The following is a 136,207-nucleotide window of genomic DNA, read 5'->3' as shown; positions in this document are numbered from 1 at the left end:
TCTTACCAAAACGAATTTGGACCCATGGAGACTTTTTGTTGTTTGTATTGGTCTGTTTGGTTCATACAATACAAACAACAAAAAACATTTTCAAACAGTGCTTGACTTACTAAGATAGTGGTATTGTGATTGATTATGTTGCTGGCTCATGTAAATAGGTTTACTTCCAGATCGTGTACATTTTGCTGATAATTTGCTCAAAATAATATAGTGAGTTGAGGAAGCTAAAAAAAAAAAAAAAAGAATATGATCTGAAAGAACATAGACATTTTTAGATGTTTTTAATTAAGACTGTGCATTGTACATTAATCTCTTGAATTAATCAAAAACTCTCAGAATATTGCTCAATCTTGTACACATGCCCAGTATTTCATATACATGAGGGCAAACATGCTAAATCAAGAGGACATGTTATCTTCTCGGACCTCTCCGTGTCTGTTTGTGAATCAGCTTCCACACATGTGTGTAATCACACAATCCTTGAGTGAATCTAGTTCATAAATCTTACATTTGAGTAACTCTTCTCCTCCTGCTGTCTGTTTGTCCTGGATCTCGCTTGAATGGAGGACCATACGTAGAAGAATGGCAGTAGTGAGGAGAGAGATTACACACTCCTGCTGAGCCAGAGGGGCAAATAAGGGGCATGTTACACCGCAGAGAGCAGAACCCCTTTAAGCCCAATCTCAAGGATTTATCTCATAGCACAGGCTTTAAATCACGTACAAGTCACTCGTGCCAAATGTCAGATTTAAGGCTATATGGGGCATGCATGTTATTGAATATATTTTTAATCCTATGTGCTTTTATCTCTCTCAAAGCAAATGTTCCATGAGCAACTGGATGAAGACACTTTTTGCTTCATTCGATATCTTAACATCATTTCAACCTAAACTGACAGTAGCGCAAATCAAGATATGAGTAAGTATGTTTGATATTATTGACAACTTAGTACATAAAAGGTTGTGGTGGGAAAACAGAGAGCAAAGAAGCCCAGACATTCCTGTACCGTAAAACTTCTTCCAGGTCCTTAGGACTCCCAGCGAAGATACAGGGGGGCTTTAACGCATATTAGTGTGGACCAAAATGTACATTTGAAACACTGCAGTTAGTACATTAGCTTTTTCATTGTTGATCAACAGAGTACTGTGTTTCCATGACGACAAGATAAGCACTATTCTGTAGCTCAGAGAAATCAAGTCGCATTTCTGACAGGCATTCATAATGTGCTTCAATCTTCGGTGTTTGTTGTGGATAATTGCACCTTTATGAAGTTATTTGACACAATATCAATGAGGCAATGAAAAACAGTTAATCTCAAGGTTCGGCTGCCATTGTTGGCACTTTGCTTTCAATCTATTGTTCCAGAAAGAATTTTTAGTTCAAACACGTGAAAATGCAGGACAGTTGGTGGGCACTCTGGTACTGTGGCTTTCACACAACACTCACCCGAATGTAACCAGGGCAACACCAACGCCACCTCTTCACACACACCCTGCCACATTAAATATGGTCTTGAAGCTTAAGTGATGGCTGAATTGAAAGCAGCCTCTCTGGGGACGGAGCACCTCTAACGGAAGCCTCTGAATCTGATGCTCGAACTTCCTCCACAAGTTTGGATTCCACTTTGAATCTCATGAAGAGCGATAAACACATCAGTCAGATCTGATATAATATTGTTTCAGCGATGAGCCAACGTTCATGGTCATAGATGAGGGTGGGGACGGAGACTGATTGATATATATTACGTCATCCTCCAGGCTTCAGCCAGGCAAAAGAACTTACATGAGCAAAACAGTGTGTAAACTATGAAGAACATGAGAAAATAATCTCCAGGGCCCAGACAATGTGTCATGTTGATAATGACATTGTCACATTTCGCACTATTTCTTTCATTAATCATTTCATTTTATTGATGCAGTCTCCATTATTCCCTCAAAGCAAATCATCTCAAGCAAGAAATTGTTTGTTCCGTCAAAGTTTATAAAACAGCGATTTTCCATTTGCAACGTGACTTAAAATTACAGGACGCACGCACACGAACACATACGCACTGCAGTTGTGGCAATGCAGAAACACGGACACGTGTTGAGGGCAGCATGCACAAGTCAAAATACAGGGAGGAATTAGATTCCAGCATAGTAATTTGATGTTTGCAGTCAGGACAGACTGAATCAGCATTGTTGTGGTTGTGACTGGCGACAACACAGTGTCAGGCAACAGGTTTCCTTCATCGTTCTTCCTTCTCCCTGATCATTATCGTCAAGACGTATCACCCAGTTCAAATTTCTGACGTTAGACACAAGCACGTAAAGAGACCAGAGTGCCGATTAACCACTTGTGAACCTGCCATTTAGAAATTGTTGTGCTTGTTGCAACTGATCTGAAGCTTGAGGGAGGAGTAAAGGCTCGGGCCGAAGCTGCGATCGATCCCTCGTCCTGCTCAGAATTACCGTGGGAATCCCCTGACAACTGGTTATCTCCGTGTCAGGAATCTGCCCTGTGCAATATCATGTGTCACACATGTACGCAACACGCATAACGTATACACATATATGACAAAACACATGCATAGCAGCAAGTCCCCTCAGCAGCTGTGGGTCACTTGTTTTCGTCAGTGGGACCCATGTCTTCAGCCCCTGAGAGGAAATTGGAGCTTGTCTCAGGTTACCCTCAAACATCTGCCACATTTGATGCAGCGTACCTCCCCTCCTGCCATATCTAACTCACATGCATTGAGAAATAGAGTCAATGTTTACCAATCAGTGTGTGAAATAGGAGGAAATCGGCTCAAATCCTTTGACCCAATCAAAGAAACAAACTCTGATTGAGTTAAAAATTTCTCACTTCAGACGTTTCAGAAGAGAAAAGATATAAACTCTCAGAGACACATGATCCAAAACATGTGCGCTCTATTATGTGCTTGATTAGTTTCAGTCATTATAATACTTTTTTACTATTCTGAAAAGAGCTCAAGCGTTGCAACTGGCCTGCACACAGCCATGACTGAGGTCAGAAGCTGTGTTTGCCATTTATTTCAAAAGTCTTTGTGAGAATTTAGTCAGGATTGGTACAGACCAGTAATAAACAAAAAAACTAGGTCCTCAACAGATGAAAAACTAGAATTTGAAACAAAATGTAGCCCTTCAAACTATTGTCACTAAATTAGTCACCTAACTTATTGCAGAGGGAAAATTATATGTGTACTTATGTGAAAAAAATAATAGTGAGAATTGATGGCCCCATTTCCAGTGACTACAGATGATCCTATAAATCAAAAACGGTTGTTTCTACAGAAAGTTAACATCACTATCAAGTGTATAATGATCCCTCCATCACTGGAGAGCTTGGTGCAGCTCTTTCACAAAGTGACTCGGTCCACATTTTATTTCATATTATGAAGAAATAAATGTTATTTAAAAAAGACTTGTTCTGCAGATTGTCCCATGAAAGTGTGAATGTGGAATGAGAGCAGCTGAAATCACTGATTGTGACATGAATGTAGGCTATAGCTTTTATTCAGTGAGTGATTCAGTGGTCAAGTTCAAAAATCCAGTTCTCCTAATATTTTGTTTGTTTATTTCTTAGCGTCTTCTAACATATTTAATGGATTTATAAATACAACTCCATGTTGACATGAGACGGAGTCTTTTTTTCACTCCCCTCGTGACTTTTTGAGAGGATAGAGTTTTTACAATACAAAGCTGGTATTAGCTGTCTTTACACAAGAAAGTCTGAAAGAACTGCGAAAATACTAGAAACTCAATATGTTCTGCTGTCAGACACAAAAATCCCCCTCATTTCTTTGAGAAAATCCCCTTTGTGCCGATTCCTGACAACAACCCCACCACTCTCTCCTTTAATTTTCGGAAAACTTAATGAGTTACTTACTGGGACTCATGTGATATGAGCCATTTAGTACATGATCAACAGTATTCGCATTTCTGAAATATCTGTGTGTGATACGGAACGTTGCCATTTTAAAGCCACAAAATCTTCTCATGGGAGATTTAGCGTAATTAAAGAGCAGCAAGCGACTCATTTGAAAGAACACAAATGAAATTTTTCGGACTCTAACTCAAGAGTTTTACAACCACGCAGCAGTTTCTCACCGCGTTATTTATTTTAGGATGCAACTGACAAAACGTCTGACAGATTTTTTTTCACGCCTTATCTTTGCATCAATTAATCAATGACTCATGTCTGTTTCAGGCATGCACACACACACACACACACACACACACACACACACACACACACACACACACACACACACACACACACACACACACACACACACACACACACACACACACACACACAGACACAGACATTCCTGTACTGATATGAATAGCAGCCATTGATGTGTCTCCCTTTGAGGGGGCTGCTTCTACCGTGAGTGTTGTGCTGAGCAGGTAAGTGATGGTGGGTAAACCAATCCCCCCCCCACCCCAAACCCAAACCACAGACATACACATTCACATACACACACACACACACACACACACACACACACACACACACACACACACACACACACACACACACACACACACACACACACACACACACACACACACACACACATCACCGCTATTGTTCCTCTCATCCATGTTTTCTCATGTCTCTCTGCTTCCTGGGCCCCAGTGCTACCTGCCGGCACATTCCTGCCCCGGACTTGTCAAACCTTTTTGTGTTCACACTCTTTGTTGCCCTGCTTCCACTGTCACTCTTTCTTTATTACCTTGTTTGCATGTTCCCCTCTTTCCCCTGCGCTCCCTGCACATGGGTTTTCTGCTATTCATGGCTGACCGGCCACACGCCACCAAACACAACGTGGCACACGGTCAAAGCAAGGTAACAGTAGTATGGTGCTCTGATCACAAAGGCTGGCTGTCGTCTCACTCTGCAAAGAAGAGTTTCTTCTCATGGACTGCTTCTGCATTGCAGTGACAAAATGGGTGATTTTGAGTCATTACTAGTTCTTAAAAATATAATGTGAACATTTTTTGTCTAAATGTACATCGTTTTTTTGGTTGTTTTCTTTATTATTCAAAGAATGTAATCTACTGTTCTGAATACTAATCACATAATTAAATATAAATCTTCCCAGAAAAAAAAGTGTGTTTTCTTCACCCGTTCATTAGTTATATTTACTAAAAATGTATAAGACCAGCTGTTATAATTTTCAATCTATTAAAAAAGATTTGTATCTTCAGGAGAAATAAGTTGGCTGGCAGCAAAACACAGGTGGAAGAAACCCCACAGCAATGAAAGCAAGACACAGTAAGGCTGATTCTGGTATTTTTTTCAAGACATGTTGACTTTAAAAGATGTCTTCTTCTTTATTCTTGCCATAAACCATGAGTGCCCAGTGGTTCCTAACCTGTCGTCTGGGAATCTCTTCAGGGGTCTTTGCAGATCACATGAGAGGCCTGATACTTTACTCTGATGAGAGGTTGTCAAAACCAGATTATCATATTTCTAAGAAAACCTTTGTAATATTGTGAGCAAGCTTCCCAATGTCCCGCTGTGTTTTTTTTTTTAATTCTTTTTAAGAGTCATGCTTTTGTTAAGGCATGAGGTTACTGTAGATGTGCCGTCAGCATTTGGTCTTACTGCAATGTTTTGCAAAACCAGGGCTCAAAAGGCTTTAGTGCCCATTGCTACAGGTTGGAAATTTTACACTAAATCGGTAAAAAAGTTGTTTTTTTTCCATCTTTCAAGGAGTCTCAGACTTTTACTGTGGCAACAACATTAAACTCATATTTTAACTTAAATTTTACTGTGCCTTTTTTTTGCCTCTTGTCTCAAAGAGAAATATGTAACTCAAACCCTTCAGAAGAAATGAAGACATGAGGGAACAATTTTAAATGTAAAAAAAAAAAAGGGTACAATAGAATTGCGGCCATCTTTCAGATGCTATGAATGCCTGCCACCAACACTATGATGCAATTATATCAACAAGTAGTAGTGAATGATGAATGATGGTATCTACAGTAACACTTGTCAGGCTTCACAGCCTGATGATGTGCCGGCGCTATCTGGCAGTTTTATTGGTGCGCCTTCCTGCCAAGTGAATGCCCCAGGATCATTATTTGGTTGCCGATAAAAGGAGATTTACAGCCCAGGGACAGAATCAATCTATCTCCAGTTCATCACTCTTCGTCACTCTCGCACTAATCACTTCACTCTCGCACCAAACGTAATTGACAATCAGTCTGGTTCTTCAGATCTCAGATACACGTTCAGGTGAGGTGAGAGGACAAGCGTTTGGGATGAGCTTTTGCCCAGATGTTGGTGTTTAGTGTTTCTCTGTCTGTCTCTGGTCATTTAAGTGACGCACTCACTGATCCCAGGACCCATTCACAAAGTTTAAAGCCCCTTTCACCCCTCCTTAACCCACCCCACCCCTATCTTGGCTGTGCTCAAACCTCCTCCACCACCAACAAATATGTGTCTCTGATCTTCTTCTCCTTCCTTAACCCGCGATAATACTGTCCCCTGCAGTCTTAGCCCCACACCCCTCAGCCGTCCCATCCCCAGGGGGCCCCCTAAGAGCCTGACTGGGTGGTCCCTCCCCTCAGTCCCATCCAACCCCCCTCGCCTCTCCTCGGGGTCAGAAGTCAGAGGTGAGCCCCAACAGTGTGTGGGAAACGTGCTGTGCCGTGTGCTGCGCTGGGCCGGGGCGGGGAGGAAAGGAGGGAGTTCAGGCAGCCTCGTTTCCTCCCTTGAACCTCCATTGAGCTGGTTAATGGGGCTCCGGGGTCACTGGGACAGGGAAACACAGGCACGGTGCTAGTGTTAGTTACAGTTTTGATTTATTGGACCAATTTCTGCTCTAAACGTTTGCTTGTTTGGGTTGTGAGGGAGGCAGAGCAGACTGGCTTAGGCTGAGGGGATCAAGAGAGACGCCGTACAGGATGACGGAAGAGAGATTGTGTGCGGACTTGTCTCCGCTCATGCGCTTATGTGTATAAATGTGTCTGATGTCTGTATATATGTGTGTGGCAACCCCGATCCCTCGCTGAGTGTGTGTTAACTTGAAGCATTTATTAGGGGCCGTCTAGCCAGGGTAGTGTCAAAGGAGCTTAAAGTGATTTATTTGAAGGGTCGTTTTTTGTTGTTTTTTTTTTTTTTACCAGCAAACTGCTGTGTATTTTTCAAATGATGACCTTGATTCTGTCCAGCAGGGGATTACCGGCTAAACAGGGGATACTTGTGATATACTGTGTTGTACGATTTTTCACAAGAATCTGTCAGACTTTTGAGAATTTTTAAGAAAAACATTGCATTTAGACCAATTTAAACGCAATCCTCAATAAGAGATTTTAAAAGCCGTTGATGGACCAGTGGAGGTCATCGTTTTGTGTCGCCGCAGCACGTATTCAGTATCAACATGTCCCACTAACTCACGTGGAGGCATACATACATAATGTGGTTGTTGCTGTGATGAGCTACGTTATCGTCTCTCTATGAGCCTGTCCAAACTGGGTCAAAATGACAACGAAACAGGCTGCATGTTATATTGTTTTAATTTTTTTTGTAGTTTTGCGAGAGGGCATCTCTCAAGCACTGACATGGAGAGCAGGAAGTTTGTCTGACGGCTCTGCAACACTGACGAGCGGTCCGCAACACCTTGTACATATATGAAACATTCACCAACTAATAATCCTGTGCCATTGAGCAAAGGGTGTGGATATTTAATTATTAATTGACCATCTCTATTATTAACTTCTAACCAATTTTTCTTGATCGCAGCCTTTTTCCAGTTGGCGGCTTTGTAATCATGCCACTTCTGATTCTGTCGTGTTCCTTTTAGACACTTGTTGAGCTCATTGCTCATCAGTTCATCTTTCACGAAGTTGAAGCTCACATACATTTTATTCTTACGAATTGACAATGGCTGATAAAAAAAAGAAGATTACACAATGTAAAACATACAGACAAAATACAGGATATCCAACATTGATGCAGACATTAAGCTAGACATTAAGTTTGTTGGATTTTTGTCAACACTTGACATTTGTTTGGCACACACACGTCTTCATGCACCAGTGTCAAAACAAGTCGCACATACAAATTTAGCTCCAAACATATTATTTCAAAACCTGTCTTCTTTCAAAATCCCGTGCTGATGGATTTGTGTTTTGTTTCAACACATGCAGAGGAGCAAGGTATTTTTTTTTTTTACAGCAGCATTGCTGTGCAGTGATGCAGTTCATTTAAGATGTGCATTGTGTTATGCAGAATGTGTTAGTAGATCAGAAAATTGTCTATTCTATTTCTATCTTTTTCTATCATGTAATATTTCTATAAAAGTTTCCAAATTATTTACACTCTATAAAGAGTTGCAGTAAAGCAATAAAGTCAAACAGGCGTTACTGACTGATGCTCACTATAATCTCATCTTTTTATTGGAATGATGAGTGACTTGTTCATAGATTGTTTATCTTTTATGAATTGCCACTCATGCACTTAAAAGTTTAAAAGGTATTACAAATAGAATAAACAATATAGGAATAATTTTTTATAAAAATGCACAAATAAGCCGCAGAATTTGTGACACAAAACACTATATCATGATAGATTTTAATAAGAAAATTCCACATCTAATTCTTCAATGGTTGTTTACAGTTTTGTTTTTCAATGGAATGTCGTATAATTTGTGGTTATGTAAGATGAGAACTGTGCAATCTACGAAGCCTGCTTGTGCATACTGAAGAATCTGTCAGCACATGACGAGGACATCTCCCAAAATTCAAGCTCAACAGCTCATGAAAAAAAAGTCTTTTTCTACAGACAACATGTCGTGTGTCATAACATCAAATAGTGATTTTTTTTGCCAACTGTGCTGTTGCTACCTGATGTGCTTTCAGTCATTCACAGGAAAAAAAATTACATTTGAAAGTGAACTTGCCAGGAATTATTCATCACACTTAAACACAGCATGCAGATCTCATAGCAATGAGTTAATGGATGAATAAATGAGGCACCAAGCTGGTGTAGTGGTTAGTGGTTTAGCCGCATAGTGAGAATGTCTTGGGTTCAGATCCAGGCATTGGTGTGTGTGTGTGTGTGTGTGTGTGTGTACTGAATGATGATCACTGACCTGGTTCTTAACCTTTCGCCTGCTTCAGGTCCTCCATATCTTTATTGTTGTTATCACCAATTGTTCTGATTCACAATAAATCCTTGGAGACAAATACAATCCGTGGAAGTTGAGAGTAAACTTCCTGAATTCCTCTCTCCATTCTCTTCGTTTCTATAGAAGCCAACCGCACCAAAAACCTAAAAATAGAAAGATGTTCTACGAGACTCCTCTCACATGTTCAACATGTAGTGTGGGACACGGCAAATGTGGGCAATACGTGTCACTGGACACGAATCAATGGGTACAGTGAGACCGGTATGCACTGATCAACCGTTGTCAGTCATTACTGTGTTCAGATCGGACACCACTGGAGTGGATTTATTGCGGGGTTGAATAGATTTTGAAGTTATAGTTTTTGGTTTATTTTTCTTGACTGTGCTAATATAGTGTTGTTCTTGATTTGCTGCACAAACCCTGTTTCTGAATAGTTCAATAGCTGCACTGACAAAGCAGATGCTGAGCAGAACAACGTCATCAACAATGTCACATGTTAATGCAGACAGTAGAAAAATAAGTACTGTCTTTGAAAAAAATTCATTATTATTAATTGAACAATTAATAATAATGACTATAATAACTATTAATTTTTTTTTTTATTACTTTTACTAACTCAAAAGACTCTGGGGTTGTGTGTGTGTGTGTGTCTGTGTGTGTGTGTGTGTGTGTGTGTGTGTGTGTGTGTGTGTGTGTGTGTGTGTGTGTGTGTGTGTGTGTGTGTGAGACAGAAGGAAGTGACATCATGGAAAGTGGCTGCTGTGCAAACAAAGGCTGCAGCCCCCCAGGTGCGCTCTATGATTAGGAGATTACAGAGGAAATGAAAGGACTCCAGAAACACGCGCACTCTCAACAACTAACTCAAGTTCTGGTGAGCCAGTGTCGGCGTCTCGAAAGGCGTGGAGGACGTGTGTCCATGTGAGTCACGATGCGTCTCGGAGGTGAAGGAAGTGAGGTCAGCAGGGTTGCCTGTCCTGGCCGGCTGCCGCTTGTAGCTCTGAGTCAATAATGAAAAGAGCTGATTCAGCGTGGCTGCAAGCAAACAAAGTCAAAATAAGCCTCCTCTTACGTGACATCCATCCAGGCGTCGTCATCAACTGACTTTCTAAAGACTCGACTTTAATTTTCCTTACTTGAAAATTTGATTTTGCCCGAATTCACCACCCACATTTGTCTTTTTCCACTTCGGTAATGTTGTTCTTCCATTATATGATGATTAATTATCCCCATCTGCTGTGTACTTTTGCTATTCCTTACATTAGTCAGGGCCAAGTCTTGCACGCCTTCCACTGTGATCACAACGTTTTGCTTGGCGTTTGTTCAATGGCACGTTCGTATAAGGGGGTGTACTTGTGTTTTCATTGAAAACTTTTGCACGAGAGGCGAGAGGGAGCATCTTGTGAGGTATGAGCCACATGCTGCCCTCGCGCTTTCATATTGTTTACTGTAAGGTTCAGTCACACCCAAAGCAGAGAAACAGAAACACCAAAAGGTTTTAATTCCCACTGGACACGGGAACGAGATCTGCAGCTCTGCACTGCTGGAGCGTCCTGCTGAGAAACCCCTGGGGAGGTTATTTGTTTCTGGGAAGGGGGACAATAGAAAGGGGGAATGGGTGTTCTGGTGGGGGGGGAGGTCGGCCTGTGGAGGAGCTGTCAGAGCTTCAAGGGCTGGTTTTGACTGAAGAGACGAGGGGGTTAATCAGAAACCAAGTAGTTGAAAGTGCAGAAGAAAAATAGTTGAAAGAAGTTTAGAGCAGTAAAATCATGACTTGATTTGTGATTTGACGACATCGACAGATATACTTGATTTCCCAGCATGCCTCATTTACTATAAAATCAATGCAAAGATACTAAAAACTTAATTAAAAAAATAGAATTGAAAAACTATAAATGTACCAGATATGGCATTTACAGTCATACATATGAAAAAGGTTCTCATTTTGTGACATTTCATTCTTAGCATAGAAACAACAGATCAACTAAACTGCAGCTTTCCAAGGTGAACTCAAAAGAACTCGTGACCCCTGCAAAATGTGTCGCTTGTACAAAAGATAATCCTTCTTCAGCTTGGTGTCCTGTCGAGCCACCTTTCTGGCCCCTGGAGGTCTGACACTTGGACAGCTAATCTGATCTCAGGCCTCCAAAAGCCTGCTGCAGGACCACAGTTTATCTTCATTAATTGAGAGGGCTTTAAAATATAAATACACTCCATACCGCCGGAGAAACAAGTCTTTTTGTGACGTTATTGAGGAACATGGTTACAGGGGGCAAAGAAAGGAAGGAAAGTAGAGGTTGGACCAGTTTACCCTTTTAATTAAGGCAAGGTGACAAGTCTGAGGCTCATGTTTACAGCAGGGATGTGAAGGCTGAGAGGAGACGACGAAAAGGCGGCTTAAGCAAACACACGAGACTCACTCCTACTGGAAACAAGAGACAGCGTTGTTTGCACAGACCCCATGATTTGAGGTGAAGAGCAATGACAACTTAGAGGAAGTCGGGACAGAGCTGCAGCTGGACTCCTTCAAACTCCCAAGACTTAACTTACCCTCGCTACTTCACCACAGAAAAGTGGATTTCATCCTCAAGCTGGCTTCTGGAAGACGATGGCTTCTCGTCAGCGCTTTAATTTGTTTGGACGATTTGACACATAAATAAACAAATAAATAAACGGGTTTCTCTTCGAGCTCCAAGTCGACGATGACTGCAAAGCGATTAAAGGCTTCTACAAAGCAGCTTCTTGTCGTGGTCTGAAAACTAAAAATAAGAATTTCTTTTGGGTCTTTAAATTCTTTTGAGAACATAAGTAGCTTTGTTTTTTTTCTTTTTTCAAAAAGCACATTGGTTGAATGATGACTTGTGCGAGTTCAATATTTACGAGTTCACAAATCGATGAGTTTGTTCAGCATGACTTGTTCTCCACAAAGAAACTTATAACAGCACATCACAGGCATGTGACGTCGACAGAGCATGAACTACTGTTTACGTACGTCTATTCACATAACACTTCGGGTTAAAGTCACCTGCTGTCTGCCATGTGGGCAGCTGCACACTGAATCAGTGTAACTCCTCTGCAGGGGTTGGAATAAAGAGAGCGGCCGCATGAGGCGGAGTCCGACGCCATGTTTGCAGCTTTTTGAGGGGATGTGGGACGAGAGCACGATTAGAGGAGCTTAGAGGAGGAGGACAGGATGAGGGCGAGCCACACGCTCACCTGCACACGAGCGGTCCAACCGAAGCACAGGTGTTGCACACCTGGGCTGTCGGGGTGTTCCCACTAGCCATAATAGACTAAACCGCCCACTGAGGTCAGCGACCCTCTCTCTTGTTACAAATAGGGATTCTGTAAAGAGGAATTAGGACACATTAGCAGGCGCTTGCATTTGACAGGCCTTCTCATATGTTACAGATACATTTACAACATGTATTTTACAAATTGTTGGCTTTATTCAAACAATGTCCTCATTTTTGATTGATTTATTGATCGTTGTTATAAAATATCATTACAACTGTAGAAATGGGCTCCAAATTTTTTTTTTCTATGTTCAGGTCAACCTCTGGCGGATGTCAGAAATCTCCAATTTCTCTTGAATACAATTGGCACTGGGTCTGTTTCATTGAGAAAAGTTTCTTTTTCAAAGACAATCCTGGCCCAGAAACATGTTTTGTCATAAAACAAAGTTCATCCTTCATTTATTAAGAGAAAAATAACTTCAGTGTTAGACATTGTTAAGACAATTTTAACACTACTTATGGCCGGTTTCTCTCCTTAGTCAACACTAATGTCCTGTTATATAGTCTTATAGACTGTTGTCCTTTTTGATACATTCTCTTACAGATTGTGAGCAAAATATATTTATTTTATTTTCACGGTTTTTATGTTTTTACAGTTTTGTCTACTTATTGGTATATATATATATATATATATATATATATATATATATATATATATATATATATATATATATAAACAAAGCTCACCTGATTCATTAAAAACATGTTTACAAAATGTAACATCTTGCAACACAAATTTTTATTTCTTTTAATGAATTAAAACAAGATGTAAGCAGTGAAGTCCTACATTTAGTACACCCTGAGGTTCTTTCAGGTTTAAAAGGTACATTCAACTGTACGTTGCATCTTGTGTGCTATAGTAGTCCTTCCATCCACAGCCACAACACCATAAACAGTAGTAATGTATTTGATCTAAGTTTTAATTAGAGGAGCACTTTACACCTTTGGTGCGATTGTTTTCAGGAATTGTTATTACAGAGGAGTGTTTCATATTCTTTCTGTCCTTGCCACTTGTCAAAATGAATAGTGTGAATGATATTGTATCATATGGTATGGTAAGCACATCATAATGTGGTTTCCAATTGTAACAAAGTTCAGCATGTGAATCGTGACGGTTCCTGTGAATAACTGCTGTGAGATTATTGTAGCTAGGGGGAGGAAAAGACGGATGTGCACGGACAGCTCTTTGATTTGTGGACGTTTAGGTGTTGTGGTCAGTGATGGCATCCATCACATCCCCTGACATCATCCTTTTTCGAGCAACTGCTCTTTCTCACCGACACATGACTGCAGGACAGACCGAGGGCATGCACACACATGCAGGGACACACTAATAAGGACCATGACTTGGGCAGGGGCTCCCGTCCATAATCACTACTGGATTTCATTACCAAGCTCCACTGACCTACATTAGGTCTTTCCTTCTGGGAATTTGTGCTTCATCATTTTCACTTACTTGTTTCACTCACAGGCCGTCATTTGGAGGTCTAATCATTTCAGCATTTATTTCATAATCATCCCTACAGGCAGGGATTTATGTGATTTACACTTCAAAATGCTTCACATGTGTAATTGTGACTATAGACAAAATAAACAGTAAAAGTAGTTTTACTTGACAGAATTCCAGAAACAAATAATTATGGGATTATTTATGTATAGGTCTTTGGGCTCTTTGACATTTGTAAAAGGAAGGGGAAAGATCAATTAAAAAAAAAAAAAAAAAAAAAAAAAAAAAGACATTTGAATACATTTGTGCCTGAGGGTGCTTTACCTGTGTGAAAACATGAGAGCTAATCTCTTGGATAGGAAACCCAGTAGGGGGAAAAAAAAAACAAAACGTAAAAAGCAAGTCTAGGTTGGAAAAGGTATCATCAAAGGTGCAGATTGGGCAACTGATAATTAGGCTGTGATGCTTTTAGGTTTGTTTTTCAGTGACAAGAATAAATGTATTTTGGAGTCAGAGATCATCGGCAGCCAGGAATTCCTCCCTCCTCTGTACACAGTGACACACAATGTGAAGGAACCTTGTCTCACTGACAAACATCAGCTTTTGTGTACGTGCAGTCTGGCATGCTCGTGAAAGGTCTGATGTTCTCTGGAGGGGTCTTCTCAGTTAAGTGTTCGCTGAGAGACAACCTGACAATCAACAGTTGCAAAATGTCGTTAAATGAAGAAATATGAGCACTTTTTATTTACAGTTGTGGAGTGGAGAATCCAACATGCGCTGACAGTGAGGACATGTGCCTCCTCTGGCTACCCTTCCACGTTTTCACCCCGGGGATCTGCAAGATGATCCACACAGCAGATCTCTATGGATTCCACACATTTTGAATGACATCACTCAAAGATTCCTTAACAAGTCACATCCAGCAGACATGCACTGTTGTCACTGTGATTGATTATTTTTTTATGGGGCCGGAGGAGAAGTCTGAAACAAATCGGGACATGTTACTGATCAAGATATCATGTGGTAATGCTTTTCTCCTTATGAATTCAACAACAATCTCTGGCTGGAAACGTTAATGTTCAATACAAATGGCTGTGAAACATGAAAACCATTTATTATGTGCAGTTGAAGTGAATTTCCTCGACGAACTCGGTAGAGCGCATACCTTCGCCGACGCCACATTTGTTTGCAGAACCGATATAGCATTGCCAGCATGTTAGCCGTTAGCTCATCTCCATGGCAACAGACGGTATCTCCTGTGATCTCCTCTGGTATCCTCCATGAGGTGCCTCTCCCATCCGCTTTGTATGGGACATTTTCTTTTTTTCTTTTTTTTAATAGTTTTTTGGGGGTTTATTCAGAAAGGTTAGCTATTAACATCCCAAAATCTAACAGATTGCTTCTTGGATGATGAGAAATGATCCCTGAAGTTTTCATATAATTCAGTTATTGCAAAAAGTTAGTAAAATACAAAAATAAATACAAACCAATAAATACACCCGACCAAAAGCATAACTTTCTCACCCGACTTTTGTTGGTGAAGGTAATAAACATATATCAAATCTTGGGGGAAAAAGGTGAAAACTACTGCTGGGTCATGCAGGGTAAAACACAATGCCACAACACACACCTCATGATTTTATATCTCTTTTCGATGTCTCTGGATATATAATAAGGTACACATATTAAAATCACACTCCTGCTACAAATCCAAACCATGAATGAATGAATTCCAAACCAGCTGATATAGTATCACTCAACCTTCATGCTAAACATCAACCTACACAATAATTTAAACGTATCGCTAAAGCTAATCTTTAGTCCAAAGTTAGGAAAAAACTTCCTCTTTATACCTATATCTGTGCTAAATCTAATCCTGATCATAAAGTGCCATGTTCCGAAACCCTGAAATAATCCTGAGTCTAAACTCAAATCTGAACCTAAAGCTAAACCTGAATTTAAACTCAACCCAAAAGTTAAAATGTGACTCTGATGTTGAGGTCCAGTAATCTCTTCATAGTCAGAGAGCAATAGTGCTAATTTCTAGAAAGCTGTCATGTTTTTGTAAAATCCAAACCCTACATTAGTAAATAAGTTTCCCTCAAAAGCCTTCGCTGTGCACCAATCATTCAGTCATTTAAGGGAAACAGACTAATGGAGACTTCAATACTGCAGCAGGTTGTCTGCTGGATTCTACCAGATGTTTTTTCAACAGTCAACAGGTTTTAACAGCCCGAAACAAAGGGTTTATGAGAGATAAAGGAACTTATTTAGAATAAAAGTATAAAGTATGTTTTCAAATAGGCAGCGTTTTCTCCACAGCACTATAACACTATTGGTGTGACAAACATTTTATATATTTTTACTTGTCTTATTTGGGCCAACAGCAAGATTTCATAACATAAAGAAATGTAGGAATACTTTGTTGAAACTTACCTGCCTGCTCTGACCGCTCATGACCTTTGGCCTCTCTTGTTTTCCTCCAGGCTGCAGTGTTGCAGCGTGAGAAGCGGAGGGGAAGCAGTTGTTGTTTGTGAAGGTGAGCAGAGTTGAATTAGTGCACAGATAGTAGAAGATGTATTGGAAGATGTCACTGGGGTTTAACTAAGATCTTCCTCTGGAAAGGTCAGCAGGATGTCATAAAACCAGTCCTGTCCGTCCTCTTAACCCTTCGCCTCTCTGACGACTCCTCTGCTTTTACTGACCTCACTGTTCCTGCAAATAACAGCTCAGCAACTATGTAATATAAAATGAACTTGATAATGGTAAATGGTTTTATCTGTGAGCATCTGTGAACAGATTGTCTTGTCTCTTTTTAATCAAAATGATTTTAGAGAGCATTTCTTAAAATAACTATTATATTTGTTTAGGCAAATACGCTGAAGCAAGACGGGATAAAAAGCATTCACCAAAGCCTAAAATTCTAATCTATTAGTATTATCAGACTTTTAAACCAGCTATTGCTTTTTTAATTCCTCGTCTGTGGTTCAGTATTTAGGCCATCTGAACATTTTTATTTCATTTTCTCTTGTTGAGCTGACAAATTGCCAGTAACATCAAGGTGATAATCAACCACAGAAGTGCACATTTGGCAAGTAAAATGAATGTCTGTCTCCCTGCACAGTGAAAGCGAGTAAGCTGGTGGGTCTCTGGGCTCTGATCTATTTCAGACGACTCCTCAACACCCTGTCGACTGTGGCCTTGTTGAGCCGCATTTTGTAATAATGGTGCATTTTGTAATAAACGTCCAAAATGTAATAACTTTTTCATTTCATTTTGTAGTAAAGCCGCATTTTGTAATAAAGTGCTGCATTTTGTAATAAACTGCCCCAACGCATTTTGTAATAAATTTTGCCGCATTATGTAATAAGTTATTACATTTTGTGAAGATTATTACAAAATGCACTTGCAACTTTTTTATTCTCTAGGAAATGTAATAACATGGTGCATTACGTAATAACAATTCTAAAGCATTGTTTATTTGTTTGTTAATTGTATTTTATTTTACTTTAAAGTATTTGTAAAAGTTAGGCCTATTATTAGTATCACTGTATTAGCCTAGTAGCAGTACTTAGCAATTACTATCAGTACACTATTCAAAGGTTGCATTGACAGAGAATATTCTGTAAATTCCAGATTTTTTTTATTGGATACCAAAACCACATCAAGAATAGTTATAAACGTCCAACAAACCTTATTATGCTTCTTATAATACAGAACAAAACTCTGGGTATCAAAATTTTATCCATTCGTAAACATTAACATATGCACATACAAAATAGAAACGCTGATGAATAGGTAAAGAACAGCTTTATTTATGCATTTATAGAACCTTTCAACAACAATAAATGCAACCAACACATGCAGGCTTGCGGCCAATTTAAAATAATAATGAACCAATGAATATAAGTTCTACCTTAAACAACGTAAGTGTCTTATGCTTGTATAGAGAGCTGCTATGACCAGCAAATTTCTCCACTAAGATTAATTTTAAACAAACATGAAATTGCCTCAAAAGGCTAAACAAACAACAACATTTCTATTTCCAAAATATATCCGTAATTTCAAATTGTCCATGTCTAATATGTCTAATTACCAGCCAAGCCATAAACCACTTGGAATGTTTTCCAAACAGCTCCTTGAGTTTTAATGCCACACCACCAAAGCGCCCTGCTGCTTTGTACAACCTTTGTACACTAATTGTGTGCTTTCCAACGACGTCCAACCCAAGGCTTTGGCTTAATGTTTCCCTTAGATAGATTGATGGATGGAATCGATCTGCAATGTCTTTAAAATGTTGAGACACTCTGTTAAACGTCCCAAGCATTGACATGTCATCCTCAAGGGTCATTTTGATAATAGACTGAAACATTTCAGTTGGTAGGACAGGCTGAACAGGGGGTGTAGTCAGAACAGGGTCCTCAGGCTCATCAGGCTGGATAGGTGGGTCAGACTCATCTGGTGAGGCAGGCTGCAGTGGTGAAAGTGTGTTGTTGTCATATAACTGTCCTGCTTGAGCATCCAAAACATGCTCTATAAATGGTGTGACTGGTCCCTCCAAACTCAGATAATGTTCTCCATGCCCCTCTGCCACATGACCAAGTACTAGCACTGGATTGTTGTGACAATATATGTTTGACTCTGATACAATAGTTGAGGCATTGATTCCCAGAGAGGAAATTACAAGAAACTGGACCTGGAAAATTTCAGATGCACTTTGCAATGTAATGTGGTCACCATAGGTTCCAGTTCGGGCCATTCTTTCCAAGTATCCATCCCAGTCATTGCCCTCGACAAAGTTGAACAAGAGTGTTCCATTTCCATTGTATGGATAATTCCTGAGGTCTTGGACAATTTCATCTCTTAAGCTTTCTGGTGATCTAAATATTCCACGGGTGGATAGCTGGTCAGCCATGGCTGCAAACTGACAATTTCCATCAAATGCTTAACTCCATGGACATAAATTCCTCTAGTCTGTCTGTGTGTGTGTACTGAAACAAAAGTGGGTTTAGGCCTCTCTTTGATGGTGCTGTCTTGGGTTTTTTAGAGTGTGTCTTTTTTCGCAGCCGGGTAGCACTAGTTATATCCGACACGAAGAACCATTTTTGTGTTTGTCGGAGGGTCTTTGGGTCCCTAAAACTCACTTTGTATTTTGAGAGCTTTCAATTTTTTTTCACAACTGTTTTTAATGCAGTGAGCATAACTTGGACAATGCAGGTTTAAATTCAGTTATATAATTTCTTATCAAGGGCAAAACATCTACATAGCTTTAGATCAACTGCAAAATGTCTTTATACTTCCATATATTCAATTACACAGATAATATTTGATACAGTTTTTTCATACCTGGCATCATGTTGAACTCTGTTGGCTGTCTCAATTAAGCATGCAAGCAGTGCATCATCTTTGTAGAACTGATGCAGCAGCCAATCAGATTACAGCCTGCCCTCCCCTCCCTGGCTGAGTGACAGACCATGTAGAGCTTTGAATTTGGCCACAAGTTATTGGCCTATATAATTCAAAACGTGTTCTGTCATACATAGATTTATTGGGCTACATAGCTCTAAGGGAAATTGCATAAAAAACAACAAAAAGTCACTCTTGTATAAATTCATTGTTTAACAAACAACAATAATAGGTATTATTACGTAATGCACCATGTTATTACATTTCCTAGAGAATAAAAAAGTTGCAAGTGCATTTTGTAATAATCTTCTCAAAATGTAATAACGTATTACATAATGCGGCAAAATTTATTACAAAATGCGTTGGGGCAGTTTATTACAAAATGCGGCAGTTTATTACAAAATGCGGCTTTATTACAAAATGAAATGAAAAAGTTATTACATTTTGGACGTTTATTACAAAATGCACCGTTATTACAAAATGCGGCTCAACAGGCCTTAAAGGAAGTTTAGAATGTGAAGTTCACATCGAAATGACTTATCGGCTGAGAAATGGTAGACACATGCTTTCCTTTCAAACTGAACCAGATTACATTTCTTTATCAAAATCCAGCAACTTTACAGGAAAGCAAATATAGACTCCTTCTACATTTATCATTACATCTTCTTTGAGTCCATAACTGCTCTAATACTACAACAGTACCGTGTATCATTCATGGGACAAACGGTGATGTAGCAATTGCAATAATTCTATAAATCTTTGAAAAATCTGTGCAAGCTTCAGAATTTTCATAATTCCTGAAAATATATAATGGGTCAAACATATAAACATGACTGACTGGATGCTGTCACATGTGTGAAATACTACATCACAGTGGATGGGATGACAGGCTGGAGGAATGCTCTCGTCTGCAGACAGAAATAAAAACGAAACACCGCACTAGAAGTTTCATAAGTGTTTCCAAAAGAGTTTGGGAATGGTGTGTATATAAATCTGAAATTGTATTTAATTGCGTTCCTGTTCATTTTCAATCAAAGATATTTTACAATTTTGTATTCAGAAATCATCAGAAAAACCTGTATTTTGTATATGAATGTTGAGCTGAATTCACATGACAGCTGAAAGTGTGACGGAATACAAAGAACTCCTCTATGGATCGACACTTTTCCACCACAAGGCCCCAGAAAATTGTCTTGTTGCCCCGGTTTAGACAGCACCAAACAACTGTCACAAAAGTCACATTATGTGGAGCAGTATTTCTCAACCCAGGAACCCAACTGGCTGCTCTTTGTTTACATCTGCACCTGTGTTTGGCTTCACAGCAATATTTTGCTGAACCAGAAACGAAAAGAGAGGGAGTTGTAAGTAAACTGCCACATGTGTGGGTTATATAACATTCATATTCTTTTACATCTGTAATGATTACTCAAATGTTTTGTACATTTGAAATTTTTGTGTTTTTTTAATACATTACAACAGCGTGTACTCTATTTAAAGTTGAAAATAAGAAGATCCATAGCATTACTGTCACTCTCTTCGTAATGGGAGGATAAAGGAGACACAGCGTGACGTGTATGAAAAGCAGAAAAGGAACGTGATAGGTTTGATACTGACGGGACTTTTTTTTTTCTGTAACCCTTTCAGAATGTTTAAAAAGATGCTCTTTTTGCTTTTCAAAGACGGCAGCCGGCTTTTTGTTCATGTTTCGCTCCCATTCCCTGACGTACAGTAATTCAAATAGCCTGGGGTCTCTGCTCTTATGTTCTCATGTATCAGCCGACACAGAGGTTTACTTATTATTTACTTAAGTGGGTCAGGGTGGATTGTTGTGGACTGATAAGAGTGTGTGCTCTTGTGTGGAGGTTTACTGCTTTTTCTGTGAGCTTGTTATGACTTTCCTCTTGTTGCTTGCGTTGTCTCACGTGAAAATGGTTGTTGAGCTGCTGCCTCCCTCTGTCCTGCTCTCTGAGCCCTCTTTGAAATGAGAAGAAGTCGCAGCTCCTGAACAAATTCACGAGTTGTCTGCTGCCTACATGGTGGTAGTTTGTTTTTGGGTTTTTTCCCACTTTTTTTGTTGCTGCTGCTTCTCATCTTTACTCAGTCATCCATTTCTTGCAAGAATAAGTATTACCCTGAGTTCCGCAGGCCTGCTGGAAATTGTATCCCTACTGCGATAGCATGTGCAGTGAAGCATGAGCTGTTGAAGATATTTTTAACTATCAGTGATCAACTCAAGCAAACTGAATCTTTCCAACTCAATGGAACTTCAGCAGAACTTATCGAGTGAATCTGTCCTCATCAGACTGACCTGCGCACACACACACACACACGCGCGCACACACACACACACACACACACACACACACACACACACACACACACACACACACACACACACACACACACACACACACACACACACACACACACACACACACACACACACACACACACACATCTCACTACAACATGAAAACCTGATTAAGTAGAGACAAGTAACTTTTCTGAGTGACAAGTTATATTTTTAGGATTACTGGTAAAATAATGCTATCACTTTTTTTTTTTTACAAATTTGTAGTGATTTCGCGATCAAGTGATCTTTTTCTCAGAACTCTAACCACATTGGTTCTGCAGGCAAAGTGAGCTGCTTCTAATGAAACTTCTTTTTTATCTTCAAAGAAATCCAAACAGTGATTCATCTCATTACTTTATTCACACCTTTCATCGGTTAACACCACAACGTGTCCTATAGCCCTGTTTTAAAGCCTCCATGCCTTTGTTATTGTTCATAAAACAGCACGTCTTCAGGAATCCATCTGTTTTACTGTATAGACCGTGACGCACTATGTGACAAACACCTATATATTTACTGTGATGAAAGCGAACCACAGAGCTCACCTGTCTCACGAAGTGATTCACGCAAATTATGCCCTGGAAAATGACTCATTGTTGGTTGTAAACATTGTAAATGTTGCGTGGTTTACGAGGGGCTTCCCTAATGCGCTCATCATGTGTTTTGATCTTGAATTAAAGCTGTCTGGACATGGCAGAAAGGCCTCCCATTTCTTCTTCTATTCCCACCCCTCTTCGTATTCGTGATTAAAAAGTCTCAATATAAACACATGAATTCAGCAGCTCTGCTGTCAGGATGAATTATTGTTGGAAGAATAGTCCAAGGTCAAAATCGCCAAACAACTCACACAGACAAACATACGCAAGCACTTTGTTTGCACTGCAGTCGACACACATAACCACTCTATTGATGACATGTGCAAAGGACGAGAGGACAAGGGAGAGGACAAGAAAGATGGAGACACAACGAACACTGAGACAAAAACAACAGTAAGCAAAGCACCCAGCGGAAGGAAAAGCCTCCCTCCTTTCTTTCAGCCTCCTGCACACCTTTGAGGACGGCCTTTCTTGTAGCCCACCTTAAGAAAACATCCGTGCCCCCACACGACGCTGAGCCTTGTGTTTCCTTCTGTCTTTAATCTTTGTGAAAAGAGCTTTTAACAAGGCTGGGGAGGATGAGTGGATCTGCCAAAGAAGAACAAAGGCAGGGAGGAACTTTGAGAGATAGTAGCAGAGTGGAAAGCTCTGTAATTTATCACCTGTTGCCCCTGGGCAACCCCGCATTCTACGCTCTGGGGTTTTCTGTGTGTGTGTGTGTGTGTGTGTGTGTGGGTGTGTGTGTGTGTGTGTGTGTGTGTGTGTGTGTGTGTGTGTGTGTGTGTGTGTGTGTGTGTGTGTGTGTGTGTGTGTGTGTGCGTGTCTGGTGGGAAGAAATGAGCAGCTAAACACAGAAAAAATAAACTCCTTTTATCTGAAACCTCAACAGCTGGAATTTTTTATATCTCTTTTTCCAATGGTGGATAGATTTTGACACAGCATACAGACAAACAGATGCCCTTTTTGTTTAACATATTTGTAACAGGGGTTCTCAGACTCCTGGTGGGTGGAATACTTCCGACCCACACCCCACATTATTCCGGCCCATGACTTGATGTCAAAAACATAATGGGATTCGATTATGTTTTTAATTGATTTTTCACCTAATATTTATTTTTGTGCAATTTAAATGTTTAAAAAAATCCAATGTAAAAAGCCCACTATGAACACAAAGAAGCAGCAGCAAATGGAGAAAAAGTTATTGTAGAGACGAAAGAAGCAGATGTTTCAAAAAATATTTGCACTAATAGACAGACACCGATGTGTATTATTATTCTATTATAAAGAAATTACAAGTGATGTCTCATGCTTGGCTAGAAGTGAACACCATTTAGTTAATTTGTTATTTCGTTGAAAGGCTTCAGTTAGACACTTAAAAATGAAAGAAAAAAAGTCCAAAAAAAACATTAGTTTGCAGCTTTGTATCATTATACAGTAATTCAAATGAAATAACACATTTTGATAACTAAATGTGCATTATTTGGATTACTTAAACACTGACAAGGCCCTTCAGTTACATGACAGTGCCCAGAGTGGCCCCAGCTCAGCATTTACAATAGGAATAGACAAAAATGTTAACTCTTACACAGGGGCTATCAGTAATGTAAGTCAGTTTCACTTCGAGAAAACATTTTCTCATGATTGTCAATACTCAACTAGAATGTTTTTGCTTTGCGTCACTTGGGTTTCAAAGCATTCTGTTTGCTTACAAATTGCACTTAACAACTGTTGTTAAAGAGAACCAAACAATATTATCACTGTCAATAGAAAATGAATAAGTTGTGCATACCCTCTTAACACTCACTGACTAAGGTACTTTACACATATACCTTAGCCAATAAGATTAACGAATGTATAGGCTGAACTTTTGTGAAGTTTATTTAAGAGAAACATAAGTTTAACTCTTGGTATTTTAACGAGGTTAACATTTCGAGATTAACATCATATTAGTGCTTCAGTGTTACCTGATTCACCAGCGTTAAATATCTGGTTTAAAGACATGAAGACACTGAAGTCCAGGTGAAATGAGCTGCTCTCAGCTTTCAAGTGGACCTTGTCTTTGACTGCCACCTAGCGGTCTCTATTTGCATCTACATTTAAAAATATACCGAAATGTATTACGTTTAATCCTAGACGTTTAAATAAACGGATGCAATGGTCTGTTGAGACAGGTTTGCAATTTCCCAGATATAAAACCATGCTCGTCGTTAACTAGTGCAGACAAACGTGGCAAAACTCGTGCTTATGAACTGATGTTACTTTTGTGTCCAAATCTCAATCACATATCTTATATAAAACTATTATAGATTTGTCGTATGTTAAATACAATTAACAAACAAGTGTCCCAAAATTGTGCGCAAAATACCTTCTTGACGTGTCCCGTTTTGCTTAAAAATTCAATCACCTTTTTTTATTTGCTGGGAAGCAAATAAAAAAGTAATTATTATTGCGTATTATTATAATTATGTATTATTAAGTATTGTTATTTATTATCATTTTTAACAAACGATAATAAATTAAGACTTGTAGCTATTAAACTATAAAATTGGATCTTTACAAATCAAATAAAAATATATATATATATATATATAATATACTTTTTTTTTTTTTTTACAGTTTTATCAGTATTTGTGGTGTTAAAACGATTTTTAAAACAATTAAATTAACCACCGTGGCTGTGAACACTGAACGCAACATTACGTGACGCAATGACGTCTGGACCAGCAGGCGACGTGTGACGTCGCACGCAGCTGCCGTGTTTGGTCCGAGCGGAGGAAGGCTAGGCAGGGATCAAGGAAGCCGCTAGCGTCGTAGATAAACACCCCGGAGCGGTGTGCGGCCAGCTGTCACAACACCGAGGACCGACTGACTCCTTCACGCAGCGAGGGTCAACATGTCTGAGACATACGGTACGTCTCTGCGGGGCTTCCTGCGATCGGACGTTGACGGGACTGGCTCTGAGTAACGCAGCTAGTTAGCGAGCTCCGCGGCTAAGCTGGGTTAGCCGCTGGATAACTTGCCACCTCATCGTGTCTACTGGTCTGAGTGGTGATAAAAAACAACAACACATTGTTCCATCACGTAATCCTTCAAACACGAGTGGTTTGGGGTTGTACCCTGTGTTTTCACTGACGCGTCTGTCCCGACAATGGCTGTGGTGCGTCGTCTGATTTAAATGGCCAGTGGGCAGGGGTGGACAGATCGTGAGACATTTTACAGGTAAAAGTTGGCAAAAAGTTTACGTCGAATGCAACAGAGACGTGGCGAGACCCGGGCGATATGCAAACACGTCGCGGTGACACGATCATGAGTGAAGTTAAGCTGGTCGGGTGACCTTGGATCTAAAAACAATGCATCCATTCAGTCCAGGCTGTGTTGTGTGTTTCCACCTGAGGAGACCAACTTCCTTCAAGGCCCATCGGAGGACGTTGGGTGTCTGTGGTTGATTGTCTCTATTACCTGAAAATCAGGAGGGTTATCAGTGTGTCATAGGTGCAAAGGACGACCTGTGAGACATCAGTTCTCTGGCCACAGACAAACACACGACCCACCAACCTCTGTGAGAAACGTTAATCCCTCTTGGCTTTGACCTTTTTAGAGAATGAAAAAATATATAAATAAAGAAACAAATAGGACCAGGTTCTTGTACTTCCCTGCAATATTCATTCAGTGTCTTGTTTATCTTCGGCACTGTTGTTATACTTCTTTTTTTTTCAGGCGACTGCCTCATTTCTGTGGTCATTTGGTGTTTGTTTATGGTCTGTTTACTTTATGTTAGAATTTATCATCTGTTTATGTTGTTTGCTGTATGTTTTTCTGTTTTCTGTTCCTGCTGTTCTTTTTTCAAAATAATTTCTCGCCTGTCTCTGAGCTTTAGCAACGTGACTGATCACTACTACAGGCAGAAAGGTATTGCTGTTGCTCGCGCTACATCAAATTATTTAAGAGGACTTTTGTCTCATGGCACACGTAGTACAATTGGCTTGACATTGTAGACCCAGTTGTTTTGAAAGGGCACACCGTCATCCTGTCGTGTTGCACTCAGACTCACTCTCACCATCTGTTCTTGCTTGTACAATCTCTCCCTCTTTCCTTGTATGAAACGTTATCCAACCAAGCAGGATTTAGGTGAAAGCATCTCAGCTAATGGGAGCTGTAAGAGCCTTTTATTGATTTTTGCTTCATTGTTCTCCGCTGTCTCTTTTGAGACTCAGGAGCTGAACCAGCAAAAGGCATTATGAATACAATAGGTATGTTTGGGGTTTTTTTTTGTCTCAGTTGGACTTCATTGAATTGTATTATTTATCTAGCACTTGCTTGGAGGCGTAGCTTTATAGTAATGAGTGTATTTGAAGGAATACTCCTAAAATGCCAAATATATTTAAACATTTATGTATTTTGATCAATCACCTATTGTACCAAAAGTTTATAATGAGTGAAAAATGTTGATCCTTGTATGTCTTTTCCACTCTTTCCTTCCATCATATGGTGCATTGCTCCAGTACCTAAATACAATCGGAAAAACATCTCCTGTAACTATGCAAATACCCAGAGAACAGTGCCAGTAGATGGCAGGACACATACACCTGAGCGTGTGAGTGTTGCCATGGTGTGAGTGAATGCAAATAACAATGTTTATTCATTCCCCGGGGGTTTGTTTAATGCTGATGTGGAAAGACTACAGGAGCAGCTGTTGAAAGGGAAGCGCCTCTCCCAATTGCGTTGACATATTGACAGCTTGATTGTTACATTCAGATCTCACATGGGAATACAGAATGTCTGGGGAAAGTGCTGACAAGCCGAGGGAAGCCTTTAAAATGGAGCTGTTAGGCTTGGATTCTGTCACTTCTGCTCTCCCGAGCAAGCGACAATGTGCGGTTGGAATACAGCGCTGGCTGGTGCAGCAGAAGAAAACTACCAGCACCTTTTCTTAGCGTGACCTCCAGCGCGAGAAAACAAACAAAGGTGCACCGTAAACCGGGCCAGTGAAGGTGGCTCCAAGAGCGAGCGCATATTAAGTTGTGAACGTCATCTTCTTTCCTCCCTCTGGTTTCCACACTGCTGTTTCGCTTGACCTTGTGTGCAGCTGAACATTCACAGGACGTTCGACTAATCAAAAGTCGTCACTAATCATTTACCACACCGGCTCTCTCCGCCGGCACAGCCTGCACTCCGTCTGGTACTGAAGTTTCAGGCTGTCTTTTAGAGTCGAACGTAAGCAGCCTTTCCGGGGCGAGAGGTGTGGTTCACAGTCTCAGAAACAAACCATCCAACCTGAATTTCCCGTTACTCTCTTCCTACCAGTACAACAGGGGCTTTTTTTTTTTTTCCCCCTCATCACTTAACCAGACCGAAGTTTCACTATGTTCAGTTATGTCAGTTACAATTAAACTCTGTGTCGAAGCTATTTTTTAATGGGTGCGCTGTGGGAAGCTGAGACAGATGGTATTTAACTGATGCTAAATTACCCAACAGGTGTGCCGGCAAAGGGGTTGATATCTTTTTGTTTCGTGACGCCCACGGTAGAAACATATCCGCTGTGTACATGCCATAATAAAATAACATTCTTACTTTTGCCACTAAATGTTTGACACTACTGGGTTAGAGTTGGGTGTGTTTGCCAAGCCATGACATATGAGCTACACAACAGCAGATCCCAGGTCAGAAACTTCAACTGGATATACCGATCCATTTATTTTCAAAACTCAATTTATGATTAAAATAGCATGGCTTTCCTTGACATCTTGATGAAAAACACTATTGACTGAAAAATGATGCTGTTTATCAGTTAACTCGCCCCTCTCCTTTGACTACAGCGCTCCCATTGAAATAGCTCCAACTCTCTGACTTTGCTTTGATAATGATTTTTTTACTTGTGATAGCATGAACTCTTCCTGCTCACTAAACAAGTGGACCACAACTATGTGAATAGCATTTCTCCAGACCCATGACATCTACATGAACTAACTAATCATTGAAGGAACTTAAATCACTCTCTTCTTCGCATCATATTTTCATCAGTGTGTGCAACACAAGAAATCCCTCAAACACTTTCAGCTGGAATGACCATATATATATACTATTTTGTTGGTCGGTGGCACAGAGCAGACCATCAGTTTACTGCCCATTAGGGTATTCCCGTGCAACTTAAACACAATAGCTATGACCAATTATGGAGAGAACTGTAAGCAGACTCTTCAATACCAAAGGGTCTATATGGCCAAAACCCTTTGTTTACAGGGACGGTCACAGAAAGTCATAGCAACCTATATACTTGGCTTTTGCATCCAACTAACACAAAAAGCACCCTTGAAAACACAAAGTCGTTCAGAAAGAAAACCCGATTCAATAAAATCACCTAAATAAGCAAATGTATATCTGAGTCAAACGTAATACTATCCATCTTGATACCAGTTCATCCAATTCAGCACACGGGTCAAAATGTACCTCAGATTGATCCGGCCTGGTAGAAAAAAAATGAATTACAAAATGCGTTATGAAACGTAGACAGATTTTTTTTTTTTTAAAGATCCTATAATCCTATTATTTACAATTATAGAAATGGCAGTGAATGTTTTACCCAGGCAAAAAAAATAAAAAAGTGATTTCCAGTGAATGTCTTTTACATCATACTTCATGCATGTCATGAATGATTACTATAGTTTCTACCTCTTTAAAGACCTCGTTGCTTTCAGGCCGCCACACAGAATTGTAGAGGAAGTTGTAAAAGTCCTCTCGCATTATGCAAGTCAAGTAAATGTCACCATAAATATTATTTTCATGTCAGACCTGACGAACACGGCTGCGCAAGTCTGTCTGCATTACCGGTGAGCGCAGCTCACTCACACATGCAGTTTTCACATCATCATTTGGTTTCATATCTCATGTCACGCAGTCGGAAAGGAACCGCAGCATGTAAATACCCACCACGCCATCGTTGGCCGGAGCACACAGAGGCCGTTTGTCCCGTGGACGGAGTTGCATGTCAGGGGCCCCGAAGTCTCTCTGGATCACATGTGCGGGCCGGGTTGTACTTTCCAGAGAACGGCTCCCCTCTTCACAACAACAACATCTGTACAGCCAGCTGGCTTTGGCCATCGGATCCCTGTGTGGATCTGTCCGCTACGCGCGGTCCCAGACGAAAGATGACAATCGTGAGAGCGCCGTGGCGATATCGTTGGGCTCGCTGTGAGACTGCGCCAAGGACGGACGTTGCCATGGTATTGTGACCTGCTGTAAGATTCTGACCGTGTCAGAAACTCGGGCTGGTCGCCGTCGCTGCCGCCTGCCACTTACGTCAACTAACGTTAGTAGAAACGCCGTATGAAACGACGTACTGATCAGCGTGACACTAAAGCTAAACCCAAATAGATGTTTGGAGGCTACAATGGCAAAAGGCATCAAGGGCGAGGACTCCGTCCACGTTTCTCAGGGGGGTTTTTTCGTGGACAGATGACGCCCGCTTACGATTTATTCTTGTGCAATCACGTCAGCTCATGACCATCGGAGGCTATGATTCAGGTTGTGTTTTCATGTCAACTCCATGAAGCGCACAAAGTTTATTAGGTTTATGTCGTACAGTGTGGCGATCTGTGAACAGACAAGATTGTTAAAATCGCAGTGTGTTTTGGTTGTACCTCAGTGTCAAACACAGGTATTTAGCCACCACTGCCTACCAAACAAACACATTAAATAGGGAATCATAAGTGGCTTGTTAGACTGATTACATGCACAGCCTTGGGATTATGGGGCTAATTTGGGTTTGGTGGAATCTGTGACTGGAGTAGCTCAGTGGGATTAAGAGGGAAACCTGAGGATGCGGGTTGCAAAGAGGAACAGGTTCCACCCTGATGTTGTGGTGTCATGGCATTGATCCCAGCCTCTTCTCTTCTGCCTCCAGACTTCCTGTTCAAATTCCTGGTGATTGGCAGCGCCGGGACGGGGAAATCCTGCCTCCTCCACCAGTTCATCGAGAACAAGTGTAAGTCTCAGGGCCGCAGAGGAGTTAAAAAGACACTCAGACGCGCTTCAGCTGACAAAGTCATGAAATGAGTGTTGTTGATTCCGTGCGTCGTTTCGCGCCTCATGAAATCAACTCTCTCAGGCTGCAAGTGTCGTTACACTCAGCTGAACTTTTCAACGAGTTCCTCCAGAGAAAGTTATTCATTGACTGCTGTGTGGTTTCAGGCCACAGTGATGAGATGAGATGAGGTGTGTGTGTGTGTGTGTGTGTGTGTGTGTGTGTGTGTGTGTGTGTGTGTGTGTGTGTGTGTGTGTGTGTGTGTGTGTGTGTGTGTGTGTGTGTGTGTGTGTGTGTGTGTGTGTGTGTGTGTGTGTGTGTGTGTGTGTGTGTGTGTGTGTGTGTGTGTGTGTGTGTGTGTGTGTGTGTGTGCCTCTCGAGATGCCTGACATTTACAATTTGCAATTATTGTAACACACTGCACCTCAGCCTCTGCCTTGGACTGTCCCACACAAACAGCCCCTGACGGGAAAATAAGACGGGGCCCACTGAATAACAACACGTTTCTGGGCTGTAGATCTTCATATTTTAGTGAAGACGGTGCGATCGGTGAAGTGCAATCCAATAAAAGAAAAAAAGCTCTGGCGTGAAAAACAACGAGATAAATCTTCAGGTCTCTGACAATATCAATCAGACTGAACGCCGCACGCCTCACACAGTCAGACTTTATTGCAGAGCTGTATAAGTATATCAAATAAACCTGTAATGCAGTGTTTGGTTTACAGCACATTATTGAACTGTCTGAGTGAGTGAGTCAGTCAGTCAGTAAGCCCAGAGGGGAACTCAAAACTTAAACTGCTGGATTTAAAAAGAAAAAAAAAAAAGAAAAATCCATCGTTCTGTTTTTGTGAGTCATGTTAAAATCCCTTCTCCTGCAGGCGGTTGTGTTATGTTGTTTTAGCTCCTTGTGCTCTCAGTCGGGCAGGTTGATAGTGTTGATCTCCTCTGGACTCCCCGGATGCGGCGATGAGGTGTTTGAAGATCGCAGCTGAGGCCTCTTAATAAGCACAGCACGCCCACATGGCGTACATACTGCGAGATGTCAAAATTGGAGTTAACAAAGGAGATGTAACACTCACTCTCTCTCCATATTCTAACAGCTGTACAGCCGGAAATGTAGAATAAATCCCCTCACAGCCTAAGTCACAGGAGAGTGAAATAGATGCATCAATTTCCATTCACACAGCTGCTTTTTTTTGTGTTCTTATCTCGTGACCCTCGCCTCTCCCAACTCCCGCCACAGTTAAACAAGACTCCAACCACACCATCGGCGTGGAGTTTGGATCCAGGGTGGTCAACGTGGGCGGAAAGACGGTCAAACTGCAGATCTGGGACACTGCCGGGCAGGAGCGATTCCGGTAACACCCTCCTGTGTTCCTGCAAGATGATTCATGTTTCGGGGGGGGCTTAGCTTGAAGGAAGAGAAACTGAGGTGACCTGCAGCCACGGAATCCTAAAAAAGGAAAAACTATTAATCCTACATATCGAATCTAAATCTGGAAAATATTTCCATCGAGGTGATCTATTCATTTGGACATTATTCACCTTGTTGCAAGGTTGCACACTTGAAACTTTCAAGTTCTTGTTTTCAAGCCCAAAAACGCAGCTTCAAATGATTTCCTCAAGTCGCAGGTGGCGAGCTTAATGGCCTCAAACCTCCCAGCAGCTCTGCTGGTGTAATGAAGCGCCTGGCCGACGATAATAGTGGGACGCGCGGGACAGTTTGTCTTTCAGCTCCCCCGGTGAAGCTTTACCATCTGATAATGCGGACACAATATTTCACACAAGGTTTCTGCTTTCTCTCCGCGCAGTTCTGTCACACGCAGCTACTACAGAGGAGCAGCTGGAGCCCTCCTCGTTTACGACATTACCAGGTAAGGGTGGCAATAAGGCCAGCTGCCTCCCTGCCCAGGGTTGGCGATGGCGGTGGGGTTGTATTTAATGAATAACTATACATGTACACCTCTGTGCAGAATCTTTAACCACGTTTGGGGAAAGCAATCATTTCATTTTGCAAAATACCAAGAAGAACACGTCTGATTGGTGCAGATTCAGAAGTGTCAACAATCTCGATTACGGCCAGTGTCACTATTAGGAACTCAGAGTCCTAAGAAGTCGAGGTTCATGGTGCCACGGTCCTGATCCGAACAGCAAGAAGTCTGTTTTTGATTACATAAGATCATTTGAGCCAGAATAAGGAGAAACACCCTAAATACTGATTTATGTTCCTTCACTTTGATAAATCAGGATTTTTCTTTGGGCGTTCTGCAAAGTCTTACCAGCCAGTGTCATTGTTGTGAGTAACGCGAGTCATTGACAGACAAAACAATAAGAGGGGCAACTTGATTATTTCTGCGTTCACAGTTGATTTACAACGTGCAGATTTACCACTTAATCCCCCAATATTGTCTCCAAATGCACGCTGGGTAAAACGCACCTGCATTGAGCCTGGACTTTTTCTGGAAGTGAGCACGAAGCTATAATTTGTCATTTTTAATAATATAACCACTTGTTTGGAGTTCCTTTGTTGTAGTTTTTACTGCGTGGTGTAAGAAACTGGAGGTGTGACATGGTGTCTGCACTTCCTCCAGAAGTTGTGCGAATTCTGACCGAGTGGCCCGGTCCCATCGGTGTTCGCAGAACGAGTTGCGTCACTCTTTGGCTATTAGTGCAGGCAGCTGTTCGCCATTACTGTACGGACCCACGCCCCTCTGCTCACCTCATCTCAGCCCCGCGCCCCAGGGAGTGAAAGACTTTTCGTGAAAGCCCAATTACCCCTCATTTTAAATCCCAAACAGATTTAGATTACAATAAAAAGTACATCATCAGATCGTAATAACTACTATTATTGTTACAGCTACAAACACATATTAAGTTTTAAGGAGGAATCCAGATCAAACAAAAGGAATGAAGTGTAAATAAAAGATAGATTTCTGATTTCTGCTTTTATTGCATGTGAATCACGGCGATATCTTAATATGAAATCGAGCTTTATAAAGTCTGGGAAGTGCCAATATAATGTCTGTAAACAGTCATTTGCAGATACTCCCAGCTAACAAGATATCTGTCACATGAATCTCTGTGTATTTAAGGTAGTCTTTGCCATGTCAGCATGCTAAAGGAGGAGTCTTCCCTCAAATACCGACTTGTCCTTCCTGTCTTGCAGTCGAGAGACGTACAACGCTCTGACCAACTGGCTGACAGACGCCCGGACGCTGGCCAGTCCCAACATCGTCATCATCCTCTGTGGCAACAAGAAAGACCTGGACGCAGACAGAGAGGTGACCTTCCTGGAGGCCTCGCGCTTCGCTCAGGAAAATGGTATCTGATACCCATCAGCCACAACATCACATCTACTGACAAGTAAACTGAATGCAAGTTTTGTGTCTTCATGTCGTCCTCTGCTCGTGGGCTGAACATATTAGGCAGCAAGAGAACTGTTTGTCCTCAGGACTGGAGGATACACGGGTTCAGAGAGTGTCCAGTGGTTATGAACAATGGCCAGTGAATCCTGTTGTTTTATTCTGGGGTTTCTCCCCCCCCCCTCTCTCCCTCTCCCTCCCCTGCACAGAGCTGATTTTTCTCGAAACGAGCGCTCTGACCGGTGAGAACGTGGAGGAGGGTTTCCTGAAGTGTGCTCGTACCATCCTCAATAAGATAGACTCAGGTGTGTTTGTTTGTCAAAGAGGCCGTGTCTGTTCTGGGCGTGGGGTTGTTGTCTTTTTTTTTTTTTTTTTTTTTAACGACCGCGAAGTCTTGCGCCGCCGCCACGTCTCACTGCCGTTCCCTTCTCCTCAGGCGAGCTGGACCCAGAGAGGATGGGCTCAGGGATCCAGTACGGCGACGCCTCACTGAGGCAGCTGCGACAGCCGAGAGGAGCCGCCACACAGAACAAGCAGCAGTGTAATTGCTAGGAGACGGCTGGACGCCCACCCGTGCCCGCAGGCCCACGCAGACAAAGACGCCCCCTACAGGTTAGAGACTCGAGGACGATTCCGAAGCAACGACCGTCTTCGTCAGTGGGCTTCACCTTTGCTTCCTCCCACACTGCAGCTCCAGGTGCTTTTGGGTGTGTGTGACCCATTTCCCCCTGCAGTCTCACACACCTCGGATCACCTCCACAGGTGGTCGCGGAGATCACTGCAACCCCCCCCCCCGACCTTCGGTGGGAGACGCCTTCTCTCACCCGTCGGGGGTCCGTCTTTATGTCCCCGTATCTGGACTGGACAAGCCACGACTGTGACCACAGTGGGGGAGGATGAAGAAGAGAAACCTTCATCCTTAAATGTTCTCTGCGACTCGCCAGACAAGGACAGGTTGTGTGTGTGGCCCTGATGTTGTTTTATTTTTGTGCTTTATTATTATTATTATTATTATTATTATGGTTTTAGTAAAGCCAACATGCCTATTGCATTTGCACATCACTGTCTTTAAGTTATTCTTGTAATACTGTTTTTTTTGCATAGTCATCAGAAAATCTTTCCAGTTTTGATTCACGGTAGATTTTTATTTTCATTAAGACAACATTGATGGTTTTTGATTTAGTTTGACTTCACGTCCCATAAATTCAGCCCGTCGTTGGTATTGACAGTTCTAATTCTTTCATTTCTAAGGAGTCCTGCTTTATTTCTACCGTCAGAGGGATTTACGTGTAACTTTAGAGTTTTAAAGTCAGAATAGACCCCAGTGAAAGTCAGTCTATTGATCACATAGTCTTACATTTGAGTAGTTTATTTTTGCATTTGAATGCACTGTAAAAAAACACAAAAAAAACAAAACAAATGGCCTTGGTGATATTCCTGATGTTTTGTATCCATGGCAGCAGTTCCCAATTATGATAGCACAGCGGGGCGCCTGCGGTCAAAATTAGAGTTGCACATGTCAAATAAAACCAGAATAAGACTTTGTATGATCCAAAGTAAGCCTCGGGGAAACTTCCCATGGCTTTCCTCTCGAAGGCTTTTGATTGTCGACTGTTCGACGTCTCTAGATTTTAGTCTAATTAAAGCTCAGATTCGGGGTCCACAGCTTTTTTTTTTTTTTTTTTTTTAAGGAAACCTCGGGGAGTCCACAGGGGGGGGGGGGGGGGGGAGTTTGGGGAACCGCCGGTGTAAAGCATATGTTCCCCATTTCCCATTTTGTGGAAGGTAAAGGTCCAATCGCTCACAGAAGTGAACTTGTGGTTCATCTTAAAAAGCACAAAGAGGAGAAATGTTATATTTTATTTGAATCCAAAGGTCCTAAAGTCTTTAGGCTTCATCAAAACCACACCGCGCTGCGCTCGCCGTGGTTTCGGTGCCGTTGCAGTGAAAGATGAAGAAAGTTGAATCCGCCTGCTGAGTCGTTGGCTTCCTGTTCTCTCGGTGACCCGTTTTTTTCGGTGCACTTACTGTACGACGGACGTCACAGGAAACCACAGTTGGTTCCGCCTCGGCGTCGTGTTTAGGAAACTCTTGCGCCGCCCACCCGGTGCTCTGATAGAGGGCTTGACATCCATCGATCCCGCCAGGCTGGAGACGAGGCCTCCAGAAAAAAAAGGTCCGGATTCTGTGTTTTAGGACAGTCTGTTATCGGCCCCAGAGGAAAAGACGGGGGTCCCGACATGTCGCGTCCGACATCAAATATTTGCATCGTGTGATAAGTTTGTCTCCCCCTGCAAGTGCACTTTTACTTTTTCGTTTATTTTTTTGTTTTGTTTTGTTTCTATGCTGTAACTATAGAATTGTACATTTTATTTGACTTGAAATGTAATAAAGATTTTATTTGTTCGATCATTTCTTACTAAATGACAACTGAGATTTGATCCCCGTGTTCCTGCTGTTACCAGATGGCTTGAAGTTCGTATCTATATCCAGATATCGAGTTGTTTAAATGGTGAACTACTCACAGTGAGCTTGTTTGTTGTACTTGTACCGTTCGTTGATCCGCGAATCATCACGATAGCCATACGATCATCACTTCCTAGCCTCTCCCGCTCTGAATTCAATCGCGAATCACGAATGCAATCCAGCTCAGTTGTTGCTTAGTAACTAATGTTATATAGTCAACCTAAATACTACTGTACACCTCGAGTAACCTGTATATAAGATTTGTCTATTGTCGAATGAGGGTGACTGTTGCTCATTGATTGTAATGATTATGCAATTCCCAGTAAACTGGTTGTTTTTCAGTTGATATCTTTCACGTCTCCTTTCCACTTTGTGTTCAGTTTTTAGGCACGTTCTGAATATCAGTGAACGTCAGTGTCTCTCTCTCTCTCTCTCGTTCTCTCTTTTTCCTGTGTGAATGAGCGTAATCAGCAGGACCACATGCGCCCGCCTCACAACCACAACTTTAACAATGAAATCCATCTCCGTGATTCAATGGGCTCCTGTCCTATTCTTCTTCAATCGACTCTTTTGAAAGGCAGTCAGGTTGAGGTTAGGATATCAGAGGGCTCGTGTGATGAAGACTAAACGCCCGCCGTGTCCATTTGTCTGGATTTATGCTCGTGGGTCGATGGAGTAACGGCTAAAGAGGTTTAATGCAGCTGAAGTGGATATATTGACTGATTTATTGATCCTGGTCAGGATGACCTCATAACCATATTGTATCATTTACTGTGGGGAGACAGTAGTTGTACCACTAGATGGTGATGAAGCACTGGACAGAAAAATCAGGATTTGACGGAATCTTTGGAGTAAAAGATACGTAAGTGAAAATGCACTAGTAGTGGTTTCATTTATTTACCTGTCGAAAAGCAACAAAGAACTGGTTTGGGCCACATGGTGGTGCTATGGTGAGCAGCAACATTTGTCTGTTGTCAGTCCAGTCTGCAACCTTCCTCACCAAAAGAGCCATTTTATTCTGATTTTTGGTCCAATCAAATTTATCTGGAGCCACAAAACATGTTTGACCTTTAAAATGAGGAGACACAGCATAAAAAAATGTAAGGTATTTTTAAAACTATCTTGTGTTGCATTGATGAAATCTCAAGTACAATTTACGATGTTAAACATTTAATTACATTTTGCAGCCGTTTTTGCACCTGCAGTTTCATCCTTTTCCAGCTTTCTCCAATTTTGACATCATAGAATCGAATGAAACAGAATGGAAATACTTTATTAATCCCAGACAAAGTCCTTGAAGCATTGCTCCACGCAGCATAAATAGAAGAAAAGTTGAATATCAAATAAGACGGGGTAAAAAAAATTAAAGAATACATTTTAATATTAATAAGGGCTTAATAAGGTACAAGGCTTAATTGTGACTAATATAAGCCTTGAGAGCATAAAACTAACCAAAACACAGCAACACTATTAACAGGGAGGAGTTATACTCTTATAGCCACAGGCAGTGAGAAAGGACATTTTAACAGTTTTATCTCTTTTCTAAGCCATTTTCAGGTTTTTGTTCCCCCATTTCAGTAAATGAGCCGTCCTATAAAAGCGTTTTTTTTTTTTTTTTTAAATCAAAGAGATAAGTCATTTTGAAATTGGTTGTGTAAATAAAACAAGATAAAAATGTTTATTTAAGTATAATTCCCTGAAAGCTTCAGGGAGCCTCTACAAAAAAGGGGCAAAGAGCTGCTGGTGGCTCCAGGGCCACCATCGGGCCTTTCTGTGGAGAGGTTGCATGTTTTACCTGTGCGTGTGTGGAGTCATACTGTTGAGGTTAAACGGTATCTATAAATGCGTGTGAATTTGCATGTTTGGCCGTGACGGACTGGTGACCTGTCCAGGATGTGCATCGTCAGCTTGAATAAATAAGAGAATCGGTATGAGATAGCAAGAGAAACTCAAGTACAACTGCTTGAAAAATTTCTTAGTTCAAACAAACCCAACCAATCCCATTAAAGTTTGTCCAAATGTAATAAATGATTTCTTAAGTTGAAGTTGGCCTTCATCAATCAGCGGGCAAGAGTGAACAAGCTTTTCATCTGGACAGAGAGAGGGCGTTCACACAGGCGCAGGAAGAACGTGCAGACTTCACACTCTTTATGCATCGTCAGCAGGAATCGGCTCCAGTGGCCCAAAACCCTGAACTGGATAAAAACTACAGCATACCGAAGAACAAGTGTAGATAACATGGGAATACCAAAGCTGTAAATGCAAAACAATTCTGTTTTGTTTTAGAAGCAGAAAAGGAAACATACCTGAGTTCAAAAAAAAAAGAAAAGAAGAAGAAGAATGATCAGTCATGGCCAAACTCACTTCATCTGTTTTATTTACACAAAACGGGACGTATCGATGCAGGTCGCTGACATTGAGACAGTAACACCTCTTCCATCAAAAAGCTCACAGGTGGACGAGAAGGGAAGTACGGTACATGTTTCACTATTGGCCAATCAATTAAAAAAAAACAATACAAAAGTTCAACAAGAACATGTGAAACCACCTTTGTGGCTGCATGTGGTTCAGATTGAAGTGTCTCGTGTCAATTGAATGGATCAGTGAGAGGAATTCTAAAGTATTCTACATTGTATGCAATATGAGAGGAATGTACCAACAACCAGTCTTTCTGTAACAAATGTGTTCATTTCACAATATTCAACACGAGCTACACGCTTTGCAGACACTATTCAGAGCAAACTGCACTGCTTCATGTTTAAAGACACTTTTTCCATGTGCGGGCCGGGCTTCGTCGGACTCGTTTGAAGTGTTTAAAGAGCGACCAACAGAGCACCGCTTGACGTGACCGGTCTCGTCTCAATTCATTTGAAACGTGATGAGACTCATTTCAACATCCAGACCGCCTGAACCGACATCGCCTGCACGACCGAAGACGTCTGAAACGGCGTCGGAGTGACACTCGACGTGCACGCCATTCAATCATGAAGCCGCTGCGCCGGTTCGACTGCTCTGAAGGGCTTTCTACGACACGCGGCAGCCATGATGGATTCCTTCACGTGTCGATTTATAGTAAAGGAGCTGCGAGGCGGTTGTGAGCTCAGGCGGCCTTTTTTTTTTTTTATGGTGCTTGTTAGTTACAGTAGTGCCATTAAATAAATGTTGAGGTTGATGAGAGGTGGGGGGGAGGAAGAGGAGGGGCGCAGCAGTGTCACACTGGTTTCCACACTGCACAGAGATATAAATGCAATGACTAACTGGTTAATACGGGACATAACTAAGTTCTGCGGCCTCTGGCTTTGGGGAGAGAGAGAGAGAGAACAGGTTACAAACGACCTCAGGCTGTGGATGAAATGTTGAAACAGTTTGAAATGTACTGTTCACTTCAGAACTAGGTGACACCCTTAGCAGTACAACAAGTACAGGGATCATTCACAACGCACAACGCTGAGACAATTAAACATATATATCTATATGTAAACAATATTTCTTCTCAATGTTCCCCCTATGAACAGAACTCGCGAAGGTCTCGGGGATCGTTGGCTCTGTGGAGGCAGGAGAACGACGGCGGTCTTTTCCAGAATGATAGAGGAGGAGCAGGTCGGGTGTGGGAGCCAGGGCAGCAGGTCGATGCTTCTTATTCTTCTTCTACTCCAGCGACTGGAGCATGAGGAGCTGCTTGAGGACCTTGGTCTGACTGGTCTCCCTGATCTCGCCCGCCAGGAACATCTCGTCCACCACCGTGTACACCTTCAGACAAGACAGAGGGCGGAGGGGCGATCACACGCTGCAGCCACGGATTTTCAATCGACGCGCAATTTAACCTTGAACATGACACGTAACCCGGTGCGTCACGGCTGTCCGACATACTGAACGTGTACAGTTTAGTCTGGTGAGCTGAGCGTTGATTGCTGAGAGTACTGATCAGGTAGTTCCGGCGCCGCAGCAGGTGGTTGCCACCTTACAGCGGCTCTGACTGCTCGTTTGCTTTTGTCTTTCTCTGCTCCATCAGGATTTAGCTACGTTATGAAGGCTTTTTTTTTTTTTTTTTTTTTGCATTTCTTACCATTTTATCGTATAGATAAAATGGTAATTTAAGAACACTCCTAAACTGGTTTATTCAAGGTTAGAAATTGTTGAACTGCCCTCAGAATTATCAATCCACCCGTCTATGTCATGAATAAGGATGGGAATCGAAAAGCGGTTCCATTGAGAGCTGGTTCTTTGGCATCATTTGCCTGTTTTGCAAACCATTCTGTCAGTGCCCAAAAAAATCTAAAAAAAAAAAAAAAAACCCGGAGAAGAATATATGAAAGAAAATGAAGAAAAACAGGAAACGACAATGCAGAAAAGGAAGACTTGACATAGTCGCTTGTGTCGTCATGGAAACAGTTAGTACAGGCTCTTTGGAGTGTCCCACAACTACAATGTTGTGAAATTACAACTCTGGTTCGTGCCACATGTGCACTCTGGTCCACATAAAGAGCTGCTTTAAGAGCTGGATGCTAAATTAATCTGCAATCTGATCATTTTGTTCCCCAAATGTTTATTTACAGAGTCTTTTTCTTGTGTTTCACAGTCATAAATGCTGTCATTTCCTGTGCTACCAGGCATTTATCACTTGCAAAACATTGGTGACCTCTGCTCGCGCTGTCCCTGAAGGCATCTTGTGGAGACAAACAGAGAAACTCTTCCAGCTCCTGCCGCTCCACTCATCCTGCCGCTCTGGCCATTACCCGACTCAAAAATCCATCAAACACAGCAGCCTCATCTTCTGCTCATTCAGCTGGTGATGAAGACTTTCACAGAAAAAGAATTGGTGTTGATGAATGAGGCTTCAATTTTTTTTTCTTCAGCTAGAATTTAGATTTCTTTCCTTTTCTTCTTTTTTTTTTTTTTTTTTACAGATTGTGGTGATCTGTGTCCTTATCTTTTATACTTGTGTGTTAATCTGGCCATGTTAACACTTTTTTTTCATCCTCCCACACAAAAGACGGATCATCACTTAGCCTGCGTTCAGTCAAACAATGCTCATGTTAAAAATAAACCCTCTGGATGACCAAAGGCACAATGATTAACCTGACAAACAAAGTGATTCAGTTCGAGCTGCAACACACCTGAGCGAAGGAGGTGACTCAGGTCGTGACGTGTTTTTCTTTTTTAATTTTTCAGACGTTGATGCCTCTTGCTTTCCTCCTCGGCTTCTGGTCACGAGGTGGTAAATCGTGGGTGGCGCTTCGTTAAAGTTAAGAGTGTGGGCGGATGTTCAGACGCCTTGGGTAATTAGTGAGAGCGCGAGCAGCAGGTGGGGGAAGGGAGCTCAGACATATCGGTTTCTTAGCATTTCCATCAATGGAAAAACCAGAAATCCAACTGAAGTGATTTTAGATGAATGTCAATGAAAAACTCAGGTTGTGAATATCAGCTGTTGCCATGGCACGGTAATGGAAGTGACATTAATACCGGCTCCTTGTAACTATTTTTGAAATTACCAGTACATTAGAGGAATAAAAGGAAAACGTAATCTCTCAAAGTCCTCACCTTGTAGAAGTTGAATACAAGATCCAATTCGCACACATTGTGGAAATACTCATTCAGCACCTGGCAGGAAAGAGAGGAAGAAAGGAAAACTCTGAGTTGCTTTATTTAATCAGATAGCAGCAAGGAGATAACCACGTAATTGACTTCAGTGAGGAATACAGACATAACTGTGTCTTAATGTGGGGCGGTAGTGAAGAAATAAGACGGCGCTGCAGCGGCCGTAGAATCAGCTTAACAACCCTGTAATGAATGAGTCGCTACTAAGAGGGCGCCCATGAACAATACACCAATTTAAAGTTAATGTGCATCTTGTTTCATCTCAGGCTAATGAGCGATCCTGTTAAAGCAGCGATGCGGTGTCGTCCACAATCGCGGAATTACTGAGCCGGTGTTCACAATTTGCTACAGTGAGTGTTAAAACCCAGAGCGGGTGTGTTTCTCCAACACACTCGTGTGCACAGTCCTGACACTGCGCACACGAGTGTGTTGGACAAACGCCCGTAGTCAAACATTATTTCAGATGACCTTCACTCCTGAGGGCTCCGACAGAAAAAAATGGACTGTTTGTCTTCGCCCCCATAACAAACATTAGATTGGACTTTAAACTCTCTACTCAAGTTTGTTCCGTTTGATTTAAAACTGAATACGACTACAAAAAGAGCCACAGCGTTAAACCGCCATTAAACAGACGAAGAGACACATTCAAGCCGATTAGACCGAATAATGAATGAATCCCTATAAAATGCCACAATAAACTATTGTCTTCAAAGAAACACGGACTTCTTCACTGATAACCGTTTCTAATTCAGACTTCGCAGCCGTCCCAGCTTCTTATAATATTTAAATATAATCTGGTCTCAAGACTTACATTATCTTCTTTGGGGAAATGTTTTTGCATTTATTAAAATTTCTAGAGTTGAGTTATGTAAAGAAGGTCCTAAATTAAATACAAAAAAAAAATACTGACTTTGTTTTCCAAGACAGTCTCCACCACAACAAATAATAGGCTTAAATTGAAATGGTATTATGCCAGTATTTCAACAGACCCACTCAAGAAGGAACTGGACTGTATGTCGCCACGGAACTAAAATGAGTTTGCCACTCCTGTTCTAAATGATCAACAACACATTGCTAAATGTGTTTGACTCATCCACTAATGAGTCAAATTACACAAAGGTATGTTACAGATCATGCAATACTCCAATACTAATTTAATCAGCATTGATTTAGTCCAAAAACATGTTTTTTTTCTGATATACACAAGTCTGGATGTTGGTTTTACTCACCGAGTAGTATTAACATAAAGGCCAAAGGATGAATTTGTTACAACATTTGTTAAAACATGCACGGTATAGGCTGCTCAAATTGCCTTCAGGTCGATGTTGGCAAAAGCCGATTGCTTCTCAGGGCGGATAAACACTGCAGCTGACACTGTTGGATTTCATATCTCAGAGCATATTTGCCAAACGAAGCTCAAAGCCAAGTTGCTAAAAGCAATTTTGGATTCTGTAAAATGTATACAGAGAAGACAAACTAATGGAGAACATGATTTGTGTGCAGTTCACTGTATGTGCACCAGGAGATTGATTTATTCTTTTAATCTGCAAAATATTACATTTCAACTTGTCCAAGATTGGGTGAAAATAGAGTTCATTAATCTAAAGGAAGACTTTTTATGAATGTAAAGAAACAAAGAAAAAGATTCAGAGTTGCTATTAAACCATCAGTTTGCTCTTCTGCTGGCTCACTAATCTAAAATTAATTAAACATTTAGGGTATATCGAAACATCTTTAAACCACTTCATTATATTTCTCTGGTAGAGATGTTGAAATATCTGAAAGGACCTCACAAGGACGAATGAGAGCGTATCACTTCCACTTTCGTTCCACGGCTAAATATTTTTGCAGCGACTAACATGAACGAGCCATCATTGTGTTTCTGGATTGCTCGTGCAGTTAGTTGCTCTGAAGCCCGGTTTATAATGAGTGATCAATTTGCTCCTCATTATTGCCGAGGGCTTATTTCCAGTACCACTTGACAAAGCAATATCTAACAATCCTGCCAGTCAACAATGATCCACTCCAGACTGGATAACAGCTGTAACTGTATGGAAACGTATCCCAATGTGTTCTGACATCCCTCCTGAAATACAGCGAGTTGTTCAATGATCAAAGTCTGACTCGTTGTTATTCAATGTAATACTTCGCGATCTGTGCAGGACAGCACTTATGTAACATTGATCACTTAGGGTTCGATAGCATTGTTAAATAATGTAGGTGCTGTAGATATCAATGTCTCCGAATGTAACTTCCCATGAAGGCTGCAGGTTTCACAATAAAGAGCCACAAAAACAAGAACATTACTGCGAAAATCATTCAGGACATTCCTGAGAACAATCAGACCATGAGAATCATTAGAATTGACTGCGTCGATGCATCATGTGTTGAGTGTTTGAGTTACCTCTACGAAGTTGTGGATTCCCTCGAGGTATGCCAGGTTATTATCAGTCACGTCCACGCAGATACAGAAGTACAGGCCAGCATAACGCCGGTAGATGATCTTGAAGTTCCTGAACTGTGAGAACGAAACATACGAAGCCTCTTAGCAGCTTATTATGACAATAACAGCAGCTTTATTGAGATTCAAGTTCCCAAGCTTGAAGATGAAACACTCCCAGTGTATTTCGAATAATTCTGAAGCAAAATACATAACACCAATCAGTAGTCTAGGAAGTTGTTTTTTCTAAAATAGAGGGCTTTTCTTCCCAGTCAGTCATCAGAAACTTGTGAAAAATGTTCACCAGCAACAGTTAAAATGCTGCATGAATCATGAAACCACGAATCTTCAACCACAACACACTAAGGTACTTTTAATGATGGTTGAAGTGCAGTTTAGTAAAAAGCACAAAAACATCATCAAAACACTGAATGTTTGATATTTGAAAGTCACGTTGTAGTGTGATTTAAGCTGACTAAAACAGCTTATGTCATCAAATGCCATTTGATGAAACAGCATGACATGTTCAAGTAATGATGTCAGCATCATCCAACAGTAGTCTGGGGAAAACAGATCATTGTGATGAAAAATTACTTGGGCCAATAGTTTAGGAAGGTACCAATATGTTTTTCCATATTGTAGTAAATATAATGAAAATCAACTTGAATGTCTCTCCATATCTCAAAAATGTAGAGTGGTTTCACATATTACATGAAAAGTAGCATGTGTGGGGCATATTGAAATCCTACATGCGCGCGGGCATAGATTATTGATACGCAGCATTCACATACCTCCACGAAGTTGGTGTGCTTGGCGTCCCTGACAGTGACCACAGCATGCACCTCCTCGATCAGCTTCTGCTTTTCATCATCATCAAACTGCATGTACCATTTGGCCAATCGTGTCTTCCCTGCTCGATTCTGAATGAGGATGAAGCGGATCTGTGTGGTTTCCAAGGGGGAAAGACAAGACAAACACAAACGAAGAGATCAAGTAAACAAAAACTATTCATTCAAATGATTGTCGTTTAATTGGGACAGACAATATTTAGGACATAGACTTCATAAATGCACGTCACTTACAACTTCATAAGATGATCCTCTCTAGGGTTTATAATTCAGCCATATACTTCTCCAACAGTATTATAAGTCACAATAACATCATGTCATGAACAATTTCTTATCTCCAATTCACTGTAGTTTGAATGATGGTGTTAGCCTATTAACTGGGAAGACAGCTTCAGCACAACCACACCCATTCAATTTGACAACATTATTGTGCGAGAACCTGGAAAAGTCTGGAACATTGACTTTAGCTGAATAGTCGTCATTTCGTTTACATCTTAACATCGTGACTCCTCATCTTTGGCCAAACAGCGGCGAACGTTTCATCGACCGAATGAAGATCTGACTCTCAGATGCTAACCAGCTAACGGCAACCCCCCTGCTATCATAAGACGAAAACGGGACAAGAGTGATCGATGACACACTTACCATTTTCGTCTCTTGAACACGGCCCTAAAAGACTCCACAATAAAGTGTTCCTGAGCAGATATGCAATAGTTTTACGTTAATGCATCGGTATTTTTTCGACCGCTCGTCCGCTATCTCCCACAAGCTATCAGGAAGTGCAAAACTGAGCTGATCCCTTGGCATGATGGGAAATGTAGTCATTAAGGCAAACTTTCAAAGTGTTGGCGCCCTTCTTAAAACTACAACACCCAGGAGCGCCTCAGATTGTCGTACGTTTCAAGTCACATGAGAAGCAGAAGGATAATGCCTGCTGGTTTATGTACTTTTTTTTTTTTTTTTTTTTTTTTTTTTTTAACTTGATCATGTCTGATCGCCATGTTAATGTATTTTTTTTTATCAAATGAGAAGATGTAACGTACCTTGTTTACTTCATTTCTTTTCTTCATTGAAGACTAAGTGTATGCCACTCATCATGAGAAAGAAAAAATCAGTGTATTTCGGACACATTCTCGATTATACACATTCATATTTATATAATTTTCTCAAAGTGTATGATTAAAAAGAAAAATACTAAAAATTATTTTTTGGTCTCATGAGTGGGCGTATATTCTTCCATACTTTCATGATTTGCTGGGTTGCCAAACTCATTTTAGTTCAGAGGCCACATGCAGCACTATTTCTTCTTGAATGAGCTGGACTGGTGAAATGAAACCATAACAACCTTTAAAATTACACTTTTAAACTACAAGTTTTGTTGGGTTTTTTTTTTGTTGCTTTTTGCTGTGGTTGGACTGCATGTTGGATATTTCTTCTTAATCCAAACAATGAGCACCAAAACTCAGTGCAATATCAGCTTAAAGTCAATTTTGATTATGCAAAATATAGTAAGATGTCAAAAAACATCTATAATTGTAGCATTTTGCAATCTTTTGCATGCATGTTTTTACACACTCACACTGACAGTGTGTAGGCTAGTTCGCTAACAATAAGGCAGCTAATGTTCATGCTCACTTTGTGTCCCTTACTCCTAAGAAAACTATTAAAACTGTTGCCATTTATACAATTTGTTTAGTGGCTTCATGGGACGGATTCCAGCCTCTTGTGAGCCAGTTTTGTCCCACGGGCCTCATGTCTGACACCCCTGGTTTGCAGCCACCACATAACTGCATTAGTTTTCCACATTTAAAACACACCTCAGCATTATTTCTATTTCAGAATGAAAAGATTGCAATATATGTGTATTTCCTCCTGGGGTTACATTATTTGCGGATGTTTTCTGCAGAGTCAGGCCTCAGTGTTTGTTTACTGGTCTGGCTGAGCAGCCAGTTCACCGCAGAACATTGCCCAGGCAGCTTGGACAGTTTGCCTCGAAGCAATCTGGACGTCTCGGGAGTCAGAGGGGGGTTGGACAACAGGGGGGACTGTGATTGTCAGGAATTGCACAACTGTGAGTGCAGGAATGCGCTTGCCTTTGGGATCCAGAAATATTTCAACTGCAAATGCAGAAAGAGTTGAAGTGGGATGGAGGAAAAATTTAATTAAGGGGTAAACAAAGCCACAAGTAAACAAAAAGTGTGGCATTTTGTTCCACTTTATAATGCTTGCAGCTACGTTTTGATGTTTGAGTGATGAAAACATCACTATGAAAAAAGTTATAGCGAGAGAGTTAATTAGGGCACACAGTTTTGCCCATCACAATTTGGGTGTTTAGAACAGGAGGGATGGAAGAAAGATGTAAAACAGAGGCAGATTATTCAGCAGAAATTCTGACCTCTGCTAATCTTGGTCTGTGTGATCGAGGTCACGCAAATATTGCTGGGAACACAGTGATTGGACAGAAGCATGTGGACTTATTCAAACAGAGGACACTGCACCTTGAACCCCGAACTGTGTGTTTAATGCTGGGTCACATTTCAAACTGTCAAAGCACACATAGCGCAATTTGAACAAGGCTATTACACTTCTCATTTAGAGTTACTGTCACTCTTTTTTCCTCCCCACAAATTATTGTTTCTTTTGTTTGCTCTCCCTCTGTCCGTGAGATTGAATACTCGAATAACATTTGTCATGTCTGTACTTTAACAGACAAGCTTTAAACATGAAGTCTTGGGTACAGTGTTTCAGTCTTACATATCCTCTAAAGTGCCAAATTCAAGTCAAAACAATAAACCGGGCTTTAGTGCCACATGGAGTATTTGTTTTCATATCACACAGAGTTTAGATTAGCAGATTGCAATTGCATGTTTTAGGAAGTTCAGGGAAGGACTATCAGAGCGAGAGAGAGAGAGAGAGAGAGTGAGAGAGACAGAGAGAGAGAGAGAGAGAGAGAGAGAGAGAGAGTATTTCAAGAGAGGATCCCACTGCAAGACACTAAACATCTGTTTGAGCTGTTATTGCAGACAGTTGTGCTGTGCAACACTGCAGACATGTTGAAGTAGTTCCATTATCTCCCTTGGAAGCTTTTTTAATCATGCAGATGCAAAAACCATCTTACAACAATATATTTGCCAACCAGGACCTATTTTCACCAAGAAGAATGGTCTCCGGACAACACATGTCATGAGAATAAACCTTTGAGATGATTAATTTTCCCCAATAGAGTAATGCATTTCACATCTATCTGCTGCTCATTAATATATTATGTATTTTCATGAATGCACAACAAACACAACACAGCATGGAACATGAAAATCTGTGAGGAGATGACTGATGTTTGAATGTGGACATGGAAACGAGGGATCAGTTGTGAAAGGAAGTGGTGTGTGAGCCATGGGGCCAAGAGGGCAAATGGACCAAAATAAAGTCATTTAATTACAATCATGTTGACAAGAACACATTCCTTTTCTTTCTGCAGCACGAGAAATGTCCAGCAATAGAACAAACAGGAATACGCCGCAAGTCATATGTCTGTGATGTCGTGGCACATGAAAATCCAGCAAACAATGAGAAGCTGTTGATCACCATTAAAAAATAAATAAATAAATATGCAGGAAAAGTAAATTTTCTAGAGGTAAAATTAAAAACAATTATATTAGGAAAATGTGCTTTTTTCTTTTCAGTGGGTGCTCAATTCCTGGATCAACCACAAGATCTGGGCTTATGGTCCAGGGTGCATCCTGCCTGGACAAAGCAGGATGGATGGTGAAGATGGATGGTTGGTTGCTGTTACATTAAGAGTTAAAAAAAAAAAAAATCACATGAATTTTTTTTTTCAATCCACTATATTTTTAGGAGTAATTTTACATTATTCCATTCTTTAAAATCTTAAAAAATGTGTTACATATTTTTCTTTCTATTTAAAAAATATATAAAATCATAATAAAATACTGTTTTAAAAAAAGAATTACATTTACAAGAATTTTTTTTTTCTTTCTGGTACCATTCACGCCTTTGTGCGGCGTAAATCTGCGTATCATGGACAAAGTGCGTGTGTTGTAATTATGTCCATGAACCGCTGGGCGCGTCTCTCTCTCTCTCGCTCTCTCTCTCTCTCTCTCTCCCCCCGTGAATAGGAGGGGAGATGCTAGATTCGGGAGAAGGTCCGCCATTATTGGGAAGCAGGAAAAATAGACTTATACAGAGCGTCACACATTTATCCTGCGAGCGGCTTTAACGTGCGGAAGGAGAACGCGCCGCTGCGCACGAGAAACTGCGCGTTTTGTCCTCAAAGCGAGAAAAGAAAAGCTCTGGCCGATCGCGTTTCCTGCGGACTCTTATTTTTGACACAACAAAGGAAATAATAATTGGTCAAAACAACGTGGTGGTGAAGCAAGAAGGGAAAACACACCGAAACAGCGCTTTCCGACGCCTCCCCCCCCCCCCTTACATTTTTTTCCTCCTCGTTTCCAGGACTGGAGTTTGAGGAGGTTTTTTTTTTTTTTTCTCTCATTCTTTCTTTTTCTTTTCCTGAACATATTTTGTTGCTTGTTGTTTCACACGGGGAGGGGAGAAACAGAAACATCTATGCATTTGGTGAAACTTCAGACTTGTTAACAGTGAGGAAGCGGTGGACAGACAAGCCTGTTTACTGAGAGAGAAAAAAAGGAAAATAGTCGATGTGAGAGATTGTGGGGAGTGTTTTCTTTTTTTTTTGGTCTGTTTTTTTTTTTTTTTAAGTCTTTTTTCCCCGGCTGTGGCTGATAGAGAGAGAGAGAGACGGCGAGAGAGAGAGGGGAAGAAGAAAAGGAGTGGACAGCAGCCAGAGAGACAGGACTGACATGGTATGTATACAACAACCACGTACTCATTATTTTCTACCTTTTAATCGCATGTGTGTAGAGGGTTTTTGAGGGAATTTCTTTCTTTTTTTTTAAATTTAATTTTTAAGGCGTTTTCCCCTCCTCAAACATTGCAGTACTGAAGTGCTGCGAATAACAAGAAACTGGGAGTCAACCCCAGTCCCCCTGAGGGCTGGCTCCATCTCAAGCCTTCCATAGTAATACTGTAATAATGATTATTCTAATGGAGATTCGTGGATGTATGAAGTTAAAGTCACAGGGAGGCCGTTCGGGGTTTTTTTTTTTTTTAATTAAATGGGCAGTTTACTACGGGAAAGGAAGAAAAAAAAAAAAAGGTCATAAAACGAGTCCTGTCCAACTAAATCTAAATTGTTTGGACAACAACACCTGGGATACATTGCTCTTGTCAGGCCTGGGGAAAGTTTATGTCATGCCTTCATTATAGGCAGACGTTAAACGGGTGTAGACAAAATAGGAATGCCGGGTGTAGACAAAATAGGAATGCATGTCATACTTGTTTTTGATCATTTCCTGGTTCAAAAGCCTTCAGGGTGAACACGATTGCCATTTTGTCCAGTTTCGAGGTATTTACTGTAAGTGCCTATGCTTTCATTTGGCATCTTGAGCAGTTTGCTACCCTCAAACCTGTGCTCTCCACAGATTTGGGTCATACTCTATAAGCTCCTAAATCTGTGAAATTCACTCTTATTAAATGTCCCAGTAACTTTGCCAAGCAGCGTGCACACAGGACCCCTTGGTGACACAGTTGGGAAATGCACGGAGGTCATTCTTAAGTTCCCCATCGCCTCCAATCGTCTTAGTCAGGTATTTTCCCCCTATTGAATATCTCATATGGGCGACTCGGTGAATGCAGAATGTCTAGACCTTCATGCTCTGACATGCGGTTAAGATGGGCTGATAAGAATGACCTGATGATAACAATTAACTCTTGCCATTAATCTATTTTGGTGTCAGGAGGAGCCATCGATGTGTCACCGCTTAATCTTCACTGCCCCTGCAAACTGGTCATTGCCCTGGCAGCCACTCCCTTTTTGCAGGAGTCATTCCCCTGGACTTCAGCGCTTATATCTTTTAAAGTGATCCTTCTCGCGTGCTGTTGAAACGGTGATTTCAGAATTGGCCGCGTGAGATCTCGGGGAGTGAGATAACGGCCTGGTGCATAGCGAGCGGTTTGGTGTGTGTGTGTGTGCTGCTGTGTCACTGCCAGATTAAAGAAACACCTTGAAAACAGGAACTTTGGGATCAGATAATGGCTATTCATGTTGTGGATTGTACATCCTATTCAGGCAAATAAATTCCTCACACACCCACTGTGTGCTGGCTGTGTTTTGACCTGGCGCTTTTTGATGAGCTGTTCCCACTTTGATCTTAATCAACCTTTACCGAGAAGACCGAGCTCGCAAAGATGTAAACAGACCCACACATAGACACACTGTTTTTCCTGGGGCAGACAGTCTCTTTGCTCTCAGGTAAACGCATTAGCAGCTGTCAGCACTTCTGTTCTGTGCTTGATTGGGCCCTTTGCAGTGCAGTCACACCTCTCCAGGAAGCCTCTTCTTCCCCTAATAGCCGTGCCATTTGCCCAGGCAGCAGGCTCGCTACCAGAATACCCACTCACCCCTGTCTGCCTGCCTCTGGGCTGCCGATCGCATTGTGAGTCCCTGAGCCTGAACATGCTCCTGAGATTAGAGCAGGGCCGGCTTCGCCCGTCAGGATGTAGGCCAGGGATGCGGCGACATCCTTTCATGAGGACACTGGATGGAACGGCTCTGTCCTATATTATGTGAGGGGATAAACACGGGGTCTGGCGTGCTCGGCAGTGGGAACAGTGGGTGGACTTTGGCTTCTCGTGTCACATCGAAAGTCGCTCGACGTTTTCTCAATGCCGGATCGGCGATCAAATGAGAAAAGTAATTGGACATTATTTGAGGCCTGTAGTGCGAAACACGACGTACATCAGTCGGCTTAAGAGTCCGCGGGTAATTTTGATAGAGAACAAAGTGTTGTGGGCTTGTACTACCACTCGATTCGAGAAGTGGCCCTGCGCTGTATTATTTCCTCGTCAACTCGAGCTTTTATTCTTCCCAACCACTCTGCCGCCGAATGCAGCCGTGCTCTCTCACCCGCTCATTTGCCGATTTTACAGTGCGCACACCTGTCGTGTGCGGTGGCTCCATATGCCAAGGAGAGGAAATTTCCCCAGTCATCAGAAAATGTGCCGTTCAGTAAACCTCTTCTCTTGTATTACAGCAGAGGTTTGCTCGAGTCTGTTTGATGGAGAAAGGAGCTAATTATAGCGGGCAGCTTTGGAGTTTGGTGGACCAGATTACAGTCACTCTCCTCTCAATGGCCGCCTTGTTCTAGTGGCCGATTATTAAGGGAGAGAGAAGTGCATTCTGGGATGATTGTATCTGAATTTCCATTAGAAAGTGTGCCCGCCAGAGTTGAACTGAGGTTCTCTTCTGTCCCCACTGTTCGAGCCCTGCTGCTCATTACAGGCTTCAGATGGAGGGGACTTGCTGATGTAAAGGTCTCTGGAGTGAGCTACTCTTCGATTTCAGAGCCAGTTTAGTCTGTGTCTTCAAAGACCAATTTTCAGATGAATTTGTAACATTAAAACACAGTGGACATGTTCATTTCCCCCCATTTAATTGTGGCTTTGAAACGTGGATATATTTTAGTGGTATGCAGTGAATCAAACCGGACACCTTTTCACTTCATTCCCTATAATTATAATTCACAAGTCATGAGAATCAGTTTTAGTTTATATGTTATGACTTACAAAATAGCCGCTAAAACGTTAGCCGCCATGCTTCTGACCTAGATCGACAGGGCATGCTGAGCATAGTGTGTCTAAAGTAAAAATAACATTAAAAGTATCAAGGTTATTGCAAGGCATTATCTTTTTCATATTGTTCATCTAAGAACACTGAAGATAATTCTGAAGTGTCTCAGTTCAGTAACACAAATTGCGTTTGTTCTGTATTGCAGGCCTTCCTTATTATTGTATTGCTTTTCCAATACAAATGCATTATTAATGGACAGTTCTAGTGGAAATCCGAGGCTTTGGATATGATTTATGGCTTGAATGGTGGCTATAGGACTCTATATAGGTACTTTTAATCAACCTTGATATTTCTCTGCACAAAGAAAGATGGTTTACGCTGGGGGACCATGGAGACGTAGGACCAGGATGTAAGCCACAGAGGAATGGTGACCTCTGGACGGGAGCGGCACTGTTTTGCTATTCCAAAACGCAATTACACAAACAGAGGGACAGGGGTAATGAGGCCATGGTTATTTGGAAGAGCCTGAACAGAGCAAGCATGAAGGGGGGAGATCTGCGAGGAAGTAGGAAAAGTGAGCCGAGTGTCACAACAAAACGAGGCTGTCAGTTGGGAAAACCGAAAGAGCAACAAGAATGTGAGAGTAAAGTAAAGTGAGAGCAAACTGCTGCCAGTTTCTGCTTCAGGCCGTGTCCCTGGTATGTGCCCTTTCAGCTTTGTGCTCGGGGATCGACCAATCAATGACAGCCATAAGTAACCCTGCTGCTTGGCTATTGGCCACAGCTGAATTCCATGACTCAGCATGTCCGTAGATAAGATGTTATGATTGAGCCTCTGCCAACGAAATGAGGCCACTGCCCAGAGTTCAATAGGTTGGACTTGTGGTGCTGTAATTGCACACAAACATTGTACCACCTACATGCAGAGATCGGCGCAATTCTAACTCTAACTTTTATGGAGGGGGGGTGGAGAAACTTGCCTAAATAAAGGGATATTTGTCACATCCTCTGCTATATTTAGTTAAGAGTGTGATGGCTTTTGATTGTTACTGGATGAGTCACCGTTTGTGCGTGATTTATTGGAAAACTGTAGACACTGAAAGCCTCTCGCCCTCCAAAACAAGAGAGAGTTCCACGAAATCCACCTACACAAGAATTAAAGGATAACCCTGAGCATGTTTGTAATCTGTAGACACGAACCCGCATATTTTCCTCAACAGTCCAACGTTTAGCCTTCATTTTTGTCTCAACCTGTCGTGCCGACCTACCCTCATCTCCGCCACAATAGCCCATGCTTCATTGCGTAAATTGGGCCCGTGTGCGTGTGTGTGTGTGTGTCTAGTGTGCGCATGTGTGTCTGTCACATTGTTCGACTCTCTCTAGAGATTCTCCCTGATGGCGCCCCCGGATTTCCTGTAGGATGTCCACCTATGATGCCTGGTGGTGGTGTAGAGGGAGGGGGGGGGGGGGGGGGGGGTGCCAGAAGATGTAGAATGGGTGGAGATGAGCAGAGCTGGGGGTCAAAGGTGAGGGAAAGAGGGAAAGCCGGCCAACCAACAATGGAGCTTTTTTTTTTTTTTTTTTCATTTTTGTGCTTGTAATGAGAATTATGTCATATTCAGAAAAAAGACTGATTGCCTGATAGTGTTTCACAGTGCATTCAAATAAAGAATTAGGAAGTATAAAACCTTGGCTGCTTTCTTGTGGACCATCACTTTGTGAAATTGGTGTGAATATAAAAAAAAAAAAAGTGTAGGTTTGGAAAGTGGCAGAAATGGTATGACACATCAGAAAGGTGTTGAAGGAGGAGATTTTTGAGATTAAAAAAATCAAAAAAACAACCATCCTAATGAATGAACAGTTATACCTTCGGTGGTGTAAATCTTCAGCTACTTTTTTCGTGATTCTGCTGTTGTGCTGTGGGTGGAACGCTCACTTCCCCTTTTAATAAGTGCAGCAGCAGTTGTGTGTATTGACTGATTCAACCTGTTGCTTCAGGAGGAAGCTCGTCAGTCAACAGTAATAGTGGTAAATGCTGAGTGCCCATGCATTGTGGTTAAAATTAGAGAAGGATGACGTATTCGATTAAGCACGTTGCGTATGACTGAACACTTCTGTGTCTGTCTGCTGTAAACCATGTCGGTATTACAGCTGTTACGGTTTTATTTATTGAAGAGGTAGACTTATACTGCTTTGGCCAACATCAGTTGGATTAAATCCAGTGGCAAAGGGGGGGAAAAAAATCTCCCGTAACAGTAATATATGTGTAAAAGTGACTTTGCAGGCGGTGGTGTTATCGCTGAAGACCAGCTGTCAACTTTTTTTTTTTTTTGTATTGTCAGGTAGAATAATATAAACACAAAACAAAAGCTCGACTCCTCTTGGCTTACCTGCTCCTCCCTCCCGTACTCGAGCTGTTGTGTAAACAGAATAACTGAAATCCGCAGGGTTTGTGATTAACCGCATAACATTGCTTTTTCATTATATTTTCACACATTATTAGCCAAGATATAATTAAATGTCCTGCAAGCAATGGCGTGGATATGATTGTAGTGTTTGACAATGGGTGTCAAACCAACATTGAGAAGGTTGGTGGTGCAGCAGTGAAGGCTGGCCATTACAGCTGGTCTATTTCTAGACAAGTTACATTCGCATGAAAGCCATTCTGTGAGGGCAAGTTGGTGAACACAAGTCTGCTGAAGGCCGTACAAATCATGTGTCTCGAGATGCAACAGGCATTTGCTTCTTCTGCGAGCATGAGCCTGGAGAAAAGCACTGCGGCAGAGAGGATTTCAGATCTTCCGACAGATGTGGACAGCAAAGTAAAGTTATTTGATTTCAATTTTCTTAAGAGGACATGCCAGCTGCAAATTGGAGATGCTGTGGGAGGCATTACTAAAAATTGAATAATGTTGGAAGAAAAAAAAAACAAACCAATCCGGTTTTGTCCTTTTCATGAAGTACTTGAAACTTGAAACATGAGGTTCTTGTTATTATACTATTATATTCCTGGTCCGGACAAAAAGACGGAGCAAATGGGCCTCTGCGTGGGCCCTGCACTAAAATGAGTTTACCACCCCAGGTATGAACTCTGTGGAGAGACAGACAATGACCCTCTGCTGTAAACTGTCCCGTTCTCTTTCTGTTCAGATTTGTGTCTCTAAAATGTAACCGCTGTAGGTAATGCTCATGATTAATGCATGTCGTCACCGCCGAGACGCGATGTTTAGTTTGCATATTACCCCAACACGCTTGTCTATTTATCATGTTGACGGTTACATGCTGCTTCTACCCGGAGTCCTGACGACTGTATTGGCAGTGCGTTCGTACACCTGAAGCACCCAGACGGAGGAGAGAGGTGGGGGCGGGCGGCAGACTGGTGTCCTGCTTCAAATATATTATAATTAAAGTTGTCAGCTGTAATCACAGATTGATGAGCTTCAGAAAGAGACGGAGGGAGAGAGAGAGAGAGAGAGAGAGAGAGCGAGCGAGAGATGAGCTTGAAGACCCGGACAGCCAGAGGCTTCTCAAACAACCTCATTTTTCCTACTTTTCCCAAAGTCGCCATCGCGCTTGTCACCCCTTGGCGTCTAGTCTTTTTGATTGTCACAGAATATTATTGTTTTCCTTTGCCTCTGCTCACTCCAGCTGGCTATTTTTCTGCCCTTGGAGATCAATGACATGTTATTGTGGGCTGTGGATAAGGACAGGGGAAGGTCACCACCTTGTCACTAGACGTTTGCCTCAGATACCACTTCAGGGTGGATCTGGACACCACTGTCCAGGCCTTTGGGCATTTCCTCATTGAGCATGCGCCGACACTCCCTCTCCTACACATACATGGTTGCACGAAATCCTCCAACGTCGACAACGGACATTTTCATCCCATGATTAGGTATTCTTAACTCGTAGCCCGCCCCGAGGCATCGTGGCAGATAATTTACCTGCCAGTTAATGTTCGCTATTCACGTTTTGGAGCAGCTCCGAAGGTTTACAAACTGGTGTCGGGGAAACTGTCACCTATTGTGCTCGGCAATATACGAAAATATATACACACATACAAGGTGATCTACAGTGGCTGACCTTTTCGCACCCTCATAACATAACTGCCATAGTCGTTCAGGTCATTCGGCAGCTGTGTGACAGTGGACATCATATCCTCTTTAAGGTGAGAAGATAAGGTGGCTGTTCATAGCCATTTGTTATCGCAGGCAGTGAGCCCCTGACACCTCCACATCCCTTATCTGGCTTCGTCCCAGCTTCTGGCCCTCGCCCGGGCTCCAGTAAGCCCATGGCTGATGAGTAAGCACTGCTCAGCCCTGCGGACAGCCCGGGCCTGCCGTTATTGATCGCAGCGCCACCGTCTGTCATCCAACCACCACTTAGCTAATGATGTCCATACTGTTGTCTCACGTCTTGGTAAATGGCCATAAACCAGAGAGTGGCAGCTCCCAGCGCCGACAGAGGATAAGATGGATTTTAATGATGGAGGAGGCACACCTCAAGGAACTTGAATCAAGTGCCCCAGTGTAATGTTTCAATAGGATGGTGGCATTGTTATGCTCATTACTCCTTGCACCATAAAGCCTCCATCCAGCTTTCCCATTATGGTTGGCTGTTTTTATTGTGGCGCTGTCCATCCATCTGCAGAAAGGAAAGGCAGTTGGTGATTTCAGTCTGGGCAGGCCTGAGCTTTACCTTATTGGATTGATGATTGTTGTTTGGCCAGAAGAACATTTGTGTTTGCCAAACAAACAAATTAATCATCTGGATTGTCTGCATTTAGAGAAGAAAAAGTCTCATCAGAAGTTTTAAGTATATATGGTGCCGTACAATCGTCGCAGAGTTTGTAGCTGCTTCAATCACTGAATACCATGAGAAAGCCGTATTGAAGGACTTCAGTTTTATGAATGGATTCTTTTAACAATGAAGCAACCCACGATTGCAAATAACTATTGTAGGAATTCTGAAGAGTTATAGCATGAATGGCAAAGTCCAGAGATTTCAACATAATGCAGTCGGCATAATATTAGATTCAGATAAAGAAAATATCCGAGAAATATCCACAGACAAGCTGTTTCAGGTCAACAAAAGTCTTGAATGCTTTGAAAAGCCTGAACAAGTGTAGAGTCGGTAGTACCTAGAACAGCGTCTCAGATTTATTTCATATCACATAATCAAGTGTAATTGAATGAAAAAACTGAAATGTGATGATCCACATTTGTCTTTTAACAGTTATGTTAGGTCAGGGGCATCCAATCTTGGTACTGGGAGGTTGTATGTTTTCAATTTCCTGTCTGCTAACAACCTATCTCAATTTAATACGCTGGTCACATCCATGAGAATCACGTTGTTCCGAGTAGACTAAAACATTCAGCACAGTGGACTGAAAAGTATTGGAAAGCATGTTGTTCATCAAACACATAATAAATACATTTCAAAATAAATAGTTGAATAACTGTTCATAGCATTCGTTTCAACGACCTTTCACCGATATCCCAAGTACCAAAGTGTTTGCCTCGTACTGTATGCATCCATCATGCAATTTTAGGGGATTGTCAATGGATTTCCCTCTGAGTTGGGTTTGCACGGGGGGGGGGGGGGGGGGTGACATGGGTCATTCCTCCTCTCAGTTCCATAATTTCCCAGGATGCATTTGGGGCCCCAAGGTCCACAGCTCTTATGTCAGAGTTCATTTCCTGTTGCAGGGCTGCAGCAGCTCCTGAGGATCCACCATTTTGTAACATTCCTGATGAAGACTGGAGCAATGCCTCTACCCCCCCCCCCCCCCCCCCCCCCCCCACTGCACACTAGTGTCGGAATCTTTCACTCCATAACTGTATTTAACAGATGACAGTTACTTGGAATGAGCTGACTGAAGATTCAGCACTAATTACTAATTTAAGCCTCTCAGACTCCAGTCGGTTTAACAGTAAATAAACTGTAAGAGGAGTCGAGGTCACGTTGTGCCTGATAGCGTGAAATCAAGCTTCCTGTGTAAGAGTCAACTAATGAAGTTACTGTTGATGAGATGGCAGAAGGTTTTTCGAATAAAGTCAGTATGCTGACTTTATTCTCTTTGCAACCTGTGTGGATCCAGGTTTGAATGAACCACACACCTGAATTCACACAATATCCCTGCTTCTTTTCTTGTCGCTTTACCGACTTTATGTCCTCCATTGGGAAGATAACAGCAGAAGGAAGCAGGAGTGAAGAATGTAAACATTTCTGGGAGTTGTTTTGGGTTAATTTGATGGCTGTTCAACGAGAGATCTCCTCACCACACCACCGCACGTATTAGTCACAGTCGTCAGAAAGGGGAGAATGTAGACTTTTTTTTTTTGTTTGCCCAATGAGGGAAAAGGTCGCTGGGAATGCAGTTTGTCAGGTCGGGACGAGGAGGGTTTTTGTTGTGGCTTAAATCCACGTGACTGTCGAAGAGAGAATTCCAGGGAGAGAGGTGAACTTTACCTGAAAACACTTTGATTTGTGAAACCTGAGTATGAGGACAAGGGCCTTTTCTCGTTTGCAGATTTAGCAGAAGTGGGAACAGTTGATGACTTGTTTTTCAAAGCAGGTTCCGTTGTGGTAGTGTTCCGTTGGTATAAGTGAAGGATATCCCTTTGAAAAATGTCAAAATTAAATTTTCCCTTTTTAAATGAATGAGAAATTGCTTTGCTTGCAACTAGCAACTGCAAATGTTTGAGAAAATGATTTATATCGCATCGATGCAATTTATTTATTTATTATTTTTTTCCTGGGTTATCAATTTGCTTAAGACTGATTGAACTGCATTACATCACGTTTCCATGTTCTTTACGTCAGCATATTTGGCAAATTAGGTGACATCAGTGTCATACACTTAAGGGTTTGTTCATTGCATATCTTGAGTGTAACTAATACCGTGCAGCTCCTAATACGAAGAGACACAAACTCACACATTTTTCCAGTAATATAACTCGGCAGTGACCAAACCCTGTGAAGTCATTATTCAGACTTGTTCAAGCTCCACCAAAGCCAGGGCAGACATTACACAGATGTACAGACTAGCTTTTTAAAATACATTTTAGTGGAGCCTCTCTTAATAAAAGCGCAATAAAGTTCATTCTTAATGAAAATAATCAAAAGAAACTTGCAGGGACAATTTAATGATTCACTTATCGGGGTCCCCTCCACGGTAACTCATCACATAGCAGAAGACTTGGTACCAGTTCGTGTGGTTGAAGACTCCCTTCTGCAGCGAAAGCGCGACCTGAGTTGTCTATTCAAGTGAGAGAGAGAGAAAAAAAAAAGAAGACAATTTCAGGATTGAGCTGTTTAATAAATACTGCTTCAGCAAGCTTCCCTTTATTGTGATCCCCCCCTTATTGCATCCAAGGTAAATATTAACATATACTAATGTAGTATGAACAAGAATGTTTCAACGCAGGCATAGAATCCTCATACGGGTGTGACTGATGCATCAAAAGTGTTGATTTCAGGCTAAGGCAAAATATCGAGATGTGTATGGTGATATGGCATGAGAATATTGAGATATTGATAAAAGGCCATGTCGCCCAGCCCTATTTTAACGAATGCTTGGCTTAAGTTATGCGAATAAATCTGGCCTGGATGACTGTCTGAAGCTGCCGGTCCTGCATGTAATGAAACTTGTTTGATGCAGCAGGATTTTGTCTTATCAGTCATGCACAGTCATCAGTCCAGGGTGTTTAGGCATTTTATTTGTTGAAATGTGTTGACCACCTGTGCTCATAGTTCTCGGAACAATCACTGGAAGGTTTAGGAAGCTTAAAAGAAGATAGATTGTGAATGTTCAGCTTCATTAATGACATTTAAGATACATTCTTTGGAATGAATGTATTACAAACAATTTCTTAGTGCGTTTTTATATTGGTAGGGGAAATTCATCCTTCTTCCATCTTAAATATTACCTGTATTTATTTGTTGATTTCTAAAAGTGCATTCGCTACATCACCCTCTCGATTGCCTCTCGTAAAGACTGTTTACCTCTCCTCTCAGCTTTGACTTTCACAAACATTACGGTGACATGGACAACAAGACAGGAAAAGACTCAGGCCACACCAAGGGGGAACCGGGCCCTGAGATTGAGAACCACTATCCTAGAAGACGCATAGCAGTTTACACCAAGTAATACCGGTTTTTAACTTTTACTGACTGACGAGTGCAGAGAAAAACTTGTTTTCTTTTTTTCAGTCCAACATGTGACCTGTTTCAACAGCCGCTCCAGTCCAGCTCCCCTCTCACTGCATTGTTTCTGCATGACTCGAGCTCAGATTTTCTCAAATGCATATTCGTTGTAATCAAGTCTCATTTTTCATGGAGATTTTTTATTTTATTTTTTTTTCCCTCCTGACGTACACAAAATACAGTCAATGACTGTAGACAATGATTTGCCAAAACCCTCTTTGTGGCGGAGAGGAAAAACATGACTGACAAACACTACCCTGATTTAGTGACACAAATACAGTAGCTAATTGTAGCCGTTCCAATAATAGCTTAACCAAAGCCAGACATGTCTGGTCATGTTGAGAAAATTCGATTGAAGTTATGTGTTGGGAATGATGATCCAGAAACGCCATGTTTTCATAAATTGGCTATTATTACATTTGCTCTGATTTTCCAGAGGAGAAAAATTAGCTAAAATGACAAAATCTAACGCCTTGGGTATGTTGTTGCTTCTGCACCTTCTTCTGCGCTGTGTGTATTGTGAGAATGTGTAAGAGTTGGTAAAAAGCGATGACGGGGAAGTCGTTAAAAAGATAACAACAGCATATTGGCGATTATGCAAGTATGTTTAAAAATATGAAGTTTGTATTTAAACCAACAAGGGATTGTTTCTAAAAACAGTGGGTCAATCCCTTTTCCCAGCGCGCCGTGATTCTTGTAGTCTTCTGCCATAAAAAAATAAGAAATTAGAAGGATTTTGAATTAATATTGATTAAAAAAACACTTGATTTTTTTATAACCTGAAGTAAATTTGAATTATATAAGGACAAATTAAAAAAAAATACCTGTAAAGAAAGTACATTGCTTCTTGTGTTAAGATTAATACCAATAATTTCAGGCTGAAGACATGAGAGTTGAATGCTTAGCTTGACTTTGATTTGGAAATGTTATTTGATGTGTTTTATCTGGTCCGCTGGTGAATCAGCTTTCATCGCTATGAGACGAGATAGAATTTGATCCCCCCCCATAGTAAAAGTAATTCAGCAGAAGGGGAGATTCATAGACTGACCGTAAGTTCATGTGGGCTCTATCAGTGTTGACACAATCTTGTCAAGTGTTGCTGTTTTTTTTGCTGTACTTGTCCGCCTACTGTTTAGTAGGAGGAACCAAACAAGTACCCAAGACGAGTTCAACCTGCCCTTGAACCACAATTCAAGGTATGACACATGGACGTGTTTACTGTCAGACCTGAGGCAACGCTGTTTCGACATAACCCTCCATTACAGAAACTCCCGTTGACAATGTTTTTGTGTCTTGACCATACTGGTTCAAGTTCTAAGATATTGTGAAACCCTGAGACTCTTCTTGTTCGGGTTTTAAACCATGGAACAGATCCAAAGGGGTCGAGGGGTCGCAGTTGACAGGTGACTTGTGCGGCTGATGTCCGGGGATTGTGGGGGGGGGGGGGGGGGGGGTCTTATGTGTTGGGGACGCAGCTCCAAATTGGACGACAGGAAACTGCGATGGGAAAGCAGTTCTGCTGGTCTACTTTGTTTGCTTTTTCACATCAGTGCTGAAGAGGCAGACACAGGATGTTGGTGGTTACGGCGGTATTGCCAAAAGGAGCTTATTCACGAGTTTGTTCATATCTGTGCACCTATAAGACTGGAATCATGTGGCTTACCACGGTGATACAGATTGTAATTTAGCTGTGCTTTTGTGTTTTGTTGCACAGAATTTCTTTGTTTTTAATAAGTTGACATTTGCATTTCACACCCTGGGAAATTCTGGCTCTTTCCAAACGATTGGCTGTTTTTTGCACACGCTGGGTCGTTGACTTATGCGGAGGGTCCTTAATGCTCACGGCGGCGGTCGCGAGAGCTCTGTAAACGTGTAGGGTGTTGTTTGTAGGACTCCCTGATGATGCACCATGGTAAACAGTTCCCACTTCTTGCACAGCTGGGGCACACTTGACGGGGCACTCTGGTGCGGAGAGAGAGAGAGATTGGAGGGGGGTGGGTGGGTGGGCGGGTGGGCAGAGGGTGACTAGACCGATATAACAGAGGAATGCTGTGAGGGCCTTTGGGGCAAGGCTACAAACTGCAAAAAAAAAAAAAAAAGAACAAGCAAGTGCAAGGAAAACATGAGCAGAAAACTGATTATAAATGACAAATCCCCAGCTCTTGAAACCAAACAGTGTTCACTGCTGTGTCCTGAGGGTCGGAAAATGCAGCCCCGTCTCCAATTCAATCTCGTGTACTTATTCTACGTGGATTTGTGTAGTAACTTTTTGTGTGTGAGGCCTGCCGAAATTCAACCGATCAAAACAGGAAATTTTGCCCCGCCCCTCCTCTGTCCTCCCTTCATCCTCGACCCTGTGCTCACTGCTCGCCGCTGATTGGCTGGAGGGGAAAGTGAGGGATGAGGTTTTGTCGTCTAATCTGCCAGCAGATCACCACTGATGGGCCTCTGTAGGACGGCTTTAGTAAATTACTGTTCCAGGGAAGGGCAAATCCCTTCTATCAGATAGCAGCTCTCTCTTCATCTCTCCCTCCATTCCAAGTGCCCCCCCCCTCTCTCTCTCTCTTTACTACATCAGTTCAGCTCTGACTTTATCTTTTTATCGCTTCCTCACTCGACTGTCCCTCTGCCTCTCGCTGGTGGCCTCCGCTTCTGTTTCTCTTCTCTTATGATTCGTGCTTTTAGCAATTTAACCCCCCCCCACCAACCACACTGTCTACCTGTGTGTATACTCAACTCCCCCCGCCTTTGGGCCTTGCACCTGGAGAGAATTAGATGAGCCGGTGTCGGAGACGCTCTGGATTTTGCTCCAAGGCTACTCATCGACGTCGGCGCATTACAGTCTCTGTGTGAACACATCTCCCCATCCCGGGGTGTGTTTATGCATGCTAACAAGATGGACCAGTTTTAAGGGTGGCCATCTCACGGAGCGCATTTTGAAATCACAGAAGAGATAATGCAGTACATCCTGTCGTAATACCTGGAGGAGGGGGTTTTGTGGATTAGAGGGAATTTATTTCATCCATGCGGTCTTGGGATTGGCATAACTGTCTGACCAAAGATATGGCAGGAATATAGAAGATTAGGGAGCGAGGGAGGGTTTGGAAAGGAAGGGAGTGTTTTGTCTACCTGCACCTTGCTGCGTTAGTTGCCAGAGGTGGGGAATGTTGTTTGGCGTGGAAAGCCGAGAAGAGCCTAACTCCAAGCGGCCTCCTGCGTTTGTGTTGCCCTTCCTTCTAACTCCTCCTCAGCTGTGTAAAACCGCCAGCGCTGTCGCGCTGCACCGACATGTGGCAGCCAGGCATGTCACAGGAGGCTGCTGGTGACGACACCTCGGGTGGATGACGAGCCGGTGGCGTTTAAAGGAGCGGTGGCTACGACCAACAATGCCAATGGTTGATGGAGCAAACATAACCCGAATCGTTTGCTCACTTGTTGACTTTCCCACTAAGCATGCTACTGGCCTGACCTGCACCTTGATCTAAACCAAACTAACAAAATCCTGACCAGTTAAATTAACCTACAAGTGTATTGATTTTCCTCATGCGGGGGGGCTTTGTTTTTCCTTTCTCCATGGTGACATGAGCCTCCATTGGTTAGTGTTCAGTCAGGTTTAGGTCCCCACAAGTATAGAAGAATGTGGCCACACACACATTTTAAATGTGGTAATGTGTTTATAATGCAGCAGTTTGGTCTGCATGTCTGTTTGGTAATGCTTCTAGTTGTTTTATGCTGCCATGTAAGGAATCAAAATAAAATCCCAACTCCATTTAATTTTTCATTATTTATGATTTAATTTTTCATTAATAAACAACAACAAAGGACTCTGCTCTATTCAGTCTACCAACCCAGTTATAACCACAGGGATGTTTCATAAATTAACTTTTTTCCAACTTTGGGTTGAAGAGGGCCGGGCCCAAAGTCAGCTCTGTAATTGCCAATAACTTTTATTGATTCAGTAATTTGTCATTATAAGATGTTTGTGTAACTCACATTTACCCTTGACATGCATATCAACTCCTTGCATCCCTATCCGGTTGCTGCTGTCAAGATTTGACACACACAGCTCACACAATGGTTATTTGACCGTTTCCAATAGCGAGAGCGCTTGAAATCTTCTAAATTGCAGAGATATTGAGTTTTCTGCCCATACATTAGTAATAATGATGGCGAACGGGACTGCTACGGTATTACTGTCCACAGAGAGGACTTGCCAGTGTGTCGCACATTTATAACATGCAATATTGAATAACTGGCAGTTATTGAAGTTATCTTGATAAAATGGCCTGAAGCACTCATTCATTGCACATTTTTTGACAATTCTTCTGCCATAAAGTCAAAATATATGAGCCCAGTCTGCATATACTGCTTTTTTTCCCCCCAAAAAGCCAGGATTGTGGCTTTATTATCATGCCAATGGTCTTACGTGCAAAGCGAAATCTGGCTGAATATAATATGGCTTTATTTTTGACCTAATAAAGCTGCAGAAGAGCAGAAATCACCTGCACTTTTAAATGCGTGACCTGACGTGCACCCGCTCTCGTTGCACGGCATCAGGAGTGATGCTGCTACCCAGTTGTTGGTGATCATCTTGTTGCACTCTTAATGACGAGCCTTCGCGTATGGCCTAATTCTGGCTGCTGTGCTGACGCTGATTACAATGACGGGACTCAGTAGGACTTCGGCTGGTTGAGCCCCACCCTTTCTTTATCGACTCTCTCCTCCTGCAGTCTGAAAGGAAGCATCTGCCTCCACCGCCAGTCGCCACACATGCGCTCTCTCCCTCCGTCTCCACGGCCCGCACCGCCATCACTGCGGCTGCTCGCTATCCACCTCCCAACCATGTCAGAGCCTCTAATCTCCCCAGCATAAAGGCCATGCAAAGGGAATTTATGTCCGCCTGCCACGGGAATGAAAGGGGAAGCAGAGAATCGTTTGAGCAGGTTGACAGATAAGGCTCTTGTGCTTTCTGTGTGGTGCTTTTTAAGCCATGTTAAGCTGCTTAATTAGACATAATCTACAGACCCCAGACTGATGCGGAACTAATGAAGTTAAAAGACTCAAATCCCATCCTACCATCACACTCTCCTCTACAACATCACTTGCGCTCGCTGTCTCAACACCACACCGTCCTCCCAGCCGTCTGCTTCCTCCCGGCCGCACAAGCTCACCTCTTCCTTCTTAACATCCCACTCATTCATTTTAACACAGTTAATGGCTTCCATCACACTCATTGTGACCTCCCTGCATGACAACCTTTACACCTCGAACTCCAATGTCTCCAGTGTATTTGCTACAGTTGAGTCTCTATTTCCTTGAGTGAGCTATTCCTGGTTAACTTGAGAATATTATTAAACCAAGTCAAAGTCCAGCGCACTGACCATGATGGCCTGATGTACATACTATATGTATCACAATAAGTATACACTGTAAAACGGTGGTGTTTGAAGTTTCTGGTGGGCCCCGTTCGTTGCAAGTTCAGTAACAATGAACGCTTTTCAAAAGTTTTCAGATCTCTTTAGATGCACCTTCACATACTGAACATTTGATGATGATAAATCATTTATGGGCACAATATCATTTGATTATATTTACAAGAATTATTTTGAATTTATTGTCTATATACATCGAATTTGACATTTTGTATTCCATCAGGGTTTCAGCCTCGCTGAAAACTGGCGAGTCTGACTTTTAGACTATAAAAACTTGTTTGCTAAATGAGTCAACTGAGATCATGAAATTTATTGCTTCTTATTTGTTTCATCATCAGTAAATCTGAACTTACTGAACCATAAAGACAACAGTTTATTCATTTATAGGAGTTACATGGCCACCGTTTCTCACTTCTTTTTTTTTTTTTTTTTTTACTGGATCATTGCTCTGTTAGGAGCTTTCTTTAACTTGCCAGCTGGTTGCTCGGCAACCTCATGGCGAAGACGATATTAAATAAGAAGCCACATCTGAAACGGTGTCGCTCACCACCTCTTGTGAAGCTGGTGGTTGTTCTAACACCAAGCCCTTTTTGTTTTGCATTTAAGAGTGAAGATGAGAGAAAATAAAGGATAATGTGATGATAGTAAACATTACTGTGTAGGGTGGCCAAATATCAATTAAACACAGAACGCAAGCAAAGTCATTGTGTTCATTGTATAAAACAAACAACGGCCCCAGTCTTTTCTCATATAATTAAATAAGGCAGAAATCTGTAAAAGTAGACTGACAGAGGTAGAATCTGCTGGTCACGATTAAAGGTTTATGTTCGAGTCAGTTCATTACAAGTCGATTATATTTTGCTGAAGTTGAACTCAATTTTAACGGGTGAAGTGCACCTTCCGGGAAGAAGAGGGATTGTTTGAGACACCGTGAAATAAACTTATGGGGCCGCTGTCCATTCAGATAACTGGAGATCAGACACGGGGATGTTTTGTATTGTCCCCATCAGTGTACAATCGAAGTTATTCCAACACATACCGAATAAAACACCCATGTAGCCCAACTTCATGATGGATGCCAAAAATTATTCCCAAAAGTATTATTGGAACAATCCATCATAATTTCTCTTCCAGTAAAACATCTATCTCATGACGTTATCCTTTACTCAAGGGTGTTTTACTAATTTTGCATCCAATAGAAATGCCCATGGAGCTTTGACTTCATCTCCTCTGCACCAGTAGCAAAGCCAGTATTGGATACTGCTTCAACACATTTTCACTGGGATTGATTACCACAAATGAACTTCACCTCTTCAACATCCCGGCCCATCTTTGGCCAGTCTTCACTGGAAAAGCACACGGAGATATCACAGATCACTTGTGATGTTGTTTTCACAGTTCAGGTCAAGATGCTTATGAAGCTAGAATATTGTGAAAGAGTTATTTGACTTGAGCAACTCAAGATGCTAGGACCAGACGGAAAAAGTTGGAAGCCTCTGAGAGAACCTGAGGGACGTGTGAGCGCGAGAACAAGTTACTTGGTAGATTTTCTGTCTTTAGCACATTTTCATTTCACAGCATTCGCTCCTCACACATCTCTCTGGCCCCGCTCTCAAGTCTTCACTCCTCCAGAAGGATGAGGAGGCTTTTTTTTTTTTTTTTTATGTCTCCAACAGCAGTTCTCCATCTTACTCTTACCATGGGGCAAATGTCTCCCCTCTCTTTGTAAATGAATATTTATTCACATCCACATGGGGATGAGAGATCCTAACTTTTTATACCTGCTTTGTTCAAAGATCCGGTCTCGACCTGCTCTCTCGTCGTTGCCGTGTGTTTACATATCTCTCATATCTCTGCATCGCGCAGAGTCCCCCTCTTTTGTCATAATTAAAGTTTTCCCCGAGGCTGAACAAGCAGTTATTTTTTCCCACACAGAGGAGCTGCAGGCACGCCGACTTGTAAATGCTCGTCCTCTGGAGGAGATTGCAGCTGACCATTGTTGGGTTTCATCATTGTCATGAATGCCCTGCCTCGCTGCTGATTGGCCTGTCGGAGAATCTACCTCACCCCATTTTCTCTGTGCCTCCCCTCTGTGCCCCGCTTTACCTCTCCTTCCCACCTCATCTTAACCCAGAGTGCTTACAGCCTTTTGTACTGTCAAACTCATTCTCTGCTCTGTCTAGCATGTGCTAGAGTGTATTTACATTCATTTCGATGAGGCAAATGCAAACACTCCCTTCACCTTCAGGGATGGAAATTACTTTTAGATCTTGTCTCCCGCTAAAATTTAACAGATCATTTTTGTCCTGTGCATATTTGCTCCACTTAACCTTGGATCCCTTCCCTCGCTGTCTCCTGCTGCTGCCTCTCCTCCCGATGAGACGACCCTCTCCTCTCCATCTCGTGTGTCTTTGCCGCCCGGTATCATGGTGCTGTTGAGTGGATTTCAGGGCTGCTGCATTCTGGTTTTGCTTGATTAGCCAGTGTGTGATGCTGTCGGCAGCTTTGTTTTGTTGCTGAATGGGCTGTTCCACTGAGCGCACAGGAGACTACATGGAGGGGATGGCGAGGAGAAGGGCGGAGTGGCAAAGGAAAAAGCAAGGGAACGCTGGAAGGAAAGATAACAGCAAGGGTGGAAGGATATGAAAAGAGAGGTGCCCAGGTAGATAAATGAGACGGGAGAGAAGACTGGGGCAGAAGGGAAGAGCAGGAATGAGGAAAGGACCGTGCTGCAGAGAAGAAAAGACGAAAGAAATGACCTCTCCGCCTGTGGAGAGGGAAGATAACTGTGAGTGTTTTAGAAATGCTGAGGTGGACAGAAGCCATATCTTCCACCAACACAGCACCTGCTAGTCTGCCGGCCCCCTCCCATTCCCTGGCCGACTTTCTATTGTGGATATTTGTGTGCTTATGTGTGGTTTTCTCCCCGCAAAGCGTGCGTGTGAGCGTGCGTGAGAGTGAATACACTTTATTATGCATACAGTTAGGGTACCATTTTTTTTTTTTTTCTTTTTTGTTTCAGCCTATGAGCCGCTCTGTGCTGGAAACATGCTAATACTGGGACATGACAAATCCCAGAGTCCCACCACTGCACCGCTTTTAATACATGCATGTTGGGCTTTAATAGCTTTTCATGTGAAATGTGTGTTTGCACATATATGCAGCAAATACAGGCTCCTTTCAGGACCGGAATCGCTGTGTTCTGCTCGTCTTGGTCTCGGGTGTAGTTACGGGAGAGTCTGATCCGCAAAGAGTTGCAATATTGTTTTGTTGTGAAGAGTCAATTTGCCATTTTACCATTCACATATTTTTACACAGCCTCACTGTTGATGCTGACAGCTCTGTGATGCACACAGCAAAGTGGTAATGTACAGATATGTTGTGGAACTCGGCTGTTGAAGTGTTGCACCACAGTGCCTTGGATTGACCTTATTCATCACATGATAACAAACTATGGGTCAGAATGTGGGCAGTGGTATCCCTTTTCTGTGAAGTACCGCAGATCACGCTGAGGACCGACGTTAAGATTTGCACATGTCAAATGTGTCCATAAGACTTTTGAATCTCTTGAACCGGCCCGATGCTTTAATTTCAAAGCCTCCTGGTTTTGTATGCTGGTGAGATTATCACACACATGATCAGACTGTGTGAATCTGAATGATATACGGTCACATTTCACCTTAATGAACAATGCTTCTCACTGAAACTTGAATGCAATGACATCAAACGTCTTTCAGCTTTTCATGTTTCACTTTCTATCTTATTCATAGAACAGGTATGTATCCCTTGTGTTCAATAATCGTTCCCTTCCATTAAAACTGAGCAAAACTCCACAGTTTCCACCTAAATGATGATCATACCCTTGTGTCCAGAGATGATACCCTTGTCTCTCTTTGAATAGCCTCTTTAGCTAACACTAGCTTCATTGACGAGAGGTAGTTTTTTTTTTTTCATGGCTTTGAATTTCAGAGAGCTTATATGATGATATGATTTAGACAACAGAGGTAAAGTGAAACAATACCGAGTGAGCGACGTAAGGAGACGACTACCTTGTTGTCAGCCATCTCACACAATTAGCATTAACGATGCGCTGCTGGGAAAAATTGATGATAATTGTCGTTGAGTTATAAAAATTACAGTTGTTGTAAACCACCCCCCCCCCCCCCCCAACAGTTTATGTCATCGTCAATCATGTGACCTCAGATTTCATGCACTTAGGGCAACTCCCCGTTACGCAGTATGACAGTTCACATGCTTATGAATATGAGCTCAGGTCAGTTTCATCACCTTTAGCACCGCTTCAAACTCACGTCAACGCCTGCCCGTCAAGCCGCTTCCTCTCCTCCGCCCGCTGTTCGTCTCTTGACGACTGAGCTCTGTGCTGTAAGCAGATGGAGGAGAATAGCACAGCGCACAAAAATTGGGGTTGTTTTCGCCATTTCCGTGTGGAAAAGAAAGAGTTTTGTATTATTCCTGAGTTGTTTTGTTCTCGGGTATGTACACGAGTCTGTCTGCGCCTGTGCCAGCATGTACGTTTGGTTTTCTGGAAGCAGACTGTGTTATAGATGGAAAAAAGCCCACTGTGAATGTTGACAGTATTGGCTTGTTAGTGCTGATGGGCTGGATGAATGCTGACTACTGTGGGCTTGGGTGGAAAGGCAGATTTGCAGTCTCTCCTTGTAACTTGTGTGTGAATCTTTAAATCTCTCTCTGCTTACATTCAAGGTTGTATTATGTGAAATGAAAATATGACAACGATAAGCTACCTTGAGCTCCTTCATCGCCGTCCTTGAGTGTCTGTTCGTCTTTCATTTCCATTCTGTTCTCACGTTCTCCTCATACCTTCGCCTGATAAGTGATTTTTCTTTCATTGCCTCCTCTTGTTTTTAGTTGTCCGAGAACCCCTCGTTTCCTTCTTTTCCTGGTATCTCCACTCCTTCCTTTTACAAATGGCCTGTTTAATAGATGATTTGGAAGAACACACACATGCTCGCATTCATTCACACAGGCGAAAGGCTGAAATAAAGAAGCCTCTTATCTCTCCTAGCAGAGACACTTTCATGTGCTCGCATGCAGATGAATAATATATGTGGGTATACACACACACACACACACACACACACACACACACACACGTATCACACAAGTAACCCCATTCGATTGGTCGTGATGCTGACATGGTCCGTTGTGTGCTGTGCGTTTGCACCCTTTGTAACACGACTGTGCACGTGCGCGATGCGTGTGCTCACTGCTGACTGCTGTCACTGTGAGTGGAGGGTGGATGTAGAGTCTCCAGGGGCACGGTGATGAATGGGAGTGTTGTCACTAGTCAGGTCCAGCTGCCTTTGTGCTGTCTTTATGCAGCATGTTCTCCTATTATACCAACCGCGCTGCACGTTTTGGTGAGCGTGGGCGGGTTTTCTGTTAATGTGGCTTGAATGAAACAATTCTTATGTGAGAGGGTGTTTTAAGGTGCTTCACGTGCTGTATCTGTGGGAACAAGGTGTTAACACGTCGGACAATTTGAAGCCATGTGCGGAACGCGGAGGCGTGCACCTGTGTACATTTGAGTGCACACGTCAGATAGAAAAACGGCTGCGCTGCCCAAATTTGCATGGGTGAATACTCGTGCGTGTGTGTGTGTGTGTGTGTGTGTGTGTCTTTGTCTTGCAGGCAGTAGGAAAAGGTGTCTCCTTTGCTGGCACATTTCAGTATGTGAGTAGTGAGCTCCGAGAAAATGCTGTCCAAGCAGAAAGTGTAGTAATCTGCCTACAGAAACATCTACGACATGGTGACGCGTGTGCATACATTTGTCTTCCAGTAGACCGACTGTAAGGTTTGCTGATGGTGTGTAATATCAGAAAACCCACAGCTCAGTGTGGATGTCTTCTTTTCAGTCTTTTGCATGGATACAGGTTCCTTTGGGAAGACTCTTAGAAGACACTCACACACACTGAAGTATGTTAGGTGTGGCAGGTAACACATCCCTTCTTAAAACAGCTACTTTTAGTATTGTGACAAGTATTGGTTTCATGAGACAACTGGCCACAGTCTTTGATCTCGCAGTTTTAACAAATCAAGCACATATATCTTCAGACATTTCTATATGAAACACACTATTTTCAACAGTTGTTTATATCAGTGATTCCCAACCGGGGGTACGCGGACCCCTAGGGGTACGCGAGGGTATTGCAGGGGGTACGCAGAAAGATTATAAATTAGCCTACAGTATCCACACACACAAAAAAATTTTTTATACTATATTATATTGTATTATATCATGAATTTTAGTAAGGCCATACGTTTATTTTCCATGAGTAGCAGTTCGTCCACAGTGATTGTAACACTACAATGCACATAATATGAAAAGACTATAAAGTGGCGCGCTTTAAAAAAAAAAAAAAAAAAAGGTTCACGTCCTTGCTGCGGGCGCGCACGATTCGCGAAGCTAGCTAACTCTAGCTGCATACCGACTGTAAACATGGATGCATGGCTAGGCAGGAGTAAACGTCCAGCTACCGCTACTGCTACCGTCGCCTCGGACGCAGGCACAGGGGAGCCCAGTGAAAAAAGGAATTATGAAAGACTTATGAAAGACAAGCAAGCGCAAGTGTCTCATTAAAAGGTATGTTTTTACACTCACAATAATTGTTTTATTTAAATGAGCAGTTGGATAGATAGAAAGACAAAGGGTTAAATATAAGTACACATTAAGGCGAATAATCACACACGAGAGAGGGGGTACTTTTCACATGGAAACCAGCTCAAGGGGTACACTGGTCAAAAAAGGTTGGGAACCACTGGTTTATATCACCAAATGTGTCTCAATAAAACATGTTTTAGTCAACTCCTCCACTTACACCCTGTGTTGCTTTCACTTAAACAAGCCTTGTGGAAACATGTTTTATCCTGCTGGTCTTTTGAAAGGTTTCAGTTCTGAAAAATGCTGCGGATGCACGTTTGTGACGTTTTAATTCTGGCTTTGTTGGCCACAGCTTTGGCAACAGAGTCAGAAGGCATAACCTCGCCAGTCATTTGTTTGCCTTGACTTCAAGATAGTATAGTCGGAGGCTATTCAAATGCAGCTGCCTCGAACAAAAAAACCACTGGTAACGTTTTCTCTAAATGCTGTACCATGTACCGACGGTTTGCTTGAGGAAACTGTGTTCCACTGTTGTTATGATTTCGAGGAAGGCCAGAGTACGGCATGACTGTGCATACTGTTGTTAGTTTTGCAGTCTGGAAACCGTCACTTTCCAAGTCTAGTGTTGGGGATCATGTTTCCCCAGCTCGCTGTCGTATCCAGTTCAGTCAGACTGTACATCGCTGTAGATAGATGCTCTGTAGACGTTGGCTTACTGAGTGTTCCCACTCATTTCTTGCCCCGCTGTGATCTGGACGATACTGAGTACTGTGGACTTGGAAGATGAGGAGTCTTGTAATAGACGGTCACACAGTTTGTTGGAGGGAAGTGAATATCGCCTTTATGGCTCGATAGACGAGGAAGGTCATTTCTCTGGTTTGACGTGTGCACTGATAGGTTAGAATACTGGCTTCAACAAGTTTGAGCGTTGAAAGCTGAATACACACTGCAGCAGTTTTATTGACCTCGCCAAGTTTCCTAATTCATTAATGTCAAGTTTAGTTTCATTATACCAATTCTGACTAAAGTTGTCAGCTGTGTCCAGTGAGGATACCTTACAGTGTTAATTCTACATTTCCAAACAGGAAACAAGAAGTATTATTTACTGTAAATGTTTGACTTAATTTTGTACAGACTCTTATTGGTACTTTTGTGTGTGTGTGTGTGTAAAATTGAAACGAGCTCTCTCAAAAATATTTCTGTAAAACAGGAACAGAAGAGTCTGCGCTTCCGTTCGCTTAACTTTACCCCCACAGTATCATGTTTAGCATTGGACCGAAACCCATCTGAACAGCTGCCGTGCCATTCACGATGCAATATTGCTTCAACAGCTCTGTGAGCTGTTGTAAATGAAGCTGTGCTAAATGCATATTGGATCATTTTATTCCCCAGTTCAATATTTGTCAATAGCCATTTTAATAAACACAAGAGCTGATGAAATTCTTGTTGTACAGATGGGGGAACAATAAACTAAGAACACAGGTTCTCTACGTCTTGTGCGCAGTTCGCTTTCAGCGCTTTGCTCCAGTTTACTTTCACACTCCCATCAGACTTAGAACCACACCGCAATACGCTGCTTATAAAATTAACTGTGTTGACTTTTATTTTTTGGGGGGGGGGGTGTGTGTATGTTAACATCAATCATTACAAAAAACGTCAGTTTAATGATATCTTTCATGATTACATTTTCTACTTTCATATAAAAACCGAGAAGCAGCATTTTGAGTACAGTCGCTGTTGCAGTCTGAATTGTTGCCATGTTGTTTATGCTTGTGATTTTTCAAATAAATAAAAAGTCATACTGAAAATTCACATTGGACTGTGAAGCCTGTTTAACCTTCTCCTCATTTAAACCCTTGTTGTTTTATTTTGCACAATAGTACCTTGGCTCAAAACACCCGCTCAACTATACAGACTCCAGTCTCTGTTTATTTAGGAGAATAGTCATCAGTACAGGTGATAATAACCAAAGAACAGCAGGGTTTTATGTTATCGTTCCACTCAGAGACACATTTTCACCTGCCTCTGCTTCCTCGAGGATCTAAATGGTAATCTTACTGGAGGTAAACACGTCATGGCGTAGTGCAGCCCAGCAAACAGACGTCCTGACAGGGCAGTTAATGGGGAGATGAAGGGATAGACTTTAATAAGCAGCTCAGGATGAGTGGAATTTATATATTTTTTTTCTTCCCCCTTTCAAATGGGTCAATGTTTACCTATCTGGGCGATGTCGATTATGTTTAAATTCCCCCCCCCCCCACACACACACACACACACACACACACACACACACACACACACACACACACACACACACACACACACACACACACACACACACACACACACACACACACAATTAATTATATTCAGTTATTGTCATATTGGCCTGATTGTGCCAAGAGTTTGATTTAGCGTCCATCATAGGCTGTTTCTACTCGGACAAGAGCTTCACTTGAGAACCCAAACATCAGAGTGGATTGTGGGATTGGAGCCAGGAGGCGGCTGCTGGTACGTGCTGCGGCCACTGGAAAAAAAAATGGAAAGGTTATTGGACTCTGGGAGGTAATAGTAGTGGGTAGCAACACTGTATTTTTTTTTTGGGGGGGGGGGGGGTTTGTATTCATTCTGAGTTACATATTGAGAAGCTGGAGAATGTTTGTGTTCGCTCTCCAGTCTAATCATAAAGACCCCTTTTCAGTATGTGACTTGACTTTCCATTTTCACTCTCTGAAGCTTTCTTTTCCTCTCGCCCCAGTCCTCCGTCATGGCATTGAGCCTCCAGAGTGCAATAGAAATAGGGCTTTATCAGGCTTAATTCGTTTATTCCTTTCTTTCCGCTCTTTTTCCTGCCTCCCTCCTAGTAGATGCTATCACAGTGGATGTTTGGTTGTGCCCCTTTGCTGGGGAGGCCGCGTTTATGAATGAACCCACTGAAGGTCATATGGTCATTGTGCATGTCGAGGTTTTGAACATGCAGCTCACATATATTTCTTTTATCTCTTGATTTTGGGGGGGGGGGTCGAAACTTGTTCACTGCCCCCCACCCCCATCAACTCAAATCCCCATGGAGACAGGAAAAAGAGGCAATGTGAGTGAGAGTGATCGCAAGAGAAAGGGAGAGATGAAGACAGATAAAAAGGAGAGCCCCCTGGTGCGTTTTCAGTAGCCGGTGGCAAAATAATCTCTCCTTACCTTCACATGACAGTCACAGTAATGACCTCAGCCGGGGCTCATCAATTTGACTTGACTCTTCAGGGGCAGACAGGTGGGGAGTGTGCCTGTGTTTGTGTATGGCCTCCGCCTTGTTTGCGAGAGGAGGCGGCCACTCGCACAGCGAGGATTAGAAAGGCTTAAAGATGCTACACCGAGACGGCTGTGCACATTTGTGTGTCTCGGAGAGGTGTGTGTTATCAGAGATGACGTCGGCGGCGGAGGAGAGAGTGTTGTTGCATTTGAAGCCCTGTCAAAGAGCCCAGGCTGCAGTAACACCTGCTCCAAGGCTGAGAATGTGGATGGTTTACACATATATACGCATATTGTTTAGATTTTTGGACTGGTCACAAACTTTAATTCTGGGTCTGATTTTGATGATAAATTACTGTAACAGGCTCACGTGCTCTCAGACACCTCTCATGCATGCTCTCGATGAATCAAGGATACTCCAACGTACTGGGCCAATTTAACAGCACTAAACAGTTGTTACCTGCTACACCTCAACACGGATTTCTTAAACTTCAGTAACAACAGTAAGTTTAATAGTTCAATGTCGCTGTATGCAAGGCATTCCTAACATTGGGTTTGAGAAGCTCTTGGGAAGTACCAGAGATCAGAGTCTTCACTAGTGTTTGGCTTCACTGTAATGTTTTGGCAAATGAGCGATCGGCGAGTGTGACGGCAGCCTTTCGGTGCAATCAGGGTAGAAATAAATGAGGCAAACATGGGATCGAGACATTTTTTTTTTAGTAGCACTCATTTCCAAGGGAAGGGGACAGCCCGTGTTGAATGGCAGCAGAAAGAAACCGTGTAATCAAACCAATGAGGTGAAGATGCATATGCTTTCTAAAGTGTGATTTCCATCAGTGCTGGTGTCACCTTCAGGTTTCCACACAATCCCAAGGGTGACTGTATGATACCAGTCACTGACTGTGTGACTGTGGTGGATCATGTAGAGAAAGTGTATACGTTGCTCATCAATGTCCATGGATGCACACAAATGAGATTAAAAGTTGCATTTATTTAAATATGATCACGAACACAGTTTACATGATGCACTACACTATGTTTAAATCTTATATATTTGACATTTACATTCAATAGACTATTGGTTGCTCAATGTTAAAGTCACCTAAAAGCTATTATCTACCTACTTGGCTGTAGTTGAGCCCTTTATCATAACATTACAGCATGTCTAATGTGTGCAGTCATGTAATGTAATGTCATGATCATATGTTTCCAGAAAGTCCAAATTTAACCCGGGGGCCCGCATGTTTAAGAGAGAGGATATCTGTACAAAACACAGCGTGAAAGACTGCACACTTTTTCTTTTTTCTTCCGAAGGCATGATTCCAGAGAGAATTTGGAAGCGTTTCAGCTAACGTGATTGGGCAGAGGGTTCATATGAGAACCCTGGGATATGAGGTAGTGTGAAGCAACAGTGCCAATCACAGTGAAGAGAAGGGATGGGTGGAGTGGGGGGGGGGGGGGGGGGGGGGGGGGGCTTGGCATCATGGCTAAGCACACAAATGTAATGTGTGTGTGTGTGTTCTGATATGGGAGGTAGGGGGTTAACACTTGGATCAGAGCCAGGAGAACTGCTGTAAAATCCAACCTGGTTCTTTTCCTGTTGCAGCAGAGAGATTGGTCTAATTCTCACCCCTCCTGCTTTTTCCTGAGGTCTTTTATTCCTCCCGGTCTGCAAGCGAGAAGAACTGGTCCAGAAAAGAAACTAGTTGGAAGAAGAATACATAAACATGTAACTTTTATAAACGCGGAGGAGGAGGTCAGTGCAGGTCACCATTGATTGTTTACGACTGCATCAGTGTTTGTGGTTTTCCAGTATGTTTATCACACTTTAGAAAACGGCACTGTATTGTAATATGTAGCTTCAAACTTGTCTGCGGGGTGTTTATCTGCGGAAGAGCCTGTTTTAACACATCCAGGCCTCCGGTTCAGATTATTGTCGCGGTCGCTGGGGACCTGTTGTTGCCACTCTCGGCACAGGCAAAGGATAGTGGGAGGGAAGAGACGGTTTCCAGTAGAGGGGAGTGTGATGGTTTACTTGAGACTGAACGTTACATTACATGTATGCATATGAGATGCATATTACTGGTGTGTGCAAACACATTCAAAATATGCAACAATCAGCTCATATCGACGGAAGTGAGCTTCAGTTTGTCTTGCATGTTGCTTTAACCCAGAGCAAGCTCAAGGCAATGAAATGCATTAGACAGTAAAACACAGGTTCATTTTGTGTGCATTGAATAAAATCATCTTCCAACTATCGATCAGTTTCATTTATATATATGTTGCAGTAAATTTAGTTTCTGATGTTGTTGCCGTCTCTGAGTTCTCCAGCTTCAGTTTGATGGGCTGAGAGTAAAGCATTACAATGATGACGTTACTTTGATCAAGTGCGTCTTTCAGCTGCTTTATTTTCAAGTCGCCTGTGTGGGTTTTCTTCTGCATTTACATTTGAAATTTCTACGTTTACATTTGAAATCGTAGGTCGCTGTCGAGTATGGCCAGCATTTCAACTTGTATAATGCATGAACTTTTTGATCTGGATCTGTATCGGCAATAAGGTATTTTTCCTTCTTGCAGAGAAGATTCTCGCTTCATTCATTTGACAACAAGGTCATTTTCATATTTTGTTTCTGTGATAAATATGATGTGAACAGAGATATTTCATTCATGTCAATTGAATCAAATGCCTGGCAATGTAAATAAATGCAGTCAAAAGGTATCTAATAGTTAATATTTTGGATTTGTGCACCTGTAACTGCGAACAATTTAAGCATTGTTGCGGTAGTTTTACTTGAGTAAACATTTTCAGTTCCCCACACAGGAACACTGCTGGTGTCAAATCGACAAAGTATGTAGTTGACTTCGATCGTGGGTGGATGCGTTGCTAAATAGTCGGCGAAGTCGCAGTGATCTCGCCGTGATGTACACGGGGACCAACAGGGCAGAGGACACATCTAATTGAGCCTCTGCAGGCAGGGCTCGGCCTTGGGCTTTAATAATGCTGCAGCTGCCGGCGAATTGGTGCAGAGGAGCAGTGTCTTCGGCTGTAATGGCGTACCAGTGTCTGTCTCTGGACTGATTTAAAATGGATGACCGAGCACAACCCCTGTAACCTCTGGACTTGGCCGCCCGAGAGCCTGCCAGCCTCCTCTCCACTCAAACTGCAGAAGGAGCTCAGAGGTGGCACTCCCACATGTGGAGGACACATTAGAGGTGATGTATTTACATACGCAGGCATTTCAAGCTGCCTCCGACGGAGGCAGATAGATTTGTGTACTGTAGTTATGCCTCATCAACACCCCCCCCCCCCCCCCCCCATTTAATTGATTCATTTCTGCACTTGAGTCTAATTTCTTTTCCTGTCATCGAGGAGACAAAAAGCAGAGGCTATTTGACTTGGGAGGTATTAAACGTGGAAGAGGTTCATTTGTTTGGCTTTATATTCCTCTGCGTGATTTGCACTTTGCCGGAGCTGACAGGAGGGCAGAGACGGAGAGGGAAGCTTTTGGGAAAAGCAAAAGCAATAGAAAGAAAGAGAGAGGTGGGGGGGGGGGGGGGGTGAACACTGGGCTGCAGCCATCTGCCTTTGTGCCAACAGTTAGTTACTGTGGCAACCAGTAAAAAGTCATTATCTTTAATTGACGCTATGGCAGGTTCAGGTGTTTTCAATTGCATCATTAGATTTTTTTTTCGCAGTCTTCAGTGACTCACTTGTCTTTGGCTTTGCCCCCTCCCTTCCCCCCCCCCATGTCATCCTTTCTTTTCGCTGCCTCACTTGACCATTTAGGGTATGTGCGTGTCAATCAATTGTCTCCCTCCGTGAGGTTATCCCCTTCCTCGGGCGCACAGCATTATGCCACCGCGCTCTTAAGACTGTGAGAAGTATTGAGGGATGAGTCCATGTCAGACGGCGCAAGAAGTGACGAGAGAACAAGCTGAAGAGGAAAATGAGGGAGGCGTTTGGAGTGAATGGCTATGGAGAAGGTATTTTCGAAAGTGGTTGTCTTTTTAACGGGTTCTTCCTTACACGTTGAGGCTTGTAAGGGCGGCAGCAGTCTGAAGTACAGATGAATGATTGTAAAGTAGCCCTGTCTGTGTACCATTAGCCAACCGCAAGTGCTAAGCACTTACCAGAAGCTCCTTGTGTTAACGTCCTTCCCTCCTGCACCGACTCTCTTTTTCTGCTCATCGCTTTTACCTTTATTTTGCCGGAAAACGCCTTATTGTCCGTCCCTATTTTTCACTGGCTCATTTCAGATTTCACACTCTCCTCCGGCCCGCAGTACGTCTCCGTCCAACAAACTTTCACTCTGCCGTGGCTCATTTAATCTGTCTTTTATCGCGTGGAACACAAGTTCTTGGAAGGTTGCATTTACTGACGGAAAATGATTTCTGTTTCTTTGAGCCGCTCCAAATGTAAAAACACAATGCTGCTCTGGCATCAATACAAGCTTTCAAAACTATTTGTAGTCTTAAAAATCCATTTTCCCCCCCTTACAGAGAAGACTTTTAAGGATAATGTGCGCAGTCAATTCTTCTTCTTTTTTTTTTTTTTTGTCTGTACGAAAAAAGAAATCATCCAACCCATTGGGAACAAATAATTACACAAACTGAGCCAGCATTGCCGCTCTGCTTCCGAATGTCACGTGAACCTGGGGTGTACCCTTAATTATTGGACAGGCTGTCCAAAGTCGTTGGCAGGGCCGCGTCCAGGCGTCCCTTTTTTTTTTAAATTACTGCTGGCCGCTTTATTAGCCTTTGACAGAGCAGCAGAGGATTGAGAGGATTGACTGCAGATTCAAGCGAAGGTAGCACTTATTGACTAATTTGGTCGCTTTCGCCACTGGCAGGGTGTGATGATGCTACGACGACACGCAGACCGGCCCATTAGCACCTCGACTCCACACATGAGAACATGACGGGAACACGCCACGTGTGGTGTCGCGTTCACAGTCCCGTAGTGATGTACCGTCGCCACGATTACAACACTTAGCTTCTCGGCGTGTACGGTCGGGGTGAAATGGTTCACCTAACCCACGGATTTGTCCACTTCTTTTCTGGCGTGTTACATTTCCTGCAAACGTTTGCAAGAAGTCGTGACGAAATGGGTTGAAGTGTACTTTAAAACCTACTGTTCATTTTCTTGAGACGCATTCGTTCACGGCTGAATTTTGCGCTCACCTAATTGAGTTCAAATCACAAGACGACTTCTGGCTAACGACGAGCGGAACAGGCCGATACAAGAGGACAGGGATGGGCAGCTTGGATAATTGTGAGCGCCACAAACATTTCATCACCCCTACCAGAGGGCCACGTCATGACTGCGCACATCTTCCGAGAGGATGTAGAGATTTATGACGGCGAATTCATTTAAAGGGGTGAATTGTGTGCTTTATTTTAGAAAACGCGCACAATTCTGAAATGATACAGTGCTAGGAAGTGCCTAGTTAAGAGTTGGTAACTTTAACTTGGATTTAAAGCAAACATTTATTGAACGTGTTTGTTCAGTCTACTGGTGAAGTGGCTTTAATCACTGCGAGGAAAGAGTCGATTTAACCCCCCCGAGATAATTTAACTTTGCTCACGGCCCCTGATGACAAATGTTCCATGTTATGATTTTGTAAACCAAAGTTTTCTGGTTCAAAAAAGCTCCTCCCGTTGCAGAAAATAAGTTTAAACTTTCTTCCACTTAAAGTACTCATATCCTCATTTTAAGTTTTAATTGACCTCAAGACTCAGCAGTGCATGAACACTTCTTTTAAAGAAAAGTGGGGGGGAAATAAACAATTTTAAATTCGAGATCATACCAGTTCGTGGGCATGTGTATACCGTGTAAACGTGCTGCATCTATGTTGCAGCATATGGTGTAGGTGTTAGGTGGCTGTCTGTGTGTGTGTGTAAACCATCTGTCACCTAGAAACAGTTTGGATCATCACTGGGCGATGTGAGATCTCCCTGCAGGGATTACAACACAATTCTATAGAAAGCTCAAAGGTTACATGTGCAGATAGAAAGAGTCCAGCAGCACTTTTCTTTATTTTCTTAAGACTAATGAAAATGAATGTGCTCTTGTAATTTAAATGTTTATAAACTAAACAAAATGTTAAATAATGGCTGATATTTTTTTTTTCCCTTCTAAAATCTCTTGTGTGTCTTGAGCAGATGTTGAATTGTATTAGTGGCTCACCATTTGCAACGCAATACACTTGTTGTAAAGGCTAATTGAGCCCAATCAAATGTATTTATTTATGCAGTGCAGTTAAAGGTCAACGAGAGAATATTTTACCTCCCGGGGTACTGTAATGCCTGAAATGTTTGGTAGTAATGTTTTAGTTACTGAATGATACTCAAACTGAACGAAACTTCAGTTGAACATTAAAACTGTTCCATCTTTAGCATTAGCCAAAGAGTCCCGGTTTACCTGGTTTATCTCTTTTTTCACCATTCATTTCTTTTCATCCATTCATTCTACATCACCACAGAAAATGAAATGGCTTTCACAGAGCATGTGTAGATCAAAATTTAAAACTTCAAACTGAACTTAATGAGCGAATCAGTCATCAGACTGACGGCGCAGCTAATGAATCCCAACAACACCACATCCTCCTTTAAGGTGAAAATCGACCAAAATTACAGTAACTAGTGAAGTAACACTGCTTTGATAAAGAAGTTGGCCAGTCACTGTAATCAAGTTCTCGTTTTCAAGTAACTTTCACGACACTCATCCTGTTTCGATCATCATTTCGCTCCGGGCTGTAATCTTTTTCTTTCTTTTACCTCCAACTCACCGAAGCAGGAAGCTGGAAATTCAAAAGGCACACGCACACACACACACACACACACACACACACACACACACACACACACACACACACACACACACACACACACACACACACACACACACACACACACACACACACACACACACACACACACACACACACACACACACACACAGACAGGTGTGCACAGCCTCCTACAGTGTGCTGCACAGTTCCACAGTCAAACGACACAAAGGAAGCCGCGTGGCTGTGCAATCAAGGCCATGTTCCGAGTTTAGCCTGGACATTCCAGTCTTTCCAGCAGATAAAGTGATGTAAATTAAACTGCGGTGGCAGCAGCATCGCTCTGAGTGGTTACGCAGCTTTGCCATCTTGTTCACCATCTGGAAAACACACCCAGCACATCTATTAGGCACTCAGCCTGGCTAAGGATTAGTGCGCTGCTGAAAATGGGTTAATAATAACAATTAAACTGAACGTTTAATTATGTTGCTCAGAAACCATCTATATATATATATATTTATTTATTTTTTTTGCCTGGGAATGGAAAGGTGAATAAGAGTGAATCACTGAGTCGACTTATTGCAAATGTAAAAATATTATTTGCTTTATGAAGAAATATTCCACACAGAGGGCAGCAGCAGTGGGTATGTAATTTAGAAAAGGAAGCAGGGTGGTTTGTTTTGGTTTTTACTGCAGTGTGGTTCAGTGTGGTTCAAGGGCTTTTTTTGAATCAATAAATTAGTTTTTTTTTTGTGTATAGAAGACATGCTAGACTGAATTCTCACTTTATCATGATGCGCCAAGACACGAGCGTGCAATGTACATAATCCAAAATATATTTGTATTTTATTTAACGTCACTTGACTGTCTAGTTCAGATCATTATCTGTTTTACGAGACAAACCACAAACTATGCTTCCAAGTACCCCCAAAAAAACCAACTGCAGATAAACACATGAAGCTCCCAAGAAAATCAGTAACAGATTATTAATGACGCGCTTAAATTAATTCACAAGGTTGTGTGTCTAGAGTTTGACAATCTCAAACCTTAGAGAGAGAGACACACAAACACACACACCATTGTTTATCAATGCAATTACCCCAGCAATTCGAGTTGGAGGCTCATCCAGGTGGAAGACTACCAGCCGAGTTTGAAGACCCACCTGCCAATCCCCCTCAGCAAAACGCGGTCATATTTAGACCACACGCTCCTGTGTGTTTGTGTGTACAGTTTCGAAGCCCAGTGTCTACATCTATTACTCTCCTGTTGAGCATGTTGGACATATTTGTGTGTGGTCTGTACATCCGTCTGTGTTGTGGCTTGCTTGTTTGTGCTGTTGCGGCAGTGTTTGGCTGTGAGGACGAGGCGGCCGTATTGGATGTCTCCATGTGTGCATACAGTTGTGCCGAGGCTGACAAGGCGCCGAACGGCGTAGCAGGGATCAGATGTATGCTAATGTCGGCAGCGTACAGTCTGCCGCTCAGACGGAGGGCTGGGGCGGCGGGGGTGACTGCGGGAGGAGGCCGGGGGAAGCCGAGCACGGCAGAGACACGCCGAGACGGAGACCGAGGAATATATAGGTGGAATTACACAAGGGCCAGAGGCGCTGAAAGAAATGAGGAGGACGGCAGTTCAAGCCTGGCAGAGGGAATTACAGAGAGAGAGATAGAGAGAGAGTCCACAGATGAGCTTTTGTGCCAAATGGAAACACAGGCCTGTCTGTCTCTCTCTGACATGGCATGCAAAGCAGTTGTTGTTGTTTATGTTGTGTATCCAGTTGAACAGGGAATTTCTGGTCCAAATGTCTCTATGCACCACCTTGTGTCTTGGAAATGTTTTCCATGACTTAATTCCTGATAATACCTCTCTTTATGTTGACGCTCTGTTTTTGACGGCCATTGTTTGATTGATGAATATAAAACGACAGCCGCACACTCGTCTAAACCGCATCCTATACTTTCTCACTAAACGTCAAGATGCTGTTTCACCTATAAATGCAATGAAGTAAGACTACGAACTTTTCAATCGGACATTTCTAATCCTCTCTTGCAGTGATTTTAAAGATTTTTTCACCATAAAAAAAAAAACCAAAACGCGTATCTCAACATCTGAGTGAAGCTGAGCTGCCAACTCTGACATGCAACTCTGAAAGCAGGAAGTTTTGGTGCCTGATGGTCTTTCTGATGAATTTCAAATGAAAAGATTTCGTTGGTAATGTCATTTGAGTCCACGAGCAAGAGAAACCTTGTGTGGGTGTCAGTTGGGCGCTTTCACGCTTCTTCACTACAGATTCTTTTATAATAAAAATGTTTCTTCGTTACTTTCATATTACACTGAATTACAAAAACCTGTCTCGAGATAAAATCAATTATTTTTGAGACCATAGTTACTGGTTAAAAAAAAAAAAAAAAGAGGTGATAATATAAATAGCACTCTGCTGTATGTCAAGGAAAATTCAATTTTTCCAAATTAAAATGATGAAATTTAAAAGAACTCAAGACTTCTTTTTTTTGACAGTATTTCTCTCATAATTAATCAAGTTAATCATCAGCTCTGGTCCATTAGAACAAGAGAGCTGGTGTCACAGTCAGTGGACACTTTTCAGTGGGCTTTCTGTCAGCTCGGAGAGAAATGACCTTATCCGAAGGAAGGGCCACCCTCTGTCTGTCCATCGGTGCATAGGAGTGGGTTTATACGTTAGTAGTTTGAAACGAGATCTGTCGCTGTCCATGTTTCCAGCACATTATATTTAGCTCTGCTATCAGTGAGGCCTTCTTGTACGGAGGTCAAACCACAGAGCCCTACTCCTTCTCGCTTTCCTTTTCGGCTCTCTAAATAGGCTGTTCATTATCTCAAGATACCCCCCCCCCCCCCCCCTTCTTTTATCTGACTCAGACCTTGCTCTTTCCTCAGCCTGAACTTCTTCAAATTCTCACTCAGAGTTCAGACATACACTGAATGCCATTTACTCTGTTCTCTTCTTTCTCACCAGTGATTTTTGTTTTGTTTTGTTTTGTTTACATACTCTTTCCCTCTTGCACTTACTCAGCATCCTTCCTCCCTCTGTTTGTGTGTTTGCTTTACTTTGCTCGGGGTCTGTCGGTAACTCATGGGGCATTTCAGGTCCTGATTTCCAATTTCTGAGGTCACTTATTTGGGGAAAAAAATGAGCTGTAGCTTTCCAGTTAACCACAATGAAGGATGTGATGATGAACTGGTGACCCGTCTGGAGTATGTCCAGACTTGACCCGCAGTCAGAAGATGTAGGAGGTGGAGTTTCCGTGTTGGTGTAGTCACCTGTTCACATGAGTCAGTATGCAAATTTGATTTGTGACAGAGCATCTGTAGGGGGATTTGTTGTTTCTGTATATGGTGGGTTTTTTTTTTCTTTTCTTTTCATGAGGTTATATCACCATGCCATCGGATCACGCTAATGCACAAACTGCATCACTTGTGATCCCGCAAATGGAAAGATGCAAAAAAGCGTAGCTAATCCACAGAGTGTCTGTAATCCCAGTCACAACTGACCAATTCTCCTGGACCACGACCTGAATATGTGATGACTCTTTGGTTGCTGCTGTAGGAGAGCAGAAAGGTTTTTCTAACTCTCGCTCCTTTAAAGATGTGATTTTTTATATTGTGCGACGTAAATGGTTTCATAGGTTAATAGATTCAGGCTGTCCTGAGCTTCTGTGATTATTTTGTTTCTCCCTATAGGAATAATTTATTGCAGTTACATGCTTGTGTGACTTGCTCGCTGTGTTTTGTTTGCTGGTCCACATGCGAAACGGATTAACAATGGCACAATTGTGTTGTTCGTGTGTTCTGTTGATGCATGCAGACAGCAGATGGAAAGAGTAAGGAAATGTGTATTTCCTGTTTGGTGAGTGATAGATGGATGTGCCACATTTGAGGAAAAGACAAATAACTTCTGCCGTTATCGGAGACACTGCATGTGTCAATAGGGAATCCACGTATATGTATTTGACTGTTTAACATGTTTGTGCATCACCACTTGAGAACGTGTATTTATTTTACGTTACTTGGGATGTCCTCAGTGAGCATCTATACCATATTCATCATCCCCTTTTTATCCTTGACATGTATCTTCCTGTGAAGTTTTCCACTGAGAATGCAGGATGTGGTGTCAGTGTAAGAACGGCCCCCACTCACCCACAGCCCTTCGGACCGCGACCCCAGTATGGTTCTAATGGACAGCAAGTCTCCAGAGAGGGAAAGAAAAGGGGCGTGTGATGGGGGAGAGAGAGATGAAGCTGAATGGGGAAAAAAAGCAGAAACATCTTGACAGATGGGGATGGGAAATCGACACGACTATGGTAATATTGTGGGTGAGACAAAAAAGCAAGAAACGATACAGAGGAAGAGAATAGAAGTGGAACTAGTTGCTTGACTTACATCATACTAAGGGGGGGGGGGGCATTTTTGAGAGGGCGGTCACTTATATCCTGGAGAGTTGGGGAGAGAGAGAGAGTCTTTTTTTTTTTTTCCCCTTGCTGCCTTTCTCTCTGTCATCATCATCATCACCACCATCACACTGCTTCATGACTATTTCATGACCTTGGTTTCTGTCAACTCCCAACCTTCCTGAGTGTGTATTACTGTACAACCAGAGGGTATGCTGGGAAACTGGGCTTCCTCCTTTATACACGTTTAGCAGTTTTCAGCAGAGGTGGACGGAGTGCTGAAATTTTGCATTCAAATACAACTACTGCTAAAATTAGCTGTTGAACGCACAAGTATGTCATCATTTCAAACATCGATGCACATATGTCAGTGTGGAAAACACATTTCGCTGCTTAACTGAGCTGTATTTGTATAGAAGTGGCGAATTAACACGTGAACTACACAGAAAGATTTTGCATTTGGAGCTGCATCAGAAGAAACTAAGAAGGACCATGATAATTTCATGTACACAATTGAATAAATATTTGAGTTATTATTACACAAAAAAAGATGTCAATATTGGCACCTACCTGTTCATTTATGGAACCCGGACAACTGGACACGTGTTTTACTTTTGATGGGAGTCAGTCAGTATGTTTGCATGAGCAGCAGTGATTGAGCGACAGCTGTAATTGGACTATTTTCTTTGTCTCTGTGCACATGCGTGGAAGTGTTGAAATTATACCACAACGATAGTTGATGATGGGCGTTTCTTGCAACTTGACAGTACCAAGCATTTCAACGCAATGAGCTGCAGTCCCATTGGACAGTGGTGTGATTTTGTGATAATTTATGGTTTGACTTCTTACATTTGAATGCAAACCAAACCTAAAATGAATGTGAATCACTGGGCTTCTGCACGATGGATGGTTGTCATCAGATGTTTTCTTCAAAATGAGAGAAATAAAAAGTCCAGATAGACATTAATTATTACTTTTTACCAAATGTCCACGAGCCACACAGATCGGGTCTTGACCTACCAGTTGAAAATCATTGGCATAAATTGTACTTGTGTACAAGTAAACGTAGTTGTTTAGCAAGGCATTTGATTCAATCCGTTACATATTTTCCAGACAAACAATAAGTCCTGTAAAAGTGGGCATATAGTAAAAGAATCGAGTCTCTTAAGAATAAGCTCGGACTTGAATATTAATTAAAATTGTCAGCGTATTCAATAATAACTCAGTAGGTGCAGATTGTACATTACAATGAGTAAAAAACACACACTTGGGCAAAGTACCTAAAATACTTATATCTGCGGTAATATGAGTATTTGTAATTTCATCTTCCACAACTTGTTTTCAGAAATTGGTCAGTGTTGGTTTCCATATCATATCAGAGTTATATTATATGCAATTTTCAGAGTTTCTCTTTGACCGTCTGCTTTTATTATTCATCATGTGAAACACCTGACAACAGACTTATGCTTTTCATATATTAGTTCCCTCAACAGTGTTTTCCTCAAACTCTCACCTCATAAATCTTGCTGTCAGCCGTGATTTAATCACTGGGTGCTCTCCTTATTTATGTGAACATGTCAATTCACTGAGGGGTTTTCAAAACAGAGCAGACTGACAGTCACTCCAAACTCTTGTCCTGTACTTTGTGAATAGGTGGTGTAGCTCTGTAATGAAAGGAATGCAGCCACCCCGTGAAGGCTGCATGCTTTCTGCTCATGGGCAGTGAACACAGCCTCTCCCCTGCTGCCCTTTGTAGCACGTGTTATGATGAACTTCATGCCCCGCCGCCCCAACATTAGCTTCAGGCTTCACTCCAATACCTCTCCAGATGCATCCTATCTTATTTAGCTCCGCTTGTCCTTGAGACAGCGGGGAGACCTCGAAAAGTCGAGAGGACCTTGTTTTAACAGGTTAACTCTGAAGTAACTGATAATGTTTCTGAGAATGATGAGTGTCGAATCAAAGGGAGCAAGTGAGGGATGTGGTGTTTGGGAAGGCTGCAGCTGTAATTAGGAGTGGGTTGATGGTTTAGACCCTGACCCTTTAGTCATCCAGGCCTCGCCACGCCCTGCCCCTTTTCCCTCAGGGGATTCCAGTATGCCGCTCACATGACCCAGGCCGCTGACCCCTCTCCCCTTCCTCTGGTATCCATTCTTCTCTATACCCCCCATCCGCTAACTTCCCAACCTCTGCTGCCTTCACCAATGCCTTCCTCTCCTTCCTGGATCTCCTTCACCGCCCCCTAGCCTCCTTCCCTCTTCTCTTCTTATCTCCCAGTTTCAGGGTCACAGGCAGACGCACAAGCGGCTCCGAACCTATCTGTGCCATTGCCCGGTGCAATCCGAGGCCCTGAGACAGTGGTATGTGAGTGGACATGCGCAATGAGGCGAGTTGACCACGGGCAGCGGCGTCAGTATAGGAAAGAGGAAATGTATTCCTTTTTGTGCAGGAGTCAGCGATGCATTTTTCTTTTCTTTCTTTCTGCTGCTTTTTTTTCTAAAACATGGCATCTCATGAAAGAGTTAAATCGGTCCTGGAGGCTGACACGCATGGTGCTATTTACCTCAAAACCAGAGGGGTTACCAACAGAGGGTGCAAGGGTGGATAGGTGTTTCCCCAGCAGGCCCTACTCCATGCAATTTTGGAGACGAAATCAAGATTAAGCGGAGTTTAAAACTGATACACAGCATTGTGCAAAGGATTTAGATGTGACAAAACATTGCAAAGTAAGATGGGAGGGTTGAAGAGAAATCTGCATCCAGTGTGACCACACTTTGCACCCAAAAACATATTACTGTTTTTGCCTCAAATTCGTCTCTCTCCATAGAATAGAATAGAATAGAAAATTCTTGAAGGTAATGTAATGAATGTAATCTCAGACAGGCTATATGATGTTGACGTCGGTACTCGGGAGGCCACACCTCCACTTCCAGGGCTAATAATTTTTCTGTATCCCCTCTTACAGCACTTATTGTTGACAGTGGCTATGTGATCTGTATCAATGCGTCAGACTAAATCTGGGACCAATCATATTTTTCCTGATGATAGCAAAGGATGCATTGTTAATGTTAATCAAGCTTTGTATAACTTTTAATATAAATAGTATAGTTCCAAGGTTTTGAATAAATACATAACTTTTTTTTTTTTTAGCAAAAGCTTCCACAAAGTAGTAATTTTTTTTCATTGTGAAAGTACTAAGAGTCCAGCACTTGGCAGAAAGTACAGCTTAATACGAGGCAAAGTATGCACACTGTGCACGCGCGAACATTATTAAAAAATGATAGGTGGGGTCACCAAAGCAGATGTGAGGAGTACATCTGTGCGAGTGTTGAGCCCGGCCTGCCTCCAGCTCCATATGGACGCTCAAAGTGTTTGAATGCATTTAATCCCAACTCTCACAGCTGGCGACTGACGTGACCTATTTCAAACGTGATACAAAGTGTCAATCTCATAAGACACAAAGTTACATGTGTCCATTTTAATATGGGGTGGATGAGACATTTCACTAATGTGGTATTGAGCCGCGGCTCGCTTACTTAAATCCAAAGCATATGTTCTCCCTCGGTTCTGCAGAATGCTTTTTAGACATGTCACAGCGGCATGCAGATGAACACTTGACAACATTTTCATTGACTGAGCTTAAGAGCTTACCCAAGACCCATATTGATCGACTCCAAAGAAGAATATGAACACTTTTAAACAGATTAATTGAAATCTGCCTCACATAATTATAATAGCATTACATTGAAATCATTAATCCATTATCTGTTCCAAAACACTAGGAATTTAAAGTGGTTGGCTTGGTATTAAATAGATTTCATAGGCAATGTTTCCTTTTCATATATGTGATGCTGGTCAGCAGCAGCCAGGAAGGGATTATGTGGATATAGTTTATTAAAAAATGATTAGCATGCTGAATGCATGTTCTGTTAAGCCAGTGAACCAAATCCAGGGGCAGCAGGTCATGTGTTTTTGTTGCCGATTGCAGTTGATGCCGCGCATGGTGTAATGTGAACATGACTAGGTCAGGGCACAGGTGTGCTTTTAATGTGCTAGTCGGTCTTCAACTCCTCGAGGCCACTGCCCTGCCGATTTCTCATATACTCAAAGCTGTATGGGGCACTGGTTTTGTAACAGAAAATCTTCACTGGTCACAGACTTGACACACGCGTGGCTGTGCATGATGGGAGTCATCTATGAACCAGTGTGCACACAAATGCCGAGAAACAGAAAGTCCCACGGTATAGCGAGAGTCACCATTTCAGTGATCGGAAAAAGATACAGCATTTATCAAAATGCATTTTTTCAATTCCAATTATTATATAATACTACAACACTGCCAATAGCAGGTGCAGATCTTCTTCTTACTTAAAATCCAAATGGAGGCAATTCAATGAACTCCATTAACAAATAAACAAATTGCTATTCTCATCTGGTCATTCAATTTTAGCTGGACATACCTGCATACATGCCGCATTGTTACACGGATTTGCTCTTTCTGCGGGTGCTTTGATGCATTTTAGATGTTTCCTCTACCAATATCAAAAACAAGACAGTCTTTTTGATATTGATTCCCTTTTCTGCTGGCACTGAGTCATACACCTGGCGAGGTCTTGCCTCTGCAATGTTAATTCACAGCCTGATTGGAAATTGGCTGAGCACAACTCAATGCTTTGGTGAAACTGTCGACTTTGAATTTCAATTGGTGGCCCTCAGCTTTTCATGCAAAGCTCAAAAATCAGGTACACAGTCGATGCAGTCGTCAATACATTGGAATTGTGAGGTTGCTTTTTCATCTACCGTGACTTTTGCTATAGCGAGTCCCTCACTCCCCCTACTGCTTCCTTTTCTTTGTCTACCCCTCTGGTGTAGTCGTGTTGCACTTTGAAGTCTGCCTTTACGAAGCCGCAGTTCTCTGTTGTCTGACAAACTCAATTCAGCAGCAATGTAGGCTTTGTTTGCCTTTGTGCTCTTTGTCAAAGAGCTATTCATGATTAATAGTGGTTTACATGTCTGTTTTACTTCATTAATGCTTCAGTTCGACAAGGAGGGGGTGGTCTTTTGCTTCAAGCCCATGTGTATTGGCTGTCTTACAGCTTAGTAAGATTTCTATGCTGTCATTAAAGACTATATATATATATATATATATATATATATATTAGCGATGATAACATGAGCTGACTGATCTAGTTGGTGGGGAACATATGAAAACATGTTTTTGATAGAGACGAGTCAGCCAACAGGCAATGCAGCCTTTTAAAATGCAGATGGCTTTCCCTAGTTGGCCAATTAGTAACTTTAGCTCTGAAACACTTATCTCTTTTCATCTTCTTGTGTGTGTCTTTCATACGGGGTGCAGTGAGCTCAGTGTGCCTGTTTACACAAGTGTATGGTGGTGCTTGTGTGCACATTCGTGTGTCTGCTCGATGAAAACCTCACATTATGTTGCTGGCAGTGAGATGACCAGCTATGCTGTTAGATCTCAGATAATAAGCCAAAACACAGAGCTTGTCTCAATGAACATGAGCTTGAAATGGGGAAAGTGCCACTGTTCGCAGTGCAGCCCCAGCAGCATTAAAATTATATGAGTTAAACTGGGAGAAATTGCCTTAAACTGAGCTACAGCTGGGTTAAGTAATGTGCAGCATTCCAACAGCTTTGCCACTGACCTCAATCTTTTCAGGAAACCTTCAGTGGAGGAATAGGATCACAGATTAAACATTATTAACAGTGCATAGGCGCATAGAAGGAATTTAGATGAGACACACACAATAGTTCTTCTAATAAACCCTGGCATTTAGCTTTTTCTGTATTTCTCCAGGTTAATTATATCTCCCTGTTCTCTCTCTTTCTCTCCCTTCTACAGAGCCAGACCCCAGTCCAGTGAGGTCATCTTGCATGGAAACCCTGCTTCTTTGGCAGCCTCCTCCTCTCCCTAGAGCTATCAGCCAACATGGCAGGATGAGCCTCTGCCAGCGATAATGATGGCCAAAAAGCAAGATGTCCGGCCACCCACCTACAACCTGGCCGTGGTTGGGCTGTCCGGCACGGAGAAGGAGAAAGGCCAATGTGGTGTGGGCAAGTCTTGCCTTTGTAACCGCTTTGTCCGGCCAAGCGCAGATGATTTCTACCTAGACCACACCTCCGTTCTGAGCACCAGTGACTTCGGAGGACGTGTGGTGAACAATGACCACTTCCTGTTCTGGGGAGAGGCTGGCAGGCCGATGGAGGAGGGGCCTGAATGTCGAATGAATGTGGTGGAGCAGACCGAGTTCATTGATGATCAGACATTCCAGCCACACCGTAGCACGGCACTACAGCCCTACATCAAGAGGGCAGCTTCCACCAAGCTGGCCTCGGCTGAAAAGCTGATGTACTTTTGCACAGATCAGCTCGGTCTAGAGCAGGACTTTGAGCAGAAACAGATGCCTGAAGGCAAGCTCATGGTGGATGGCTATTTACTCTGTGTGGACGTTAGCAGGGGTATGAACCGGAGCTTCGAGGACCAGATGAAGTTTGTCACTAACCTCTACAACCAGCTAGCCAAAACAAAGAAACCTGTGGTACTGGTTCTCACAAAATGCGATGAAGGAGTTGAGCGCTACATTAAAGACTCGCACACCTTTGCTCTAGCCAAGAAGAACCTACAGGTGGTCGAAACATCAGCACGCTCTAATGTCAATGTTGATCTAGCTTTTCTTACACTGGTTCAGCTAATAGACAAGAGTAGGGGAAAGCCCAAAATTATCCCTTACTTTGAGGCACTGAAACAGCAGAGTCAACAGATTGCCTCAGCCAAAGACCGCTACGAGTGGCTGGTCAACCGAATTGTGAAGAACCACAATGAGACATGGCCAGCTGTCAGTCGTCGCATGCAGTCAGCCCCAGAATACAAGGATTATGTTTTCCTTGAAGGAACAGCTAAAGCCAAGAAGCTCTTCCAGCAGCATGTGCACAGACTCAAACAAGACCATATAGAAAAACGTCGGAAGGCCTATCTTAGTACACTACCACAAGCCCTTTCTGTGCTGCTACCTGAGTTGGATGAGATAGACCACCTGAGCTGGTCTGGAGTTCAGAAGGTCCTGGAGACAAAGAGAGACTTCTCTCAGTGGTTTGTAGTGCTGGATGATACCCCGTGGGAAATCACACCTCACATCGATAATATGGAGGATGATCGAATCCCCCAGGACCTTCTTGAGACACATCCAGCTGAATCTATCTATGCGACCCACCTCGAGCAGCTAAGAAATGAACGCAAACGGGCTGAGATGAGGTGGGAGTTTAAAGAGAAGCTCAGTGTATCTCCTTTCATCACACCAGGGAAGCCGTGGGAAGAGGCCCGAAGCTTCATCATGAATGAAGATTTCTACCTGTGGTTGGATGAAACACAATATCTGGACATCTACAATAAACACCAGAAAGAAATCATTGACAGGGCCAAAGAGGACTTTCAAGAACTGCTTCTTGAATACTCTGAGCTCTTTTATGAGCTAGAAGTAGATGCAAAACCAAGTAAAGAGAAGATGGGAGCCATTCAGGAGCTGTTGGGAGAGGAGCTCAGATTCAAAGCTTTGCAGAAGCTGCAGGCAGAAAGGGATGCTCTAGTACTGAAACATATCCACTTTGTCTACCATCCTACAAAGGACACCTGTCCCAACAGTCCCCACTGTGTGGACAGTAAGATAGAGCAAATTCTGGCCTCCAAATTCCCCACCCGCTACCCATCATCTGACAGTGCAAGACTAGAAGGGGGAAGGGCTGAGAGGATAAATCTTGTCATCCTAGGAAAAGATGGGCTCGCCAGAGAGATGGCAAATGAGATAAGAGCTTTGTGCACCAGTGACGACCGGTACGTGTTAGATGGCAGGCTGTATGAGCTAACTCTTCGTCCTATTGAGGGAAATGTACGTCTGCCAGTCAATTCCTTCCACACACCAACCTTTACACCCCACGGTTGTCTATGTTTGTACAACTCAAAGGAATCTCTCTCATATGTTGTTGAGAGTATAGAGAAACTTAAAGAGTCGACTATTAGCAGAAGAGAAAGGGAAAACAGCTTATCTCACCTCCCGCTGTCCCTCCTTCTGGTCACCAAGCGAGGGGTGGGGTCCATAGGAGACATTGGTGGGGAGACGGCTCAAACTCTGATACAACAAGGCCAGCAGGTGGCTGGAAAGCTACAGAGTGCCTACCTCGACCCTGCCTCACCAGGAATGGGGTATGGCCGAAATGTCAGTGACAAGCAGATTGGCCAGATGCTGAGGGGTCTGTTAGAAACACGGAGGAACATTGGAAGCAGTTCCCCACCATTACCTCCTCCATCCTCCACCTTTAGAGATTCTCAGTCACAGTCAGGTCTTGAGGCAGATCTCAGAATAGTCATGTGCCTGATGTGTGGAGACACTTATGACATAGACCAACTCTTAGCTCCTTTCTTGTTGCCCCAACATTGCCGGCCTGCCTCTAGCCTCAGCAGTGGCACTTCTGTTCTACTGGATCTCAGTATAGGAGGTCAAAGGCAGAACGTAGAGCTATCATTGCTCTCCTTTCATTCCTCATTCTCCCTCCGCAAGACTGGCCTGGTCCACGGCTACATTGCAGTTTACTCAGCTCGCCGCAAGGCCTCCATGGAGACGTTGTGTGCTTTCCTGTGTGAGGTGCAAGACATCATCCCAATCCAGTTGCTTGCTGTAGCCGAGAGCCAGATGGAGCTTTCAGACTCCGAATCAGCCAAGGAGCAAGTCAGTCAGGGAGAGGATCTGGCTCATGAAATAGAGGCCAGATTCAACTCAGTGATTTGTGGACATGGTGGGGTAGTAGGAGGACTTCATAAGTTAGACCTTTTCCATCCCTTCTTTAAGGAGGTGATAGAAAAGCGCACTATTGTTGAGGCCACACACATGTATGATAACGTGGCTGAGGCTTGTACCAATGAAAGCATCAGCCCTCGTTGTGGCTCTCCCAGTCCAGTAAACATCTTGATGGACTCAGAGGACGATATCGACCCATCACCACCATACCCCAGCCTGAGAGAGGATGGCAGTCTTGGCTCCCACCTCGGAGGTTTCAAGCTGCCAGATCCTGATTCAAGTGATAACTTGTTAGTCATTTCTGAGCTCAGCACTTTCGAGAGCAAGCTGAACAACAAGATTCCTCCCCAAGTGAAGCCCAAACCTGTCCGAAAGGTTAACCTTGGCCCCTACATGGACCAACAAGGAGGCACAAACCGCCGCTCCTTGCCCCAAGCGGTCACATGGGCTCCAGGTAGCGAAGGAGGCTATGACCCCTCAGACTATGCAGAGCCCATGGATGCGGTGAGCAAACCTCGACCCACAGAAGAGGAGAATATTTACTCTGTCCCTCACGACAGCACGCAGGGCAAGATTATCACGATACGCAATGCCAATAAAGGTCACGCCAATGGGAGTGCTGCAGGGAACGGGTCGGACAGCGAGGCTGACAGTAGCTCACTGGAACGTAGGAGAAAGCTGTCAGCCATCGGGGTGAAGCCGAAGCTTTACAGAGACAGATCCAAGCGCCTTGGAAAGTTCAGCAGTTTTCGGACGAGTTTTTCCATCGGCAGCGACGATGAGATGGGCGGTGCACCGAAGACTGGCCACGATGAGGGGGGAGCCCAAAAGGACAACTCCATTGAGGAGAGTGAAGATCCCAAAAGGAGAAATATTCTCAAGAGCCTGCGCAGAAATGCAAAAGTAAGTGCACCTGTAAGTTATTAGAAAACATGAAAATGCCAATTGAGAGCATTTTAAATTGATTGTTGGATTTACATTTTTCAAACTTTATTAGAATAAAAAATACTCTTCTTAAATTTTCTTGTTTGTCATGACATAACCGACATTGAGTTGGTGAATAAAAGTAAGTGGGCTTTAAATCTAACCTACCTAGAAGGTTCTCTGAATAAACTTGCAGGAAAAAGACAACTTTTAAATTGTATTTTAGGTTTTCAAAATGCACCTGTGTGAGTATTGAATGGACGATTCTATCTTCACATACTGAGCGCAGAAATCAACAAGTGATACAGTGATAAAGATGTTTTTGAACAAAGCAGCACCTATACACAAGCAGCTGATAGCTGTTTATTAATAGTCCAAAAATATAAAAAGTGTTCAGTATAATCCAAACTCTGAAGCACAGCCAAACAGAAAAAAACAACATACTGTGGAGTTTCTCTGAAAGCATGTCTGCCATATTGTTCTGTGACTGCGCTGTGGGAGTGCTCCACACGAGCCAGATCATCAGAAGAAAAAGAGACAAACTCCAATAAGTAAACTTCTATACCAGACCAGCAGAAACTCCTAATGAATAGCGACAGAGCCACAGTAATCGCTGCTGTTTTATCTTTCTGTGCACATGTGTATGTCTGGTTGCATCAGGGCTCGTCTTACGCTGGCCTAATAATGCTGGACATTTATCTTTTGTAAGACTGTGCAAAACACCAGCCTCCATCTTACAATGCCTCCTGTGGTGATGCATGAAATTAATTAAAGCTGGTGTTGTATCTCCACAAAGTAGCTGTAAACATCCCTGCGGTTTATTAAGCATGGGCACCAACAAGCCAGAAAAAAAAGGGGAACCGAGGTAAAAAAATGTTCTGATATCTTTTTTTTGTAGTTTACAGAATGTGATTCTGCTGTCACTTTACATTTAGCCTCACATTTAGTAACATTACTTATTCGTATAAATGTGCAGGCGCATCTAAAAGGCATTTTATTACAACAGAATAGTTAGTTGCTTATGACCTGTAATTTCTTTTTAAATAATTATATATAGATGAATTTTCCTTCTTAATTTTGATCTGTAAAACTTCAAAATCATAAATGTCCCATCTCAAAATATTAAGATTTGATGTGTTTCCTGGTGTCACAATTAAGATTTAAAAACCAGGTTAAAGTAGAACTGAGAAAACAAGTAACGTCCACAGTTCTAACTGATCCATTGGTTGACATTAGTGTCATTTAGAGCTCAAGAATGTTGTTAACCTTTCTGGTATTGCTGTGGGACGCGTGCCAAGGCTGCTGAACTTGTTGCTGAGACCCCCAATCTTCTCTTTGTCACATTGAGTGTAGGCGCTTGCTTCCTTTTTCTTTCTGAGTCCGTGTTCGTCATCTCTTCTTGCTGATTCACAGTTTCTGCGTGTGTGTGTGTGTGTGTGTGTGTGTGTGTCTCCCCCCCCGCTTGTTTTTTGTGTGTTTTTTTTTTCCTTATTTGGCTGATGTAGATATCTCCGGCTACACTCGGCTTTTTTCTTCCTGTGTCCTGTTCCCTTCTGTGCACGTCTGTCACCCATGTCGTGGTGATACTTTTGACCTTACACTGTTCGGCTTATCGGTCTGGTATGCTGCTCATTCACACCCGTCCCGTGGTACAGAAGCGCCAGCCGAACAGGAGTTACAGCTGCGTGTGTTGCACTTGTGCGTCTGTGATAATTACCAGGGCTGTCACTGGTTTGGAACGAGAGGCTGCATGATTAATGTTTTCACACACTCGGCTGTGATGTCCAAGTACCTGCACCGAAGTCATCTTCTCGCATAGATGAAATGCCTCCGCTGCATTCTCTCATGGTACTCAATATCGTTTGTAATATTAATATTAAATGTTTGTTCGTTTATTCATTCCAATTGGGAAAGGAAAAACATTTTGCCAAAACAATGAGGAAATGTAAGAGCAGTAATCATGTTGAATCAGTTTCAAATAGAAATTGTTCCTTTAAAACAAACAGTTGAAATCGTTTTGAGTAGAAGAGATGTAATGAAACAAACTGAAAAATGAAAAAGCTATGAAACTGGCCGTGATGTAAAACTGCAAATGTCGAGTGTGACAGCAGCTACATTCTTCACAATGAAAGCCTCCTCTTAGTGTCAATGAGTTTCATCAGTTTGCTCAGGGATTGGCAGCAACACCATTTTTTGTGTGTGTGTGTGTGTGTGTGTGTGTGTGTGTGTGAAAGACAGGAAGTTCAATATTGAGGGGGAATAAAAATGAAATGGGCCAAATTACTGATTTATTCTCAATCTAAGAATAAAAAAAATTATGAGTTTGATTATTTTGAAGATAATGGAAGCATGGCTTAGTCCTCTAATGCAAAGCTGTACTTCTTAAAAAAAACATACTCATGAGTGCATTTGTTGGTGGCGTAGAACAGCAGCTCAACCGCTATGTGAGCAGCTGTACGGGCTCCAATACCACTGTTCTTGCACCGAGTAAAGACAGAAAAGAATCAATATAGTGTCAAATGACATATTATAAATGTGCACATCCAACAAATCCCTAAGAAAATTAAAGTGAGTAGGGTGTGGATCAGTGTCATAGTCGATCGTTACTGCCTCTGAGTTGTGCCCCACAGCAGGGTCGAGATGGTAGATTTCCACATTTCAAGCCATTTGGGTTTAATTGTGGTTGTAACAAAGGGATCAAGTCCCGTCACTTATTTCCAGACCAGCTGTCTCAAATATAGCGGTGCATTTTCAACCTGCCACAGCCTGAAATCCCCGCAGGATGTCATTTTACCGAGTTTATTTGAACATGTCAGGGAGATGTAGTGTAGCAGTGACCTGCTGCTGTTTGGGTGTCGGGTGTTCCTGTTGTTGCTCGCTGGTCAAGGTTAAGACGGAGTCAGATTTTCAGTTGTGCTGAAGGTAAAGATTTGTGTAAACACTTCCCTCGTCAGAGCCCTGGGGGTGCTGTCTCTTACCCTGAGTCATGGCGGGGGGAGGAAGAAATAATTGAAAATGGACACTAAGTCCATTTTAAATCCCCTTTTTACCGAAGGCAGTGACCAGCTGTGCCTGTCCTGATCACCCTCCCTCAGTGAGAGGCCGGAAACATTTCCTTTCTCTCTTCTGCAGCTTTTTTTTTTCTTTTCTTTTTTTTTTTGAAACCTCCTCAGCCAGCAAGAGGAGTTTTTCACATTCCTCAGTCACCTAGTTCGTCTAATGTCCTCATGAAAGAAACAGGAGTGAAGGAGACAGTCCAGGCGCAGGCAAAAACACAGCCGCAGAAAGAAAATGAAATGGAGATGGAGAGAAACTGGAGAACGGCGTCGGGTTTCTCCGTCCGACGGTGCACAGTGCATGTAAACACTCACCATGATGTCCGTATGTTATTACTAAGGATGTGTTTTGTTTTTCTTTTGTGGTAGAGGCCTGTTTTGTCTTCTCAGTGCTGGCTACGTATCCTGTCTCAGTCAGCAACTCAAAGGAGTGGCCAGAAGGCAAAACTGCAGGGGAAGAGACAGTGAGAGAAAAGTGGGTGCAGGAGACGAGGAGGAGGAATATTGAGACAGTCTGTTAAGCTGAGATAGGGCACAGATATACAACACAGTCAGTGTGATGGGACACAAATAAATTATGAGCTGATAGTTTGAGCTGGCAGTGAGTTATACCAGCTCAGCCTTCTGCTGCGGCAGTGTCATGTCTCTTATTCTGATCTCTTTATTTTTAATAACACCTTATGTAGGTGTCTGTAAACTTGTCAACGGGCGTGATTGTGAGCAGGTGTGCAACAATAGAATACAGTCAAACGGATCTGTCACCGTTGTACAGTGATTACAGTGAAACTGAGAGTGCAATCGTAGACGACCCATAAAAAGAACAAAATCCTAGCACAGGTCCAAATGATGTGTTGTTTTGTGGAAGTGTTGGGTGGTGTGTTTGCTGAGAAAGGGAGTGTCAGAGATGGATCTTGGTTTTTCAGCAGGAGAGAGAGAGAGCCTCAAGCGATAAGTAAAGGAATTCCAGTTTGGACTCTGCTCATGTGGGGTTATGCTACAAAGGAAGAAAGCAAAAGTAACTGGCGAGATAAGAGTGTTTGTCATTCTTTATCCCGTGCGCTCTTGCAGCCACTCAAGGCCCATTAGTGTCACTTCAATAAATGTAAACTCGCCCAATGAGTCATTAACTTATATCATTATGTTGGCGAGTGTTATGTCATCAGCTTTCTGTGCAATACAGCCTATAAACACTCAATGTTTATTTCTAATCATTTATTAAAAATACATTTCTAATGTATGCTTATCAGCAATTCATGATGAGCACAGTGAAGATAGAAGTAACAAGCATCGACCTGAAACATTAATGATGCTTGTGTGAAACTCTTTCATCAAGAGAGAATTAAACATGACCGTGGTACAGCTCAGAACATCACAATCTTGATTGAACCGTATTTTGTGAGTTACTTCTACTAATTATTTTTTTATTTTAATTCTGATTTTGAATATTATGGCCTCCAGTTCAGGAATTGGGAAACACTTCTGATCACATGGAGGATAAGTGATAATTGTCATTACGACACAGCAAAAAAAGTCGGTGTAATACATGTTGAATATATTGGACATTTTACTGAACCAGTATTTTTTGAGAGATGATGCATACAGGCAGTCGGGACTGTAGAGGTTTTACAAGTCTTTTATTATTTCTTCTTCTCTCGTTCCGCATTTGGCAGCGATCATCTAATCATGAAATGTAATATGATTTACTTTGAATTTTATCTTTCAAGTAAACAGTAAATGCATTTCTGAAGACACAATTTATTTGAAATGAACAAAGATACTGTACCGATTTGAAAAGAGTAGTTTTAAATACATAACGTGTAGTAACAGCAGCCTGTACGTATATTATTTTGACCCCGAATTCAAAAACCTTTATTGATTTAAAAAAATTAATAAATAAAAAACAGCCCAGGTGAGTCGTCGTTAACCTGCCCGGTAATAATTATCATCTCTCTGCTTGTTTTTTTGAGGACTACTGTGAGTGAGAGTGTCTACATATGTCACCCAAACATGTTTGGTGGAGAGCACCGGTGCCAGTATCTGGAGCAGAGGACACGCCGGGCTTCTTTTCTCTAATGAGCACTCCTCTGCTCTGTTCCTCTCTCTGCATGCACAGTCTCTACCTCCAGCCAACCGTGCATCCCTGCCTCACCACGCAGCCTGCCGGGGCTGAGAGCCTCCGGGGGGGGGGGGCTTGGCGGACTTGCTAGTGATCCAGGCCTCTGGGGCCTTCAAAACATTCCCACTGAACGCCATTAAGACACAATACAATTACTGCTGATGTCTCTGCCACCGACAGAGGCGAGCGGAGGATGTTGCAGGAGTGTAGTCAACGTCTCTTAACTGAAAAATAATAGGATCTGGAAAGTAATTAAAGAATAGGAGTCGGTTTGTGTTGAGCTGCAGTGCGGTAGGGGAGAGAGAGACCGAATGCTAAAGGAAGGTAAGACTGAGGAGATGAGGGCGAAGATCTGATGCACATCTCGCCGCTGTGCAGAACATGGTTCAAGACAGGAATGTATGATTACTTATCAGCTCGACTTTTTGAAAGAATGTGCGGGATAGGTGTGTACGTGTGTGTGTATGTCATTTCGCTCAAGTAGTTCAAAAAGGAGGGGAGGGAAAGGCAGTCACTTTTCAATAAAGCTTATTTTCTGCAGTGAATTCAAGAGCAGTGCCCCCTGGTTCAATTTTATTTCTGAAATGTGTTCTTGTACCAGCTGTGTCAAAGTCAATCAGTCTCAAATAATGTTGTTTTCCCCACTTACTTCTCCCACCAATATGTCTTTTTTTTTGTTTTGTTTTTTTTCCCCCCCTGCAGAAACCACGATCTAAACCGAGGCATTCCATCTCCAAACCCATCGAGAGCAACTACTTCGGTATGCCACTTTCCACTGTGGTCAGTCCCGAGAGACCGATCCCAGTCTTCATCGAGAAGTGCATCCGATTCATTGAAACGACAGGTGAGACAAGCAAACGTAGGATAGATACTCAGTGAAGTCTCGGTCCAGTTGAGTTTTGCGATCGAGCGTGTTTCCGGGTGGAAACACACTCGAAAGGGTGGAAAGGGTGGAACCAAATCGGGCTCGACTCTGCTAATAGCTGTATAATACGGCTCATAAGAACAGATGTTTGTATTGTGTTTATTTCGCCCGTCTTAAAAAGACAGCGTGGCATAACACCCCCCTCCCCCCCCCCCCCCCCCAAAAAAAAACCAAAAAAACAAAAACAGGCACCATGCGATAAATAAAACTAAAAGATAAAAGCAGAGGTTTTCTTGGTAGTACAAGCTGCAGGTAATACTTTGGGGAATATCCGGTCGTTATCTTATCTTATCTTATCTTAGCCACTGCCATGTCATCAGCCTTGGTTGTCATGAAAATGGAAGAGTGAGTGAGGACCGACTGTACTAACTCCAGTGTATAACATTTACAATTTGATTCATCCTGCTTGCATTGACAGTGGCGCTTCACATGCTACTGTTTCCAGCCACTGAGCCGATGTCCCCCGTAAAAGGATTGTAATGGGAAGGAAGGCGCCGGTCTACCTTTGCGTGCGCTCCACCTGTCTCCTCTCATTTTGCTTATTTCTTTTCTGCTGCCTTTTCTCCGAGTCTTAATCCTACCCTCTGGTGGGATTGTTGTTGCTGTGTCTGTACGTCTTCCTTTTCTTTTGCTCGGCTCTTTAGAAAATGGTTGTGTCTGAGCTGGAAGGCTTTACAGGTGGGCATCTTCAGGGACGTGAACCTTTTTGATGATCTGAACGCCGACGGAGGCAGAATAAAGTGAATTCAAGTGGAGGAACAAAGCCGCCTCCCGTGTTGGCATTTAATGATTACTTAAATAGAGTTGCTGTGAGTTTCTGTGGCATTTCCCAGCAGGTCCAAGTGGAAAACATCAAAAGGAAAACGGAAGCTTCTGTTTTTCCTGCAGGTGCATTCAAGTGTTTTTGTTGCCAAGTTTCTCGAATGTCGGCAAAACTACATTCAAAGCGAGTTGACAAAACCCACGGGAGATGGTGAGCATCAGATACACTGGTCACGGTGTCCTACATTTCCCTGAAATTCTCTCATCTGCTCGATTTAACAACCGTCGGAGTCTACACGGCTGTTTTTGGCCAACAGGTCTTTTACCGGCATTTAATGCTGCTTGCTGAAAGTTTCAGCCTTTTTTTTTTTCAGACTCGCTTAGTGGAAGTGATTAAAGATCCACTCATTTCAGGTTGGCGAACTCCACGGTAGGCCAACAGCACGTCAAAGTGTTTATACCTACACATTTGAATGGCTCCTAACCCATAGCTCTGCTACTTTGCTGCCTTTAGGTAAGAAAACGCGGCGCATTTGAAGACATGTGGCATGATATTGTTATTCGTGCTCAGAAAGCACTGAAAAAGAACAGCAGCTTCACTTGATGCGTTCTTTCTGTTTTCTGACTCGCAGCATCGTGATTTATTGAACGCTACAGCCTTGACTTTCCCAAGGCAATTCTGAGCAGCGAAGGCAAATGGAGAGCAGCGTCACAGCTGCAGAAGACGCAGGACGGAAAAAAAACCAAACCGAGATGCGTTGATGTTAAATAAAGTTTGGTCACTTGCATAACTTTGAGAAGTTTATTCCAAAACAAAGTATAGTTTAAAAAAAAAAGAAAAAGGAAACACACAAGTTGATTAAAAGACTTAGTGTGGAGAATTTCTTGACAGTAAAGTATATTTGAGAACCTAGAATGTCCATAAAACTTGCAAAACCAGCAAAAGGCCCTCAGCAGAGACCGTTTGTGGTTTGTTTTCAGTGACTGTAGGTATGTGTACAGATTCTTTGGAGGAGGATTAGATCCTTGAGGAGCTAAAGACAGAACTGCAACGGTTCCTCATTTCACACTATTATACCGGAGGTGGATATTATATTTAATTCCAATCAGCTTCTCCTAAAAGCTTTTTTTTTTTTTTTTAACCTTTCAGAAAGCAAGTGCCTCATTTTCTGAAAGAAATTGCTGTTGCCTTGTGACATGCCAGTGCATTCCTCTGTAATGTCTGTCCTGATTAAACACGGTATTTGTGGATTACTGTGGCACACAAAGCATCCACCTTCTCTCTCTGCGTACGAGTGCAGAGCTCGAGATAACAGAGCATCGCGTTAGATTTCACCTCTCGCATCTCCAATGGTAGCTGGAGTAGTCACAGCAGTTACGTCTGGATAAAAGTGTGTGTGTGGGGGGGTGAAAAGCGGTTGAAAGTACATTTACGTGCATCCGCTCTGCTGTGCACACATGAGTGAATTTGCAGCTCCTCCGGAGGTATTTTCCACCTGTTATCCTCACTGGCTTCTTTTAGCATTTCTCCTAATCCTCTTGTTTCCTCTTCCCATCGTTCTCTCTGTGTCCTTGTTTCTCCACTTCGTCCTCCCGATCCACTCATCCTCCTCACTCCAACTCTGCAAGTACCTACACTTGTCAGATTTGATTTCTGTCACTTCCTTCCGTGGCACACATTTCTACTTCGTTCCCTCACTTCTTGTCATCCCTCTCAGTTCACCGTGTATTTTGTTTTTCTCTTTCTTCTCTCCTACAACTCCTCATCCCTTCACTTCTCCCTTCATTGCCTCTTCTGCTTCCGCCTGCCCCGTAGCTCAGCTCTGTTCGATCAATATCACCAGGTAGGAAATGAGGAGGCCGTTTGGTCACAGCTGTTCTCTGTCAGTTGGGTTTGTTTCAGCTGCATCTGTCAGTGAATGACAACCTATTAATCTAGACACTCATGGGTCAGATTTACTAAGATCCTCATTGAAGAGTGCTAAATTACATATTGGCAAGCAATTGCACCATTGACATGTGCAAACAGAAGAATATGCTTTTTTCCCTATTATTTTACATCTTCTTGTGAAGATTGTATAGAGAGCTAAGTGGCCCAAAGCACAAAAAGAAATGTGATCACTTGGGAGTCAGAAATGTTGTTGGACGAAGTTACCAAACTTATTGGAGATTTAAAGCAAAATGAAAAAAAAATCTCTATTTGTCCAAACAAACACAACATATCAGAATTAACTCAATGCCGGGGAAAGAAACAACTGAAGAATTGATCAAAAATGACACGATCGGAGAAGAGCCAAAGTGTAAATATCAATGAAACCATTACCAGAAAACAACTTCCAACACGATTGCTGTCGTAAATCTGATTTCGTGTCTTGGATTCACCAGTTCGCAGATACTCATGTAGTATTTTGTTCATTCTGGTACAAACACTGGATAGTGTGCCTCTGTTTGTTGCCATTCAGAAGTTAGACCGCTAACGTGCAGCACTCTTGTTGTTGACATGCAGACGTACCTGTGCTGGAAAAGGAACAGAGATACGAGGTGTCGTTTCGCTGTGATTGTGGTTGCTGTGAGTCGGACTTTACACATCCCATATCGGTGTCTGGAATCTCTTGAGTATAATGGCTCTTGCAGGAAATTTCCATACTGTGCTGAAACGACTGACAGTGCGCGACGCCGTCGAGCTGACCTTGTGCATTCCGTCTTGACCTGCATCACACTGAATGTTGACTCAAAGCCAGCATCCCCGCCTTGATATTCACTCACGATGACGTCATTGGTCATCGGTAAATTTTTATATTTGGTGGCTTATTTTTGGCATTAGACGTGAATTATTGAATGAAACATCTTGCTTTTTTGTGTGCGAGTTCTATTCTGAAGTCGTTTCTTTGTTGTCTCTCTTATTTGCACTTCAGAACTCACTCCTTTTGTCCATTGCAATAATGGGATTAAATGTGTTGTTTTCATTCATTTTGTTGAAAAGCAGCTCTATAAAATCAATCCACAGTTACTGCAGTTATCTCTTCTGAGCTCCGTCTTTCTCTTTGCGGGTCCGTCGCTGTGCGCTCTGCTCATGGGCACCGGGGTGATGAATGAGCGTGAGCGTGTGCAGGCATATCTGCTGGCCGAAGGAGCCTCCATAGCGACGAAAAGGGCAGCACCCAGTGACTGACTGTCTCCATGGAGAACTATGAAATCAGCCTCGAGGCTGCCACCCCCCACCCCCCCACGAGAGGGGCCGGGATCGGAGCTGATGTGGGATCAGCTGGAGCGATGTCAGACAGTAACACGCTGCAGGAATTCAGCCGCTAACTGCAGGAACATTTATCACGCTCTGGGTTTGTGGGGGCATGTTTTTAGTCCTTTGAATTTTGCTGGGAAGCACAACTCAGTTGGATGTGTTTTTCTTTGATGTTTTTTTTTTTTTTTTTTTATTATTATTATTATTATTTACATATATAGCCAGTGCTTAAAGCTATTAGCACATACAGCTAATTAGATTAGTGATTTATTTATCCCTACTGTAGCCTGCAATGTGGGTTGTAGTAGCATGGGATCTTATTGGAAGACGTTTGAGCAAAGTGTTTTTATTTACATTGACCCCAGGAGGTGCTGGTGCGTGTTGTGTTTGACCATAGAGGGAGGGGAAGCTCATATTCTCAAACTTTCCCTGTAAATTATTTTTCTCACTGCCAAAACCCAGACTTTTCAGACTCCCCCCCCCCACACACACATACACACACCCACACACACACACACACTTTTTGACTCCTGTTACATTCTTTTCATTTTTCTGTAACCTCCATCTTTGATGTGTTGTAGCCCCCCCCCCCCCCCACACACACACACACACACCCGTATATCTTCCCTTATCTTAATCCCAACATTTTTTTTCTTCCTCATTCTCCCTTTCATCAGGTGGACTCTCACTCCTATCCATCCACGCGCTCCCCCGCTATCTTCCTCATCCTTGGGTGCTTGTCCTATTTTGCCCCTATCTCTCGCTCTCTCTCGCCCCATCGCTGCAACACTGCTCCCTCTCCCTATCTCTCCACCCATCCCTGTTTTCCTAGTGTCTGGCTCGAAAAGCTTTTGTGGATAATTGATTGGTAGAAGGAGGAGATCGATGTTGTATGCCTTGACTGAGAGCTCTCTCATTTCGTCCCTGCCTCTCCCTATCTCGTCCTCTTTTTCTGCCACTCCCTATCTCCCTCACTCCCTCTGGATTGCTCTTTGTCTCTGAATGTGTCAGCGAGCAGGAATTGAAAGGTGGAAGGTAACGTGTTATCTTTTTTGGAAAGTAAAAGAAAAAAAAAACCTGATAATGACTGGACACCGTGACTCTCAGCTGGATAAAGTGGTACGGATGATGGATTTGTTGCATTTACAGCGAAGCACCTCAACAAAATATTGCAGTATTAGAAAACTTGAGGGTTTTGATTTAGAGAATAGAGGTTTGGTTGACATTCTGATTCAGTTTGCAACACACAAACTAAATTGTTTGATTTGTTTAGATGTTGTAGAATGGTTTCAAGACGACTTTTTTTTTTGTTTGTATTCTTGGATAGTTCAGGGATTTCTAGAAGTAGCTTCTGCAATTTTTACGAAATTAATCTTTGAAGTGGACCTTGGATTAAGTCAACCCTCTGAAGACTTATCATATAGACTCATATGCAATTCATCTGTTAAAAGAAAGAAAGCAATCAAATAAAAATGTGAATTTGCACTGCCGGACTTGAAGCATTTTGACAAACAGCTTTTTTTCCCCCCTTGACAATAAACCAAAATATACACAACAAGTTTATTTGCTGGTCTAAAGTTTGTATTTATCTGCTCTACAACAAAAGTAATTGATTGACTTAAAAATTTTAAAGTCAATGCACCTTACGTTAAAACTTTCAAAATACCGATTATATTTCATATAATAGAAGAGATAGAATTCAACAGGCTTTCTTTATAAGAGTATAATTGGCTATTTCAGTATTTAAAGTCTGTGAACACACAAATAATAGGAGGGAAAACAAATTAAAAACAAACTATTGTCTGGAGAAATAGCAGCTCTTTATATTCTGTCTTTCATTTGGAATGCATTTAGTTTGATTTTCTATTGTTTGTGCTGTTGAACTATTGGAGGTCTTTAAACTGCTCAATGGACTTTTTCTTTTTTTCCTTCTGTTTTGCTCCTCTAAATGTTTTCAATGAATGTGAAATACATTTCACTGCTTACTGTTGAAGAAAAAGAAAAAAAAGGTGACAAGATCTTCTTAAAAGTAAAGTGTGAGGGAGGAAACAAGAGTGGTTTCCACCACTTCCTTCAGTCATTTAGCGTTGGGGCACTAAGGAACCCTCAGCCTGTCACATTGCAGCAGTGGGCATTCAGCAGGCCTGCAGGAGTGCTTTATGCGTTTAATAAATTGTGCTAATAATGTGTTGAGGTGGAAGGGAGCAGAGGGAGCCCGCAGTAGCTCTACTTTCTGTGTCCATATAGTGTGTGATGACGTAAAGCTCGCAAATGTGATTTGTCCAGCGTCCAAAAAACACTCCAGACCTGGTCGCAAATGAACAGGTGCAATAAAATTCTGTCTCTCTTTCCACCAGGGTTGAGCACGGAGGGCATCTACAGGGTCAGCGGGAACAAGGCAGAGATGGAGATCATGCAGCGGCAATTCGACCAAGGTGGGCTTCCTCCCTCTGAAGCAGTGTTTACAACCACGGTGCAATTCACTGGCCCACATCAAAGCAGAGCCAAGTCCACGCATGGGACAGGGTCACTTTGGGCATAAGAACTCACCAACGGCCCACAAAAACGACAAGAGACCAAACGGCATGAGGCATTAATCTGGCTGAGGGAAAAGGCCTTCACTTCCTGTTGTCCAGTGGAGTTCCTCCCCGGTCGCCTTCCTGCTCCTGTGCGCATTGTCACACGTGTACAAGCGCTCTCAGTGTGTGTCTCCAGGCGTGGGCTTTTCTGGTGTGGGCAGTTAATTGGCTCCAGATTGGTTTGGTTAATGAAGCATGCCGCCGCCGAGATAGATAGCGGAGCAAGATGGCCTCTGTGTGCGGCGTGTGTATGCATGCGTCCACGCCTGGCTGAGGTTGGATCGAGCCCGCGTAATAAGAGTCGAAGTCCCGCATTGAATCATCCTGAGCCTCAAATGCCTCAGACTGACGAGACAATTACAGGAAATGACTACAGCACAGGTGTCTCCTCGCCGTACCGAGGACGGCACTTCATGGGCTCCCTGCAGATTCAGAGAAATCACTACTGGAGAAAGCTGCATCACGAAGCCCTGCACTTGGAAGCTCTCAACATGGGAGATCTCGTCAGACCGTTCAAGAACCCTTCATAACTATAACTGTGCTACTTTTCTCTTGTTCCTCCCCCCTATAGATATAGATATATAGATATATATATATATATATATATATATATATATATATATATATATATATATATATATATATATATATATATATATATATATATATATATATATATATATATATATGCCTTTGTAAAGCAATAAGTTATCAGAAAAGGGCTTTTTTAATTAAGTCCCCTGCTCTTACACAAATGCTCTCTTTGCTGGAGTGGTACTCTAATAGTTCCCGCTCTCTGGCTCTGTAGGCCGCCACTCCACTCAAATTAACTTTATAATTGTCTGTCATTCATTTGGCTTTTCTTTCAGTGGGTTCACGACCAGTCCAATGGTACACGATGGTACTTGCATATAAGGATCGACACTAACTCTGTGCCCACCAGCCACTACTACCAAGCACTCAATAGCTTCTCAACCTGCAACCTTTTGTTGTGAATTTAAGTTACCTGACTGCAGTTGATTATAGTATTACCATTTATCCCCCCCCAAAACAATGTTTACAATAATTTTTATGGCAATTAAATTAGTACTAGTCTTTAAGCTTATTTGTTTTCATGGATTAAGGCAGGAATTTGCTGCCACAGCCATTTGTCACAAAGCAAACCATGTCGAATGTTTTATAAATTCATGTATTCTTTCTTCAGGGCAGGTGAAAGCACTGCAGGCAGTCGACTACTTTCTACTCGTATAAGTTTGTTTGTTGTCTGCTGCATCAATATGTTGCATACTGTACTGAGAAAAGTTCAGGGTTAGATTAATTGCTCTAAAAATGTTTCAATGAGTTGTTTCCCCACTAATTCCATCTGTGACATTCGGGCTCATTGAAGACCCACGCCCATTCTCAGATATTCGTAAATTTCTCAGACTGAATGATGCCACAACACGGCCTCGTTGAATATTGATAACGTTGATCTCTTCAACATCTGCTACTTTGGTATAGTTAGTAAGCCATTCAACATAAGTCCAGGCAGATTCTATGGCACAAAACAGCAACAACATTCATTTTTTTTACACCAAAAAACACGATGATATTGCCAAGGATATAATAAATTAAGTCCTACTCGTGTGCAAAACCCTTGCACTCATCACTTGACTAAAGCGCCAGTTTGAACTTTTTATACACTGATTTAGTCTTTTAACACATTTCAAAGCTCTTCGATTATTTATTTCAAAGGTAAAATGTATGTGTTTGATTATTGTTCATTTTGTTTTGTTTTGGGGGTTTTTTCCAGACCACAACCTGGACCTGGTGGACAAAGACTTCACCATCAACACAGTCGCAGGGGCCATGAAGGCCTTCTTCTCCGAGCTCCCGGAGCCACTGGTGCCCTATGCCATGCAGGGAGAGCTGGTGGAGGCCTTCAGTAAGTCTTTGCTGTGTGTGTGTGGGGGGGGGGGGCATGGAGGAAAGGTCCTTCACTAAAAACCCACACAGTGTGAGATTTCTTGCAAAATCCTATTCCATTCATTGTAAGTTTTCTTTAACCTAACAAGCAAAAACTGCTGCAATCCAAATCCATTCATGGGGAGAATTGGATTTGCCACTCGGTGTGGAGCGGGCGCAGAGAGGAAGAGACGAGATGAAGGAGAGAATATTCAGGGCTTTGGAACGGAGGATGGGGGGATGATTGCCCGCGGTGATGGAAGGATGCAGGAGTACCCGGGTGTGAATGAAGTCATGAGAAAATGGTCATATGTTAGATAAACGAAGGTGCTCCTGCACTCTCCACAGCCCACCCCCCCCCCCCCCCCCTCTCTCTTTGTGTCCTGTAATCTGTCAGAATGGAGATTTAAAGCGTAGCTTAGTCTTGCGTCGCGCCACAGAGATTTACCCGTAGGCCGTGAGGTTGCTGTCACTCACGCAGCTCTGCGCGCGCATGCGCATGTGCATGTGTGTGTGTGTGTGTGTGTGCGCGCGCGCGTGTTTTTTACCAGCCCCGACGAGACCCTTCAGCCGTGACAGAGACCTGATAAAGCTCCTGTGGTTTCTGCCACAATAGAGTAAAAGACGAAAGAGTGAAGAAGAAAACCTTCCATTCGGTGGAAAATAACAAATTGGGCTTGGCGTTTTTCAGAATACAGGCTTATGTGATCCTACTGGACGGAGGGGTGGAGAAAAGAGAGATGGGGTAAAAGCCCATGGGTGGATTTTGCTGGATAGCGTCATGGTGACATCAGTTTCAATAATAAATAAGCTGTAGGAAGTTGGTATGTTTTGATTGCTGGTGATGGACGTCGACCAGGAGGAGCTGAGGCTGTGTAAAGTCGCTCTGCCTCAAATGTGTTTCTGATCCAAACTGACCTCATTGTGGGGAATATGAACTCCGATTCTCTGATTGTAAATCATGTTTGTGATGTGGAGGAGAACATCTGCTGCTCCGACTGCCGCGCTCTGCCTTGCTCACATACACACAGGATGGACTTGTGGTAGCTGGTGACGTCAGCTCTTCTGACTCACTCCTCGGTGTCATCAGAGTTAACACACACCCTGTGCTGTGTGTGCGTGTGCGTGTGCGTGCGCGTGCGCGTGCGCGTGCGTGTGCGTGTGCGTGTGTGTGTGTGTGTGTGTGTGTGCGCGTGTGCGTGTGTGAGATAGACTGTACTGGCTGAGTGGATGTTTTCCCTCTGGAATGTTTGTAGAATTTTTAGCTTTTTTTTTCTTCACCCTGCAGTCCTGTGATGGTTTTCAAGAATAATGTGTCAATCGTTTTATCATTAAGCCAAAGAATCGGTTTTGGGTGTGGCCGGCCTTGGCTTCGAAAACAACATCGTTTCTTGTCAGCACATTTTTCAAAATGTCTTGCAGAACTACAGATCTTCTGTCGATGGTTCAGGTCCTTCTGTTTCGAACACAAAGTGGATGCAAATACAGTGAAATATCTTCTGTTAATCTGCATTTATCAGCTTTGCAGCAATTAACACTGGCTGTGTGTTTCGGGTGGTTTTGCTCTGCGTTCTGATTAATCTGGAGCCAAAGAGTTGCCTTCACGCTGGATTACATGATGGTCGAGTCGCATTATGTTGCACCTGCCTACAGCACAGTGCAGTCTGGGTTGGAGTATTTTAAGGCGTGTGTGTGTGTGTATTTTTGTCACTGAAATGTGTGAAACTTGTGCTGTTGTCGGTCGAGATGAGTGTGTCCTGCACAGGATTTTTCAAGAGCTAGAACCAATTGCTTTCCTCACGCTCCTCCAACTCTCTCCCCTTCCTGTCATACTCTCCCCGCTCCTCCTGGCCTTTCTCCACCCTCCACTCTCACTCCCCTGACGTCTTCTCCTCTCTTCCAGTAATCTGTCCTTTCAGCCACTTTCCCTCTCTCCTGCCTCTAACCTCTCGTCTCCGTCTGCCGCCGTTCAGAGATCAACGACCGGGAGCAGCGCTTCCAGACGATGAAGGATGTTCTGCGTCGCTTCCCCAAGGACAATTACGAGGTTTTCAAATATGTCATCAGCCACTTGAACAAGTGAGTGAGAGACGGGGTCGGACGTGGCCCCCGGCAGGCCGCGCTGAGTGTACTGACCGTCACCCGGGCATGTGACTCAAGAGTGGAATCACGAGCATACCGGCGGAATAGAGGTTTCATTTACATTGAGTCAAGATCTGTAGACGCGAAGGTTGAATCAGCGCTGTGTGTACGCTGATGGTCGTGGATGTTACAGTTCACTCTTACAGTAACAGATTGTTATCAAGCATTTACAGATTGACCTCTGTGCCACAAGTTGCTTGTGCAATTTCAAATCTGGAAAAAAAAAAAACTGCTTAGGCACATACGACGACAACAAAACGACTCTAAAAGTAGAGAGAGCTCTCAGTCAAGGCATACAGGAAAAAAGTAGTTTTAGAATATTCAGACATCTGTAACTGCATTGCAAATCTTTTATTAAATTGACATGCCATCGTACTTTTATTAAGCAGAATGGCTTTCATCAAGGTTCCTGTTCCATTTATTTAACACCTTTTCTGTGAAGTCTGAATATAACATTTTAAATACGCTTCTCTATGTGTGCAAGTATCTCATTGTGAGCAACGCCAAACTAAGACTTTATTAACTTTATTGTTGTCAAAATGTATGAATGTATGTATGAAAGATTACCCTTGATTGACGAGTTATCCCATCGCTCTTCTCGTGGCTGTACTGTGTGAGATCTATCGATGTTGAGAAGATCGAACTGAATATTACTCGTAGTGGTCGTTACCCTACATGCGTATGGAAACCAATAGAGGCCACAAAATATCTTCTTTAAATAATCTACAAGGTCTTTCCGACAGCCAGTGTCCTACTTGCTAATTTGTCTATTGTAGGTACATCGGCCAAGATATGAATGGTGTCATCAAAAAGCAAAGGAAATCTGAATCAATAGTTTTTCATAGTGTTTTTGAGCCTGATTTTTTTTTTTTTTTTAATTAGAAGAACCTTTGAACTGCAACCTTGAAAACACCTCTACAGATGAATAGATAGATTTGGTTTGTTAAATGTAAAATAACACCTAATTTCTCAAGCAAAATGTCGAATAGTACTGTTGATTAACCGTTTCCTTACCTTGGGTAAGATTGAAATGAGGCATAAATCTCCCAAGTACATACTGTGATATATTCGTTTCTCACTTTTTGAGAAGAACGTGAGGTTGTGATAAATGTAGGGGTAAATTCTCATGTTTTTGTTTCTGTCTGTTAGGGTCAGCCAGAACAACAAGTTGAATCTGATGACCAGTGAGAATCTGTCCATCTGCTTCTGGCCCACGCTCATGAGGCCAGATTTCACCACCATGGACGCGCTGACTGCCACCCGCACCTACCAGACAATCATCGAGGGCTTCATCCACCAGTGCTCGTACTTCTTCTACAATCAGCCCCTGGCGGACGGCCTCCCCGGCTCCCCCACCTCCACGCTCTCCGGCGGGGGAACGTCCGCCTACTCCTGCATGGCCGGAGGCTACGCCTCCTCGCCGACTCCGGCCCCGGCTCCCTACGTCCTCCCCGCCACGCCGCCCGTCATCCCCCACTACGGCCCCCCCATCCACCATCACCACCTCCACCATCAGTCCCCACCTCGTTCCCCGCCCGCCACCCCCCAGTCCCCGCTCCCAGCCCTGCTGCCGCCCTCCCTGCACCCACACCACCCCCCGACGGAACAACACACGCTGTGAAGCAGGGATCAAGGGGGAAGAGAAAACCCGGTGCAAGTGGCTGGATGACAAGAATCAGTGATGATGCAGAGGTTCGGGATTAAGAGATTTTTTTTTTTTTTTAAGTTTTGGGAATGGAACTGAAGAAAATGAAATAAGGACAGGAGGTAGGAAGTGAATGTGGGAGGGATTGGGTGAGATGCAGTATGTACAGGGAGAAACCTACACGTTTGGGAGAAGAACGCTTCCTTCGAGCCTCTGTTGCTTTTAGAAAAAGAAAAAAAAATGAACACACAGACACACACACACACACACACACACACACACACACACACACACGAGCCAGCAAAGGAGAACAGTGAAGAACCTCTGAACTGGCAGTATGATCTCTCTCTCTCTCTCTCCCTCCTCGACACCTTATCCCTTCGTCTCTCAGTGTCACTTCATCTCGCCCTACCCTCCTTGCCTTACAGCCGTCGTACACACAAACACTAATTGAAGAGCAAGATGTTGCCAGTAATTGTTAAAGGGACTCAGGGAGGGATTAAAAAGTAAAGTGCAACAAGGGGTGAGGAGACTCTGGTATATTGGGATTGCTTCAACACACACACACACACACACACACACACACACACACACACACACACACACACACACACACACACACACACACACACACACACACACACACACACACACACACACGGAGGCCAGTGTGCCTGTAATGGCCATTTTCCTCAATCTCTTAGCGTCTAACTGAATGGATAAGAAAAACTTTGCTGTCTTCTGCACTTTTGTTTTTCTTTTTTGTTTGTTTTGTTGTTGTTGTTGTTTCAAAACCAACTCACCTGCTGAACCAACCTGGAGGCTTCGACTGAGATGAAAGGGAGCAGAGAGAAGGTGTGACTGTACAAAGGACTTCAGCAAGAGACATGTGTTACTACTCACCTGGCCGGATGTCCTGTCCGCCGCGATTCACAAGTAGTTATTTGTCAGCCCTTAACACACACGCAGACAAAATCAGTTTTATTCAACAAAATCTCAACCAACTGGATGTGCTGGGCAGCAGATTGGGCAGGATTATGGGTGATGCGACACCCATGGCATTCTGGGAAGGCTCCTCTCATTTCCTCCCAGTTTGCGTAGTCTTGCGTAGTCATCCAAGTACGTGCTCTGTTCCTGAAAACACCTAAGAACGGTTGAGAATGGGATTTATTTTTTCTTTTTAAATTGGTCTAACTTCACATTCAACCAATGAGCCATTTTATTACGTTGTTGCTGATATGAGAAAATCCAGGCCTCTGGCTTTCCATCTGTATGTTTGCCTTTTTTTTTTTCTTTTGTTTTCTTCCTTTCATTTTTTCTTTAAACCTGAATTTCCCTACATTCATAGAACAGGGAATCATTCCCTCTATGTTGGACCTTCACCTGTCATGTTGCTTTTTCTGCGCTGTGGTGGCTTTATGATTGAGCTGCTGCTGCAGTTTTCATAGTAAGGACCTTGTTCAAAAAGCACTTTTCTGAGCACTTTGACGGCACATTTTAAATTGGAGCTGCCTTGACATGAAAGCCACCTTTCACTTTCTTCCAGTCTTTCTCTTGCTTTCTGTGTTTCAGGGAGCGTACCACTGACATCTAGAGGAAGAAATTGGTAGTGCAGCCATATATTCATTCCTGCATGGGCGTAGCGCCTCTTCCTCATTGTTTTTTTTTTTTCCTCCTCTTCAGATTTTCTTATATAGGTGCAATTTTCAGCATCAGTCTTCATTCTCTGCCATGTCACAAAGAGTTCAGGTTTAGTGGAATGAATTTAATAAGAAAAATCCAGGCACAAATTAAACGAGACTAATACATCCTGACTGTCGCCACAAAGCATGTGGCCTGATTCCAGGTGGTCAGACATGCAGATATTTTTTAAAAGATTGCCTCGCTGTCTTCAGTTGTTAGTTTTCACATCCCTGTGGACACTAATTCAGCACTCAGCCCTCTGTTAAGGAGTTCATTCCACTTCCCAGACGTCATATTGTAGTGGAAGGAAATGAAGACACAGTGACTGAGGCACAGTGTAGCATTACAGGCCAGAAATAAGAGCTGGAAGCAAGACTCACAATTTTGACAGGTGGGAGGCTTTTTTATCCTTGGAAATAATTGGTAACTATTGCTCCAGGCCTCAGCATGCTGTCCTCTCAGGACACCGCATCACACCTCTGGAACGATGACTCAAACCTGTTCTTAGTGGACTCAAAATATAATTTGTAAGATGATAACCACTATTGCAGACCCCCCCCCCCACCCCCGGTGTCGCTGTCATGCCACCACATCCCCTCATCATTCCCCGTCCGAGAGAGACGGCGAACAGAACAGACAGTCCATTCATCCGTCTGCACGACTTGAATGGAGCATCACCGAATTCCTCAGCCCAGCCTGCTGTTACCGTAGTAACCAGCGAGATGGGGCTCGAGGAGAGTTGCTGAGTCCCAAATCAAATCGAAGCTGATTTTGAATAGCGCGTGCGTGTTTGAGAGAGAGTGGCAGATTCGTGGGACTTGAGGGAGTGCACACATGTACCAAGGTGTGTTCATGTTGAGCGGATGCTCACGACGGTCATTTACCTTGTTCGACCCGGACTTGCATTCCTGCACGTCTCTTCAGGCTGCCCTCTGCTAAAAGAAAAAGAAAAAAAAACAATCTTTCAACCGATCACTGAACTCCTTATTACTACCTATTCACATTGTGTGTGTGTGTGTGTGTGTGTTGTGGGTGAGTTTGAGCTAACATGGTAGCAAGCTGTGCTTGGCGGTCAGCCAGACACCAGCGGGATCCAAACAAACGTGAAGGAGAGGAATGCAGCTCTCCTTGCGGCCATTGCCCCACTGTGCAGCCCTGTTAGCTCGTCCAGATTACACACACTGATCCTCAGAGGGAGTGTGAGAGAGAGAGAGGGGTGGGGGTGGTGGTGGAGTCGCTAATGGGTGAATGGGATCATTATTTGGGAGATGGAGGGAGGAAGGAGGGGAGACCACTGGTACTTGTGTGTGTGTGTGTGTGTGTGTGTGTGTGTGTGTGTGTGTGTGTGTGTGTGTGTGTGTGTGTGTGTGTGTGTGTGTGTGTGTGTGTGTGTGTGTGTGTGTGTGTGTGTGTGTGTGTGTGTGTGTGTGTGTGTGAACGCCGGCCAGTGGCGTTCCCTGTGTATATCAATGTGTTAATACTGAACTGACTGTGAGGCAGCCAAAGACTGTGGAAAAAAGGGTTGAGGGAGAGATGGGAAGCAAAGTGACAATTTAGATGAACAGATGAATAAAAATGTGACTTTGGTTCAGCGATAATATGTGGCTGCATTGCTTTTGTTTTTCTTTTGTTCTTTTCTTTTTCTTTTTTTTTTTTTCCTTTTTGCAACAATGGTGACAGATGTCTGTTAAGTTAAAATGAGAAACAAGCAAAACTATATTCAAATGGTTGTTTATTGGTATGTTAGGGGTTCTAACACTTTGCCCTTTAGTCAGTGGTGATAGAAAAAAAAGTTTCTTTTTGTTTTATTTTAATAAGTAAAAAAAAAAAAAATTACAAAGCATTTTTTTTTTTTTAACAATTTCTTTGTGAACGATTGAGAGATCAGCCCAGTATAGTGCATGATTTCTTCCCCAACAAGGAAGAGGGCTCCACCACTCTCACTATTTAAGAGATGATTCAAAAAAAAAATATTAAGAAACTACAGAGAGAGGGGTGGGGGGGGGGGGGGGGGGGGGGTGTGTGAAAAAAATGAAGTACTGTAAACTGAAAAGACAACATAAAAAAAAAATATTTGCTGAGTATGGTAATTTGTCTCAATGGGATTGGTGTATACAGCAAGGCCTTATGTGATCTGTATCATAGTTAATAAATCAAATCTTGTTAAAAAAAATGTTTCTCGTCTTGTTTTTAATACATTAACACCTGGCAATTGACAAATAGAAGTGAATTTGAAAAGGAAATTTACATTTTAATGTCATTGAAAGTTCATTTTATCAATTGTTGCTACGCTTTAATAATAAACTCCATACTGCAAAGAGCATCCACATAACTGACAGGACAGAGTTCGGTCTGTAAACATGCACATTGATACACATTGTCACTATTTGCACTTCTGATTGAATGATAAACTGTATTTTATTGAATGTATTGACAAAGTCGGCTCAATTAACATACAAATACACATTCAAGGACGTTTACAATGTCAGCTCTTATAAATACAGTCAGAAAAAGAATGTTTCCCACTATATTATTTGAGACATACTTGCATTCTGATGTTATTTGCACATGTAAAACTGATTTTTGAAAAACCTAAACACTTAGTTTCATTAAAAAGTTCTAACGTATTCTGACAAACAATTTTGTAAGTTGAAATGATCTGTAATTATAAGCTTCTTTGACAAAAGAATGCATTTTTCCTTTAATGTTAAATCTCAAATTCTTCATTTCATCTCCAGTTGCCAAATTCACAAGTGAGTCAACTTCATGTGTTTAGTTACATTTCAGCTATAAAGTGAGCTGAAGAATGTGAATAAAGCAATAAAAAGGAGTCGGTAGTATAAAAAACAGAACAAAAAGTGAATGCATTCTGTGAGTTAATGATCCAATTCAGCATTAAACAAGTCATTGCTTCACTGAGATGAATGAATCATTCATTTGGAAAGTTGCATAATGTATCCTGAGTGGAAACAAATCTTTTTTGAAGATATGTTTAGTTACACTTTGTTCAAGGACAATCGCCTTGATTTCAACAGTGTATCTGGTTTGGTGGAATCATAGAAATGTGCAGGTGATGTTGGAGACCACATTTTGTCCCGCTGACACCTTGACATAGATATTTTAATATTTTGTGACTCCAGAATCTTAATTTCATTTTATGCAAAATTCACTTTCTGATGGTTTTCCAACAGTAATGATCGTCCCCATACCTAGAATGACGCCCCAGAAGTGAAGAAAGTCTGTCATCTGTCTCCCTATCTTGTTTCAATTTGTATAAAGTGTGTGCTTTAACGAGCGAATCAGAAATCAAACCTTATATAGTGTCATCGGGTTTAGCCAATCCCAATCAAGATAGGCTCCTCCCTTTGACTCTTCCACAATTAAACACAATTTAGCAGCTCTACTCTGGTGCATGGCACCATGAGAGGAGCTACTTCCTCTTCCCAAGCTGGGCTTGTGTGGGTGGAGCCAGTCCCGCTCACACAGACACAGCAGATTCTGAATGCAGCTCCTATGATCCAACATTGAAATGGAGGAAAATCAAGAAAAGTTTGGATTTGGGGCAATAAACTTTGAAAACGACGTTTCTGGACCAACGAGACCATGTGAAAGTGTCGAAAAGCCGGATAATATGACCTCTTTAAAATCTTTCTAAAAAGCCATCACATTGAAAGGAATAATAACTTGAACACTTGGAAGTTTATCGGCTCTTTACTAAATGTAAAGTCCAATTGGATTGTGTAAACAAGCAGATTCAGAGCAGCAGCAACCCGAACTCAACATTTCTCATTAAAGTCTTTATTTTTGAAATTTTTCAGTATTGACAAGATTAAGATTCCAAGTAAGTAATTAAACAACAACAACAACAACAACAACAACATGAATACAAGAAGTAAAAGCCCAGTTTAAAAAAAACTAATATTTTCTTGTTATTATATTTTTTTATGTATTTTGGGGGGGACAGTGAAAAGCATCTATAAGAAATTATAACAAAAGGCTTGAAAACTACAGTGGTACTGTTGGGAAAAAATAACAGTAACTGAAAAACAGTAACTGAAAAAAAGAAAATTTGAGGAGCATTCTGCAACTTTTTAAATGAATTGAGAACAACTCAGTGACATGATTGGGTACAAAAAGAAACATTTCAGAGAAGTAGAATGTGAAGAATTGTGGCACAATCTCACAAAATTATTCTCAAGTGTGAAATTGTAAAAAAAATAATAAAAAAAATACATTTGCAAACAGCTGGTAAACAACCAACAACACTTCTGCTGAAAAGCTTTATCTTTGCGTCTCCTCCTGAGAAAACATGACAGGGAAGTGAGTTTGGAAACAAAGGCTCCACACAACCTGGAGTACCTTCACAAAAAGACTGGGGAAGAAAAAAAAAAAAGAAAACTCCACAATCTTCTTACAGTGATTTAAAAAATCACTGTAAGATTTAGATGTGTGATTTAGCTGTTGATAGCAAAGCATTGCATCAGAATTGACAATTTTTCAGAGAGTGGAAAAGCAGTCATGTCTTTACTATGAAGTTTTGTTTGAGTTATGACGGCAGAGTTTAGTGTTGATATTGCTGAGGGAGGGTGGAGCCGCCGGGAGACGGGACCAGGTCACGGTGGCCCACGGGAGCCTGCTGGTTCCTGGGAGAGCGCCCCAACGGGGGCCCGGCCTGTGCCATTTCAGGGTGATGTAAGGCCTCTGGTCCCTGTGAGGGCGATGTGAAGGCCTCACTGCCATTTCATGGTGCCCCCATCTGACCTTTTCATTGAGTCAAACCAAAGGAAATCCATTTCCATGACCTTTGTGGTGCATCTCTCCATTCTGGCACAGGAAGAAAAAAAACCAGAGCGGCTGATTGGGAATGAAAAGGGCAAATCCGTGTGCACACAGGACACACGACCCTTGAACTCCAACCTTTAAGAACTATCAGGAGGGGGAGGGTTTGGGGGGGGGGGGGGGGTCTGGGGTTTGATTGAGAGTCAAATATGGGGATTGTCAACATTGCTTGACAGACTGAAAGCACTCACACTCGTTAGGAATTCAATTTTCAATCCCTTTCAGATTTTTGTTGTTTTTTAAAAAAAATATGAAGCTGTAATTTCCAAATGGCCATCTCATGGAACTTTACTTTACTTCACATGAGGAATAAAGGAATGAAAAAAAACTATCCTTTACCGGAAGAAACCTTAAGCAGAGTTCTGCTTCTACCAGTTGGGGATTACGGGAAGAAAGAAAAGGACAGAGAGCTTCAAACGAGTTAACATCAGACAGTAATCTATTACACAGGCTTTAGATTTGATCACAGATCACAAACTTCCAGCTGACCCTGCAGATCCCCTCTGGGCCAATTTTCAGACATTAATACATTATTGGTTTCCCAAGTTATGGGCGATGGAAAGTCATCTTGAGTAGATTTGAATCTAATAGACTGTGACAAACGCAGTAATAGCTTTTATTCCTTTATATTCTTGTAGTACACATGCCCACCCCTGGCATGGAGCGAGGACAGAGAGGAGTGACCCCCAGACTGCAGGAAGGAGACAGAATCTTCGTGATCTGTGGAGAGGGGAGAATCGCTTAACCTGTAGCAACGTAACGAAGAAGATAATTCATGAGACCCCGGAGCCAGGCTGAAATAAAAGCTTTATCAAATAGGAAAGTCTTATTCCTGATCTGAAAAGTAAAACCTGTGCCTGAAATGAAACGAAACAAGGAGAGGAGTCTGATGGCCGAGAGTTCTGTTGGCCAGGTTCCGGAACCTCAACTTCACAAACTGTCTGATGGGATCGTATGATATCTAAGTTATGACGGGATCTGATTGGCAAAAGCTTAAAAGAACATTTTCTAATTGTCCTTTAGATTTTACAGGAAGCAAATGAAGACAAGCCGATATGGGACAAATACTGTGCGACCTCTTGGCTGTCGCTCCGCTGATAGAGCAAGTTGTCTCCCAATCAGAACGTTGCAGGTATGATTCCCTATCTATCCACACGTTGAAGTGTCCTTGAGCAAGACACTGAACCCCTGAATTGCTTCTCATGGATGGACTGAGCTGCCTCCGTTGGGTGTGGGAATATGATGAAACAATATAAATCACTTTGTGGACTGTCCAAGTGGAACTGTTTATCGTCCAGTCCTAGAAATGTGGGAAAGATGTGTAAACCTTTGTTTAATCTTAAACTACAGAGGACTACAAGGTCTTGCGTGTTGTTTCCACTGGAGAAAGATCAACGTTTAGTCTTTCACCACCGTCCGCTGACAAGTTAGAATACATCACCTCTGGCCTCCACTCTGACAAGTGCATGTTCAGCCATTAAACCAACATTTTCTCCTGGAAGACGTCACTCTGGAGCAGCCAACCTCCTCCACACACCTTGTGCATGCACCCAGGCTCCACTAGGAGGCTGACTTGTCTCACGCTTCCTCACCGAGCCCGGCTCTGCTGTTTCTGGGTAAAAGGAGGCAAAAACACAACAGGAGCGTGGACCTAATTGATTGGGTCAAGATGTGGATGTCAGCAGAGAGACGACGCTTTAATCCTGCTGCTCACAGAGAGGTGATGATCGCAGGAAACAGGCATCTGAAGACTCCCTCCCCCCCTCTTCCCCTTTCACAGTTTGAAGTTTGAGGAGGGGGTAAAAAAAAAAAAAAAGAAAAAAAAAAAAAAAAGGTTTGACTAAAAACTCCAGAGAGGGTGTGCTCAGTAAAGTAATCCTCGGAATAAAGACAAAAGAAGTTAATTTGAAGTCATTGTTGCTCTGTATTAGAGGCGTGCGCGTGGCCGTGGCCTAAAACTTCTGAGGCAGACAGGAAGGAGGAGGAAGGGGACATATATAGAGAAAAGGAGACTGGTCTTATGATGAGTCGAGGCACGTAGCTCCGCTCAACCGTGTCTTTCTGGGCTCGGCGCTCGCAGCTGCGGCGGCGGGTATTGAATTCAGATGCGGCCTGTCTCTCCGCTTGCGCCGCTCCCGCCACGCCGCTCCCGCCACACCGCTCCGGCCGCTACAGGTGGAAATGCTCTTATCAATACCGACTGTCCGAGCCTGACTGCGGCCCGATCCGTCTCATTGATGATTTTAGGTGCCCCTGCCCTCCCTTCTCCTCCCCGAGGAGCCCGATTGATTAATGTCTGGGTCACAGTGGTATTTCCATATTGATACCTCGATTGATGACGGCGCTTCAGGAGCAAGCCGTATTGACCAGCTGGGAAAGTGATACGTTTCAAACTGTTTGGCCGATGTATTTATGCATAATGGCCATAATGAGGCCTGGAAACATACTGGATCCATGATCTGCACTTATAATCTGCTCGTTGAATTCAGCAGCGCTCGACGTCCAGTGGAAAATGATCAATAAACCCACAATACCAACAACAAACAGTCCATTTAAGTCTCACTGTCTCTGCATGTGGACATTGTTCCCATGTGAGTTTGATGATGTTAAGTGATGTTATAGTGGGATTATTGGGCTGTATGTTGATTTTTGTTCCACTGAAGTTCTGATTCTGTAAGTTTGGTTATACATTCAAACTAATCAGACTTTATTAACTGTCATTAACCCATCTTATTTCTAGGATGTGGTGAGAAGCTATGTCAGAGGGCTCCGGGCAGCTGAGGGCCTTCAAGGGTCTCGTACACCACTTAGGGGCTGTGCTGTAGTGGTTAGTAATGCTGCCTCATGGTGAGAAAGCCCCCAGTCCGAGTCTCGTTTGGGATTCTCTGTGTATTTACATGTTTTCTCTTTGAGTGCATATTCTTTCTCTTAGGATAGTTAGTGGGTCTAAATTGCCGGTGGCTGCGTGTGACTCCTAGAGGGACCACAGTGATGTAGTGGTTAGCACACTTGTCTCACGGCAAGATGATCCTCTGGTTTGATTGTGCGCTCCGGGGCCATTTTGTGGGGAGTTTGCGTCCTCTTATTGTGTATGGGCTTCCTGTGAATATACTTTGGCTTCGTCCCCATAATTCAAAAACATGCAATTTGTGTCTTTAACTTGATTGTAGGTATGAATGAGAGCTCGTGTGACTGTCTCACTGTGTTTGCCCCGCGATGCTTTGGTTCTGGCATATTGTATACCCTGCCTTTGCCCAGAGTCAGCCGGAATTGTCATTTGTGCCCCACAATTGGATGGATGGATGGATGTTATCTACTGTTATTCTGTACTAAAGTAATATTATGAAAGTTCTGGCTGGTGAGAGTAACATGTATTTTTGAAACAAAAAGGCCTGCGATTATCAGGTTGCATGCCAATCAGCAGTATTTTCCTACTAAAAGCATACATTTAGAATCCTTTTATTGTCATTATGCATATGCTTCCATACACACAACAAAATTGGCTTTCAGCAAAAAGAAAAAGGCATAAAATAGACTTTTGAGTGCAAAGGCAATAAACTCGGATAAAACATGTACATTCAGAATACTCAAATATAATTGTCAAGAATAAACATTCCAAAGGTTTATAAAGCAGGGCTAAAATCCAAGTGTTAAACTTTCCAATTGCAGCTCAAGAACTGACACACATTTTTTGTATTTTGTGACTTGGATATACATATTTATTCTTACAGCATTTCATTTGGTACAAAGGACAAATTTAGTTGCTAGATACAGGAAACTGATAAGTTGAATGGAGCTCTTACATTTCTCCCTCGGAGACTATTTATGTTTACTCTGAAACTAAACTCTGGGCTATTTTACTAAAGGCAGACGAGGAGCGTGTTTGCAATTGTCATCATCAGCCTGATGATTGGAACTCTGGTCGAATAGTATCGTTTGAAAGGTTCATTTGTATGTGAATACTGCCTACCTCTGTGTGCACCAAGTAAGAGAACTGAGACTGCTTAAAAAGCCAGGTCTTGGTCCACTTTATAGTGCGTTTTCGATTGAAGTCTAAACACAGCACCGTCCAGCGATGTCCAAACAGACCAAACACAGGATGGGACAGGTGTCATGACTGCCAACTGCTTGCAACTGATCTCTGTTGATGCTGATGTGTGCAATAGACGAAAATTCTGCCAACTGCTCTGACTTGTTTATACATTTTTTAAGCTGTTGGTCAGTTCTTAGCTGGTAGAAACACCACCACACATCAGCCCCCCCCCCCCCCCCCCCCCCATGAGTTGCATCACATTTAACTCCGCACCAGTCTTGTTGCGGAACTTATAAAGATCAAGTGTCATCATATGGTTTACAAAAAACTATATGAATGAGAAAAGAAATAGCAGCATCAAAAGATAATCACTAGTGTAGAAGAAGCAGAAGACGTCCCACATAGGGGCAGAAGACATAATGAATACACATAAATGAAAAGAAATTATAGAGACTTTTTTTTTTTAAGGAATAAATACATTAAGAAAAAATAAGAAAACAAAAAAAAACAGTTTCCATAGTTGTACACCCAAGTAGCGTGATAGTCCCATCATAAGTTGAGTGGTACAATCAGACGTTCCATAAGAGATAAAGCATAACATTTCCGACCAGACCCCTGCAGTGTGTCTCTTGTCTTCTCTGTTTTAAGACAATACGTGACTTCACAGATCCACTCTGCTTGGTGGCAGAGGGAGAATTTGGGCAAATCGATTTCTCACACAAAAAACTCTAAAAGTGAAAGTAATTATTTGCTGAATGAGAAAACTTATTTTTAATTAGACCAAATGACACAAACCAAGGAGGCAGGGTTGAAAGCAGGTGGTGTTAACTTTAATGGGTGTGTGTGGATAGACATTGGGGCTAGCCCATAGTGTTTTCCTGAATGAGTTGAATTTTAACTCTAAATTAGTCTCATTGTTATAAAAAAAAAAAAATTATTAATAATAATAATAAGTCGTTACCAAATTGACAGACAAATTCAACTTTACACGCAGCACCTGCCCTGCTTATCATGCCTCTGATTGGTTGTAGAAGAGTATCCGCCTCATCAAGATCCAATCAGAAGTTGGGGAAGGCGGGGCATTGCGTGGCACGGTGAAATCAGGAAACAATTTCTCAGGTGAGTATTTTCATAACCAGAACTGAAATTATGAGGAGGAAGTCGGTGTACATGTGTGAAATCAGAAAAGGAAGTCGTGCTTTGCAGTTTCTATGGTATGATGGATATTGGGCAGGTTACAGAGGTTAAATGCGTGTAACAGTGGCACAGGTACTCCAGGGTGATTTGCTCCACCCAGGTTTACCGTGGCTGGCGTGTTTACATAGTTTGGTCATCCCCTCGATGTTGTGTGATCATATTTCCGAGGTATTTCCATGCTACTTTTCCAAAAGTGGCATTTTTTTTCTTCTTCTTCTTCTTCATTGGGTCAAGTGCACACGCTGCATAATGCAGAACAACTCCACAGAGAGTGCAGAGTTTGTGAACCCAATTTTGCAGACACCCTAATTTAAAGGACGAGGAGACAACATGATTCTGTGGGACTTGTTCTGCTTGTTGTGGAGATTACTTTAGAGGCAGAGGGCATTGTGTGGAGATGATAGTCATTGAGGGGGGGAGAAAAAAAAAAGGAATAAAATGTTAGGTCGAACTGATCCCATTCACACTTTTCAGGTCAGTGGTCAAAATGGCCATATGGCCTTCAGATCCCTGTGACAAGGATCAAGTGTCCAAATATATATCTGCTGATTACATCTCCTGAAGTGGAAAAAATGCAAATAATAAATGTATGAGCAACGTGCTTGTTTTTTTGCTTGATTAATTATGCCGTTTAATTCCAGATCCACCACGCAGCTCCGCCGTATAATTTCCCAGTGGTCTTGGCTGTTTCTTCTCTCACATGCGCTCTCTCTCTCTCTGTCTTTTTTTTTCTTCATTGCAAAATGAATCATGGATCCAACCGCCTGCACCCGGGGGAAAGCGGCGAGCTGGCGAATGGGCTGACCAATCATGAGCATCAGAGGCAGACACACAGGCGGAGAGGGCCTTTTGTTGTGCGCTGCGCTCATCAAGTTAGAAGACAACTACCGATTTAGCCCAAAGAAAATTAAAAGATGGAGTGTTAAGCGGACAAAATCACCAACTTCAGCCGGGTTTGTCGATCTGTTGTCTCTCTAGTGTGTTACATTAAACGTCCTCTTCTCTCCCCGGCGCCCTCCTGCTTATCCTATCAAGAGCGTCCACAGTGTGTTTATCTGAGTGGGTGGCGGCGTTTCAGCGCCATTCATAATGTCAACTGGGATCCTGACTGCTCTTCTATTCCCAGCCTGGCCAGCCCTCTCTCTGCCTCCTGACAGTTCCAGGTTAGCACTCTTTCGTCTCTCCCCTGGCCCTCCTCTTCTCTTCCTTCCAGCTTCCCCTCTCCCGCTCTCCCAGGGGCCCCACTGAGAATACTGCTCAGATCCAGGCCTCTGAGCCCCAAAGCCGGTCCTAATCCTCTGCATCGATCGTCCTGAGAATTTCCTCCCCAGCACAGCAGGCCGTGCTCCCCGGCGCTCCCACTCCTCTGCCCCGAGCAGCCAGCACTTCTCAGTTAGAAAGACACAGAATATAGGGCCAGGCGCATTACCTGTGTCTTTCTCAACAGATGGGTCTTGTTGATGTGATGTGTGTTATTAGGTGGTTATGGCAGGCTGCGCGTTGCTCCTGAGAGCGGCGATGTCGCTGCCTTTCCAAATTCAGTTAGACTTGGCTGTGATCGCCTCGATGAGCTCTCCTTATTTCAAGCCGAGGTGTCTATATAGCCTTTTTTTTTTTTTTTTTTTTTAATCTAACATGAGGTGCAGTCAGAAAATGGGTTTGGATCTCTTTTTCAGTGCATTTTTCTGCTCCAATACCTTCCAAAGTGGGGATACTTGTTCATAAGATAGCCTCAGTTAGAAACATTGTGGAGAAATTTTAAGTCCTCTTAAATCTAGAAAAGAGCTGTCACGTATTTCTGCTTTCAAAAAAAAGTATAATTATTAATTATGGCTCACTGAAACACTTCATATATTAATGTCAGGGTAAAGTATATTTGATCAGGTAGGTAAATGTGAAAGGGTTAACCACTGGAGACCTGCCCATGATGCACCATGCACTTCTCTCGTGTCCCTTGTGGCCTATAGCCTCAAGGGAACCTGTTGAATAAAGCAGTGTAGGAGACTGACATATAGGTGGATGGATATCGAAAAACACGCCAAGAGGGCTACATAATTGTGAAGCTTCTATTATTTTATGTCGGTATGTAGAAATATCAGACAGAGATGGTATAAACATGTGCAGTTAAATTGAAGGAAACTGCGATTTTAAAACCGTAAACTGTGTGAGGCAGAGAGGTTAACGTTTGTGTCTGCTGGTGTCATAGCTCGTCTTGTCAAGGCCTTCAGGTTTCATCATAATGAAAGAGTTGGAATCCGCCGCAGTAATATATATGTACACAGCAGCAGATAACTTCAAGATATAAAAAGGAAAACTGCAACTCAAAGAGAAATCTCAAACATAGATCTCCTGGCATGAGGATAGGCCACATTTCCATCCATCATGCTTAGGAAGATGGAGTAATGGAAGATAGTGTATGCTATACAACTCTGCAGGAAGATGAGAAAGCATCATTACTCCAGTCCTCTTGGGTAAGCTCCCAACCAACAGTCTATCCCGTGCAACATACTTGTTCATAATTTATTTACGCGGCAAGCTTCCCCTGGACTCTGCTGCGTGTCTTTTACTGCAAGTGTGGAGGATTTCGAGAGGTGTTTTCCTCTATTTCTCTCTGCTTGTGAACAAGACCACAAGGCTATGTATCCAGTGAAATAGTTGATGATTAAACCTCATACTTTATTAACATGTTTTCTGTGTGGCTGGCATGCTAACTCCATTCCAATCATGAATGAGAGATAGAAAATCTGGAACATTTGGATCCGTTAAAATGCGGCTCTACGGGCCAGTAAGAGAATCTCTGTCTGTACTGGCATTTAAGAGCCAGTGCAGATGGTAATGTATCAATACTCTTTTTAAACAGGGCTCGGAGCCACATTAGTAAATCAACCCCGGAGATATAGCTGGCAATATCTATATGCAGTCCTTCTTCGGTAAATAAATTTTGTAGAATTGTTGTTTGGCGAATTGTCACAATATACTGCAAATGCATGTTTTATCTGCAGTTGGGATTTACTGACGGGGATAAATTCACTGCTCCCTCGTGCCCCGTCTGCTCGTCTCTTTCAACCTGTTTAGTCTTTCCTCATTTGCTTTTCTTTTTTTTTTTTTATTTCTACCTGATCTGACACACACACACACACACACACACACACACACACACACACACACACACACACACACACACACACACACACACACACACACACACACACACACACACACACACACACACACACACACACACACACACACACACACACACACACACACACTATTTGTGCAGTGTTTCCCCTCCACCTCCTTACACTCTGCCCTCTATACTTCAGTGCGCTGCTCTTTCCTCTCATACCTTTCCCTCTCTGCCCTTTCCTCGCGCCCGCCTCCTTCCTTCCCTCACTCTTTCTTGCTGTTTTACCCTTGCTCTGCCTGCTCCCTTCTTGTCCGCTGCTGCCCTCCCCTCCCTCACCCTCCCCTCCTCTTCGCTCTTCGCGCTCCCTCTTTCTCTTTATTAATTTATTGGGTTGTTATTCTCCTTGCCTGGCTGTGCTAATGAAGGCAGGATGCAGATGAGGGCTAAGGTCATCTCCGTTGTGATCGACCCCACCGCCCTGCAGCATGGCACTCTGACTGGCACAGGTCAGTGGCAGCTGTCAATCAAAACGCACACGTGCACGCATACATTCACGTGCGCTCCCATACACTGTCACTAAAGGAAATGTGTATCGTATATAAAGATGACACAGCTATAGTATCGGATATTTAACCATTTTCACTTCGTCCCACCCTGTGCGTAGACACATATTTTTAGTTAAAAGCCCAGTGTCTGCGTAGGTCATAGTCCCTCCCCCCCCCCCCCCCCCCCCCCGGACTGTTTTATTCAAAGAATCTTTATAGAATTCCACAAGTTAAGCAAAATATCTGTAATGAATATACAATTTCTTTTACAACAAAACATGCAGTATAGTGAGACCTGTTACCTTAAAAATGCTCGACAGGGAGACAGTGTGCGATAACAAGATGGACTAGTTGGATGGAATAGTTTAGTTAGATTGATTAGTTTAGTTTATAAACACTCGTCTACACCACTCCAACAACTATGCAAATTTTCCTTTTTGGTTGTTTAAAACTTTGTTCCGAACTGAATCTTGACTAAGCTTAATGGTTTTTGTTTGTTTGTTTGTTTTTTTATCATGTTAGTCACAAACACTTATGAGTTGAAGATGGACTAACTTGGTTTACAGTTTACACAAACTTGTATTTGCGTTTTGAGTGAAATTTATTACTATTAAGTAGGTCCAGACGTTCGTTCATGCACACAGTCATGGTTAAGTCATTCTTCAAGATAAACAAGCAGCTGGAGTTAGTGCTTCTTTTTTTTGTAAATATCACGAAAAACCTAAGACAATCCGTGTTATTTAGCAAGTGTAGGCTCACATGGCTACCTGTTGGCTGTCAGCCTGTTGAAAATGTCTTTGAACCTGAACACCTCACAGAAGCTGAAGGTCAGAGGCTTTAATTTTACTCTCTGCTTTTGTGCTTTTCATGGTATGCATGGCATTGTGATATCTCAGGAATGCATTGATGGGATTTTTATTTTCTTTTTCAAATCTGGCACACTTGTTATTCTCACTCATGAAGGACCTGATGTGGTTTCAGGAGCCGAAGGCCTGAAGCTTTGTCCCACTGTTGTGAATGCAGGATCTCAGGCAGGCCTGTTATTGAATTTCCCAGCTGCCTTCATTATATAATTTGTAATTCTGTACACATATTTTGATTCAACTTTGATTCTTGGTGGGAAATGCCGCAATGAGCATGTTACTATGCTACAATTATCATTCACTTGGACTTTGCAATTTGAGAAAAATATCTAATTGTGTTTTATCTGACTGAAAGAAAAACCTTTACATATCAATACTTTGCAATGTATCCTTGTCCTTTCATTTGTCAGGGTTTTTTTTTTTGCTTCAAAGATCCACTCACAGTGATGTTTGGAAGGTATTTTCTGAAACCTGAAAAGATAAGAAAAAGTTTTTTTGGGGTGGGGATATTGATGCAAAATTGATGAAAATCCTTACCCTAACCTACCTTTAAGTAAACACTGACTTTAAGATAAGCTGCATTAAAAAAAATAACTGTCGAAAAGCCACATTACATACATATTCTATACAGGGAGGAGTATCTTGTTTCCATGACAACGAGACGTGACGACACAAAGAGCATCAAGGTCACACATTTTTTGTCGCCTTTATGCAGCATTTTTGTAAAGCGTATGTTTTTTGTTTTTTTTTAAAGAATTGCAGCCTTTACAAGGAGCAGATCGCAGAGTCTCACATCGCACTTTGACCTCATTTATGATGAATCACCTCGCCTTAAAATTAGCATTTAGCTAAACGAATAATTGTCCGGCCTTATCAATCACTGTGAAATCCGTTTGCAAAACGGCCTGTTACGTAATAACTATTTTAAAACATAAATAAAACATTGTTACATTTAATTTGTGACGCTTGTCTCTCCTCCAAATCTATCTATACAAGTTATGCTCCCCTTCCTTCCCACCAACATACACACACACAGGCAATCTTTCATTGATCCCATTCTCAAGCAGGTGTTTACAGGTTATAAGTGTCTCATCCCTGTCATGTTGTTCACTGGCCTTGACATGGTCGAGCCCTTTAGACGTCTCTTCCATGCATCCATATCTCAGCACTTTTAGCATTTTACAACCCCTGCGCCTCATCACAGCGTGTCGTGTGCGTGTGTGTGTGTGTGTGTGTGTGTGTGTGTGTGTGTGTGCGTGCGTGCGTGCGTGTGTGCACGAGAGGGAGAGGGTGTGTGTGTATGTTTGAATATGCGCTCTGCATTCAGACATCTTGTAGGCATGTTGTTCGTTGTTATTGTTGTGGGTTTATTTGTGTGCTCAGCCATGTTCTTGAGTGTGTTCACCTGCATCTGGGCGTGTGAGAGTGTGCATGAGCGCACAGTAGACACACACACATACATACACACGCGCACACACACACACACACATATCTCTATTAGCAGTATAGTAGTGTTAACAGTGTTATGCCATGCGTGAACCTCCCCACCTTTCCCTCATATCTATGCAAAGCTGGGGTCCTGTCAATCAGTCACCTTGGTGACATAGAGCCCCACCTCCCCAATTAGAGCTGACAGGGCAGGATTAGGAGGGGGGCGGGCCCCCGCCGACCTGCCTACGTGTCAATCACGCGCCGGGCATCCACACGCCTGTTTACTGTCAGATCCCATCTCCGTCTGTCAGACTGCACGGCAACCGTCGCCCAGGGAGGAGGGGAGGAGGGCGGTGGGAGACGGAGAGAGGGGGGAGGAGGAGATCTGATCGGAATTAACTATGCTTCTCCCCACAGACCGGCCGTGCTTTTAATTCATGAAAGGGATGAGAGGAAAGTGGGAAGAGAGAGGGAGTGATAGAGGGAGGAGAGCATTTAAAACCCAGAGCAGGGCCTTCTTTAGAAGTTTTCAGAGTGATGTTTCTTCTCTCCCTGACAATCACTTTTCTTCTCTCACTAACTCTCCCTCCTGTCTTCCTCTCTCACTGAGACTTCTTTCGGAGGTGTACTCTACCTTAACGCCACCATCAACGGCCTCCCTCTCCTTTGAAGTTGTTATTTGACCCTGGGTGTTTTTAAGTAGCACAAATATGTATTTGTGTTAGTTTTTTTTTTTCTTCTTTTTTTTTCCCCGAGTTAGAGTTAAGGTCAATTTATTTAGTTCTGCACATGCTCATGCAAATTTATGTCTCTGTTTCAGTACGTGTCGGGGGGTTAGGGTCCTGCCTACACTCCTACAGTATGTGAATACATAATGCCGTTCTGTTGCTCACACTGTGCACTCTAAAGCAGTGTCATGTGTGCAGAGTTCACACAGTACTAATGGGAGTGTGTTTGTGTGTATCCTCGGCTCCGTGGTCGGTCGGTGGGTTGTGTGCATTTCTTCTTTTTCAGGGTCTCTGGTGGTGGACAACTTTGACCTCGGTGCCCCTTCTCTAATCCTTTAGCAAATGAGGGCTGTGTTGGGCTGAAGGGGGTGTTTGGGGGTCTGCGCCAAGCCACAGTTTTAGGATTAGAGGAGCAGAGGGAAGGTCTTGGGGTTATGCAGGATGAAGACGAGGGAAACAATGGCTAGTAAGGGAGGAAAAGGAAGGATATTGTCAGGACTCTTTAGGTCACCAGTGGTCTCATTACCTCACTGAAAGAGGTTCCCTTTTCTTTTTTCTTTAAAAAAAATAAAACTATTATTGCTTCATTTTTATTTTTTAAGTTAGCAGGTTTACATTGTAGTTCAGGCTGCAGCATGGCGGAGTGCTAAGCACTCTCTCCTCATAGCAAGGATTCTCCCCTGCTGGAGTCCGTGTTGGGTATTTAGGGCTGCTCTGTGTGGAATTTGCATGTTTCAAAAAAAATTGTCCCTAAAAGTGAATTTCTGTGTTTTTGTTTGCTCTGTGATCCAGTGACCTTGTCTTCAGTTGGGCTCAACCCTATCCTGCTCCACCCTGAGCGGGTGGGAAGAAAGACGATGGACAATGCACTGAGCACATACTGACATTGACAGAAAGTTAGACCAGAGACTTGAAGTGAGTTTTTTTTGGGGGGGCGATTTAAAAAAAAAAAAAAAAAAAAAAAACCTTCACTCAAGATATTGTATGTTTCAGTGCAAATGATCTTCTATGTTTTAACTTGATTGGAGATTTTTTTTCTACATATTTGAGTCATATTTGTGACATATTTCAGACATGATTGCTATCCAATTCTTAGAATATTAGTTTATGTTAAGGACAACTGCATATACACTTACTTAAAAGGTAAAAAACTTTTAAGCTCTTAAGCAATCCTGGAAAAATTAATAACGTCAATTTTTTTTGACCTGTCACATCTCATGATTTATACTTCAATTCAGGCTTCTCAAGGCACTTTTGGCACTTTTACATCCCATAACTTACATGGGGAAAGCAAAAATTCTATAATGTTATAAGAAATCTGATATTTTTTCTTTCATTTCTAATACTTAAAAAAAAGATCCTATCAAGCAGCAATGTTGCGATAGATTGATGGTTTGTGCAACCATAGAAGAGGCATGAGCTTGTTGTACCTGTAGTTATGTCTAATTCATGATCTCTTTTGCATCGTGCCTATATGATTGTCAGGGTGAATTAATAAATGTCAGTTCATTTTGAACAAGCCGTTTGCCAGCTCCTCTGCGGTATGACGTTGACAGGTGTACATGTACCATGTGCCATTTGTGCTGATACCCCGACGTGCTCAGGATTTGTCGGTACCAGACATGTGTTGTACATGTTTGTTGGTATATGTGTCTGTCTGTGGGTGTGTGTGTGTGCGTGTCTGTGTGTGAGTGTGTGTTTGCATTAGAGATGCGTTGCAGGGTTGTGTCTGAGACGCAGCTCAGGTGTCTGTTGGTGTCTGTTGAACGACCTCGCTGCAGGGAACAGGCTATCAGGCTGAGAGGGAGGCTATCATGTTAATTACTTTACACACACCCTGCCAGCCAAGCGTTGCAACACAACTGCTACACACACAAACACACACACACACACACACACACACACACACACACACACACACACACACACAGCGTGGACACACTGAAACGCACACTGATACATGCAAAATCATCCGTCCTTCTTTCATTTTGTCGTTTCTCTGTCTTCCCACTCTCGCCGTTTGAAGGCCTTGGACATCAATTCCCTTTTGCTCTCAAGAAAGATTGTTTTATATTCTAATCAATTCAACTCCGTCCTGTGAAATTAATTGACATTCATTCAATGATTTTAAATTCCTGCGAGGCTGTTCTTTTGTTTCAGCCTGTCAGTGAGCTGCAAGTGAGATCGGGCTAAATGTTTTGTCATCTCACACTCTGGGGTAAGCTGCT

General features: G+C 42.6%; 3 protein-coding genes across 4 annotated transcripts; 2 read left to right on the top strand and 1 right to left on the bottom strand.

Annotated features, from left to right (window-relative positions):
* Positions 1-25,017: 25,017 nt before the first annotated feature.
* On the top strand, positions 25,018-35,307 carry rab4b (RAB4B, member RAS oncogene family). The gene is made up of 8 exons (XM_080502823.1): positions 25,018-25,149; positions 30,141-30,221; positions 31,504-31,618; positions 32,072-32,134; positions 33,427-33,581; positions 33,832-33,927; positions 34,059-34,234; positions 34,314-35,307. The coding sequence occupies exons 1-7, from the start codon at positions 25,134-25,136 to the stop codon at positions 34,172-34,174; spliced, it is 642 nt and encodes a 213-aa protein (XP_080358949.1). The 5' UTR covers positions 25,018-25,133; the 3' UTR covers positions 34,175-34,234; positions 34,314-35,307.
* A 3,141-nt stretch (positions 35,308-38,448) lies between these two features.
* Positions 38,449-45,761, bottom strand: ap2s1 (adaptor related protein complex 2 subunit sigma 1). The gene is made up of 5 exons (XM_080502965.1): positions 45,620-45,761; positions 44,918-45,067; positions 44,091-44,204; positions 41,630-41,689; positions 38,449-39,838 (listed from the first exon to the last, which is right to left on the bottom strand). Exons 1-5 carry the CDS (start codon positions 45,620-45,622, stop codon positions 39,737-39,739), a joined length of 429 nt encoding a protein of 142 aa, XP_080359091.1. The 5' UTR covers positions 45,623-45,761; the 3' UTR covers positions 38,449-39,736.
* Positions 45,762-49,691: 3,930 nt separating this feature from the next.
* Positions 49,692-119,198, top strand: arhgap35a (Rho GTPase activating protein 35a). Of its 2 annotated transcripts, none has more exons than XM_080508176.1 (7): positions 49,692-49,818; positions 93,250-97,099; positions 102,995-103,136; positions 109,578-109,655; positions 111,592-111,723; positions 113,717-113,822; positions 115,035-119,198. In XM_080508176.1, the coding sequence occupies exons 2-7, from the start codon at positions 93,365-93,367 to the stop codon at positions 115,504-115,506; spliced, it is 4,665 nt and encodes a 1,554-aa protein (XP_080364302.1). In that variant the 5' UTR covers positions 49,692-49,818; positions 93,250-93,364; the 3' UTR covers positions 115,507-119,198. The 2 variants fall into 2 exon arrangements, with proteins under 2 accessions (XP_080364302.1, XP_080364303.1); XM_080508177.1 differs by lacking the exon at positions 49,692-49,818 and adding an exon at positions 77,905-77,927.
* The last annotated feature ends 17,009 nt before the right edge of the window (positions 119,199-136,207 follow it).

This window comes from Blennius ocellaris (genome assembly GCF_963422515.1).
Source record: "Blennius ocellaris genome assembly, chromosome: 2".
Classification (NCBI taxonomy): Eukaryota; Metazoa; Chordata; class Actinopteri; order Blenniiformes; family Blenniidae; genus Blennius; species Blennius ocellaris.
Note: the sequence above shows the minus strand (reverse complement) of the source record. Positions and strands in the feature narration are given on the sequence as shown.

Excerpts from the sequence above, each read along its gene's own strand:
- arhgap35a (XM_080508176.1), top strand. The coding sequence starts at position 93,365 with ATGATGGCCAAAAAGCAAGATGTCCGGCCACCCACCTACAACCTGGCC. Across the intron at positions 97,100-102,994 it reads GCCTGCGCAGAAATGCAAAA|AAACCACGATCTAAACCGAG; the intron begins GTAAGTGCACCT and ends CCCCCCCTGCAG. Across the intron at positions 113,823-115,034 it reads GTCATCAGCCACTTGAACAA|GGTCAGCCAGAACAACAAGT; the intron begins GTGAGTGAGAGA and ends TCTGTCTGTTAG.
- ap2s1 (XM_080502965.1), bottom strand. Across the intron at positions 44,205-44,917 it reads AGCACACCAACTTCGTGGAG|TTCAGGAACTTCAAGATCAT; the intron begins GTATGTGAATGC and ends TCGTTCTCACAG. Across the intron at positions 39,839-41,629 it reads TTGTATTCAACTTCTACAAG|GTGTACACGGTGGTGGACGA; the intron begins GTGAGGACTTTG and ends TCTTGTCTGAAG.
- rab4b (XM_080502823.1), top strand. Across the intron at positions 33,582-33,831 it reads GCGCTTCGCTCAGGAAAATG|AGCTGATTTTTCTCGAAACG; the intron begins GTATCTGATACC and ends TCCCCTGCACAG. Across the intron at positions 33,928-34,058 it reads CCTCAATAAGATAGACTCAG|GCGAGCTGGACCCAGAGAGG; the intron begins GTGTGTTTGTTT and ends CCTTCTCCTCAG.